The following is a 115,446-nucleotide window of genomic DNA, read 5'->3' as shown; positions in this document are numbered from 1 at the left end:
CAGCTCTGCTCGCCTTTTGTCCCCCTCCCCAACAGCAGTTTCTGCTCCAGAAGCCTTAGACAAGGCCTCCATTAATTGCGGGCCTGTGTGGAATACACGCAGGACAATGGGCCCAACAGAGTGTCCGGCCCCCAGACAAGGCTGGAAACAAGTGGTACAGGAATCCAGCAGAATAGACTCGTCCTGGCTGATGTCACTGAATACATTTACCTACCTCAGAGTGCATTCACTCTCTGCTTTGTTTTATTTGGACAAAAAAAGACTGGGTAGGGGGGAGGTATTGGTATCAATGGAGAAGAGGAGCCGGACAGAGGGGAGGCTCAAGGATGGGAAATAACGGGTTGTCATGGTGATGTAGTGAATCAAAAATATGGTCGAATTTAGCGGAGGCAGAGATGTAAAAAGGGTAGAGGGCGTTAGATTAAACCCTGCGTGAGATAAGAGAAGGCTGGAAACAGAGGTTTGGTTTTTTAGCGCATTCAGGCCTGTTTATACGGCAATAAAGAGCGGATAAAGGAGCTGGAGATTAGCAGACTCATCTGGGCTCATGTTTGTCAACAACAACCTGTGGAGTTTCAAGTCCGCTTATTCCAAGTCAGTACCCCGGCAGAGAGGATGCTGAGCTGTGCCGAGTGAAGCTGGGACCATAGCAACGGGTATTCCTGCAAAACAACCTGCCATCTGTCACCTAACGTGGTGGGTGCTTTCTTTAAAAAAGAAAAAGAAAAACAGCATTTAGATCTTCATCTTGGAGGCAAAGGCAATGAGACTGAAGTCTTATTGAACTCTGGGTCTCCTCCTTTGAAAAGCGAAAACCCCAGTCATCGCCTTATCCCTCATCAAATTGAAAAACGCTTTTGGAGATTCTTAGAGAGGCCTCATGTTTAATTTTTAAAACCCAGACATGAAAGTGTTTCCAAAGCACATTCAGCAGTGGAAAGTCTTTAAAGGACTAGTTAGCATGTAGATTATATGCATTTCAGTGCATTGTCGAAGTATCTAAGTGTATTTACATGTTAATATGTTCAGGGATACTATCGTCTTGAAAAGGTGTTAGGGGGAGGTTGGTTAACTGTGTGTTTTCTCCTTGTGCACCATGGGAATGTGATTTCTTTGTATCATCAAGGTTCAAACACATTCCTGTAAGGCCATGGATATTATGAACGCTAATTCCCTGCAGAAAAACAACCTGTGAACCTGTTGATCCTGGCCTTAAAATTAAATGCCTCCATAAATGTGTCGAAAAGTTAGCCTAGTTTGAATTTTCTGATTCAAGTGTATTTTTTTTCCTCTTTAAAGTGGCTGAAAGATCATAGAATTCATCCTTTTAAGTCAGCGCCAAGCCAAAAAGCTTCAACAAGTTCCCCGCTGATGCCCCGCCATGTGGTGCTTATCCTCAGCCATGCTTAGTCCATATCCATGAGTGTGTTTGTATTGGGATTTATGAAACTGAAGATGGCCCATTCTTGCTGCTCAAGATGACTCACAAGACCAGCGTTTTGGCCACTTACGTAGTGAAAGCAGCCCGGGGGATGCCCTTTCAGCACTCGAGGACCTCTGGCTGAGTCTCCTTCACACGCTGGAGATCAGCCTCACTTGGGAAAAAAAGTCCCCACTCCTTACGGGGGGAGCTGTCCTGAGGGATGGCTCCACTCGCTCCTTGTCCCAGGGCCTCCCTTCTTCACCTGCCGGCTTAGCGCTCATCTCTTATGCACATAATCCCTGGTTAGTGCATGTGATCCACTAGCCTTGGCCCAGGACCCTGGCCCCCCCACCACAGAGCCTCCCCTTGCTTGCATGCTTGCTGGGTGGCTCCTGGGTGGCCATGGCAACTCTCATCTTCTCATGACAGTTAGGCTTCAGTCATAGCTCTAAGTCCCTCTTCAGTCTCTGTGCGTCTTTTTCTGTGCTTTCCTAAAGCCCTCTTCTGTTTGTGTGTTGCTCAATCTATGGCTCTCTGTGTCTCTTTTCTCCTGGTTTGGTTGTTCCCATGCTTTGGTCCAGCTGAGGCCTAAAAAACCAGCCATAACTCAGCAACAGCGTGGTGCCTCTGGGATGCTTCGAAGGGAAATTCATGTATTTTCAACCTGGGCCCTATTTTATATGTATAATTCAGTCATCTAAATGTGCTGCCAAGGCTTTTGGTTTCTGTAATCTCACAAATCTATTCACAACTCCTTGTCCTCTTCCTGCCACAAAAGGGGGAATTCCTGTATTCCAAATGGGCTCTTATTTTTTTTGCATTTAGGTGTGTAAATGTTCTCTAGGTTCAAAAAGTTTCAGCATTGCTTCAGTAGTTTTCCTACAGTGGCACTTCTATGGCTGCAATACAGTCCTTTAGGTAAATTACAGGCAAGCAAGATACATTGCCTATATAAAGTATTCATCCCTTGGGTGTTTGACCCTTTTATTGATTTTATATATCAAATATGGTCAATATAATTAGACTTTTTTGACAAAGGTGTTTACTAAAAACCTCTCAAATGTCAAAGTGAAAACATATTTCTACAAAGTAACAACAGTTAAATAAGAATATGCAAAATAAAACAAGTGACTGCATACATATTTACCCACTTCAAGTCAGTATTTAGTAGCTGCACCCTCGGCTGCAATCACAGCACTGAGTCTGTGTTGGTAGGCCTAAATTAGGCATGCACATCTGCTCAACCTCTGTCAAGTTGCACAGGGATCAGACATATGAACAGTCCTTTTCAAGCCTAGCTACCAATTCTCTATTAGACTGAGGTCTGGACTGTATTTTGACACATTTATTTTGCACTTTGCCTTTACAAGCCTTCCAGGGCCAGCTGCCAAGAAGCATCCCCACATCATGATGCTTCCACCATCATGCTTCACAGTGCAAAGGTGTGTTTTTGTAGTGATGTGCAGTGTCTTCAGTGTCCACCGAACTTATCGTCCTTTCTGATGCAAAAAAGCACCATTTTGGTCTCATCAGACCAAAGAACTTTCTTCCACTTTACCATGGAGTCTCCCACATGCCTTTTGCCAAACTCAAGTCAAGATTTGATACATGATTTTTCCCAACAGTGGCTTATATCTCCTATAAAGCTCTGACTGGTGAAGAACCTGGGCAACAGTTGTATGCAGAGTCTCTCCCAGCTTGTAACTCCTTCAGAGTAGTCATAGGTGTCTTGGTGGTCTCTCTCACTGGTCTACTTCTTGCACAGTCACTGAGTTTGTGAGGATGGCCTGCTCTCGGCATATTTACACATGTGCCATATTCCCTCATTTCTTCATGACAGATTCAAATGAACTCTGGGGGTTGTTCTGTGCCTTAAAAAGTTTTTGTCCCCTGGCTTATACTTTTTCAATAATCATTTTTCTAAGTTGCTTGGAGTGTTCTTTTGTCTTCATGGTGTAACGGTGGCCAGGAATACTGATTAACCAGTGACAGACCTTCCAGACAGTGGAGTATTTATACTACAATCACTTGAGAATTGACGTTACTTTGTAAAAATCTGTTTTCACTTTGATATTCAAGAGGGATTTTGCAAATTATTTTGTAAAATACCCAAAATATATTGACCACGATTGATTCATAACATCAATAAAAGGGTTAAACAACACGTTAAATAGGCACTGTATCGTCACAGTGCCTATCTCTTTATTCACCATTTCTGCTTTGCCAGTTTTCCATCCAGCCTGCTGAGAACCAATCAGAGAATGTCTCCATGTGCATGTTAACAGACGAGAATATTTCAGTTGAAGCCTTTCCTGAAAGTCTTTAGAAATGTATGTGTGAAGAAGCCTTCTGAAATCAAGCAGCGTGGATTGTTTCAGAGCAATGACAGTAACAACTTGAACAAGAGAAGTGCTGACCATTTGTTATGTGGTGTTACACGGTGTAACTAGTTTGTTTTATACCGCTGGCATCAATCGTCTTCATTTTTAGGACAAACCATTTTTCTCTGTGGTTTTAACCCACAGCATTCATAGGAAAACAACCACCAGATTACAGAGCTTTGCAGCAGCTTGTTCTCCTTCCTCTGTGTGTTCATCTGGAAAGGCATTCGCTTTGTTAGGGTACGCCTTATTATTATTGTATTAAGCATCTAAATTTGCAGCCATAGATTTTGCACTATGTTTTAGCAGCAGTGTCGCTGGCTTATTTCTGAACATTTTCACTTACATTTCCATGATTCGCCTCCTCTAACAAACTTCTTCACAACAAGATTTCAGGAGTTTTCTGGGATGTTATCAGACAGTTACTGATGCCATCTGAACTTGTAGGTGGTTAAAAAAAAAGTCATTTTCACACGCTAACATACTTCCCTGTAATGGTCCCAAAGGAATGCACTGAGGCTATTACAGCTTTGTCTGAGTGCTCTGATCCTGTAACCAAAGCGGAAAAAATACCTGAGCTGGACCTGTTGATGCCCAGTGTTCATGTTTTTAGAGTGGGGTGACATTAAAAAGCTACATTTGTTCTGCAAGAAAATAAAAATGAAAATAAACTTCAGCTCTCTTATTAAAATGAAGCAGTTGTTATGCTGCAAGCCCTCTTGTTAGCAAGACTTTTTCTTTGAGCAGATGTTATTTTCCTCTTAAATATCACTGGTGTCCTTTCTGCGATAACACTGAGTGATTATACATGTCTTTAAGTATAAGCTTCTTCAGTTAGCTCCTCTTGCTTGGCTGGAAATTCCCAAAGGACTGCACTGAGGCTTTTACTGTAGTGACCTGGCTACTGGCTGAATCAACCTATGAGAGAAACTCAAAGACTTTTAAACCTTTGAGTCATGTATACACCTAAACATATAATGCAGGGCCCAAAAACAGGAATTCCCCTTTAATGCTACTCTCTACATAAATTTAAAGACACTTAAACACTACAGATTACAGACTGTGTTCCAAATAAAGGCCTGACCTCATTTTATTGTGAGTCTGATCTGTAAACTGAGATTTGTAAGATACGCTTGTGCACTTCTTTTCTCCGTGGTCACTGCAGGCCTCTGAGTGCAGATCACCTTACAGCAATGCAAACCCTGCAGCCTCAGCCATCAGTTTGTTTAAAGCTCTGAATATCCCACCGGACCCTCCAGGAGACTGCGAGAGAGTCAGGAAAAGCGGCAATGGTTTGCAGAGGTCCCCCACACTAACAAGTGTCACAGTGATCCTGGGACGGTCCTCCCCCTGTGTGAATGCCATGTGAGAGGCGGCTCCATCCGTGCCCCCGCCACCTCCGCACAAGGCCCTCCATTGACTTCTAACCTGTTGAGGGACCACGGAGGACAAAGAGCGGCAGGGCGGAGCCCGTCCCTCCGACAAGCCTGTGAACAAACGTTAACACGGCTGCAACTGTCCACCCCCTGAATCACTGAATTTATTGACCAACCACAGAGCCCATTCAGGCCCTCCGAGGACTGATAAAGGAAGGGGGACAAGGATGCTGTGAAGGCCCAGGGAAGAAGCCCATGCTTAGGGGACAGGAGGGAGGAGAAGGGCTTTGTGACCGTCTGGTGGGTCACGGACCTTTTAGCAGACGTGGGCGCCTTTGTGTCATCTGTAAAATGAGGCTGACCGTAAGTGAGCATCAGGTTGGCCTTGTGTCCCGACTATTAATCAAGATGAGGCCCAAATGAGCGTACAACAACTAATGTGTGACAGGCGTTAATGAAGACATCGAATAGCAGCAGAAAATGGCAACTTTGACTATGAAAAGTGTTTCAGTTGCAGTTCCAGAGCCGTTTATTCCAGGCAGGTCTGATCTCTCTGTTTTCTGAGTCTCAGTAAACAAAGACTGTGCGCACATGCACGAATCTTGACTCAAACAAAAAAAACATATGGGTCAGTGAGAGAGACGATGAAGTCCAAAATGTTGAAAATCACACACGTCTGAGCTCAAGCTTGAGAAAATCTTTTGGAGCGAGTGGCTAGCTGTGAGGAAGAAAAGCTGTGTGTTTTAGCTTCTTTATGTCTTTCCCACCACTCCCCATCTGTTGCCCTAAGCACACAAAAGGAATACAGCAAGTGTACACAAAAACCCATATTGCTTTGTGGAGAGGCAACACTATCCACCAAACTACATGGCAAACACACAGAGTCAAAAAGCAGGACATCCCTGCTCAGCACACACCGGTGTTTACTGAAAAGATGATCTGTGCAAGTCAGGGAGACACACATGAATTCATGATGCCTCCTCATCCTCATCATGAATATTCCCAAAAAGGCTCTTCCCTGATCTGTGGGAGATTCCTTTCTTTTTGGTACAAGCGAGGACCCCCTTCCCTTATTCACAGACCCCCTAAATCCACCCATTCACTGCCTATAGGCCCTGATCTCCACATGAAATGATACCCCTCTTTCTCCTCCACTCTCGCAGCCTTTAAGCGCCCATATGCCAGGCAGCGAGGAGGCTGGGAAAGCCCATAATTGATCAGTAAGTCTTGGCTGAAAAAGTGTGACCAGGGTCAGCCCCCCACGAAGCACGCAAGAGTGGATTCATATACAGATTTATTAGGACGAGTGATGGGAGTTCTGCAGAGCAAACACAAGAATAAAAAAAATATCACATTGTAGAAATAAGAAAACAAGTAAGAATTATTTTTTACAATATCAAAGAACACAATCTCTTTGAAATGCTAATTTTGCATTAAAAAAAGAGATAATTTCTCAAATTTTGTCAAATTTATTTCATTTTCAAAATTAACTAGAAAAACAAGAATAAAACACCTGTAAAAACGTTCACAAACATCTTATAAAATTAAGATTAAAATCAGCTTCTATACAACTGTTACAGCAGCATGTCTCTAATGATTTGTTGATCTTTATGAATAAACATCAGCTTATGCAGTGCCTTAGTCATGTTAGACAGTACATTTACTTTTCTTGTCAAACATTTCACTCAAAAAAGTCATTATTGATTAAAAAAGAGGTTTCACAATGCAAACAAGGGGCAGAGAGATTACTTATTCTGATTCTCTTTTGAGCTTACCCTCTCATCTCCACACAGCCAATCACACAAACACAACAGCAATGGCTATAAAATGTTTTTAAAAAGGGTAGAAATTTCTGTTTCTCTCTTCCACAGGAAGAAATATGAGTATAGTAACTCTATGACAGAAATGCAGCAATTTATTTTCTCTCTGTCTTACAAATAAAACAGTACCAGTTATTTTATAAAACAGCAAAAAGTCAAAAGTCTCTAATGTGTATCCATGCTACCTCATACTATTTTACATTTTTAAATTTAAGCAGCAGCCAATGTTAGTGAAGCCCTGTATGCTTTTAATTCACAGTGAAGAGGAAAAAGATTCATCCAGTGCTGGTGAAGTAAACCTGGCAGAGTAGCTGTCTAACCATTGATCATGATAGATACAGTATGTAGTTCTCAGTGTCCAGTGTAGTTGTTTGTATGGCATTGACAAATGAAGTAGTAAGGAATAAAGTCTTCTGATATTCTTTTTCAGTTTCTTGCTGGGGTTTGATGACTAAGATTGACACCACTTTCGTATATGTACACTATACTATGTATGGACTATTTGGCCATATCTGTTAAAGAGTTCAAGAGTTTCAATCAGACCCATTACTACAGGTGAATCAAATCAAGCACCAAGCCAAGCAGTCTCTGTTTGCAAACATCTGTGATACAAATTGGTCATCCTGTCACCTTTGCAATAACACAGGTTATGAAATTTCATCCCTGCTTGATATTCCACGGTCAACTGTAAATGATATTATTAGACAGTTGAAGTGTTTAGGAACAACAGCAACTCAGCCATCAAACAGAAGACGACATACAATAACAAAGCAGATTCAACAACTTCTATTAGAGCTTTTCCATTACATCAGGAGATCTGCTTTTTTTTGCCACTTCCAAGCTACCCATCTGAGGACCCATCTAGAATAGCAGAATGTTGACACAGCGTTTTGAGTCAATGATGATGCTACACTTCAGCAAACACTGTTTTGCTCTGCCAAAAGAAGAAGAACCCATTGTTTCTGGGTGTTACTTCCACGTTTCTTTAGCTCTTGGTCATCAAACAGGTAGTTCAAAGTTTGATGCAGCAGTTGCTACTTAAACATGTCTGTGAGGTGTCTCCAAATGATGATGAACCACCCCATGGCGCATTCACAACAAATCACACGAACTGTGAAGTTTGGGGGAGGAGGGATAATGATATGGGGCTGTTTTTCAGGGTTTGGGCTAGGCCCCTTATCTCAAGTCAATCTTAATGCTTCAGCATACCAAGAAATGTTGAGCCATGCTATGCTATGCTTCCAACTTTGTGGCAACAGTTTGGGGAAGGCCTTTTTTTTCTATTCCAACATGACTGTGCCCCAGTGACCCCAACCCCATCATGCACCTTTGGGATGAACTGGAATGGAGATTGTGAGCCAGACCTTCTTGTCCCACATTCAGCCTGACCTCATAAACACTCTACAGAATGAATGGGCACAAATTCCCACAGAAACACTCCAAAATCTTGTGGAAAGCCTTCCAAGAAGAGTGGAGGCTGTTACAGCTGCAAAAGGGGGTCAACTCCATAAATAGTACATGTACTTGAATACAATGTCATTACAGTCCCTGTTGGTGTAATGGTCAGGCAGCTTAATACTGATTCAAAAGTGCTTCATTTTGCAGCTTGAGAGTCTCCCAGCTTTTTTTTAAATGCCAGTAATAGCTCTCAGGGTATGTTGTGACATTACCCGTAATTTCCACATACAATGGTTGCACCAAAGCTTTGCTCCAACCTAAGGCCAGCAATATTGCACACTGGAACTGTGTTCAGAGATAAGAGGGCACAAGATCACCTGAGAACAAGATCATTGGAGAAATACGAGTATGTAGACAGCAGATTACTTTTCCTCCTTGATTTGTTGCACAGTGTTTTACATCCCTGACTTTGTACCAGGAGATTGGGGTTCATATCCCAGTTGAGGCCCAATGAGTATCCAGATTAGGCCCTTGAGCAAAGTTGTGTTGGACATAAGCATGTGATCAATGACACTGTAAAACTGTAACACTGATTCGCTGTTGTTTTAGACATGATTCTATTATTTCATTGCTTCCGCCATGGGTAATTATGTTGTGGTTTCATGTAAAATTTGGTGGACTTTTCCTTGTCAGTGGCACTGTAGTAGCTCTGTACCCTAGTGATCTTTTGATGACCTTTTGCTTGTGCTGCAGGATGAGATTTAATGTTGATATGGTGATGATTTATGATATGGGGTCCGTGCATTGGATTGGACTAAGAGCAGAGTGGTGCTTGCCAGAATCAGGCTGGAGCCTGACAGTGACACTGCTCCGATTGCCTGAACAGGGAGCAATTTGCTTCACAGTGCACTTCGAAGATGGATTGCAGCACAGCCATTGTATGTGGATAGTAAGGGTAACTGCTGCACCAAATGGTCACACTGTTAGCTAGACAAGGAGAACATGTGTTTCTGATGCACATACACAGAGACTATAGTCTTGGTTCAGTCTTGGCGCTGTTTGGTGCATGTCTTCCCCATACTCTTTCCTCCCATACTCTTTCCTGTCTCTCTTCATCTTTCCTATCTAAATAAAGGCAAACAAAAGCCCAAGAAATAATCTTTAAAAAATAAAATACCTAGCATGAAGTCTGGTCTTCAATGTGAGTTTAGTGGGTAACTAGGAGAGACTCAACCACAAGTCATATCAATGAATGTTACCTTCTAATTTAGTACATTTTAGATAAATCAGATAGCACGGAAAGAGTAAGTCTAGCTTTTTGCCTGCTTTCAGGCTTTGTTCTACACTTAGCTAACCCGCCACTACCATTAAATTTGATGAGACACAAGAGGTACTTTTTATTTATAAATCTCAGCATCAAACTCTTAGTTTGAAACCAAATTAGAGCTCACCTATGTGACACACCATTATGGATGTTGTCATGTCATGAAGGTGCAGAGGGTTTTTTTGTTCCAGTGAGACTAAATAACATAAAGAAAATTAAATGAGCAGCTCACAGTGTCAAATGGTTTTTGCAGGAGTCCTCATATTTATGAGAATCTTGCCCTGATCTCTGGTATCCAGCAGACTCTCCGTTGTTCAATCTGACCGTTTCATTTCTGAGCTCAGCTCTGGATAAGTCCTATCAGACTGTCGGTTAGGCTGAGATAGTCCATGCAGTGTTTTTTTTTTTTTCTTTTTTGTTTTTTTTTTTCTTTTTTGTTAACTGTCAGAGAGGGTCAGAACTCTGGGATTGGGTATCGTTTGCATAGGTGATTGTCGAGGGTTTGGGGGGCCAGTCGGCATCATCCTGCAGCTCCAGGGCCACATGCATGTAGCGCGACCTAGGGGGCTTATTTGTCCTGCAGAACAACCACGAAAGGAAGGATGCACCCCAGTGGTTATTGGCCTCCTGGAAACAGATACAGTGACATCAGAAAGTTATAAAATCAGAGTGTGCTTTTCCAAGAAATCCTGTGAAAGCAAGATATTTAAAGAACTGACTGTCATTTTGGGACCAAATCACCAATTTTTTCAGACTTTTTCCAGTCTAATTTGCTGGAAATACCTCTGTAAGTTGCTCTCTAATTTCAAGATCACAAGGTTTAAAGGCTGTGCGACTCTCAGGCAGATTTTCAGACCAAAACAAATAATCTTCTTGGAAAACACCTCCTTCAGTTCCCACCTCCACTATTGCTTTTTACAATTGACCCACCCCTCCCTTCCTGTTTCACCAGCAAATGTCTGTGAGATGAAGACTAGCAGATAAGTGCTGATTAAATCTGAAAACAAGATTCTGCAACCAATTTCAAGAGAATACATGTATATAAAAGCAGATTAAGTTGTTATCTGTTACTTTGTAGTCCAAAGAAAATCTTTTCTCCTGTAAGAAAGTCTACTGGTCCTTCTTCAGTTTTAATCTTGAGATGGCACTCTGCCATTATGCCCCTAAAAATGGCCCTGAGTGGAGGGACAATTTTCCCCAACATGGTGGCAAGTCAAACAGATAGGAGAGAAGATTTGTATAAAAGTGCATATTAAAAGTATTCACCTCCTTGGATGTTTTAATTATACTGATGATATAAATCAGTCATGATCAATATATTTTGGCTTTGTTGACAAACAATTCAAATAAAAATCAAATGTCAAAGAAAACTGTGTCAGTGTCAAACAAAAATATGTAATGTAAAATAAGTGACTGTATAAATATTCACCCCCTTTAAAGTGACTGACCTATTTCAACAGAGGTCCAGCCAATTGGTCTAAGTAGTCTGAGACCCTCTTGAGTAGTCTTAGAATTAGTGAAACTGGGATCACCTGAGTGCAGTAAATGTGTCTCAAGTGATTGCACCTGTGCGTGGAAGGTCCAGTCAACAGTTAATCAGTATTCCTGGCTATTATTACACCATGAAGACAAAAGAACACTCCAAGCAACTCAGAGAAGAGGTTATTGAAAAGTAGTAGTCAGGGGATTAATACAAAACCATTTCCAAGGCACTATAGTTGAGTTATGTTTAGAACAGTTCAATCCATTGTCAAGAATTGGAAGGAATGTGGCACATGTGTAAACCTGCCTAGATCAGGCTGTTCTCACAAATTGAGTAAGGGTGCAAGGAGACTAGTGAGAGAGGCCACCAAGACACCTATGACTACTCCGAAGGAGTTACAAGCTTCAGCAGCTGAGATGGGAGAGACTCTGCCCACATAAACTGTTGCCTGGTTCTTCACCAGCCAAAGTTTTATGGAAGAGTGGCAAAGAGAAAGTTGCTGTTGAAGAGAATATATATTAAATATCAACTGGAGTTCATCAAAGGTCCTTAGGAGACTCCATGGTCAAGTGGAAGAAAGTTCTTAGGTCTAAATAGACCAAAATGGTGCTTTTTGGCCATTAAGTAAGACCCTAAAAGACACCAAATACTGCACATTACATACCAACATACCCTCCCCACTGTGAAGCACTGTCGTGGCAGCATCATGCTGTGGGGATGCTTCACAGCAGTGGGCCTTGGAAGGCTTGTGGAGGTGGAGGGTAAAATCAGTGTGGCAAAATATAGGAAAATCATGGAGGACAATCTTAAAAGTCAATGACAATGACCCAAAGCATACCGCCCAAGCTACACAGAAATGGTTTAACACTAGAACTGCCATGAATCTCTATGTACCTAAAACAGCCAATGGGTAAAATTTACCTGTTATTAATGTGCCTTGATTTTCATAAATTGCACTGATCAAGGACTATTAATTAACCACTGACAATGAACAGCTTATTGACCAGAGAAAGAGAACTAAATCATTGTTGGAGGATGATTCGTCACATAGAAAATCATGTTGGGACTTATTGCTAATCCTGAAACTTCCCCACCACCAGATTCTTCTACATTAAAAGCACTGAGATTATCTTTTGTCCTTTGTCATAGGCGAATATATTTTTTCCCCCTGTTGTATCCATGATGGATGTTGATCTATGACTTTTGATTAGGCATTGATGCATAAGAGAGAAGGTTTTTCCTTGGTGCAATCTTTTTATTGGCAGGGGAAATAAAACAGTGGGAAAATCAAGGCTTTCTTATAGGGTAAATCTTACCTGCATGGTGGTTCTAGATATAAATGTCCCTTAATAAAATTTGGGTTCAAGCAAGATTTTTTTTATGACACCAGGTGCTATAAAAAACTTTAAGGAAAAGTCAAAGACTTACAGTCTTTAAAATTTTATCCACATTAAGTAAGATAAAATTGAAGAACAGCCCTGGGTAAATTTTACCCATTGGCAGTTCTAGTGTTGAAGACAACAAGGTTAATTTTCTGGAGTCCCTGAGTCAAAGCCCAGACCTCAATCCAATCAAGCCAAATCCCCATGCAATCTGACAGAGCTTGAGCAGTTTTGTAAAAATGACAGAGTAAAATTGCAGTGTCCAGATGTGCAAGCCTGACTGAGACCTATCCACACAGACTCAGTGCTATGATTGCAAAATATAGCCAAAAGCGCATCTACTAAATACTGACTTAAAGGGAGTAAATATTGATGTAGTCACCTATTACGGTTAGTATTGTTTTTTACTCTGTATTTGTTCCCAATGTCATACATTAAGCCTTTAAAGCTGAAATAGTGTAAAAAGTACAGTATGTTGTGCATAAGGGTTGGGTTACAACCCTGTACAAGACTAGCTTGATGGATGGATGGATGGATGGATGGATGGATGGATGGCTTTTGCATTAATATTTTAAGAAACGTGCCTTGAAAATTAAGCCTTAGCTGTGTCAGAAAAAAAAGGTACATTTTTAATTGAAACACTCTGTTGTATTATAGTAGAACACAAGTTGACCTATTATATCAGTTTTATCACTCACTTAAATTATATTTAGTCTGTTCAGTCTGTACAGGTAACTATAAAAAGTAACATGTCATCAGAGGGAAATGTAGAGAAATGAAAAAGCAAGGCAAAACTGTGTATAAATCTATTGAGTGACAGCAGAAAAGAAAAAACAACAAAAAGCAAAGCTTCCAGACCTGAGGTGTGTCAGCAGAGGGGGGCTGTGAGGGCCGATTTAGCCCCTGATTCCCTCTGAAAACAAGCCTCCACAAGATGATGTCAAGGATCAAAATCTATGGAAAATTTCAGCGGGAATTTGGCAATTAGCCGATCATGATGATTTGTTTGCACACAGAAACAAACACACAGAGAAATAGCTCAAATAGACACACAAAACAGATTGACCAATTTTGTTCATTAGATAGAAGCGCTAAAGATCAACACATGCAAATCCCAGGATTCTAATTCAAACAGGAAATCAGTCACAGAGAGATTGTAAGGTGGGATGTTTTTATATCATACCTCTAGTATGAAAGACACAGCTGCATTCACAGCGATAATGATGACCAGAGTGACACGCCAGCTATGAGGAACACACACAATCTGAGAGAGGAAGCAGAGCAACAGGAAGTGAACAAACCTCAAGATCCAGCACACATTTACATCATATCCATGGCTTCATCTTAACTCTTCATTCACTTATGTAAAATTTCTTTTTCTTATTATCTTTCCATCGTCTCCAATTTCAAATAAGATCCCATTTCTATAAATATCTAATCTGATTTAGAATTAATTCAGAGATTTTGATATCAATGAACAGCTAATCCCTTCACTTTTGTGTTGTTTTCCTGAATATTGCTTCACCAAGACAGAAACCCTTAAAAGGAACACTGTATGATCAGTCAAGTTCATCTTGTTGGATAGATATTTGAATCTCTCATATGTAAATTTATATTGAACTAAAAAAAACTCTTAGATATCTTAGAGTGTGAAGGATACCACCTTTACAATAAGACAGTTCATGGAATTTCATCCCTGCTAACTAGTTCATTTATCTATATTATATACGGTATAATGTGTTTTGAGAAAACAACTGAAAATGAATTTATTCTATCCCAAGCTACATCTGCCAAAAAACAACATAAGTGACTTGTTGCAAAAGGGCAAAACTAAATGCATGAGTGAATGTCCTCTTAGGGCTCAATACCGCAGTATTAAGATTGTTTTCCTTTATGTTTCAGGAAACCACTGTTGTACTGGAACCCAAAAAAAAATTACTGGATCTAAATAAACCTAAGGTTTGTTGGGGTCCAGAAAACACACAAGAACACATGATCAGATGTTAGAATTAAAATTTTTCAAAAACACACTGGTAGCCAAAATCTGGCCACATTACTTCCATAAAAACTTTGAAGCATAATCTACACTCTTTACTGAATCCTATCATCCGGAGCAAAACCTAAGAACTGTATCAATGTGTACCTCCAGAAATTTGTCGATGGCAGGAACAGGAAACAGCATGATGAGGAGGAGAAACGTGTACAGGCCGATACAGGACAGCATGAATGGCCCTGATGAGACAGAAATACAAGAGATCAGGGTTTTTTTTACATCTAAGTGCGCGTAATTGTCAGCATGTGTTTGTCATAGTGATAAAATCCTTTTAAGAGAAGAAATTGTCAAACTGATTTGTAATCTAGACAATTGTATTTAGATAACAGGTCCTGGTTCAAGGTCAATAAGAACAAAAACTTCATTCACATATTTGTGTTTTTTTCCCTTTCTATGATGATCTTTGTAAGAAACCTTATTATGAAAAATAATAGCACAGCATATTCTACACTCTGCTGAAAATGATGGTATCTCTCATGAATCCCTTTGACTGTGAAGAGCTTTACCAGCTCAGCGTCACTCTTACAGTTCTTGTAGCTGGGCTGTCTGAAGGGTTTCCCCTTGGAGAAGACGATGGCCACAGAAATATACTGGAAGGTCGAGACGTAGAAGAGGGTGGTGTTCTCGTAGTTCCTGATGTTTTTGGGATCATGAGGGTGTGTAATATTTGGGTCTTGAGAGACGCTAGAAGTGTTACAGGCACTGTACAAGAAGGAGAGGGCAGAAATGAACAAACATTAGGATCATTGTTTTATTATTATTATTTAAGCCATTCTATTCACCAGTAAGCACATACAAACAAACCTGTGTAGCCAAACAAATACACAAACAGATGGGTAACAAGCTGTAGCACTGGCTTCCAAAATTATAGTAATAAAAATGAATACGTATAAATAAAAAAGAGGTTGATTAGAGGTAAACATTTGTATAATTATTCATTTATTTTACTTTTTTGCACAGTGCTCTTAATTTTTTTTTTGCAGCTCTGAAAGGCCAATGTAATACATATAAAACTAGAAAAGCACTCAAAGAGCGTAGACCTCTGCCATTAGCCCTATCTCCCAATAGTGAAGAATCCTTTAAAAAAATTCCTGGATCCGTCCCCATGTGCCCCCCACCATGGCATACACCGATTACTCCCTCCCAGGTGGGGTGGAAACACGGTGAGCAAAGCATTGGCTTCGTTATGGGTGCCAACAGATGCACCCATGGTCTCACCGGACAACTGGAAGTCATGGCAGAGGGTGAATATTCCTCTATTCCTCCCAGCATTGTGAGTATTCTCGCTACAATTCGCTGTTGTTCTCTCTGTTAGGCTCCAACTCGTCTCCTCGACTGGATATGCGTCTTTCAAACTCTATAAACTCCAAAACTTTGAATAGAAACAGCCAAAAACTGCTGCTGGGATTGAAGTTACTCATGTCTGCCATCTCCTGGTGTAAAGCGCAGCACAGAGCTCCACCATTAGCCCTATCTCCCAGTAGTACAGAATCCTTTAAAAAATTCCTGGGTCCAGACGGTGATCCGGATCACTCTCAAAATCTAATCAGTTCTTCCGTATGCCATTTCTGACATTTCCTGAAAATGTCATCAAAATCCGTCCACAACTTTTTGAGTTATGTTGCTAACAAACTAATAACAAACAAATGAACAAACCCACCTGATCACACAACCTCCTTGGTGGAGGTAATTAAAGGTCCTTTAAGGAACTTTTCAATTTTGGCGCCTCCTGCTGACAAAGCTTTACCTCTTTTCCCTTTGCTGATTTTGTCCTGTAGATGTGCATGTACTTTTTGTGTGCATAGTTCCCATAATTCTTTTCTTGCTTCTTTAACCTTTAAACTTATCACTCATTGAAATCTTTGCTGTAAACGATAGAAGACTCTTTCTACTGTAATTCACTTTTTCTGACATCTATCCCCCAGCAGCACTTCTTGTATTAAAAATAACAAATAAAATAGCAGAAATGGTCAGTGTTTACACTAATGGTTTTATTTTTGCTTTCAGGTCATAAATAGGTATCAATATTCATTTTAGTATCTTTAATAACCAGTTAAAAAAAAACTCCTAAACAGGAGCTTTTACAAATGAGCTTTAATTTGATTCAAGGATAATTGAAGGTACTAATAAGAGCGCATAAATCAATAGAAAAACACAGAATGCACCCAAAAATCCTCTTACACCGTCTGAAATCAGCCTAAAACAACAGTTTCAACAAACATAACCACAGATGTGAATACCAGTCAAAGGTTGTAGGCTATCATAAGAATGATGTCAGATTTTCTCACACATTACTCACTCTGACTCAGGTGTCCACATCTCATACCAGCTCTGCTGTCGCACTAAGAGAAAAACCATGACCTGGAAGACCAGCGAGGTGAGGATCTGAGTCAGGACCGAGAAGAGCAGCGGTCCAGAGATCAGACTAGATGGCGGGCGATGGGACACCAGCTCCTTCCACGCTGGGTTCAGACTCACTGAAGACAGAAATGCTCAGTCAGCTGCTTTATATGACTTACTTTAAGTTACTGCAATTACCTCAACAGACAAAGAGCATTCATTTTCTTCTCTTTCTGTACTCACTGGTGAAGGCGATGACAAGAATGATGGCGATGTCAATAAACAGGAACTGGAAGTCTCCCAGGTTGCTGAGGATCTAAAATATCAGAAAGTCACACAGCTGCAGTGAAGTTGGTCTAAAATGTCAAACCGATAGGACTTGTTACTGAAGAACAAAACCATGACACTTTGTGCTCTACGGCATTGTGTCACTCTAGCGGGATGTAAACCCCCCTCAACGTCTGTTTAAAGCCTGAACTCTCGTCTACTTGCTCCTCACGTCTGCCTCTTCATCTCATGTGGGAACCAAACCAGAGGCACCAAACAGTCTAGTGTTGAATATTGTTGCATTTTCCGCATTCACATCGTTTCTTACACATCGCCTGAAATAAATGCTTTTAGCATTTTTTTTTTAAATTTTTAAACTTACTCATTTCAATTTCAAAGTAAGGCAAAAACTTCAACATTAGTTTTTATTCATTGTTTTTCACTATGTATTAAAAGAGCTGTAAAGTGTCAGAGTGATTGTTTTGTTTACCGAGTAGAGCAGCGTGACGCTGAGATACTGGATGATGCTGTAGAGAGCCATGAACTTAAAAACACAGAACGATGTGATGAGGGCAGCACGTCCTTCCCTTTGGGAACAGGAAAATTAGAGATTAAAAAAAAGAAGATCAATATTTATATAAATATACAAATGATATATGTTTTCAAACACAGTTGGCACTAAAATTTACATAAAAGGAAACTAAGAAGGAGCACAAATATTCCCCCTCCCCTTTAACCTACTGGTCTTCTTAGTAACACTTTTTCTGCCCAACACACTTGCGTATGTACGTACACAACCCAATATAGTAAGTGGCAGCGTGCATGAAAGTGGCAGCATGCATGGCAGCCAACCACCCGCGTTGACATTTCTTTATACTATAACAATGCAGTCTTTTCTGCTACAATGGAGGTTTTTTTAATTTCTGAGATGGCAACAATGGACTTTTCCTTTCTTTCATATTTATTGTTGAGCTCAGATGGACAAGGCCTTTGCTCTGCTAATATGATGGTTTCTAAAGAGACAGGGGATATTAAGAACTGACTTTACAGCTCTATTCACTGACGACTACCCTGTACTCGAGCACAGCTGCATTCACAAGGCCCGCACTCATGCATCATGCCCAAGACTACCTCTTCACGCTGGCTGACTTTGGGGTCAAGTGTACTTGGATCCAGCCTGGGTCCTTAATGTGAAACCACCCTGAGTTAAACTATGAAGCCACCGCTGTAATTAAATTAAGAGCATGACTGGATTGGTTAAAGAGATGCAAAAGACTTGAAAACATGATGTAAATAATTTCGAACAAACAGTTTGGGATGTGTCTGAAATATATTATCCATTAAACAGTAGAATGAGTGAGCATGTACCTGATGAGGTTGGGGACACAGGAGATGTTGGGGGTGGAGGAGGTGAAGGGTGAAGCTACAGAAGCCTCCAGTTCAGATAGCGAGATTCCACTGTGAGCTCTCTTCAAAGCCTGACACACAAATAGGATTTCATTATTTTCAGCCTGCACAGAGCATTTTATACTTCTATTTTACATCTTTCAGTTTGTATTTCACAATGCTGGGGCCTTGTTTTAATGTTTCTCTATTGTGTTTTTTATTTTGCATTTATATATGTTCATGTTTTTAATAGGGCTGTCTGCATGAATGCATTTACCTTGATGCAATTAAGATACAGAATTAATGCATCAACAATTCTTAATCGAATGTTTTGCCTTCCCGATCAGCACACTTGGATAAGCCACTGCAGCGTCTCCCTGCAGCCAAAGTGATGTAGAATAAATATGTCTCATTTCTGTTTAAATAAAAACACGTGGACAGCTCATGAAACATTTTGATTTTTTACTGCCCAGTAATTTCCATTCAATCCTTAACAATTTAAGTTAATGTCATAATTTTACATAAACTTACTTATTTTCTTTCAAAATAAAAGCAGGTCTACATCCAACAGGAAGTTAATCACCCTTAGTTTAAGATAGTACAAAAATCCAAATGTAGTAAAAGCTGTTTTAAATGTAAAAAAGTGGAATTTTTGTACGCTGCCAAAAGGAGATTAATTGCAATTTACTAACTAACTGGGTGACACTTGATGTAAAGGGCCATAATTACCTAACAATTTCATAGTAATACATTTTAATTATCCAGTTATTTTTTCAAGAATAAGGTAGTATTTACCTAGGAATTATTTGTCAAATAATAAATCTGTACTATTAAGGAACTATTCACTAAGTAATAATTATTAACTATCAAGTAAGTGCTCGTACTATAATAATAATAATAATAATAATAACAATAATAATAATAATAATAATAATATATACTCAATAATATGCTCATAATAATATTATTGCAGTTCTCTGGTTTTAGGTCATATTTTACCCTAACCCTCATAATATTGTAACAATCCTCTGATAATTAGGTGGCATTTTACCAAGTATTTTCTAAGAAATAAGATGATTATTTCTAAAAAAGCTTCTTGATAATTCCCAGGTAATTTCTTTATTTTGTCCTACTAAATTAAAGCAAGTCCTTTCTGAATATTTTTCAGTAATTAATAGGGTTAGGAGTTGGTGGGGAATAAAATACCACCTAATTACCAGAGAATTGCCACAATATTATGAGGAATTATTTAACAATCAACACATTACTAGGTAAGTACTTCCTTAGTACACCATATTTTGAGTTATCATTCCTAAAATGCCAACTAATAACAATGTAATCAATACCTTATTCCTATGAAATTAGAATATAATTACAACTTATTACTAAGAATTTAATAGGTAATTAGGGCTCAGGAAATTACAGTGTTACCAAAAATTGCAAGATAAATTCTGATTAAATATTTTGATAATTTTTAAATGTGTTTAATGGTTCTTTAAATGTACCATTATGCTTAATTGTATCATCTTATCTTTTAAAGAGTAACCATTTTCAGATGAAAGTCAGTACACATGGATATTTAGCAGCAGTGTTGATCAGATAGGGTCCAAATATCAACATTTCAGTAAGAGGGGGTTTTAAAATTAATTCATTTTGTTGGAAAATGCATAGTGACTACCCTCTGTAGGTTGAAACATGGTTACTGCAAATATATGTTTCTATTGGCTGAACCGTTGGCAGGTGACGTATATGGTGCCAGCTTTTGTCGCCATGGAGAACAACAGCCACCGCCCACTAACTTCAGTATAAGCAGCCAGTAGACAAAATTTGAAGGAAACGACGGGCCCCGCCGATCAGAGCCGTCGCTGTGACACTACAGGATCGTGAGTAGTAGAGATCTTTTCCCAAAGATTGCAAATAACCATGTTTAACTTGAAACGAGGTTGATATCATACAAGCTTGTTCTCTCTACAGGAGCATACTGCATCATTTCACACTCAGGCAGCTCTACCTGGATAGTCATGACATTATGGCTAATAATCACACCTACAAAAGCGCGGGACTACATGAGAGAGACTGTGACTTAACCCTCCTCCCCCTCAAAGCCTTGTCCATGACCTAAAGGCATTTTCTAAATGTATTTTAAGGTAGATGCACCTCAGCCGAAGCTCTGGGGTTTAGATGCTCTTTAAAAGATCAGGTCAAAGAGAAATTTCTGCTTTTGCATGCAAAAGTAGACAATATTGTATTTTCTATTCCGATTCTTATATTAACTGTGTTGAAGAAAAGACTCAAGTGTAAATGTTGAATATTTGACACTTTTACATGGCTACAGATATTGTGCAGAAACATGTTACACTTGATGGTTTATATCCTGAAAATAAGCTTTAAAACATGACACATCATGTAAAATTAGCCTTTAACAGTGGTTTAAATTTCTATTAAGCTGTAGTATGCCAGGTCAACCTACCACTTGCAATCTTGCACAACTATTTTAAACAAATTCCGTCAAAAAAAATTTAATTTTAGGTGTTGAAGTAGTAATTTGGCCATATTTGGTGAAAGATTTTAATACTCAAAATCAGAGTCCTTTTTCTCTTAATTTTTTTTTTGTGCAAATCTGCACAGATCTGTTCAGCCATTCCAACCAGTGTGAAAAGGCAGCAGTCTGGCACTAATTAGACACATTTATTATTCACAGAGTCTAACTCTCTGAATAAACAGACATGATCATTACAGTCTGCTTGTGTTCACTTTTTAAGAGTACATGAAAGTAAGCTCTTGAAAAGAATAAACTGGATTCTAAATAACAAAAGACAGAGGTTATTTCTATATAAAACATAAATCTTGTGAAGTCATATCTCAGCATATTAAATGAATATAATTCGCACTTACTCCACAGTCATTCGCCCCATCACCACACATCCCAACAGTGTAGCTGAAAGAAAAACAGAGGAAATAAAAATTGTACATTTGAATCTATAAAACTGTATGAATAGACTGAACTTGAAGGTGCAAAGAAACATGATACTGACTCGATGCTTTGCAGGACCTCCACCAGCTGAGTCTTCTGGTCTGGAGCCATGCGAGCAAACACTGTGCCTCTCAGCACGAGCTGCAGTGCCCCCATGTGGAGAAGTAAAGGATTACAACAGCTAGCACATAACCTGGACCACACCTGGTTTTCTGTTACTTATACTCAGTCAAACTATCATTATGATTGGCTGACTGTTTCAGGTACCTTCTGGATGAGATGAGGGAAATGCTCCATGATGACAGCGAAAGCTTTTCCACTCAGAGCGAAGTGATAGCTTCGTTCTGGATGAGTGACCTGTTTATCACATTCATCTTCTTCTTCCAGGTTTATCTCCACAGTCTGAGGACAGACCAAGGAGCAGTCAGAACAAGTACACTAGAAAACCACCAAATTCTACAAAATCCAAATTTTGACAAAATATAGACAGTTGCTTTGTAGAATTAAATTGCTGATTGGCTCCACTGATTTGTTGTTTATGAATTTAAACACTCATAAATTCCCTACTGTCAAAAACATTTCCCCAAGATGTTTGTGAGCATTCATATTTGGGTTGTATTTGTGATTTTGGAAGGTTTTTTTTTCTCCTTTAATACAAAGGTGTCCAAACTACTGCCAAAGAGCTGACGGCGGCCCATGGTGCTTTTAGCAAATTCTACAAATCAAATAAAAATATGGCATGCATTAAACATGGAACTTAGGCTTGATTATTTTTTTACTTCTTAGTTCTGACACTGGGCAATGCCAATGTGTTTATTTTTTAAACAAATATTTTGACGGAAGAAATGGGTTTGTCCCTGCATTCTCTGTAAGGAGCTTGCAATGCAAACCCCGAGGGGCATTATTCATGTTTTTTATCCCTCAATATATGAAATGTATTAATCAAATCAAAGCATTGGTCTTCTCTTTGGTAAATAAAACACCTTATGAAGGCATTTTTAATGAGCGGAGTCCTCAGTTCAAAACAAAAAGTACGCCGCCTGGTAGAATTGTAAAGCAGCTGATGGGGTTAAATATTGTCTTAAATGAGCATGTTTAACTTGATCTGCATGAAAAAAATTGCTTCTGGTAAAACATTAATTCTTTCTTCATCACTAAGTGGTTCAAGGTCTCCCTCTCTCACCTGATGGTCTTTGGTGGTTTGATGGTTTTCGGTGTATTGCCAGGTGATGCAAGCAGGCTGAGACTCTTTAGGAGGCACAGCGTCCACTATAATCACCTTCTCATGAGTGTGAACCATCCCACAATCCCGAGCGACAGATATTGCCGTCAACATGTTGTCACCTAACAGACAGTAAGTGAAGAACTATGTAACATTAAGACACATAAGTGATGAATCAGATACACTGACATCTTACCTGTGACCATTAGAGTGCGAATGTTGGCTTTTTGTAGTTCACATAAAACCCCGGCAGTTTCCACTTTTATTTTGTTCTGTAAGACGATCAAACCGAGGAACTCCATATTGGTTTCTATCAGGTCCCTGGATAAAAAAATGTAATGATAGAATGCAATTGAAAGTAGCATAAAGCCATAAGAAAAAACATTTAATTTTTACTGGAATCATATTAACTCCTACTATAAATGTTCAAACTCACTGGAAAGGTTTCACATATTGAGAGAAAACACTTTCCTTATATTCAGTGTTGCGAGTTCTGTTTAATGTAATGTAACAACAAAAGATTAGCAGCTTCAATTTGGCAGTGAGCAATACAACATTAAAAACATTCATTAAGCATTAAACTATACAATCTGTGTTTTCCTAACGAGCAGCAGCATCAAAAAATACAGTAGCCTTCACAGTGGCGGATTTAGCAACTTTGGGGCCCTAGGTAAACAAAGGCATGGGCCCTCGACATGCATAAGTCTTCGTTCTTGTAAAATCTTATTTGTCGAAAAAAAGTCATACTTTAACTTGATGGAAAACCTACAAAAAATGACTGTTTAGCATTGTTTTGTATAGAAATATCCAGGCGGATGTCTAAATGGTAGCCAAATTACATCAGAGCTAAGGAATGCTAAGTTTGGTACATGTTCAATAAAAAATGGCAATTTACTTAAAGAATTTTTTTTCCTTTTAGGATTTTCTTTTCTTTTATAGTCATGTACCAACAAAAACCTCTCAAAATTTGGCATCTAATATGTATTTGATAATAAATTTGCATAACAGTTATTATAAAATATGTGTTAAAATAAGACAGTTTCAACAAATGATTTTTTGGTGTTTACCAAAATAAACAAAATAATAAAAAATATGTCATTATTTCCAAAAAATATTTACATTTTATTAACATTTGATCATTTAAAGTTGACTTTTATGGCACTATAACACAACCAAGTTTTATGTAATATTTTGCACTTTTAATGAATGTCTTTACACCTTCTGGTGTTCACAGGGCCCCTAATAGTCTGGGGCCTCAAGCAACTGCCTACCTTTACCTGATGGTAAAGTCCGCCTCTGAGCCGCCAACCACTTCTCATGCAAACAATTTGTTTGTTATGTAGTTCATAATGTTGTTGCTTAGTCGTGTGTGTACACTTAGTATGTATGTTTGAACTCCTTCTTTGCTCATTCTGAATCAATCCATCCATCAGTCAATCCATGGAGTCATATTATCTCTTGGATATTCTGACCAACTGATGATTGTTTCTTATGTCACCAGTTGTGACATAATTTTGATAAAGTAATGACATTCATAATCATGATTCTGTGCATCGACCTACTGTATGTCCAGAAATTGACCTGTTTGGGTCAACCTTCTCTTATAAAAAGCAGGTGCATTTTGGTTAGAGAAAAAGTTATTTAAACTTGTAAAGGACAAAATCAAGCAGGGATCAAATTAAGCATACACTGTACAATTTTCACCCGACTCTCATGTTGCAGTACACCTTCTGGATGCATTGTTTATGATAGTTTAGGTCTTCTGTGGGTTATCTGCTGAAATGTTTGGTTCTACAGTAGCAGCTCAGTAGATATTTTTACATAAAGGCATTTGGTCTGCTTTTTCCTGTTATCAAAAGAATGCAGTCCTTCAGACATCAAAATCATCATAACAGAAACTATAACAAACTGCAGAATAGTTTAACGGATTTGTTGGTGCTATGGGGTATAATGTGTCTGTATGTAGCTGTGTGTCCTGTGGATTGTGTTATCTGTGGAGGGAGCGGTACCTGCTGAGGCTCTGGACTTTGTGCCAGGAAAGTTTGGACTCCAGCTGTCGATGTGCCAGAGCGATGACCCTGAAGCCCTGGCGGGTGTAGGTCTCCAATGTGTCTGTGAAACTCTGAGGGACTGAACACAACCACAGAGACGAGTCAGTCTGGCCTTTTTATTAATGTAATGTTCTTATTATTATGTAACATTCAGACCTGTGTGCTGTTTGCAGAGGCTGGCAACAACCTCTGGGGCTCCTTTTAAATAAGCATCCATGTGTTTCTCCCCCAACCTCCGCACCACCACACTCATCCTCTGCAGGGCAGAGGAGAAGGGGAACTGACGTACGATGCCGATCTCAGAGGACTGGGGAACAAAACATGCACATTTTTTACATGTACATGTTCAAAAGCAACTCATTACACTTTAGCTCAAAAGCACAGCTTGTGTTTAAAAAGAAATGTAGTTGAACACTTTCTCTCTGGGTAGACCACTGCAACTTTTTACCATATTTGGCCAGTAAGAACCAGAAGCTGGTTAGGTAAGTGTGACAAACACGCAATAAATAAGAAATTAGGAAAGGGGCAAATACTTTTTCACGGTACTGTAAATGCTTAACTAAAGACTCCACTTTCAGCATTCAGGGTCCTGCCCTTAAGGGACATTTTCCTATGCTAATTAGAAACAACAAGTTTCCAATCACAGGCACTAACAACTTATCAGTTTAGAAAAGCTTAAAAAAAAAGAAAAAGAAACTCACCGATAATCCAGGCAGCTCCTGTACAAAAACAGAAGGATTTGAGGACATTAAAATTATAAAATAAGGTGTTATTTTTTTCTAGATGGTAATAAAATAAGTATCAGTTAATTAAGACTGATCAGATGAGAGTCACTGTACCATGTTTTGGGTCAGAGGGTTGTTCTGATTGGTTTCAGGGGAAAAATGTTTTGGAGGTCTAACAACTGTGGGCATGATGGGATTGTGGAGAGCAGTCTCCTCCTCTGTTGGCTCTTCTAGGATCTAAACAAAATACAATACTGTGAAAAAGACATAACTCTAAGCCTTGTGTGACATAAAAAGCCTGAGCTGCCTCATGTTAATGCTACAGTATCCATGGTACCAGACTATAACTGATGTAGCCAAGAAGAATCTTTTTCTGCCAAGGAGACGAGCCTGCTGCTGCATAATTCATGAACAGACCGGTATCTCTGCTCACTGTGGTGCCAGCGATAGAGCAAACATCAGAAATCTTCACTTACCCAGCCTGTAGCGCTGAACATTTTAAGGTCCAGAGGGTCTCCAGACAGCTCACCCTCAATGTTGGTTAGTGAGTGACAGGAGGCCATGCAGGCCACAAACGCAGAGTTTACCAGAGTTTCTTTAGCTGCGTCTGACTCTGGAGAAGCAAAGCTGAAACAGAGAGGGAGGGTCTCACTCAGTAAATGGCAATTGTGAAAGAAAATTACATGGAATAATGATAACACGTTAAGGGGTTCAAGCTGGATTCAATATGAAGTTGAGGATACTGTAAAAAGCTTCTCCAAAAAAAAGAATCTTCCCATGGCCGACGATAACTGCTCCACAGAAACGTGTAATGCTTTGTGTCCTCTGCAGAGAAGAAAGCCAGGTTGGTAGACAGTAGCTATGTGATCTGTTTACATTTTCTTAAAGGGTATATATTATGCAAAATCACTTTTTCAGCCTTTTCTAACAAAAATATCTGCCCCTGGCCTGTCAACACTCCCCTCGGATACCCCTTCCCCAACCCCCTTTTTCTCCAGCTTTCAGAAAATGTGTGCTGAAAGAAGCCAAGTTCCAACTCCCCACATGAGGTCATGAGGGGAGTTAGCACTGCCCCCAGGTTTGGTTGGCCCATCTGGCTTGGGAGAAAGTTCTACCCTCCTCTCCTGATCCTCCTCTCAGCTAGGATCAGGAGAGCCACATCCATTAATCCACATCCATTTCCTGAGAGGGGTTGTCAGACAGCTCAGTAACAATTAAAGATTAAAGATTGATTACTTCACAAAGCAAACTGAAGGTTGTCTCATATCAAAGGTGGTTAAAAACACACCATCCATTCCCTGACTAACAAATGGTCCATCTGTTGCATCCTTCATGGGCCAAAATATTCCAAGATTAATTTTGCAGTAATTCAAACAGACTGGTACACTTTAAAGTGGCAGAGCAATGCTATTTCAAATTTAACTTACATGTTAGCTACCAATGCAAATGGTACAGAGAGGGGCATCAATACCTCAAATAATCTTTCAAATAAGTTTAGAGGTATGAAACTAGTAATCTGTCTGTTGAGATTGCTCAGTAACACAGATAGTGCTTAGGAATGAAATGATCAAGGTGAGAACAGCTGGTGATATAAGTCAGGACCAGACTGTCCTATTTCAGATTGGCCTTAGTGGTGTACACGTGCTATGCTGGGTCCTTTGAAGGGGACTAGACACAAAGTAAATTCTTTATTAAAATGCACTGCCTTGCTATGAGACTGACTCTCTTCATTGTTCTTGCTAGAGAAGATACACCTTACCATAGAGTTCCCACAGTTACTGCAGCACTGTCATACTGTAAAGTATGATTAAAAAGTGTAATCAAACTATATGTTGTGTGGGCCAGTATAAACATTTAACTCTATATGAGTGTAAAACTGCAACTTTTTCTGTGTATTTCAGTTTATTATAGATGTGTGACTTTACCTCAGCAACTTTGCTGGAGATCTATTGTCTTGTTGTTCTTGCCAATAAGAAAAGATCATATTTTCCTGTACAACTCCTCTGTAGCTACCCAGTCTTCAGTACTTAAAGTAAACTCTAAATGACATACTTTTTACTTTTACTTGAGTATATTTATAGACCAGTAATTTAACATTTAATTAAGTACATTTTAACCAGAGTAACTTTAATTTTGCTTGAGTACAATAGCCATGTACTTTTCCCACCTCTGTGAGTGACACTGTTCTCTCCCTCCCTGACTCCCTGATCTCCTTCCTCTCTCTGGTTTTGTCTGCAATCAGAGTGGATGTTGGGTATATAGAGGAGTATGTAGAGCATGAGAGACAGACACACATGTTGGGCAAGGAAGCTTGGCTAGCTTGCGATTTGTGGTTCGTATGTTACTGGTCTCTTTTGTGGTCGAGCCTAGATTTTGAGTTAAATCCTTGATTGAGCTAAGTTATTTAAAGAGGCTGTATGTAAGTAGGTTTGTAAACACATCATGTTTTACTGCCAATTAAATTTAAAGGTGGTTTCACTGTGCATTTCAGCTCTGTAAAAAAGCTCTGCCATCATTACACCTTTAGACAATCTTCTTGATTCCATGATAGCGTGATATTCCGTGACCCCATCTGTCATTTCACATTGTGTTACTGTCTTGGGGGACTGTGACAGAGCAGGGCACAGCAGGAGCTCCACAAACACACAAAAGGGCTTTCCTCAAACTGCTCCCCCCAACATAACCCCCTCTACAGCCATTTGTGCTCTCCTGGAGGGTCCGTCATGATGAGTGCCATCCAAAATCTTTAAGTGCAGAGCGGGAGTGGGTAGTTTTAACGTTGCATCAGCAAGTCTGCGTCTACACTGGCTTACTGAGCAGGTGTAACACCTTTCATTGTTCATCATGGGAGACATGCCAAAGAAAAATGTGCAGCTATGATCATTATCTAATCTTCAAATCTTAAAAATGGTTTATGTGAAGGTTTTTTACGTTCACCAGGACTTAAATTAATTATCTTAGACATCAGATCAGGCTGCACGGCGGCGCAGAAGTTGTTGTCTCACAGCAAAAAGGTTCCTGGTTCGCTTCCCGGTCAGGGCCTGTCTGTGCAGACTTTGCATATTCTCCTCGTGCATGGGTGGGTTCTCTCCGGGTACTCTGGCTTCCTCCCATCACCAAAGACATGCTCATTAGGTTAATAGGTGACTCTAAATTTGCCGTAGGTGTGAACATTAGCGCGCCTGGTTGTCTGTCTCTCTATCTGTCTGCCCTGTGAATGACTGGTGACCAGCCCAGGGTGTACCCCGCCTCTTTCCCAATGACAGCTGAGATAGGCTTCAGCCCCCCCACGACCCCCAATGGGATAAGCAGTATAAAAAATGGATTGATGGATAACATCAAATCAAAATTATGAAAAAAAAAAAAAACAAAACACTAAATACATTGTTTTTCTCTAATATTATGGAGTAATATTAATGTCTAATGTTATTCATGTAGACAACATATTATTATAGTGATGTAAATATTATGCTACATAAAGTTCCAGTTTCTGTGTCAGAGAGGGGAGTTCATCCCAATCCCTCAAGTTTAGCCAAGGGAGCTTAATCTGTGACGTCAGACAGAGTTCACTCAATACGGGAGTGGGAGTGATGAGAAGTAGCGAATAGTTTGGGAAAAGCCCACAGTCTAATCAGTACATACACCCATCTGTTAATACCTCAGAAGCAGGGAATCACTTCATCCCCCTAATACACCTCAGTGATGTTGATAATGATGCAAAAACATCACAGGGGTGCAAATATCACACCTTCAAACTGTGAATCAGCCTTAAGTTTCTAGACTGCTATAATTGCAGTATTCCCATGCTTTCTGTTGTTATTCTCTTGTTCCTGTACTGTTATTCACCAAAACATCCAACAATGAGTTATAACTTTGTAACATTATGCAACAAATGTATTTTTCCTGGAGGAAACATTTGCAAATTATGCAACTGTAACCTGATTTCTCACTACTTTAGCATGCACGTAAAGTGTTATATTACTAACAAAAACAAGTCCTCAGATCTCCAAGTTTAACAAAAAGCTGTCTGTTTTGTGACTTCTCTCCTGGAACTGAAGCGTTTTGCTTTGTTTTGTTTGGTAAAGACCACAATACAAATTTTAAAAAGCTTTCTTACCTGTCACCTTCCGCTCTCTGAATGCCCCAAAGATCCAAACCATCTTCAGTCAGCGTACCAGTCTGAACAAAAACAAAACATATTAACACTGCACCAAAACCAGGCTTTACTGACTATAAATCAGAGAAGGATATTAACTAAATAACACCTACAATTTCGGGTATATGCTCACACACAAAACACTAAAATCATTATTTGACTGTTTGAAACTCTTTTATATCCAAGTCCTTTCTTAGAAGTTCAAAAGTATAACTAAAAAATAAAAATAAGCTTCTTCAAAGATGTTGTGAAACCAACAATATTTGTATACTACTATACAGCAAACTGCAATTTCAAAAGAATTTCAACAAAAATTTAAGTGACAGCAAAAATAACCACAATAGAGTGATTTCAGCCATCCCTATTATTACAAACACATCCAATTTTAGACCAAAACTAATTACCAATCGCTATATTGAAGGTTTTTCACAGTTTTACCTTAGATTTAGAGAAGGGTGTCTTTTTATTAAATCAGTCCCCTAGCATTCTGTATTTTTAAGCATGACACTTTTACCAACGTCATCAGTGTGCAAAAAAAGACACCATATCAGACACCAGTCATTTTCAGGTTTCATGGTCATAAAACCATGAAATCATATCTAGAATGAAAACATATTCTGAGCAGAAGTGAATCTGAATGCATAACACATTTCCATGCATTCAGATAAAGAAAGTTTCTGTCTAAATCCCGTAATGCTCCAAGAGGTTGTAGCTTTAGAAATGTATTCAGAAAATTCACACTAACAACATCTCATAAGGAAAGAAATGAGAACTGTGGTTCAGAGTACCTTGTCAAAGCAGACCAGATTGAGTTGACCACATATGTTGATCCTTTGAGGACTGATGCAAAAGATGCCGATGCGCTTTAAACGCCGCTGTGCGTACACGATACCTGCTGTCATAGCTGCTGGTAAAGCAGGGGGAACAGTGATGGTGACGATGTCCAGAGATTCAATGATGATGGTTTTAGCTGGAACCTGGAAAAAATAAAAGAAGAAGCATCAACAAATGACACGACGAGAGCAGAGAGTAATTTAATGTAGAAAAACAAAATCATACATTTTACCACTACATCCTCAACATGAAAAGTTTTAACAAGGCCATCTGATTGGACAGGAGGTGTGCCATATAAACTGTACAACACCACCTGTACATTTAACTGCACATATTGCTGAATACTGTGTAATGGTCTTCATCAAGACACCACAAACATTTTATACCTCAAAGAAAAAAGTAAAAAACTACAAAAAAAAACTGTCTGCCTGGTTGGACCACTGTGTAAAAGTAATATCCCACTTATGGCTGTGCATTTTAATTAGTGATCCTCCTCAACCCAGCTTACAACTATACAATCTCTTTTGTAAAAGTTAAAAAAAAAAAAAAAAAAAAAAAAAAATTAAGTTAAGAATTGCAACTTAGGGGTTGACAAGTCTTGAAAAAGATGACTACAGAGGGCAGCAGCAGTGGTACCTTGTTCATGACACTGAGGACGATAGTGTAGATGAAGCCAATCCCTGCCACTCCCACCAGACACAACAGGAAGAGGTACGCATCACGGTACAGCTTAAAGTCTGTGGGTTTAGGGTAGAGGATGGAGCGCACAAGCTGGCCTTTCTCAGTACTGAAGCCTGTGAAAACATTTCATTCACTTAATTTTTCTTTACATACAGACAATATATGCGCTAAAGTAATCTGCTGTCTGACCATTACACCAACAGCGGCTGCTATGACACTGTATTCAAATACATGTACTTTAATATGGAGTTAGCCTCCCTTTGCAGCTGTAACGGTCCTCCACTCTTCTTGGAGGGCTTTTCACAAGGGTCTTCCACTTCGTGGCTGAGTTGCTGTTGTTCCTAAATGCTTCCACTTTCTAAAATCACTTACAGTTGACAATGGAATATTAAGCAGGGATACATTTCATGAACTCTTATTGTAGGTTGCATCCTTTCACAGAAGCGTTTTAAGTCACTGAGCTCTTCAGAACTACCCATGTTGTATCACAAATGTTTGTTAATGGATACTATATGTAACCTGACACGCCAGATGGAAAACTGGAAAAGCTTCAATACTATGCGTTTGGGAAAAGGCAGAGGTCTGATTGAAACACCTATCAACAATTAACAGGTGTGGCTAAGTATTTTTGATATATAGTGTATAAGAAAATGTTTAATCTTGAGTATGATTCTCATTCTGTCTCAGTCTCACCTGTTCTGACCACAACAGCCTTCACCAGTTCACCTGCGTAGTATCGGGTCTGGATAATTCTGGTACCACAGAACAGGGTGTGTCTTTTGTGTTCCTCCATATTGTAGCTGACAGCCGCCTCTTCGCCTGAGCTCGGCAGACTTGTTTTTGTAACCGGCACACTCTCTCCTAAACAAAGAAGAAACAAACACAACTGTAAAAAAAGCAGTAATCTTGTGAATGAATAATGAAAATAATGCAAAGGCAATCCCTCTTTGGTTCCCTTTATAAATAATACATAAACTTCATGTGAAGGAACTCTTATCATTATCAAATTATGAACAGGCTGTTATTTAAAAAAAATAGAAGATAGATTGGTTAATCCATGAGTAATCACATTGTTTTCACATTTTAACTCTGAAATTCAGCCAAACACTCAGTAAACAAATTACAGACATAAGCTGGTAATACAAGTAATACATAAAGCTAAATAGTAAAGATAAAAACTTCATGTAATATGAATCAGTTTTGTCATGTGGTGCTTTGTGTTTGAGAAACAAATCAACTAAGCATTAATTTTTTTTTGTTCCTTAAAAAATAGGGGTAAAATCAAACCCAGGGTCAATTGACTCCCTTTTCCTTAAATGTTCAGAAACAGAAATCCACTTTCTAGAAAATCTTGAGACACAGTCAAAAGTACCAGTGAAAAAGTTCAAGAGTAAACCCATGTATTGTGATTTTGCAAAAATGGCACAAAAATGGCAAATTATCATCAATAGGTGTCAAAGACAGACATAAAGTGCATGCTGCAGAAACACTATTTAACATTTTCCACATCAAAGATATTTATGAGTTGTGTATTTGACTGTTAAGAGAAAGGAGGGATCTTTATTTGATAATAAACTTGTCTTTCACATATACAGCACTATTCTGCACAGAGATAAGATATACTGGTTTGTCTACAGGGGGCGCCAGAAATGCCACAAACTTTACATTACTCTCAGGAGCTTTAAATACAAAGAGGAAGGAGGTAGATGGTTTCCTTACCTGTCAGCATGCTCTCATTCACAATGCAGGTTCCATGGATGAGCACAGCGTCGCAGGGCATTATCATCCCATTGGCAGGAATGATGATGACATCACCAGGGACGAGCTCTGTTGACATGGCCTGTTCTACATCTGCAGAGGGGCAAACATGAAGGAAGTGAGAATGATTTCATACACACGCTCTAGAAGAAATAATGATTGTACTATTAGTTAACTATAATGTTAATCATGAGTACAAAATGAAAGAAGAAAGGCAGTTTCAGCAGAAGGTTAATACACAAAATTACAAAGCACAGCAAGTTAATTGTAGATGTGTATTATGTTCAGAGAGTAAACATGCCTTTATTTCCTCTGCACACTGACACACGGACCACACTGTGCGCTGCAACCATGTCATGCAGCATCACATATTGCTGAAATCAAGAGAAACTGTGTGAAATGTGAAAAATACTATGGAAAATCATACACACGTGGACAAACTGTAAAGCAATTCAAAGCAATTCAATTTCCAGTCCAAGATTAATGATTGTGACATTGCTTATAAAGATGGGAAATAAAATGTATTTACTGTCAGCTAGGCCATGCAATGAAAACACACAAGCATTACTCGGAGATCTATAAATACAGTCAATCGAGAAAAATAAACAATGAAAACTAGGGCTGTCAAATGATTCAATTATTTCATTATGATTAATTATGATGGCAGTAAATGATCTCCTTTATGGTTGCATTTAAACTATTTTTGTTTCACTTTGTTTTTTTGAATGGTCTAAGGGCGGTTGACATCCTGCCTGGATACAGATCTGCTTTTATTTTGAAAGAAAATAAGGAATTTTCATGACATGAATTTAAAAAAGGAACTTCTTATGGATTGAATAAAAGGAAATAAAGGAATAGTAGAAAAGTAAATGAGTGAAAACAACAGGTTCAGATGACTTTTGACTGTCTGTAAATTTTGAAAAGTACAATGCGAGATTTATAAACAGCCCTGGACTTATTATACTGTACATCACTATGGCTGCAGGGAGATGCTGCAGTAGCTTAACCAAAATGTACTGACACCTTGCAAAGGGGACAATAAAGCATTCAATTTGAGATTGAAATAATGTAATGAATCAATGGTGACTTTAATTCATTGCAATTAATGCATTAATGTTGACAACCCTTATCAAAATATGTGTGCAGAGTCTGTGCACAATGTATATGTTCACAAGAATGCAGTGGGGATTTTCTTCTTTTTTTTTTCCTTATAACAAAGTAATTATGAATTTTTTAGGAGTTCTTTTCAAAGTTCAAGAGTGTTACAGTGCCTATAGAAAGGATTTACCCCCTTGGATGTTTTACCCTTATACTGATTTTACAAATCAATCAATGCAAATATAATTTGGCTTTTTGACAAAAAATACAAAAGTACCTCTTTAATGTCAAAGTGAAAACAGTTCTAAAGAAAGTAATGTCAATTACACAAAAATACGTGATGTAAAATAATTGACTGCATAAATATTCACCCGGTTTTAAAGAAATGACCTAATTCAACAGAGGTCCAGCCAATTGGTGCTAGTAGTCTCATGAATTAGTGAAATAAGGTTCACCTGAGTGCAGTGAATGTGTCTCAAGTGATTGTAGTATAAAGACATCTGTGTCTGGAAGGTCCAGTCACTAGTTAATCAGTATTCCTGGCTGCTATTACACCATGAAGACAAAAGAACACTCCAAGCAACTCCTTGAAGAAAACAAGAGTGCAACAAATGGCATGTGGTATGCTCCATGGTCAAATGAAAATCAGTAAAAGGGTAAACTATCCAAGGGGGTGAATACTTTTTAATGGTATTCTATGTCCCATGGTGTCACATTTTTAGGATCTAATGACTCACCTTTTTAACAGTATACAGTGAAGTAGCTATAGATATGGCAGACATAAATACAATGGCAGTAGCATAATAGTAGTAGTCCTCAAAACTCCACAGAATAACACTGAAGAGCTGAAAAATGTAGAAAGGATTCAAGACCTGATGGAACAAAACAGGAAGACAAAATTCATTGTTATTACTGTATTGTATAGAAAATACTGTACGTCTCACATCAAGTTATGACAAGATCTCTAAACTCACTTCTTTGATGAGCAGCTTAAACAGAGATGGCACTCTCACAGCGATCTCATTCTCCCCAAAAAACAACATCCTGATGGGTAAGAATTCAAACTGATATCAAGTAGAGCTTCTCCATACTTAAGAAGAGTAATTAGATCTCAGATGAGTGTTAATGTGTACCTGTATTCCTGCAGGGTTTTAGATAACCCAGAGCTGTGGTCAGAGTGGATGTTTGCACAGCTCACCTTCAAATCCTCCAAGCCTCTAGAAAAGTCACACATATTAATATCTGGTGTTGTGCAGGACAGCTGATACACACATGACTCATGCATACTTGGCAAAACAAGAAACAGGGTTTTATTTAGAGAAAGAAGGACAAGAAGGCTTTCACTGGACTCTTACTTAAACACTTCAAAGTTTTGTATCATGTTGTTCCAGTAGTATTTTGTGCTGTGATGAGTAAAGTAGTGAACCTAAAAAAAAAAAAAAGAGGCAGACATGATCAGATATCAACTGCAATATGACTTTACAAACTCACTTTAAGGGGCAAAATATTTTTTCTATCTGCAAATCGTCCATTCTGCAAAAATGCACTATATGTAATTTAATTTTGCTCATAATTGTATTCATAAAATATTGTAAAGTGGGAGATTTAAAAATGGAAGAAATGCCTATGTATTTAATGTATTTTTATACATTTGGCTTGATTTTGGCTGAATTATACATCTTTGTATGTTTAATTTGCATTGCTTGGGAATCCCTCACAATCTTAGAATGCAGAGAATGTCATACTGTTTACTGTATACTAACTTATACTCTCAATAAAGGGAAGTGGTTTTACTACCTTTGTAATGCCACACTGCTGTGTTCTAGGTTGCAGATCAAATGTAGAAATCACAGAAGATATGGCATATTGCAATTATACTGCTTCAACAATGATCATAAAATGAACTGGCGAAAAATTGAAATATAGTAGTTTGTAGTTTGACAACACTTAAGGCAGTGCTAGAAAAAAGGACTTGATAGTCTAATGTGATATGACAGGAAAGTGGTGGATCCTGGCTAATACTAGCTAGCAATTCTAGCTAGAAAGAGGCACAGGAAATGATAATTTATCAAGAACATTTTCCAAAAAAAAAAAAAAAAAGCCTTTCCAAAACTGCTGCCATGTGAATATGATCAACTGCTGATCAGGACTCTGAACTCAAATTCATATCTTTAATAAAAGTCTGCTTCAGAAAAGCAATAAATCAATTTTCCCACTGAGCTACCTGAGCAGTCTGTGTGTAAGAAAATTTCCCATGGTGCTCCTCGGGATCCGCATTGATGCCATGGTCTCCATTTGGCAGCTGAGTTGAGGACAGCAGATCCAGGCTGTCAAAGGGTTTCTTCCCCGGAGCCATGATCATGTGAACTCTGGCTCTAAACCACTGTCTGAACTCATCCTGTGATAGAAACATGAAGAATTATTTTACCAAAGTGTGAGATTACTCTGACTTATTTTCTAGTGTGATAAGGTAAATTTTCAAAAAAGGTGGTACAGGTCAGCATAATTTATGAAGGAAAGAAGAACAGGAAGGAACTCAAAATAATGAAAAGGAAAGAGCAGATTTACATACATACAGTACAAGGTTAACCTTGCAAAGCAGATAGATACGCCCGTTTCCTTGTCTTTCACTGACGAATCCATCTTGCAAAGCTCCTGTCTGAACCATTTGGGCCCGGTTAGAAAGTGACAGGACCAAACAGCAACGAGGGGCAGTACTTTCAGGCGCAGCAGAGTTCCTCCATTACTGCACCAGCAGCAAGAGCTGGTGCAGTAATGGAGGAAGAGATTAGCCTGGATGCTGCTAAAGCGCCAGTTTTATCAGAACTTGACAACATTCCTTCATTAAAAGAAGAACAAAGACCAGCAGTAAACGACAAAAGTCGAGTACTTACATGTCTATAGTTGCCATGTTTCGGGGTATTCGACGGTAGCTGCACACGCGCAGCTTGATAGCGGTTACGTCACGTGTTTTGTTGCTCTGATTGGCCCGTAGAGATGTGACAGACAGAGCATTTACCCAATCATAATCCGAGTTTTTTTCAAATCCTTTGCCTTTTCTCAAACGTTTTCTATTGAAGCTTTCCCAGATGGATGCGTGAAACAAATCCATCTGGCGTGTCAGGTTAGTACAAGTGTAAAATATAAAAAGAGAATGTGATGATTTGCAAATCTCATAAGCCCATATTTCATTCACAATGGAAGAAAAACAACATATCAGATGATGAAAATAAAGTATTTTACCATTTCATGAAAAATATTTGCTCATTTTGAATTTCATTGTAGCAACAAATCCAAAAAGAGTACAGACAGGGCCATGGTTACCATTGTGTAGTGTCCCCTCTTCTTTAACAACAGTCTGTGAAAAGAGTCTGTGAAGTGAGGAGACCAGTTGCTGGAGTCTTGGGGAGGAATGTTGTCCCATTCTTTTCTGATATAGGATTCTAGCTGTTCAAAAGCTTTGAGTCTTGCCAGATTTTTCATTTTAAAATGCACCAAAAGTTTTACAATGGTGAAAAGTCTGTACTACATGCAGGCCACTTCAGTACAGGGACTCTTCTACTATGAAGCCACGCTGTTGTGATAGACGTTGTATGTCCCAGTTTCAATATTTGATATGTATTTCTATGTTCTACAGTGAATAAAGTATGGGTTTATGATTTTTGCACATCATGCATTCTCTTTTCATTTAAAGTTGACCTGGCACCCCAACTTCAGGGAACTGGGGTTGTAACACAACACAAAAAGCGGGTGTCTTGTATATCTACCGTCGTCCTTAGCAGCACTGTGTGTGCATTCCCCAGAGAGGTGGGTGTGCATGTTCCCTTGACGCCCCACTCAGGCAGCCAGTAGAGCAGGAGCAGGAGGAGACCCCCAGAGCAGACGGCACCCACACCCACCAGAATCCTCTTCCACAGACAGGGTTGATAACCCCACACCTCCTGCACAGGGACAAACTCAAGTTAACACATTTTCAATACACAAATGCAATGCTCTGTGTCTGTCTGTAATTTGATGTGGCATGTTAAAGGTGACATACACTCCCCTCTAAAAGACTAAAAACATACTGGTTTGACACAAAAAGATGAATATGAGACAAGAGATCAACATTTCAGCTTTTATTTCCAGGTATTTACATCTGGATCTTTTATACAACTTAGGAGATTCTCCTCTTGTTTAGCCACTCCAAAACTCTGAAGTTCAGAGAATAGTTTCTCATTTTGGTAAACATTTGTGTTTTTCTGTCTACTTACAAATGGCTGGGTAAGAAGCTTTATACCACATTCATGTCTTAATAATGAATACATCTGTCAGCTAGCTAGCTTGGCTTAGTTTAGAGTAAATACTGAAACAGCCAGTTTGGTGCTGCTCTAAAAATTAAGAGTGCTATCTGCAGATTTTTATTGACATGGCAGCTCAACAAAAGTAAAGCAAGAACCTCTTGAACACTCCTGTTGACTATCTGCAGTCAAACACACCATATAGTCCATTTTAAAAGCTGGGATAGGCTGATCTGAGGGATCTTTGCTGGGTTTTTTGCTGGTTATATTTAAGGCCCCACCATCTGACTCTAAAAAAAAGCAAAAGACCCTCCATTTTCTGACTTCTACAAGTAAGGGTGGAGACGTGTTGTCCATTATTTATACATCAATGACTGGAAGGAAATCTATCATCAGTTTCCAGTTATTGTGATAAGCTGTTATCAGTTGTTGGCTCTAGCTCTTTATCAAACCTCCTATAAGTCATTTTATCTGGTTATAAAACAGCATGTAATTAGTTACTGATGCCACTTCCTGACTTATAAAGGCAAACACGACTATTAGGAAGAACATTCATTTTTCTGTAGTTTTTAAATGCCTGTAAATGTCACCATGTAGGTGCAAGGTGAGTATTACACAGCGCATGGCAGGAGGAGCCTTTGTTTACATGATGCCCTGTAAATATTCTCAGAGATACCCATGTATTTCATTTACATTTGTATTTATGGCTGCTCATTGCTTGACAGAAAATGGTACTTCTTCATGGTCTTAAAGTGCTGCTGCAAGAATGTCCTGTCCAGGACATTCTTGAAAACGGTTTTATCAAGGTTTCCTGGCCAAATATAACAAAAAAAAAGAATAAAAATAAAATAAAAGTGATTTTTTTAATTATCAGACTGCTGCTGCTGCTGTAAGTTTTTCTATAACTCCATTGCTTAAATCATATTAGATTGATCCATTTACTTAAAACCCAAATTATACTGTTTAATATTGTATCAGTGATTTATAACCCAAATTAAACTGAAAAATGTAATAAAAAATGCACGACTGTCCAACAAAAGAAAGCAAACTCATAAACAAGGGAGATAATTAGACTATGTATTCCCTTCCAGCCATATCAAAATTACAATAACCAGCAAATATCATAAAATTAAGACAACACACTCAAAAACTATGAAAATTTAGAAGTCAGAAATCATTGATTAAAAGTGAAGACAGTATTGGAAAGACAAAGGAATTAAGGTGACATTTACCATCTCATCCTCCAGGCCCTGGTTTATAATCTTCATCTCCCGCTCCTTCATTCTGTCAGAAGTCCAACAGCTACAAAGACAAAGAGAAAACCTATTTTATAACCTCTTTGATAGAGGAAGAGTTTCTTCATATGTCTCTACATTTGATATTTTTAGCTACTGCTCCACTTGCTGAAGCTTTCTTCTATCAGCATTTCTGAGAGTCCTCCACTTTTATCGGTCAGCAATGATGTAACAACTTTTTTAATGAGCCAAGGGCATAAAAAGAATCATATTTATGACATGTGAAGCACAGACAGCCTGAAGGGGAAGACGAGGTCAGGTTAATATTTCTCACTGGAGACAGACAGGAGAAGAGAATTTGTTTGCTTAGTGTTAAACAAGGAAAAAATCTGTCTTCAGTGGATAATGAGCTGTCTGAGGGACAGAAGATTTGATTAAACCACAAAATAAACAGCAGTAGAGGGCGCTACGTTCAAAGTCTCTGGTGACATGCTTAAAAAAACAGCATAATGAAAATCTCAATCACCTATCAATCATCAATCATCATCTCTTCAAGGTTTCCAGGAGCATCATCAGAGACAGAGACTGAAGAATTGGTGTTCGTGTAAGTGGGTCTTGATTAAACATTTCTTTAGATATTTTACCAAAGCTTTTTAAATTATTTTAACAATTTCTCTGCTGAAAAGTTCTGTAAAATGTCAGAAGTTACAAAAAACCCCTCATCACTCTACTAACAACAAACGTGGGAGATGTGTTGCAAATGTTGTGAAGATAAGTGGATTATAGTGTTGTGGTGTTAGGCAGTAATAAAGTGTGGGATGGGCTGTAGCTTTTGCACCATGCACACCTACAATCAATAAAATGGTTGGTGTGCATCAACAATAATGTAGAACCTGATGTTAAAAATAACGTTTTTAAAAGAAGAAATGCTGCTACACAATTGAAAGTATTAATAATAATTATTAATAATAATTATTACTAACAAACAACAGTTATTAACATGTTGTGGTTTGTTTTTTGAAAAGGCGTGAGCTTGTAGGCCAGCAGACAGAGTTGAAAACTGGGTAGACAGAGAGAGAGAGAGTGGGGAATGACGTACAGGAAAGGAGCAAAAACAAGTCAGTATTTCTGGCACAACTTCACCAGCTTCCAAGGTGCACCGAGGATGAAAAAAGTCTTGAAGGACACAGAAAGCTCCAGCAACACTTGTAGTTTAGAGAAATGACGGGTTTTGGCTTGTGGCCCTCATGGGGGTCATCCAACAGGAAAGGAGCCACAGACTAGATTTGAACCCCTTTGAGAACAGCGACTCTGCACACAGAGCGGGTTCAGAACCACTAGGTTCTAGATTTCTTTTTTTTTTGTTGCATATTTTCTTACACCATGTACAGTTATGTTTTTTAAACGTATGGTTTTTTTTACTGAAATTCTCACAATCCTTAGAATCACACATTTATTGCACAATCACTCACAAGTTGCACACACAATATTGCAGCCGGATATATAGGAAAATATGAAAACTAGTGAGATATAAATAAGAAATACAGCAACAAGCAACAAAAAGCATAACACATTATAGAAATAAAATTGTATCCTCATAAAGCAAAGCATTGAACAACATAGAGATTTTGCAAATATATTGGAAAATGTTGTTATAGGACAAATTTTCAACTGGTTTGGATTCAGATCCCTCAGTTTAAAGTTCCTGTGAAGGGCTTTAAGATCATCTAAGACAGAGGTGTTCGGCCCAGGGAACAGTTAAATCCGGCTTGCAAGATTATCTCATATTTCTGTTAGAACTGGCCCATCAGTATGAGGTCTGCAGATTTTCTCAAGTATAAAAATGTGAACTTATCTTTGATGATTTAAGACATCTTTGTTAAGTCACAAAATCTGAAAAAGTAAGGGGTAAAAATGTTTAGACAAGAAGTTAGGAATGTGGGAAAAGAAATCAATCTGTGTTTTGATTTCCTATTTTCAATTTAGCATCTCACAATTAGGACTCAAACTTAAGATTCTGACTTTTTATTTCATACTTAGAGCATTTCAGCTTGTAATTTTGACTCCTCGTATAATATTTTGAGCTTTAAGATTCATAAGTTTTAAGTCATATTTTAACCTTTATAACCAATTATTTTGATTTTATGTAATATTTTCAAATTCAGACTTTGTCTTCATGATCCCATAGTTTGACCTTTTAGACTCGTGATTTTGTCTTTCTTTCTAACATATTTGCCTTTTAAAAACATTGTTTTTCATTTCCTATTTCATGTTTTGACCTTTTTGAACTAATAAATTTACTTTTCTCAGATTGTGAGCCTTTAAGCTTATCTTTTTAACTTTTTAAATGTCAAAAACATTTATCATTAGAACTAAGTTTTTTATTCATATGTTATTATTGGTGAAATGTGGTTGACAGTTTATGGTTAAAAAGGTGACCCTGTTAGGCCCTCAGGTTAGACCTGAATCCAGAATCCGGCCCCTGCTGTGATTGAGTTTGACATCCCTGATCTACGACAACGTTAATTGTGATGCCTGCTGAAAAGTGGCATCACTTTTGCTTTGTGGGGAATTTATACTTGACCCTTACAAGCCATTAAATTATAAAAAATAAATAAATAAACTGTTCATGGAGTGATCAGTAACACTTTTCAGCCCTACCTTTCTACACGTTTACACCCAGGGGTAGGATGCAGCAGTGGAAGTTAACTATTTACTAGGGGCCCAATCATTTAATCTGTCAGCCCATTTAATTGCCCAATCATAGCCCACAAATAATCATTAATCAGCCAATAGATGCCAATTTTGACATTTGCATTCTCACTAATAACACTCAAAGCAGATACAGTATATGGACTAAAGTATTTGGCCACACATGTTACTGGTTGAATCAGACCTGTTGCCAACGGTTTGTAAAATCAAGCATCTAGCCATCCAGTCTCCATTTGCAACATTTGTGATTCAAAAAGAGTCGTTCTGAAGAGCTCAGTGACTTCAAGCGTGGTACTGTGATGGCTGTCACAACTGCAATACAGAGGTTTGTGAAATTTCATCCCTGCTGGTTATTTGACACTCAACTGTGATATTATCATTAAAAGATGGAAGTGTTCAGGAACAACAGAAACTCAGCCATGAAGCAGAAGACCACATAAACGCACAGAGTGGGGCCCACGGTGCATAAAGTTTACAATACTCTGCTGATTCCATAGCTGAAAAGCTCTGAATTTCCTTACTTTGCAACAGGAGCTTCATGGAAAGGGTTTCGAAGGCCGAGCAGCTGCACGCTATCCGTCCAATGCAAAGCTTCAGATGTGGTGTTAAACACATGGACACTGGACTGTGGAGCAGTGGAAACATGTTTTGTGGAGTGACAAATCACGTTTCTCTGTCTGGCGGAACTGTGAAGTTTGGTGAAGGAGGGATAACGGTATGGGGCTGTTTTTGGGGTTTATCTTCATTGAAGGACAATCTTAATGCTTCCACATACCAAGACATTTTGAGCAATGCTATGCTTCCGACTCTGTGGCAACAGTTTGGGGAAGGCCCTTTCTATTCAAACATGGCAGTGCCCCAGTGCACAAAACAAGAACTATATTTATTTATTTATCCGTTTATTTATCAGGGACAATACATAAGCATTGCTGCATTTAATTACAGTGCAACCGATGCAATGTATAAAAGACATCTAGCTATGGCTAATTTACAGTCCTTGTCCCTGGTTAGGCTTTTGAGAAATGCCACATATGATACAACAGAATAAAAAGGACATTAAAGACTAACAATAGCAGTAGACATAAATGAACAACTACAAAAAATGCATAAAAACAGCAGCAGCAAGACAAACATAAACATGCAGCCACATACATAAAAGCCAACAGTAAGCCAGACATAAACATGCAGACGAATGACTAAAATGACAGTTAAGAGAATAGGTGAAACAGCTAAGAACAAAGATAAAAAGGAGTAAAATGAGCTGAATGATATAAAAATTTTTAAAACATGTAGCTTAGTGTTCACAGATTTGCCTTTGTTTCAGCCATTGTTTTACCGTCTTATTGAATACTTTGAAGTCAGTCAGTGTTGTTACTTCTGATGGGAGACTATTCCAGATCTGTGGGCCTTTAACTGAGAAAGAGGACTGGCCAAATGTTGTTTTACATTTTGCTGGTTTACAGTCTCCACTAACTGCTCCTCTTGTAATGGCTCCTTTACTGGAGTACTTTTGAACCAGTTCACTGACCAGTTGTGGAGCAAGATCATTCACACACTTGAAAATCAGTTTGATGAATGAGAAATTTATTAAGTTTTCAAAGCTCAATAAATTATACTTTTGTTGCACTTTACAGTGGTGCCATTTCATCTGTTTCTGATCTAGTATTTTTAAGCTCTGTTTATACAAGGACAGCAGTGGTTTGATTGCTGATTGAGTGGCCTGACCCCAGACAGTAATACAATATGAAAAATGTGATAAAATCATTGCATGTAAGTAAAGCTGGGCAGCCTTTATTGGTAAACAAGATCTTATGAGTTGAAAGCAATTCAAGTTGGTCCTTATGGTCTTGGTTACTTTTCTGATATGTGCCTCAAATTTTAGTTGTGAGTCCAGGACAACTCCTAGATATTTAAATTCATTTACTTTCTCTATTTCCGTCTGATCAATGTTTATTATAAAATCATTGAATTTCTTTTGTCTTAGAGAGAAGCACATAGAGACAGTTTTCTCACAGTTCAAAGTTAAAAAGTTGTCTTTAAGCCACTGTGACACACTGATCAATTGCCTATTAAGCAACCCTGCAGCTTGCTGTGGGGATTTTGATGATACATTTGGCAATGTACATCTTTGCAGCTGTCTGGTAGCTCATTTATGTACAGGCAAAAGAGCAGCGGTCCCAGAATAGAACCTTGGGGAACACCCACATTACAGTTCTGAAAGGATGATACAGAGCTGTTTATCTTGACACATTGCATTCTGGATTCCAGATATGACTTGAACCAGCTGAGAGCTTGTATGGAGAAATTTAACTTTTTAAGTTTATTGAGGAATATGTCGTGGTTCACAGTATCAAAGGCCTTTTTCAGGTCCAAGAATACTGCTCCAACAACTCTACCATCATCTAAAGATTTTTTAATAGTTTCTGTGAGATAGCACGTTGCCATTTCTGTTGAGTATCCAGATCGAAAACCAAACTGTTTTGGGTGAAGAAGCTGGTTACTTTCAAGATAGTCAATCAGTTGCTCTGCCACTAATTTTTCAAGAATTTTTGAGATCACAGGAAGGATTGAGATGGACCTGTAGTTACAGGCTCTGTCAGGTTCACCAGATTTAAATATCGGTGTTATGACTCCTTGTTTGAATATTTGGGGGAATTTTCCTGCATTAATTGATAAATTTATCATGTGTGTTATTGGCTTTATAAGAGTAGAATGCTTCTTTAAGAATTCACTATCTAATCCAAATATATCTTTAGCTTTAGAGTTATTTAGCTGCTTTATTATTTGTTGAACTTTGCCCTCATCAGTTGGTGTAATGACAAAAGAGTTTGGCTGGTCTTTTACTGGAATGTCTGACACACCTATCGGTTGGAAATTTGCTGCCAGTTCCTGCACTGATAGCACAAAATAGTTATTTAGTGCATTTGCAACTTCCATGTTATCAGAGCTAATAACACCATTTAAATTTAATCTTATGACACTTTTACTCTGATTAGGCTCACGCTTAGTAAGCTTATTGATATGTCTCCATAAAGATGAACTATTCCCCCCTGACTGTACGATTAGCTTTGTGAAATGGGTAGTCTTTGCTTTTCTTCGTTCACTAACAACTTTGTTTCGGAGTCCTTTAAAAATCAGAATGTCCGTACATAATTTTGTGGACAAAGATTTTTTTAAAGCAAGGTCCCTCTTCTTCATTAGCTGACGGATGTTATGGTCAATCCAAGGAAGAGAAGGACCTTTTTTACCAGCTTTTAATGGTTTTGTATATTTTTTTATTGTCTTTATTAATGAATCCATTAAAATATTGCAGCAATTATTCAAATCATGTGATTGTACCACTGATTCCCAGTTTAAATTGTTTATTTTGTTCTCAAACTGTGGAAACAAAGCCCTGACCTCAACCCCATCAAGCACCTTTTGGATAAACTGGGGAGGAGATTGTGAGTCAGGCCTTCTCATCCAACATCAGTGTCTGACCTTGTAAATGCTCCACAGATTGAATGGGCAAAAATTCCCACAAAACACTCCACAATCTTGTGGACAGCCTTCTAAGAAGAGTGAAGGCTGTTGGAAAAGGGAAGCCAACTCTATATTAAATAAGTTAAATGTAGTTGAATACTATGTCATTACAGTCCCTGCAGGTGTAATGGTCAGGCGGCCGAATACTTTTGTCCAAATAGTGAATGACCAGTGTTGCCATCTTGTCCTTTCACATATGCCAACCATGACTGCTAATGAGGTATCAGGAACTTGTAAGGTCGTCCCAGTTCATACAGAGAATATCTAACTATACCCCTTGTAATTCTGTTTTGAGGGGGAAGGTGGCAATCAAAAACAAGGGGTAGGGGTCAATGAGAAACCCGTTACAGGAGCTTTAAAATAAGTAATACAGGAGTTTACAGCGAGCATCATTCCCAGCATATAGGAGTACCATGAGAGGCTTCTCTAGAGCAGAACTGAAATATATCTGTGCTCTGTAAATGTACTGGTATGAGATTTATTTTCCAGCTAGACAAAGACCCCAAACATAAGCTGACTTACACAAAACTGGCTTCTTAACAACTATGTTCAAGTCCTGGAGCAGCCAAACATTCAATCTAGCTGTTCAAGCAGGACCACTTCTGATACTGGACACTATTTTTACAAAGAAAAGGGGTGAAACTACACAATCCAGATGTGTACACAAATCTACACGGAGGAAACACACAGCTGTAAGTGATGCAAAGAGAACTTTGCTTTAGCAAGCAGTTTTAATTCTTTTCTAATTGGATATGTAGCCAAGGAGTGTAGACAACATACAACAAAGCTGTAAAACAATAATACAAAGTCCAAGAGGTGGCATAGTTTTACAGACTTTGAACATCCTCCTGAGGTTGTAAAGTGTGTTCCCAAATAAATCTTACAGATTCTTTTTTTAAACACAGATTCACAAGCTGTAACAATATTGTTTATTTTAAGGTGCTAGCTATTTCAGTCGCCGCTGGCATGATCATACGGAGGAATAACGTCACGTAATCACGTCTAAAATCAAGTTGGTGACGCGTAAGACAAGAAACCGTGCAAACAAACCAAAATTCATGCGTAGCAGCGACTTACCGATGCTTTTTCTGCCTTTAGAAACGCTTTGCACGTCGCATAGTCGGATGAGTTAACCGTCGTAGGATGAAACTTTCCCCTGACGTCGCGTGCAGCCGTTACACATGCATCTGACTGTTTGGAGGCACGCGCCGTAACAACAGAGATCCACGCTGCGCCGAGGCCGGACCGTCCCAAACCGGTCCATTCAGAAGGAAGTGGGAAAACAGGATGTGAGGTCATTAAAGGACACCGTGTTTGAGCTCTGAGTTGTAAAAAAGTCGGGAGAGCCGTAGCGACGTGGTGCGTGAAGTTGTCAACCTGACAGAGGACGTCAAACGGACAAACCAGCAGCTCTGGAAACAGTGCTAGACTACAATGAACTATTTCACTGAAATGGTCGCAGGCTGGGGTTTGTCTCGCTGTGAGACTGGTGTTATTTCAGGTCAGTGGCAGACAAAAAGTCAACTGTGGCTTGGCTGAGATTTCTGTTGGTCCTGGGGTAAACATTTAGGCTATTAATTACAGAACTTCAGGAGGAAAAACTAAAAAAGACAGCTGGTTTAGATTTTAGATAACTTTATCCCTAAAATAAATAATTACACGTTGATTATATGAGTTTTAAAATATGAAAATTATTAGGGCTGTCAGAGAACCAGATTCCAACTTTGATTTGGTGCACTATGTAATATTTAGCTTTGTAGCATTTAGCAGAACAAACTTGGGGAAAAAAAATGAAACAATATTTATAGGTAGGCCTATCTAAATTAGTGTTTAATCACCTTAATTTATAAAAGTGTTTTATTTTTATTAACTTGGAATAAGTCTTAAATAGAGTGACTCCTCTGAATCTTGATTATCTTGCATCTTCCTACAGCACCACAAAAGGGAGCAAATAGCAGATGCACTTTTTTATTTCACTTTTTGACACAAGTGGGCACTGCAAACTTAAATCTAAGTATTAAATATTACCAATTTTTTATATTGCACCCATACCAGTAAAATCATACTTTTAACTTTTAATACCACTGCAAGAAAAACGATGTCAGTATTTATTTGTTTTCAAAGCTCCAGTAAGGAATTTTTAGATGGTTATGAACAGCGGTGATTTCAGGGTCTGTTGGGACCCTGGGAAAAATTCACAGGTGGCCAAGCAACGCTCATCCCTGCTGTTACAAATTATCTGACTCAAAAAAAAAGAAAATATCACCTTATATTTTTGAAGTTAACATAAATATTATTTTAAAAAATCAAAAAGGACAAAAAAACTTTGCATTAAACCTCCTCTAGTTTTTTCAGCTACCCGACAAGTATTTCTTTTGTTCCTTTGCTGACTTTTGACAAACTATTCACATGATCAAAGGAATAATGCATGTGAAACTTTGCAGCAGAGAGAAAGAGCTGATCAATGGGGCTCCTTTAAGGAGGTTTTTTACTGTTGTTGCAAAGTTTGCACAAATTTAAAAGGAACCCTGCATGTTAAGACTTATTGGCTTTATTGGAGCAACAGTCTAGATTTCTGCATTTTGGAGAAAATGTGACTTCTAGTTTTTCATGTAGACTGTCATTTTAGTGCATTGCATTCTGGGTAGTGGTATCATGTGGCTGCATTGTTTGTCAGCGATTAGGCCCCCCCTAATGAGGTATTCACAGAGTGCTGCTAAAATAAATCAGATAACACAACTTTTCACAGTGATAACCATCTCCATCTTAAAATCAATACTGAAAATTTCTCACATGACAGACAAACACCTGCACAATGTCTAAATTACACATATACAATCTTATGGTACCAAAATGTTACCAACTTATTCGTACAAACTAGACAGTGCTCTCATTCACTCAGCTTACTGAAGTTTTAACACTCTTCAAAATAACAAAACTCACAGAGACTAATCATTTTTATACATGGTATTTAAAAGCATGAAAGTATTGACATTTTTGACAACCTTGCAGTGTAAAAGTCATTTAACAGTCTGAACATTGATACACATTAGAAGATCTAATACATTTCAAGATATTCTCTTAGCTCTTTTTTCAAAAGTTAAACTTTATTTTTTATTTCTTTTACATCTTGTGGGGTGGGAGGTCCTCGTCCTTTTCCTGAAAGAAAACAGAAATGTTAATGATATACTTGACCATTAAAATCAATGGCAATTGTGTTTAAAATCAAACTAAGAAAGAAGTATTAACATTCACTGCTGTTTATAATACCCTATTCAAAGACAAAAATTAGAAATGAAAAACAAAAAAATCACTTAACATCAAATCCATATAGGGAAAATATCCACATCTTAATATCAAACAAAAAACATGTTAATCAGGGATACTGGCAACCATTTCCTAAAAAAAAGCCAACACAACAGGAAATTGTTCAATTAAAGCTAGATAAGCTGACACGGTTATGCAGGGTAACAAACCCTCAGCATTTTAACAGCATCAACTTAAAGAGCTGTTCTACAAACAAGGACCTTTTCAATCATCCAAAACACAAAGCAGCTTCATCATTCACTTCATGTTTGTGTATGAACTTTGATTATATGATATGATTGATTGATTATATAATGCTAATATTTAATCTCCTCTTATCTTACTTTTCTTTTTATTGCTTATTGTTAGCTGGTTGCTACATTTAAGGGGTGCACTTTAGTTCACAGATGAGGCAATAAAGCAGGCTTGTCAGAGTTCATTTAAAGCAGCTGCTAGCTTTGAACGGTAACTTAAATTAAGTTCAGTTCGAGAGTGGCATGGTCAAAAACTAAAAACTTCAGCTGAAAAATGCTAAATGGATCTTTACAAACAAGAAGTACATATTATCCAACTGTCTGTGTTCATTGGGACTAAGCAAAAGATCTACAAACACTTGAAAGCAGTCTAATGTACATTTAATATGTCAGAGGATATTTGTACTCATGTTTTATATTCATTTTGCACATCTATCATTAACATATGGTGAATGGCATGTGATAATATGTAGTCACCTTTCATGTTAATTTTGCTAATTTAGTTTTAAACTGCAGAATGTTGAAATATGAAATTAAATCAAGCCTCAAATCTGAACATTCAGGTAACAATTTTCAAATAAATATTAAAAAGAAATCCCTTACTGACAACTATTTTATTTTTATAGTATGTATCATTATATAATATTTATTTTTAAACAGTATTTAATTGATTATCACTTTTCATTGTTTAACATTAGCAACTTTTAGAATAAAATGACTGTCAAATCCTATTAAAGGGGACATATTATGCAAAAATCACTTTTTCAGGCTTTTCTAACACAAATGTGTGCCCCTATCCTGTCCACAATCCCCTCAAGTACCAGAAAAATCCATTCCCTCTCCCCCTCTCTTTCTCCACCTTTCAGAAAAAGTATGCTGAAGCAAGCCGTTCTCAGATTTTACACTAGTGACCTCACATGGGGGGTAAGCACCCGTCCCAGGTTCGGTTTGCCCTCCCCCACTTGAAGGAAAGTTCCACCCTCATCTACCTATCCTCTCAACCACTAGCTGAGATGCTGGATCACTCAGTGGGTTGACTACATTCTGGGAGATTGATGGTTCGAATCCCAGTTAGGTCCTATACTTTGGATGAAAGTGTCTGTAACATCAGGAGTGCCACATCCATCCAGACAGCTTACTAACATTTAAAGCCACAGACACAAAAATGGCTCATTCTGAGCAGGGCTGAAAAAGAGGGGTTTTTAGACATGTAAAAATCCAATACTGCAGTGTTTTTTTCGCAATAAACTTCACAGGAATGTTTTGGGGACCTCTGAGACCAATATAAATGTGTCCTAAAAGGGTAAAATAGTTACGAGATCTGATCAATACCCCATGTTTCTGGCTGCTTCCCCCCTTAGAATTAAGATCAAACTATTTCATTTCATGCCATCTGGTGTGCATCATTTCTTGACAGCAGAGATTTTTTTTAATGAGTTCTAAATGTCTGCTTTACCTTTATCTTTCATAAAACTAAATATAGTACTCAGTGTTAAATATAGTGTACTACAGAAGCTTATTCATTTCAGAACTCTAAAAGGCTTTCTGACATTTGTCAACCCAGAGTGAATCTATTTTTTCAATCCTGACTTGGACTTGTTCTTATATGGGCATTGGAGGGGTTTTCTTTGCTTATCAGAAGAAATGTTCAGGCTGTGTCCAAAACTACATTCTACATAATACTACATGTTCTAACATTTATACTTTATGGCTTTCTATAAGCACCAGCTGTCAGCCAACCACTCACTTATTACAGCTGGCTACTTTTTTCCTATTGTTGACTTAATAAAATAGTTTGATTAACAAGTTGTAACTCTCTTGTGTCAAGCTTTTAGACTGTAGTTATTAAGGTGTTATTTAACAACCCTTAAAAATAACAGTACAGTCAAGTTTAATTCTTATGTCGTTTGCTGGCTAGCCAGCAAGCTCCACTACTGGATAGTGTGAGAGCTGCACGTTACTGTAAGGTGGTCCAGTTTGACCAGTGTGCTCTGGCTTGATACTTAAAAATTCTAGCATATAGAAGTTTACATCTGAGGATTTCTTCAAACACAGAACTGCATAAATTAACTTAAGAATACTTTTTGGTGTCACTTTTACTATACATAGTGTCTAAAAATGCCATTTTGACCAAGCCTCAAGCTTCTATCTTACAGGGACATGGAATTCATCACAGGTGTGAAAAATCAGCAGTTCGAGATCATTTTCATGAATTCGCCTCAAATTTTTCTGAAGATCTTCTTAAGGACAGATTTAAGAAAAAAAGCCCACCACAATATTTGTGAATGTGGCTCAGTGTGATTAGAAAACACTCTAAAACCAAACGTCACTGTTAATGTGAAATAGTGATGAAAGGAGTCTTAAATCATTTAACTCCGTGGACCTTTAAGTAAAAGCAGTTGTAATGTCATTTCATGAACCAGTTTGACTTCAGTGTTACCTCCTTTTCGGGCCTTTGCTCCTCTGGCAGCTCCCTGACCTGCAGGCTGACAACCAGGATGTCCCAATAGACTTTGTCTGCCACCCAAGGCAGCTTTGTCGCCTTTTGGTTTGGCATAAGCCAGAGTCACTTGGCTGCCGTCTATCTCACAGTCCTCCATGGCCTCTTTGACAGCTTTGGAGCATGCTTCACTCTCAAATTCCACAAAACCAAACCTGAGAAAGAAGAATTAAAGTTAAACAGTATGAAAAACCCCTTAAGTGGAACTCTAACAGCATTACACATCTGTAAGAATTTAAGGGATTAATACGGACGTTACACACCTTTTCGAAACGCTGGTCTCTTTATGTTGAATAACTCGTGCGCTGAGAGCACCATCGAAAGCACTTTTTAGAGTCTCTGCAGTCGTCTTCTCAGCCAGGCCAATCACCATCAGAGTTTTTGATTCAACTAAAAAGGGAAAACAACTTAAGTAACTTGGAAATATATGAAATTGACATTTCCTTATCAAACATCAATGCACTCATGTTGATGACAAAAAACACAAGTAAAACGCATAAACGATCAAACAAACCTTCATCCTTCTCTTGCCTCCCTCTCATTTCACTGAATTTTACTTTAACCGGCCTTTTGCAGATCTTTGTGTTTTTGGAAGACTTCCAAGCTTTTTCAGCGTCTGCTACAGTCGCAAATTCAACAAATGCAAATCTGAAAAGAAAAACAGGCTTTAGTCAAGTTGTAAACAGCTGTTTTTGATGGGAAAAAGCTGACTAGTGAACCTGTGCTTACCCTTTTGATTTGCCTTGGCTTTGCGGTACACTGATACTAACAGCCTTCTTGAAGACTTTCATCAAGTGTTTCTCCTTTACATTAGATGACAGACTGTACACAAATAGTGTGTTGCTTGGAGGAACTGCAGTGGTGGCACAGGGAAAACAAATACAGGTCAATCATCAATGGATTTTATTGACTGATGTCTATATGAAAAATGTTTTAAAATCAGTGGCTTAAGTTTTGGTTCAGAAATCCACAATACATTGTGACGTCTCATGTTATTTACCTTCTGATTTGCTGTTGTTGTCTTTTGTAGCTTTTGGCCTATTTGTTGCTCTAACAGCATCAACAATAAGAACCCGACCTTGGATCTGAACAAGTCGTTTCTTCTGACGAACTTTCTCAGCAATGCTTTTATTTTCAAATTCCACAAAGGCAATGCTGTGAAAAATAAAGGAATCAATTAAGTAGCAGTTATACGTGTATGTTAAAACCTTGTTTTAATAAAAAAAAAATAACACTTCTGCATCGCAAAATGTAAGATCGAAGATTCAAACGGTTTTGTCTATTCCAAAACGGAAATTCTACCGGCAACAGCCAACAGGAACAGGACAAACAAAAGCAAACTACAACTCTAAATAATAAATAAATAATTAATAAATACATACAGGAAGTAAATGTGTGTTTTGATCATTTTTTAGCACCTTTGCTCAGAGACTAAAGCTTGGAACAAAAAAGATTTTTGAAATTCAAATCTTTTTTGCAATGTGAAAGGACCCCATTCATGATGACATATAATAATTTATTTAATTTTTTCCCTCTTGATTTGGTGTGCAACATAACGGCCAACATAGCACACCACACACTGACAGATTTATTCACCAATGGCCCGAGTCTCGTCTCACAAAACTCCAAATGCAGTCAAACGTGACTTTAGAGAAAATGAGACAAATGTGGCGAGCTGCTAGCTGCCTGCATCCATTAAAGTAGCAATTTCAGCTGAGCTCCCTTCCTTGTTAGTTTGATTGTGGTATGTTTTATAGGACAAGTTGTATAAACACTTGTTTTTTTTGTCACAAATCAACAAATTGGCTGCCATTCCTGACATCCATCTGAACTTAATGTTTCATTTTTACTATGGTTGCCATGGCTGGGTTTGTTGTGCTTCCTCCCTGCTACCTTATTGGCTATTGTTCCATTCTATGTCACAATAATGTCCATGCCTGATAAGCTGTGTTCCTCCCACCCAACAAGATTTCTGACAAAGAAAATCTTTAGAAACATCCGATAACTGGGTTCAATGCTGACTTTGGTCAAAAGGGGGAATCAGGCCAAAATCTACACAGTTATCTTTTCTTGTGTGCCTAGCTTTAGTAAATTCAAAACAGGTGTTTTAAATCTTACCCTGTCTTTGGGCTTTCTGCTCCTCCAGGAAACCTGACTTTGACGGCTTTGTGGAAGAGTTTAAGGATGTCCTCTTTTGTTGCATTATATGGGACGTTCTTCAGAAACAAAGATCTGGCATCTTTGGCGGCTACAGATAGAGACAGTCCACATTAAACAACATCAATTGTGTCGATCTCACCAGACTTAAACAAAAAACTTGATAATGTAACATCATCATGAACATCTATTCAACCAAAAAAGAACAACCAAAACTATACGATTCAAAAACAGCACAGTATTTTGCTTTTTAAGACAAAAACATTGCTGCTGCACCTTTTTTCACTTAAAATAAAAAGATTAAAAAAAAACAATGTATAATCCTCTCTAACTTCATCATATTTAGTGGCGTTACCTTTTTTGTCCTCCTCAGACGCTTTCACTTTCACCTTGTCTTCACTTTTGACTTTCGCTTCAGTGACTGTCATCGGCTTATTGAGCACCATTTCCCCATCCAATGTCAAGGCTTTAGTCAGATCCATCTGTGAAGCCACATCTATATGTGCATATGTTCTACAACAGAAAAACATCACCTGAGTTAATTCACTGTCTCTTGTTTTTCAGCAATACTCTTTGTAAGCCTTCACTACAAAGTGAGTGCACACATATTTAATCCCACCTCTTAACTTCAAACAGAAGTTATTACAAACTAAACTCAACATCAAATCAAAGTATTTGCAAAATGCAAAAGAGTTGACAAAAGGAAAAATAAAGGATTATAATCTCTCTTTTCCATTGAAGTGTTTCTACAATCTAACCAGGATAACTTCTTCCTTTCTTGCCCTGGTATCCCTTGTTTCCTGTAGGACAGTTTGAGGTATAATACTGCATCTGTAGTCCTGATTAACAACCAACAGAGCAGCATGGACCCCATTAAAATAATTATATACAAATATAATTTAAAGCAAGAAGTACATGTAATTCTACATTTCATACACACAACTACAAGTATTCAACGCTTCTTAGTCTTTGGTTAAGGATGAATGTAGAGCAAAATTGTGTAACTTTCACTAGTTATAAATGATAGTGGGAGTGCACCACACTCAGTTTAGAGCCAGAAGTTACAACTGACTTAAAGTTCTACCCTGTGCACCAGCTGGACTTAAACTCTGTTTGAGTGTGTCACATTTACTTTTATTAATGCAAGGTCATGAAGACTAGGGAGACAGAGTCATCCGTTATGGGACTAGAAACCTGTAAGTTAGCATGGACAGTCAGATGATAGAAAAGTGCAGTTTTAGCAGACTAGGAACCCATATCCTTCCCATTCTTATTTCAGTCAAACTATTATCAGAGGATTAAAATAAACAACCAAAAGAATAGAAAACAAAATTTCTTTGTGGAGCCAAAAAAACACTTCTTATAAACCAGTAAGATGCTGTCTGATGAATACTAGCATCTTTCTTGCAGGGTTTAAAATGCCCTTTGCATCTGCCCTGCTCCAGAGTCTTAAATTCCAGGGTCTTTATGATTAGATCAGCAACCCACATGTGTATTTACTAAACAGTCCATCACTATGTTCTTTAAATGAATGCATATGACACAGACAACTCAAAGGGATAAGCTGGTGCACATTCAGAGAATCAGCACCTGCAGGACAGCTACGCATTTCTTCCCAATACATCTCATAGCATATTTAGGGGATATTTTGTTTATTCAAACAGAGCTAGTCTGCTTAAACAAAGCTTTCTATCAGCTTACTGTCCACTTTACAACTCTCTGCCTCTCGTTTTTATGCCTTTTCATTGATTGATCCATTAACAAAGCGCATTGCTATGATGTTTCTTATGTTTTATGACCATTGGCGTCAGTCTTCCTTCACAATACCTTGGTTAAGGTTGACTGAAGTTATGCTTTCTCCACCCTAGGCGTAAAAATAACACCATAAAGAAAACATCAAACAAAGCTAAAGCCCAGCTGGTGCACAGGGTTCAACTTTAAGTCAGCTGTAACTTCTAGCTCTAAGTTAAATGTAACGTTATGCCCAGGGGTACGCCCAGCTATTGCACCCGGCACACTTGGACAGTAGAGTGTAATAGAGGGTGAACAAAACATGCCCAGGAGCAGGTTAGGGCTTAAGTATAAGTTACCATGGCAATCTATCTTCATTGGAGTGAACCGCATACACACACTAAAGGGTGTCGTGCTCACAAAGACCTCATGATAAAATATTATATATACTCACCTGGAGTGGTGTAATCTGATGTCTTGAACCAGGATACTCTGTGTCATGAAGAAATTTGCCAAAGAATTTTTGACTTTGTCAAACTTTTTGGAGTTGTTCAGGTTGCCAATAAAAATACAAAAACCTAAAACAAAATAAGAAATGAAATCTGTAAATATTACACCACACACAGAGATCAAACATGAAACAGTGTGTCTTATTTTGAGTTCTTACCATCACTGTTGAGCTTTGTTTTCTTTGATGGAGAAGTCTCATCATCAGGGTGTGCCTTACGTTTACCCTTTACTGAAACAGGTACAAAAAATATTAGGGAATCTGTGCAGTGTCACAGTTTGAAATTAGCAACAGCAAAAGACCAAAGAAAGGTGCAAGTTTGCTATAAATAGGTAAAATAAAACTTGTAATAAAAACATTACCTCTGAATGAGCTAAATAAACAAAAAAAGAGGGAAAAAAATTGGAAAGTTGTTCTAACGTTCAGTCTTGATCACATCACTGCTTTATGCCTAACAATGACTTTTTCTTTTTTTAGAAAAATGAGACTTTGTCAGTGATACAAAGTAAATGAAGGTTAATATGTCCTTTGATATTAAAAGACATGCAGTGGTAGTCATGATTCTATGCTTCAACTGTAAAGACCTTGGTCATCATCACACCTGCACACGCCTTGGTGTTACTAAAAACTGACCATCACTCATCTGGTACTGCTTTGCTGCACTGAACATTTTGGGGCACATGACAGCACAGACCAGGCTAAGTGCCTCTCTTTGCAGCCTTTCTTCCTCACTGCATCATTATCCAGCTTTAAGGAAATAATATCTAGTAAATGAAAGTTGATGAGTGCTGGTGTGATTGAAAAATATTCGTTTTTCAAGAACAAAAAATGTCAACTGGAGGTGGTCAAAGCAATTTGTGGGTGTTGGGTCATTTCCTTGCAACTAAGGTGAGGAGGATTACCAACTCCACATGGCATGATCAGATGTACTGAAAGAGCTACACAGCTGCATACAAACTATTTGTTATAAGTTGACAGTAAAACTGAAAAAAAAACCTGCCATATAAAAACATTCAGTAAATTTTGAGCCAAATTGTGAAAATTAGAGCAGAAAAATCAGACTTTCTGGAAACACTTATTTCATAATTAACCATGCATTATACATTCTCGGAAACATTGTTACCTGTTTTCACTTTGGCTATAACCTCTTCAACTTCATCAGTTTCCTTATCGATATCCTCTCTCACTCCGTCCTCTTCTTTCTTCTCCTCAGCTATAATTACCGGTGGTGCCATCTTCTTTTCTTCAGTGGCTGCATCCATCTGAGACTCTTTGCAATATTTTACAGTGGAAGATAGAAAAATAAATACTCCAATATCTAAGAAAAACAGGAGCCCCATGATACTTGTTTGAAATTTGATTTTAGCCAAGTAAGCTTTTTGTGATTGTCTAAGACCTGATCATTTTTTAAAGCTAAAAACAAAGCAGAGTGCAAACTAAGGTCAGACCAAAGATTTGTGACAAAATGGTTTTATAACGTCACTGTTGACAGTCACAGCCGTCTGATGCTGTTGCCTGCAATTCAGCTTGTCAAGTCCCAGACAGCTGGTTGCAGGATGTTGCAAGCAGATAAATGTGAAAATGGAAATAACTCTTTTTTTTCTTTTTTTTTTTTTTTAATAAAACCTATAAAAAGCAATTTGGTTAAATAAAGTCTTGCTATGAATTTCAGAAATTACGTTCACCTTTTATGTTCTTTTCAAATGGAAATTTAGAAACTTTACAGCCTGTGAAAACTTCTGTCTCTTCCATCAGCTGCAGTGATTATTTTGGCAGCTATTTTCAATTTTATCCTTAGTCTTTAAATTAAAATGTCTATTAGTTTCGTCCCATTTAAGTCTCTAATATTCTTTGTAGATTTAGGCTAGTTTTAGTAGATGAAAAATATATAGTCCAGTTTTCCACACCTTAGAGGCAGAAAAGTTACAGGTGCATCGTGTTTTGATGGATTTACCCACAGAAGAGTTATATCATGGATTTTGACTTTCCAACAAAAAATACATTAAATTTTGGTCTCGTTTTAGACTAATTGACATGTGAGAGTTTTAGTCATCAAAAAGATCAATTTCTAGCTAGTCTTATTCTTGTCTTTCTCATAGAAACATCATGCTAAACTGCACAACTGATGGACTTTTAAAAAAGATCAATGTAATCATTTCCAAGAAGCAGGCAAATGTGAAAAAGGGAAACAGAAAAAACATTTTGAAATGTAAGCAGAACATGCAGCACGATAATATGTGAGATATTCAAGGCTGTAGGAGCTTAATTTGTTCATGGAAAATTAAACATTCACAGTGGATATCTCCAGTACGACAAGACTGACCTAACAAAGGATTTTTTTTTTTTTTTGCATTTATATGTGCTGTGAAATTTCGCTGCCACGCTATGTTGTCGATGACAAGTGAGTTACTGATGAGCAGGACTCAAACAGTCTGATGTAACGCTTTATGATGATGATAAAGATGCAGGAAAAAACAGCAAATGTGCAATACTGTCTGTCGCTACTGTAGAGACCAATTTATCGTGCAGTAACTCCAGAAATAAATCCCTTTATATTAAGAGATTGTGAGAGCCATTGGGTAGAACGTTGCAAACAGCTGTGAGTTCCAACTCAGTAATCTCATCCTGAGTCTTTGGTCTGAATTGGGCATTCAATAATCAAAAATTATCTGAACTAAGCTTTGCATGAAATAATGCTGCCTGTTAGAACTGTTAAGTACCTTCAGGTTCCTGCATTTCTTGCTTGGTTTCAGTCTCAGTACTCTCTCCAGGAACTTCTTCAGTTGAACTAACTGGATCAGTAAGAGAGATGATTGTTTCATTTGGCAAACAAAGTCAAAATTCCTAATGTTAAATTGCGAAAGCATGCAATAAAGTGTTGCACAATTAAGACCAATTTTTGGCTGAAGCATCACTTTATAACAAACACATGAAAACTTCATATTGAAAAGAAAAAAAACATTTGATAACAGAAAAGTAGATTCTTAATGATTGGAAACTTAATCTTAGGAGTTAAGTTATTTATCCTGTTGACTGCAGTGATGTATTTATTGCTTTCATGGTGAGGATTAGTCTGAGGGGAAGTAACTTGTGCAATAACTTTGGTATTTACTAAAACTTTAAATAGCATCATTACAATCAAAAGCATGTTAGAAATTAAAAATAAATCATAAACATGCTGCAAAAGTTGACAAATTTTCCTTTTTAAAGAGCAGGTAAAACCCTGGCCACTTTTTTGACATTTAAGTAAAAAATATTTAAATTCTGTTTATTGTGTTAGAAATGTACATATTGACTTTCCTCAACAGGTTGGATACAAGGCTACTGCAACTGAATATTACTATTTGCTGATCATGGGGCAGATGACATACAGTATGTGGTGCCAACTTTCATCACCATAACATTTAGCCTCCAGGGGGCATTGTCTACCATTCAGAGATGTCCCTCATCCTCTCCTGCCCCTCCAAGTCCTCTGCATCAGCTGTCTGAGCAGTCGCTGCCTGTAGCTACGGTTCAAACGGATACAGCACTGGACTACTGCGGCTGTGGCCAACTGGAAACTTGGAAGAGAGGCTCTCTACTTCAGATGACATTTCTCCTCATTGCCTCTTCTAAATCTGTCACTTGTGGTCCATTAACTTAGCTAATATTGCTCATCAGTTTGTGTCTCAAAGACAGTGATGATGTGGCTGATGATGATGGCATGAAGGACTCAGTGAGCTTGTCTTATTCCATCCCAGCCCTGCCCATTAAGATAAACTGATTACCAAGATGATTTTTGGAAAGTCCCATCAGCTTAAAAACTGAAGTTTAGTTACCCCTTTACACAATAACATTTATAAATGTGATCTTATAGTAATTTGCAAAACTGATAATAAACACCCTTACCAGATTCTACCTGTTCAGTCCCACTGGTGTTCTCGTCTTTATCATCAGGCTGTCCTTCCTCATTCTTCTCATCCCAGGTTACATTCACAGTAGACACGCTACCTTTTACTTCAATGACAGTGTCCATCTGAGAATCTAAAGAAGTAGTTTTAGTAAAGATACAGCTCAGAATAACAATCAGTCATCAAGTGTGATAACCTTGCAGTACCTTCTTCATCTTGGTCCTCCTGCATTTTGGTCTCAGTGCTCTCAGTGGGAGCATCCATCTCTGTTAGGACTATTTGTTCATCTGAAGAGACAGTTTCAAGTTGTCCTTCTGAAAAAAGTTATGTTTAGTTAATTCATCATTTGTACTGCCATTAACAGGACAAACCAGGAAACAACATGTCTGAAGAGAGTCGCAAATGACTGACAATAAACTAAATGATCACTTTGATGAAGTTTCTAATGGGGACAGAGGAAAGTTGGGTGAATCTGACATAGGGGAGGAGTATTTGACTGGTACATGATGTATGCATGTTATTTTCTCTACTCCGTCATCATTATTATGTTGTTAAATAATGAAAGGGATATAAAATACTGAAGCTGAGAAAAGTGCTTGTTGCTTTGTTTTGGTTTCTGTTGATAAATGGCTGTCCATGAGGGAAACCAAAATAAAACATTTGAAAAAAGGCATGATTACTTATAGTACCCATTAAAGGTAGGCACTATAAGTATCCAGTTAGAAATGTCTTACCAGTGCTTGCAGCATCATCATCTTTTGCAACATCGGCGACGGTTTTACTTAGTCTTTTTCTTCGTCTTGTAGCCTGTAAAAGAACAGACATATCAGTACATCATTACAACAACATAAGAGTGATGAAATACTTTCTCATTTATATATCAGAGGCCCAAGTGTTTTCCTCAAACCATCAGTTTCATTTAACTGATACACCTAACCCTTGGACTCAGACTAAAGTCCTATATTCTATATTAACTGCCTTGAATTCATAATTGTACACCAGGGCTGGAAGAGTTAACTGGCTTAGCTCAGACTTTAAAACAAGTATTCGCGCAGGAGACTTTTAACACAAAAAAATATTTTACTTTAAACCTTTTCTCGTCCATCCAATAACTTCAATGCTAGCTCGTCGGTTAGCAGCTAAGACCAAACTATGTCACGTTGGAACATTAATTGTACGTTAAAGATCCTTTTTCTCCGTGCTTTACGTTAGTGTAATGTTATTTTTCGTCTTTAGTTACCATATTTTGCGTGGAAAAGCGCACAGTTACCGGCCGAAACAGCTAGTCGTTACCGATAGACACACGTGTGCAGAGCTAAAAACATCCACATGCTACTATGTCAAACTACGCATTGCGCATGCGCTTGTTGTATTACGGGTGCCCACAGGACTTCAAGCTCTATGTGATTCGACAGCATGCTCTGATGGAATTTCTACTAAATAAATATTTCGGTGTTTGGGCGGCGCCCCTGTGACCCTTTGCGTACTAAATATTAGGTAACAAACATTGAGTAATGCTTAAGAGAAAATGCTGATTTTAAAAAAATGTTTTCGGACAGATAGCCATGTCACGTTAGCATTTAGCTTAACTCTTGAGACGGGGAAACTCCTAACTTAGTTCAGTCTCAATTCACTCAGGAGTCAGGAAAACGACCGGTGGGATTTGGTTGGCGCTCCTTATCACATGCAGAATAACTGTAGTTGTTTATTTCTCACACATGTTTTGTATTAGTGTGCGGACCTCGGGGTGGCAATGTGTTAACTCGGACAGGTTAACTGGACTTTTAATAAACATCTGTCCGAAGGTCGACAGCCTCAACGCGACAGCTCCACTGAGGCAGATAAGGTTTTATCAGGTCACACCAACAAACCAGCCTGACAATATGACCACTAGGAGCTGACTACGACCGAGCAGGGACTGGTGTGAGATAAACTAGGACAATATTTACCACAATGGGGAGTCAGAGAAACAGCTTGAAGAAGGAAAGCTTTATTTTGTCTGTGGACGTAGGGACCACATCGATCAAATGTCACGTCTATGACAAGGAGGCAAAAATCCGAGGATCATGCAGAATCAAGGTACAAACCACTTCTCTCTACTTATGATGTGTACATTTATGAATCTGAATAATACTTGCACCATATCCCCAATCTGTAAACGTTATTTTGAGACAGTTCTGATGATCTCTGTGTTTCTTGTTGTGTAATATTGTGGCCAGGTTCAGCCCTTATATCCAGAGGTGGGACATGTGGAGATGGACCCTGATGCCCTATGGAGAGGGTTTATCACTGTGGTCACAGGAGCTGTACAAGGTACACACACTAACACTCATGTAGTTGCTTGAATCCAGGACTAAACCAAGGACTGAGGCTCTTTGGAGAAAAAAATAGTTTAACTATTGTGTTGGCATTCGAAAGTTAGTGTCTGGGTTGCTTTTATTTTAGTTTGACTGGTTATTAGATGATATGCTGAGATACAATTGTATTAATTCAAAACCCAGACAGGAATCCCACCAGGCTTGACTTGTGACCGAACTTGATTATAACATGTCCATATGACTCATTGGTAAATTCTGTTGAACCATTTTATAAGTTGGATAACTTGAAGGGTCTGAATAAACCACCCCTCATAGCCTAAAGTTGTTTTAAAAATGATAAATACATCCTCCATTTGAATAACTGCAGTCAGTAATTCCTAACTCATCCAATAAAAGAAACAGCTTCAAACAGATACTGTATTCACGTATGCACTGTCCACCAAAAGTATTATAACAATGAGGAAAATTCCTTTATTTTTGATGTAAACGGAAAACATTTGGGTTTTACTTCAGAATATGAATATGAAACAATAGATCTACATTTCAGCTTTTATTTCTGGGTATTTATATCTGGATCTGATACAAAACGTAGAAGATAGCTTTATTTGTAACAGAGCACCACATTTTTAGATGAGTAAAAGTATCGGAATGGGTTTACCTTTGTCTCATCAGTCTATAAAACTTTGTTCAAGAATTTTTGAAGGTGGTCTGTACTTTTTGGCAAGTTCCTGCCTGGCCTTCCTGTTCTTCTTGCTAATAAATGGTTTGCATCTTCTGGTGTAGCCTCTGTACTTTGGTTCATGATGTCTTCTGTTAGTTAGCTAGTTAGTGAAGTTTATTTCGAACATGTAAAAAAAAAAACATAACAATGAAAACATAGCCATGTACCTTCAGAAGACACATACAAATTTTGAAGAGAGATGAAACAAAAAAATTACAAAAACACTTAATGGTCAAGATTAGGCTACATGTTCGAAAAGGAGTAGGGAGAACTGCAAACTTATTTAATCCCACACCTTCTTAATACATTACTTAATAGAAGTCTTTATTATTCTGTAATGAAAACAATCACAGATAGATTTATCTGTATCAAATAATAAATAAACAGTAGATGGTGATAGCTTCACTCCTACCCTCTGGAGGTTGTTGCTGATGCCACTAACAGTTGTTTTATGGTCTTTTTTTTTACAGCTCTCACAATGTTTCTGCCATTAACTGCTTTTGTATTCCTTGAGCTTCTCATTTGACCTCTATTGAGTATACCAGTGGTTTCCTTTTTCTTCAGGACTTTCCAAATGGTTGTACTGGCTATGGCCAGTGTTTGTGCAATAGCTCTGATTGATTTTCCATCTTCTCTCAGCTTCACAATTTCTTGTTTTTCACCCATAGACATCTCTCTGGTTTTCATGTTGGTTACACCTCTAACTGTGAATACAGTCTGCACAGGCAAGACCCAAATCTGAAACTGAGTGTAGACATTCAGCACTATTTGAATAATCAATAAGCAATAGGACACACCTGGACACAGAACATACATGTCAGTCATATGTTCCATTACTTTTGCTCACATGAAAAATGGGTGGGTTCTTTAACAAATAATGCTGTCCTCTAGGTTGTGTTCCAAATCTAGATGTAAACACCTGGAAATAAAAGCTGAAATGTTTTGTCTTGATTATATTTTGTCATCTTTTGTGAAAAAGAAAAAATACAGGAATTGGTCTTGTTGTTCCAGTACTTTGAGAGGGGAGTGTATGTGCAGCACCATAAACTGACAGATATTAAGAATACATATACCTTGATGTCTTCATGAGCATAGCCAAGGAGAAATGTGTAATTTCTCTGAAGTTTTGTCTAATCTGTACAGGGAGAAGAGCTTGCTTTAAGATAGCATAATGGAGCATGTGTTTTGTGTCATTCCAAATGTGTTAGATTTTTGCACGTTGTATATCAGAACTTTTGCAAATGTTACAACAAAGACTATTTATCTGTTTTTGTAGTTACAGAATCTAATTGCTTTTCTTTGTGTTGTAGAAAACAAACTTAATCTCAATTAATCCTGTTTTCCATGTCATTTAATTCCATCACAATAACCAGTAGCTATTCGGGACTATCCTGGACCTTGGAAGATGTAAAAGCAAATATGAACAACATAAAATCAGTAAAAGGGGAAAAAAAAACCTGACTAGAAATATAAATAAAACATGTAAAAGACATAAAAACAAAAGGATTAAGAAAATAAAAGACAAAAACAGATTTCACACAGCTGTCATGCTAAGTTAAAAGACAAAGAATAGAAAATAAGTTTTAAGATATGATATAAAAGCTGGAAGGGGGGGGGTGTTAAAAGGTACTTTGTTCCACAATATGGAACCAACACAGAAAAGGTTTGATCATTTAGGGTTTTTTTTAATCTGTTATTTGGAACAAAGAGGTTAAACTGACCTGTACATCTCAGGGATCACAAGGGGGTGTAGACATTTAAGAGGTCAGAAATTACTGTGTGCTGATCTGTTTAAAGATTCTAAAACAAAATTTGAAAATAAAATTCTGAAATGAGCTGGGAGCCACTGAAGGTGAACCAGGATGGGGGTGAAATGTTCATGTTTTTGAGTACATGTTAAAAGTCAAGCAGCAGCATTTTGGACTGACTGTAAACTTGCAAGATAAGCCTGATGAACTCCAGTATGAGGTGTTTTACGGTAGCCTAAACATGTAGAAATAAAAGCATTAATCACTCACTCAAAGTCATTAAAAGATCATTTAATCTTGGATAGAAGCCTCAGATGATAATAAGTGGATTTAACAACAGAGTTTATTCTTTGATCCTATTTAAAATAATTATCAATCTCTATATCAAGATTTAACACTGTGGGTTTTATACAGTATAAGGTAACAGGGGGTCCAGGTCACTGAGAGGTGCATCCCGGTTCCACTAATAAGTTACCATGGTTTGTTGTATTTCCTGTGTTGAATGAGTTTCACTTTTATTGTTTAAAGCCATACATAATATTGAATGTAAATCTTATGAATTGCCTTAATACCACAATGCCTCTAAGAGCTTCACTGATTATTTTTATCAAAAGTAATAAATGCAGAGCAAACACGAATAAAAAATTCACCCAGTCCAGCACAGTACGTAAATGAATAACCCTACTAAGTGAACTACTCTCTTATCAGACTCTGTCGTTAAGTTGTTAATTTAACTCTCTGTTCTTTTAAAGCTGTACCGTGTCCTGTTGTTTGTTTAGCTTATATTGTACTGGTAATTTAAAATCTTGATATAAATACTATTCCTTGAATTCATGATTAAACAGCTTTTTAAATTATTTTTTATTTTTACATTTTTTTCAGTTGGCAAATATGAAAACAAACATTGACAGAACAGAACAGGCAGGAACATCAACAGGCAATGATAAGTGTAGCAGAAATTGGATACAGTAATGCAGAAGTATCAAAAATGAATGACCTGTACAGTTACATGGGCTTACACAGTCCACCAACATCCTGACAAGATCAGATTGTTTTCTTTCAGAATATTACAGCTGAAACTTGCCCATCATTTTCTAGTTAATCCTTTCTCCAGCTCTGTTTTCCAAGCCTCTTCTGACATACAACTATTCTTCTTGTTTCTACACTTTCAGTACAGTTTTTTGCTCTTCCCAATATTGTAGAATTAAGGGAACACATTATGTAAACAAGCCAGCTACTAATTGTCTAAATGGACAGTACTGTGCAGAAGTTTTAGGCATTTTTGGGCCAAAAATTGAGGATGAAGTAAGGCGTAGATGCTTCGAGTAAAAGTCGGCTCAGACTCTTTTTGGTCATTCAACAGACACCATATCAGACCAGGGGACTAAAATCTTGACCCCAGAGCAGAGCCACACTACAAGTGTGATTCCTAACCACCCATCTTATGCTGACGTCACCACTATCTCTCAGACTGTGTGCAAGTTCACAGGTCATCAGGGAGGCGAGTCAAAGAGAGTGAAGCATAGCTTCAACAGAAGCGTTCAATGTAACACAAGCCGTCTTTTGCTCTGACAAGAAGAATAAAACAAATAATTAATTATGGACTCTTCCCAGTGTATCAATCGGAGGACAATATGGCATGTAGAGCACAAAGGATTACAACTTAAGGTATGAATGTAATAACACTAGAGCCCGACTGATTGAATCGGCAGGCCAATTAATCTGGCTGATTATAGCATACCACAGATTAACCAACATCAGCCAGTATGTAGCCGATAAATTAACTTTTTTTTTTTTTTTTGCTGCGAGGGGATTCTGTCCCTCTGCTCCTGTGTGTCCCTGCTGAACTCAGTGTTGCCAACTTAGTGACTTTGTCGCTATATTTAGCGAGTTTTCAGATCCCTCTTTTTCAAAATAACGACTAGCAACAAATCTAGCGACTTTATCTGGTGTTTACAAGAAAGCGCGTATCGTTGTTGCTCTTCTCAGAGAGCAGCGGGTGCTGCCGTGGGCCCCTCCCCGTCCCTAAGCACTCACAGGCAGCCCAGTCCTCGTGCAGCAGTCCCTCTCAGCTGCAGTCGGACTCACTAGGCTGCAGCAGAGAAGAGGAATGAAACAAGAGAAACGGTGAGAGAAACTGCATTTTATTTACTCCATGGTAAGCTGTGACTTTATAAAACAATATAACACTACACTTTAGTGCCCCATGACAATAACATCCTCGCAGAAACATGCTGTTAGGGCATGTCAAGGAGAGCATGCTAGTTTTTTCACGTAAGTTTTAGAGAGCGTATTACAGCGTTTTAACGTCATCTCAGTTGCATCTTTGTGAAACGAACAGTTATAAATGCAGCTGCTAATTCCTATGTCCACCATTATCTAATATAAGACTGTTATACAGCAGTTTAATGTCATCACAGTTGCATCTTTGTGAAATAAAGATAAATGCAACTGTTAACTCACATGTCCACATTTGTGTTCATGTACAGCGGTGGTTCCCAACCTTTTCCAACTCAGGGCCCACTGTTAGGTCTACCCACTTCCAACCCCATAAATGCTGAGGCCATATAATGCGTTCTTTTTGATTGACGATTGAACGTAATGGACTGAACTGAATACAGGAGAAACATGTTGAAGCTTCACAGTCGCTAACACAGCATCTATAACATGTTGCAACACCTTCAGTATTATAGTTTTCAAGGAGCTGTCTACACAATAACCTCTAGATAACAACAAAAGTTCCTATCTCTCATTTGCTTGTCACATGTCTAATACTCGAAGGAAAAACAAAACAATGAAACAAATAATGAAAAGAATATTTGAACATTTTTAATATCCTTTTAAACATAATTGAGTTTTAACATTTAAAACACTTTTCTGTATATTTTTATATACCCCCCAACAAAAATCATACTATTTTGGAAATGATTTGGCGGCCCACTTGCAATGCCAGTGGGCCACGGCCCACAGGTTGGGAATCGTTGATGTACAGTATATATCCTGTGTATATCAGTGTCCTAATTTAATGTATCGGCCGATATATCAGTTATCGGCCAATATATTGGATATCAGCCGATATATGGGATATCTGCTTTTTTAGCCCCTAATATCGGTATCAGCATCGGCGCCAAAAGTCCCATATCAGTCGGGCTCTAAATAACATATCAAAGTAATCACTGTATGTTCACATAAATCTCCAGAGGGAGATAAATTGGGGGTTTAATGTCACTCTGGTAAATGATGACACGAAGATATGGAGTAAATGTTCTCCTGTTGGTAGGCATCAGGATGCAAGTCGTCAAGGTCAGGTCAGTGTGTTAAACTAGACGATGATGCAAGAGAATTTCTTAGATGCTAGTCTTGTCGAGTTGTGATTGTGAAGTGTCCTGGACCTGTCGTTAATTATATTTCACCACAAGAGGTTTGTCATTTCCAACGCTCATTATCAGGCTAGGCATTTGATGATAAGTGCAACATTGTAGTCGGTCCAAAATCTGGTTGATTTCTTGGAGTTGGAGCCACCTGAGGGCACCATTAGGCAGGAAGGAGGATTGACACAGTGCCAGTCGGGCTCTTGATTCCCTTGCATATGACCAGGTGAATGGGAATATAATTTGCAGAGATTACGAAGTTCATACCTTTTAGGCAGAGTAAGGGGTGGATTTGTAAAGTAAGCATGGCCTAGGGTGCCGTCCAGGCGTGTAGCCGGGTTGCCAACATCCCCTAGTCATGCTGTGGCCTGAAACCCACCAGCAGTCTCTGGGTATACTACTAGGGGTAAAAGGGCCCAGACAAAAGAGCTGCCATTGAGCTTGACCTTAGCTGCCGAACAACACGCGTGTATGTTGACATGTGTCGAGCTTGACTCTCCCTGTGTTTCATCATTCACTTTTTATCCACAATCTTTCTCCCATATCCCAACAGACTGAACCATTTATAACACTAAATTGATCATTTCAACCTTACAATTCTGCTGTTACTTTGTGAAAAAGATTTATAAGATTACTTTGAAATGTGGAAAAACTTGTTGAACCAATTCCCAACCTGTGCTGAGGAAGCTGAGGAACAAAAAGAGTTAGAAAAATCCTTCATACAGTATCTATCAGACATGTCCTTTATGCTCTCTGTACTTACATGATCATTTGTTTACAAAAGGTTTTCAATCATCCTGTAGTTGAAGAATTTTAAAAAGGAACAATACCCAGAACACAACCTTTTTTCACATGCTCTATTGTCACAAAGAAAATTCTTCTTTTTTTCTCTTGCTATAACCATTTAATGTCTGTGTATTGTTGTGCGGCTGGTTTAGATGCAGGGGTGCAGATGCGTCAGATGGAAGCCCTCGGCATCTCCACCCAACGAGGAACTTTCACAACATGGCACAGGTAAAATAAATGTGTTCAATGTAATTTAAGCACCTGTTATTAAGATTTAAGAGAAGAGAGCTGCGGCAGCAAACCTGTTCAACCTGCATTCATTTATTTTCCTCATGACAGGAAAACTGGGGTTCCTTTCCACAACTTCATCACCTGGCAGGATCAGAGGGCTGCTGACCTGGTGAGGTCCTGGAACAGGTCCTGCACCATGAAAGTGAGTCTGTTATTTTCATCTAGTTCATCAGTTTAGAGGGTAACACATAAAATAGTCGTTCTTATAAATAATTTTGTAGTGAAAAATAGTAGTACTTTATACTGTATGACTGTGATTGTTTCCATGACAACCTCAGGCAATACATGGCGTGATGAAGGTGCTTTACTTTCTGACCAGACAGAAGAGGTCACTGGCTGCCAGTCTGATTGTTTTCTCCACTCAACACGTCACCTTTCGCCTTGTGTGGGCTCTAACACACTACAAGCAGGTTTGTGTGCGTCTAGGCTGACATTTAAACAAGTTAACAACAGCAGGAACTCAAACTAAAGGTGGCTACAATTACCACTGGCACTGGTGCAGCATTTTTACACTGAAGAATGTAACATACTGCAAAGCTGTGACAAATCTACAGATTGTGTTGATTTTGACGCCACTTTAGACAAACTAGGAAATGTATCTCTCTGCTGTCGTCGTCCTTTCACATGTGTATGACCTGTTTGTTGACAAAAAAAATTTTTAAAAGCTAAATATGAATCTCTGCCATGGTTAAGGCTGCTCCTGCAGCAAGCTGCTTATGGTTTAATCTGGCAGCTACACCATGGCCACAGTGATAGCTATATCAAACACTAAACAAAACTATAAAGAATAAGATAAGATAAGACAGAATCATGTTCTAAATGATGTTCTAGTTTGCCTTTATAGAAACATCAACATTAAGTTCATTTGGTTTCACATCTGGATTTAAAACTCATCCTGGGAGCTGTAATCAGAATCAGACTTGGGTTTTATTGCCAAGATTATTTTCTCATACAAGGAATTTGACTTGGTGTTTGGCGCAAAACAAATAACACAGAGGAAGAATGAAAATACTAAGAAGCTTTTAAAATAGATTGTTAAAGAAAAAAAACAGGTGTGTGTTATTCTAACACACAAAGTCTGTAAACATGCATTATTCTGTCTGCTGGTTCTGAGGTTTAGTGAGAATCTGGGGGTGAAGGGCTGGTGCACTGCTCATTAGACTGACAGCACAGGGGAAGAAACTGTTCTTGTGGTAGGAGGTTTTGGTCGTGATGGATCATGGAGAGGGCCTCAAAAATTCCTTGTCTGGGTTGAGAGGGGTCAGCCACAATTTAACCTGCACACCTCAGAGTCCTGGAGGTGCACAGGTGGTGGAAAGATGGAAGATTGCAGCCAGTCACCCTCTCTGCAGAGTGCATGATACGCTGCAGCCTGTTCCTGTTCCCCACCATGACTGCAGGTAAACTAGGCTTGTATAAAGTCATGCGCATAAGTTTTAGGCATGGAGGGTGCTAGGATTCAAGTTTGACACATGTCAACATGGATCAAGCACAACTGCATCTCTTTTGAGACCACTGGTGGTTTTTGGGCCCTTGAGCCATCCACAGCACGACCAGGGGCTCAGAGAAACCCTATCACCCACCTGGACAGTACCTTAGACTGTGCTAATTCGTCAACCTTACTCTGCACTGAAAGTGTGTACTTTGTTATTTTTTCAACTGATTATTTTCCCATGCCCCTGATAATATGCAAGGACGTCCAGAGCACAGCCTTGATTGTGTGTCAATCCTCCATCCTTGATGGTGCCCTCAGGTGTCTTACTCACACACGCCGAAAGTTATGCACTGTACTGTATATATTACCAAGATAATATTGATTTGATAAGTTTTCAAAAGTTATTCAGGGTTTTTAGAGTATTTGTGGAACAAGTCTATAGTTTTGTTACAGCTCGCCTCCTACTGTTTTTTAAAATCATGACAGAGATAGTTTGGCATGATTGAGGATATACTAAATGTTGTCACTCATTATGTTATGTTGAGGTGTCTTTCAAAGGATGCATTTTTTAAACATTTACACGTTCCCACTAAGGGCCCACTGTGTAGTTCCACCTCTATTTTTGAATAAACTACTGAATTAAATTTTGTAAATATAACATTTTAAAAAATGAAACTACATTTTTGGTTTAGCTACATATTAGTTCCACATATCAGTTAGCAGTTTATAATACAGTTAATAATATTTACTGATATCAGCCCAGAGGAAGCAGTATCAGTCATTCCTTACTCATAAGTTCAGTTCTCTTTTCAGTTTCGTTTTGTTTCTTTCTTCTTCAGGTTCGTCAGGCCGTAACTGAAGGAAACTGCTGCTTTGGAACAATCGATACCTGGCTGCTGTTCAAACTCACTAAAGGTGTGTTTGGCATGTAAAGCTTCTGTTAATCCCACAACGTGGTCTTGCCATGTTAGGACAGTTTCCGCAGAAAACTGCACAGAGTAACATATGATTAGTCTCAAAGGGATTGTGTTTCACACAGTGACTAACAGGGTTTAAAGCTTGGGCTGAATGTTCTTGGTGTTCTAGGCTGATTGCCTCACTGTTTGGCTGAAATTCCTCAGAAATGTTTCAGCGATTCCCTGTGGGGAGGGGGGATTCCAGTTAAAGAAAAAGTTGTTTTCCATGTGGAGATGTGTTTTTAATGCATCTATTTCTGTGATTAAATCTTTTTCAGGACGTGTCCATGCCACAGATTTCTCTAACGCCAGTTCAACAGGAATTTTTGACTCGTACCAGGTGTGGCGTAAAAAGTGTATATTTTCTTTCTGCCTTTTTGGTGTGGTATTTTTGTCATATTAATGTCATGGGACTTTATTTCACAGATGTGTTGGAGTGGATTTCTTAGCTCTCTTGTTTCTCTGCCTCTCTCAATTTTTCCCAAAGTAGAAAACACGGGGTGAGTCAACTATTTCACTTCAGTTACAACAGATATTTTAATCTTCTTTAATCTTGTCTGTAAACTTCTTTAAATGTAAAAGTGTTAATGATTGTCAAGACAAGTATACTATTGGCTATCCACTGTTTTTCTGTCCATTTACCCAGGTGGTAATAAATCTTATACTGTTGGAGAGTCTGTTTATTCCCCTTTTAAATGGTGCTCGTTTTGTAAGGAGCATGTATTTGTGGGATGAACAGCAGATGTTCATCCCACAGATATGTAGGTTACGCCCATGAAAAATTTGCCAAATCCTCTCTGCTGCTCATCCTACAAATGCATGCTCCTTACAAATGTGGCAACATTTAAAAGGGAAATAAACAGGATTTCCAATGGTATCAGATTTTTTGCCAAGAAGCATTGTTACAACAAAGAAACAATCCGTCAAACACAAATGTACTTACTTTTGTTGTTGTTATTTAAGTTTTTATTAATTTTTCCATCATTCAATTTACATACACAGAGTGCTCACATTTTTTTCAATTTTTTGATACATGTTTAAAATAATAAGAAATCAAGTAAGGCAAAATAAATACATAAATTAATATAAAACAAAATAGAAACACGTAAAAAAGAAAGGAGAAAAAAAGTATATGTATACACCACGTTCCACATTATTATGCAGATGATATTTTTCTCTGATTTTCCTAAATATTAATGCAAATGACAGAATATTTTTCAAGTCATCAGCCATTAGAGCATAATTCAAATGTTTTTGAACAAATTTCATAATGACAAAAATTATTTTTTTTAAAATAAAAACCTCAAAATGCACTGTTCCACATTATTAAGCACAACAACTTTTTAAAATATTTTATAGGTTGTAAAGAACTGAAAATGGTCATTTGTAGAAATTGCAGCATCAGGGGGTCATATTTCCTGAAATCAAAGCTATTTCAATCAAAAACATCTTAACAGGACAAGTTCCATGTTAACATTGGAGCCCTTCTTTGATATCACCTTCACTATTCTTGCATCCATTGAACCTTGTGAGTTTTTGGAGAGTTTCTGCTAGAATTTTTTTTTTTTGCAGGATGTCAGAATATCCTCCCAGAGCTGCTGTTTTGATGTGAACTGCCTCCCACTCTCATAGATCTTTAGCTTGAGGATGCTCCAAAGGTTCTCAATAGGGTTGAGGTCAGGGCAGGATGAGGGCCACACCATGAGTTTCTCTCCTTTTATGCCCATAGCAGCCAATGACACAGAGCTATTCTTTGCAGCATGAGATGGAGCATTGTCATGCTTGAAGAAAATTTTGCTACAGAAGGCACCATTCTCTTTTTGTACCATGGAAGAAAGTGGTCAGTCAGAAACTCAATGGACTTTGCCGAGGCCATTTTTACACCTTCAGGGACCCTAAAGGGGCCTATCAGCTCTCTCCTCATGATTCCGGCCCAAACATGACTCCGCCCCCTCCTTGGTGATGTCCCGGCCTCATTGGGACATGGTGGCCATCCACCAACCATCCACTACTCCTCCATCTGGACCATCCAGGGTTGCACGGCACTCATCAGTCAACAAGACTGTTTGAAAATGAGTCTTCATGTATTTCTGGGCCCACTGCAACCATTTCTGCTTGTGAGCACTGGTTAGGGGTGGCTAAATAGTAGGTTTATACACGACTGCAAGCCTCTGGAGGATCCTACACCTTGAGGTTGGTGGGACTCCAGAGGCACCAGCAGCTTCAAATACTTGTTTGCTGCTTTGTAATGGCATTTCAGCATCTGCTCTCTTAATCTGATGTATTTGTCTATCAGAAACCTTCCTCATTATGCCTTTATCTGCACAAACTCGTCTATGCTCTGAATCAGCCACAAATTTCTTCACAGTATGATGATCATGCTTAATTTTTCCTGGAATATCGAATTTTTTCATTCCTTGTCCAAGGCATTACACTATTTGACACTTTTCAGCAGCAGAGAGATCCTTTTTCTTTCCCATATTGCTGAAACCTGTGGCCTGCTTAATAATGTGGAACATGTGGAAAAGTGCATTTTGAGGTTATTTTTAAAAAAATAATAGTTATCATTATGAAGTTTGTTGAAAAACATCTGAATTATACTCTAACTGTTGATGACTTGAAAAATATTATAACTGTCATTTGCATTGATATTTAGAAAATCAGAGAAAAACGTTGTTTGCATAATACTGTGGAACGCGGTGTAGACAGTCAGTTAACCCCCCATCACAGTTACCTATTCAGCTCTACCTGTCCCACAGGCTGAGCCCTTAAAGAAAAAAGAAATTTGTTCCAAACTTCATCAAACTTCCCTTTTTTATGATTTATTCTAGCTATAGCTTTTAAAAGGAGGCAGTTTCTGTCATGTTGATCCAAGTTCTGGGGTTAAATGTGCTTGCTTTTTGTGCTGAGTTTAGTTGTCAGCTGTTGGTGCTGTTTATGTGGCTGGTTTAGACTGTGGTGTGTGTGATTTCTCTCAGACATGACTTTGGCTCCACTGACCCTTCCATCTTTGGCGTGTCCATCCCCATCATGTCTGTGGTGAGTTGTCCAGGTCTGTGGCCTCACACTCTCTTATCAGTATGATTGATAAAGTAATCATTACGACTCTCTGATTAAACTTTATTTCAGAGTCAAGTTGATGTCAAAGCAATCATGCTGTAAACAGGAGCGTTCATTACGAGTTATTTAATTACTCAGAAGCAGGGGCAGTTTTGACGTAATGACAATGATGAAATAATTGAGAGATTAACCTCAGTATTAACAGATGTAATTTTTTCACACAGCTTCTGTATGTTAAATGACATCCTGTGTTCCTTTTCTGTAGATGGCTGACCAGCAGGCAGCCATGTTTGGGGAGTGCTGCTTTGACGTTGGTGATGTTAAGATCACAATGGGAACAGGAACGTTCATGGACATAAACACAGGGAGCAAACCACACACATCTGTAGGAGGTAAAGCAACAGTAAAGTTAAATTTTTATAGTTTTATACAGATCTGTCAATAGCAACACCGAAGTCAGAAGGGTACTACACAAAAAATATGACCAAAAAATATGGACAATTTAATTCAAGTTGAAGAAAAAATGTTGTAATACTCCTTTTTTGACTGCAGAGGCACTATTTGCTGTAGGTTTATCTTGTCCAGCATCCACCACATTTCTCGGTTAAACCTTAACCTCCTAAGCCCCTGCATGTACATATGAGGTCATTACATTTTTGCTTTCTTACAACAATTTCAGTGATGGGTTCTCTGCAGTCACATGATTTTGATGATGCACGATATCCATTGGAGGTCAGGGAGTGGGGGGCAGCCATTAGGAATGAATGGGAGCAGGAATGTCAGAACTTTACAGCTCTAAATGGACCTGTACACTGCAATTATCATCAGAAAATTTCTCCATACATTGAGTACCATCCCTATACTTCACAGAAGGGATTTTTTTCCACAGTATAAGTGATTTTCCTGGTGTGAAGCAGATCAATATCATAATTTATTCAGTCCTGCAGGTCAAGCTAGATGTAGGGAGACAAGAATCTGAGGAGTCATGAACTAAGTTTAGAGGCTTGCTGAGCCCCTTTGACATACAAAACCCCTAATTTTGTCACAAACATGCTTTTAATCAAAACAATGATATGTTACCAACTGAATAAAAATTGTGGGATGAACGCAAGAGTAAATATGAGTGGATCACAAAAGATCCTGTGCTATGAAACAGCTCTTTAATGTGAGCTACTGTAGCTTGCTCCTGTTTAAGTGCCAGTTTCCTTTCCTCCGTCCTTTGTTGTTATCAAATCCACATTTAAAAAGCCAAACTGTTACCAAATGAAGAGCCATTTGGGAGCCAGACAACCAGCTCTACTGAGCTGAGCCAAATGATCTTGATCTCTTTAAAGAGACAGATTTCCTGTCGCAACTAGCAAAACTGGACAGACATCAGCTGAGAAAATGTGGGCAAGATCAGAGTTTAAATTGCTGGACAGCTTTTTGGAAACGGACTACACACAAGCATTGCCTGACTCTGCTCATCCAGCCTTTAGGCTGAGGCTCTTTTATTCCTGCCTTTTTTGCTCGAAAATTCCCCTACTTTTGGACACAAAAGTAGCTAAAGAAATTACAATGTCTTTATTTTCAAACACTGAAAGTTTGACATGGTCATTAACAGCTCAAAACATGGCCTTTTTGATAGAGTTTCTCTATGTAGAAATCAATACTTGCCCCCTAAGGGGAGTTGTCCGCTGCTGCATGATGTCACCTGCAAAGAACCCACTAGAGTTTATGAGATAATTTTCCAAACTATACATTGAATTTTAAATAATTTGCTTTGATTTTGGGAGAATTTGCTATTACATTTTCTGGATTTTTATGGAAATTGTAGGAAATCTGTTTGCATATTTTGTAAAGTTTCATTTAACCTTTTTTTTTTTTTTTTTTTAACTGTTTTGAAGTTTATTGGTATTTTAAAGGTAATGTAGGAAATTTGTATTGATATTTGAGGTCAATTTAACATTTAAGACATTTTAGGTATTATTATGGTCATTATGGAAACTTGTTTGTAAATTTTAAAGATTTTTTGGGTGGGAATTTGCTGTTAAATTTCAAGTTATTTTCACTTAAATTTTGAGAATTTTACGGGCATTGATTATGGCTTTTTATTGATTGGGAATTTCAGGGATGTCCTTTTTAATATTTTAAATTTTGAAGAATTTAATGAAATTTTAAAGAAATTTGATTGGAATAATTGAGGGAATTTGCTTAGGATTTTTGAGACATTAAATGAAAAATTGGGATTTTCATGTTCATGTTTTAGAATTTGGTGGGATGTTTTGGGGGGGCACGTAGTGTTTTTTTTTGTTTGCTAGAATTGAATGTAAATTTCAGGGAATTTTTTTTTGGATATTCAGGGAATTCTTGATCAGTATGATGTGTTTTTGGGAATATATTAATTTTGGGGAGGGATATAGAGTGCTTTAAATTTTTCAGGAATTTAACATGGAATTTTTGTGAAAAATTTTCTTGTAATTTTTTGACATCATGATGAAGTTTCACAGCTCAGGTTTCAGGAGGTTAACCCTTAGAGGTCCACAGGCTATTTTGCCACGTTGATAATTTTCCTTTGACAAAATAAAGCACTCAAAAGAATGAATACCAAGCTCATGTTTGGTATAACATTTTTCATCACTACCTCAACTTTATATAATGAAAACTATATTTTTTAAGTTTGATTTACTGTATTAGATATAGGGCCTCCAAAAAACACGTCACCCCACAAAGATGGATTTTTAAAAATTATCTTAAACAATATATTGTCATTTTTAAAGAGAAATTATAATATCCTGAAATTATGAAAATATACCAATGCCAGTCCTGTACAGCATGGTCCACTGTCCCCTATGTGTAACATTAATTTTTATATCAAATTTTATCAAAATAATTATATTTCCTGTTTTACTTGGCCAGTTGATATCAAACAAAAACTGAAAGCTTAAAGATCATGTTTCCACACGACAAGATTGTAATGTAAAATGTGGCTTTGTTTTAATGCTGTCATGCGACAAACATAGTGCATGATTAAATCACACCAGTGTGATCGTGGACTCCTGAGAGTACAGTAAAAAAGTATTACTCATATAAATAAGTAAAAATGAGAAAAGATATTTGGCATTTTCATTGTCAAAAAATTGAAATACAATAATTATTCACTTTTTATTTATTGAATGATATCATTCTCATTTCTTTCTATATGTTAAATTTTATCCAAAAATTGTGATAAAATCCTATCATGAACTCAGAGCTGTGATACATACCATATTGCAAGTTGTGTATTGTTTCATCAGAGCAAGTTTTTACTTATGATCAGTAATTTTTGTTGTTATTTTTCCTTTGTTGTCTAATGGAAAACACTGTGCTCCATTTGTTAAGAAATTAATCAAATAATGATTATTTTTACCCTGCAGGTCTGTATCCTCTGGTTGGCTGGAAGATCGGCTCAGAGGTGGTGTACCTGGCTGAGGGAAACTCAGCTGACACGGGCACGGCGATTAAATGGGCTCAGGAGCTGGGTGGGTGATCATGAAAATTATATCTATTGAAATACAATGGCTGAATCTTCTAGGTTGTCCGTGTTATCTGCAGCTGATAGATTAAGAGCTTTTTTGTTGCTGCAGAGCTCTTCTCTGACGTCCAGGGGACCAGTGCCATGGCATACAGCGTCAGTGACTCAGATGGAGTCTGTTTTGTTCCTTCCTTCAGTGGCCTGCAGGTAGATGTGAATGAGTACAGTGTGCAGGTCTGCATGCGTTTGTGGTTTCAAGTTTCCAACCATATTTACACAAGACGTCCCAATCTGACAATTTCCAAAATAACAGAGTCCATGCTTTAAGCTCTTCAAAAAATCAACCCACCGTTAAAAAGCAGTAAAAACCTGCATTCAAGCTGTTTCTAAATGTTTTTTTATAAATGTAAAAATAACAAACCCTCTCCTAGTTGTTTGCTGTCTTACTGTCTCCAGGGAGTTTGCTTGGTGCCTTTAAAAGACAAAGAAAAACTTCTACTTCTTCATAAATCCCTGAGGGTAAATTTAGATCTGTCACTCTGTTACTGGACATGTTACACATGCACAAGTAGGAACATACAGACATGCTCTGACAGAGAGGTGTCGGGTTGAGTGGCTGCACACAAAATAGCAACTGAGCAGTTCAGGGTTCATTACCTTGTTAAAGGATATTTCAGCAGTGCTTTGAAGGTTAAAGGGTACATCTCCAGCAACCAGACCTGAATTCCTTGTTAAGATTGACACAACCAAAACATGCAGATAGACTTTCACACTTGCTAAATTACACAAAAACACAGGCAGAGTATCTGTTCATGTTCAATTTGCAAACACTAATCAAGAAAAAATTGGTAGTTTGTTTGTTTGCAAAACTTTTCAACCTATATTTAATTAAATACAGCACAGAGACCCGAATTAATGTCAAAAATATCAGTTAGTTAGTTAGTTAGTTAGATCAATATTACCTTAACTTTTTTTCTGGGGACTCACTTATTACAATGAACAAGTCATTGTGACCCAACAATTTCATTTTTTCATGCACTGATGCTTATCAGGTCTGTCTGTGCCGCCCTCAGCTGGTTGGTTGAGCTGATGGCCAATACTAGTCTTTCCAGACTCAATCTGGTCCTGACCTAGGGCTGCCAGAAGCCACTTCACCTCCCTCAAATAGAGTTTCTTCACATGCTTGATCCCTTGGGCTTCCAGTGGCTCTCTGGTTTTGACAAAAGCATTTTTTTTACTAGCCAAGCATCGTTTAATGTGGCTTAAGCTCTTTTGCCATCCAGTGGCTGGTATAGTAATCTTGTTTTATGTTTTATTATGGTGAAGGGGTGAGTGTTACAGAGTGAAGCCCCCATGTGACTATAATGTGTACTGCAGACATAAAAATAACTCAATCCTGTAGCAAAAAAATCTGACCCAAAAATTCTCCTACATTCCAACCATAGGGCCCACCCAAACTTTGGGAATGAGTGAGTTAGATAATTAGTTGGTAAGTTTGTTTGTTTTATTTGCATATTTTTAAATATGTACACATTTTGATTCTGGTTACTGTGACAAATTCTGAAAAAAGTGTGGTCAGGAGCAAGTTGTGCAACCACCTACACCATCAACACCATCACAGATGGTGACTTAAGATCTTTGCCATGATAGCAATCTGCATAGTCCTTTTCCTCTTTAGAAGATATGATGTCCATTTCCAAAAACAATTTAAAATGTGGACCACAGCACACTTTTCCTCTTTGGTTTAGTTTCTCTCAGATGAGCCTGAGCCCAGAGAGGTTAGCCGTGCTTCTGGATGTTGTTGATCTATGGCTTTAGCTTCAATTGGTAGAGTCTTAACTTATGTTTGAAGATGCAGCAAGATGTGTTGACTAACACTATTCTGTTTTTATTCACATTTGACACATGTCTGCCTCTGTGTTATGAGACAGACTGAATTATTAAAAATGTGGTGCTAAAGTACTGAAAACTTTGATATCCTTATTACAACACAAGTCTCTACAGAATGACCTTCTACTGCCTCAGTAGTTCTTAGTGATTTTTTTCCTTTTATCTCTAATTGTGGTTCACAGTTAACATTAATTAATTACATTTTTTGGCCTTTTACTGGTTTGGCTTTTGTGCACCAGCAGCTGTTTGGTGACTGTGGTTGTTGTAGTGACCATGAATAAAAGTAAAACTAGTGCTGTTTAATCACCTGTTCAGTAAAATTGGTAGAGCAGCTGCACACCCTCTAAAGCAACAGTCCTCGATCCACTGGATGCAGGTTCAAAACCACAATCCTTGCACTGGCTGATGCATATCTGGCCCCACTCTCTCTCTCCGTACATTTCCTGTTTCTCTTCATCTCTCCTTAAAGGGCAAAAATTATCTTCAAAATATAATGTGTGGTACAAATTTATTTTAGTGGACCCTAATTACCTAGTAATTTTATAGTAAAAAGTGTAATTATCTAGTAATAAGTTGCCATTTACCAAGTAATAGCTCAGTAATATTAATGGCCTTACCTTAACCCTAACCCTAGTGATATTGTGGCAATTCTCTGTTAATTATGTGGTATTTTACCATGTAATTTCTTAGTAATAATATAATAATTTTCTGTATAAGTTTCTTGATAATTCCCAGGTAATGTCTTTATTTTGTTCCAATAAATTGAAGTAAGTAACTCCTGAATAATTTCAAGTAATTTTAGGGTAAGGGTCAAGGGGTTAGAGTGAGGGTTAGGTGGAAAGGGTAAAGTACCACCTAACTACCATAAAATTGTCACAATATTTCAAGGAATTACCTGGAAAATTACTAGCTATATACTTCCTTAATATTACCATATTCCCCAGTTATTATTTAATAAAATCCCAACTTATTACAAGGTGTTACCCACTGCATTGATCAGATTAGATTTATACTGATCAAATGTTTTTCAGAACATCTCCAACAAAGATGCAATAGATTATAAATCAGCTAAGATCAAATGTTTGAAGGTGCATAAATACTTTTCATTAAACCACTACAAACTGCATTTTGCAGCCACATTGACTGGAAGTATAAGACCCAGAACTGGATCAGGCATATTAAAGCTCAATTTAGATACCTGGATGAGTAAAGAATTGCCTGTATTGGCACCACAGGAGATCTTTGAGATTAGGTAGGGACCTCCCTTTTCTTTATCCAAAGCTAAATAATATCCAAATCAATTTCAAGACGTAAAATCACTGATTTTTATCCAATACACCCATTTAAATTAATTGTTTTTTTTCCTCTCTGTAACATATGTGTCTCTTTTTCCCTGCCCTCCATTGTGATCAAGCCATTGTAAGTTTGTGTCCTGAATGTTTGTTGTTTACATAAACGAAATAAGATTTGATTTAAACATCCATGATTTTGTGTTTTTAAAATCAAGAGTTGTATGAAAAATTGTGTATATAATGCTAAAACAGATGCATTCTTTCTGACCAGATGCATTTGTGCTTTGATTGAAATGTAAAACACCAATGAAAGTTTAATATATTTACTTTATTATCCAAAGGCTCCTCTGAATGACCCCAAAGCCTGTGCCTCCCTCATGGGTCTTAAACCATCAACCACCAAATGCCACCTGGTCCGAGCCATCCTAGAGTCTATCGCCTTCAGGTGAGGTCATTTTATTTTAGGTCACATCAATTTTCCTCCTCGTTTATTTCAGTATAATATGTAAAGATGTGCATGGTGAAAACTGGTGTTTAGAATACAGTTTAGCAGCCTATTCTTCTTTGCAAATCAACTGCTGCTCAAAATTCATAAACTCAAACATAATCTAATCAGTTTCAGTCGCCATTGTTTCCTGTATGCACACAAGCAGAGAGTAGAGAGTGCACACTTTCTAAGTGAGGTTGGTTCAGACTGTGATAAATGTCCATGAAGTTTCCTTTGAAAAGACTGACAGAAAGAGGTTAAAATCTAATCTATTGTCTCATTTGCATGACTCAAACAGCCATAAACAGTGACAGAACCGCTCTCACCATCGCTTTAACTCGCACACATAAACAGCATCACCAGCACACACAACTAGCAGCTAAATAATAGCAAATATTCTCTGTCAGCTATCTCCTTCTTGTTTATGTCCTTTATTTTAGTCAGAGAAGACATGCCTATCGTGTTGTGATGGCGATTTAAAATGCTGTCTGACAGTTTACAAAGGTTAAAAATGCCCCTGAATTGGGGATTGTTTACTGTTATAAAATATCAAACATGTCAGAAATCCAGCCAGCCAGTCAGGAGCAGCGGGTCGTAGTCAGGTCACGGTTGGCCATCGTATCTCCCCGACACATCACAATAAACGAAACAAGGCACGATCTGACTGACAGTTGGCGTGACCTCCAAGCAAGTCGTGCGACTCAAAATTAGTGTCTGAAATGGATGAAATTCACACAGTGTATGCCCGGCGGATCAGGGCATCTTTGAGATTTTTGGAATCATCAAGGCCTAACATCTAACTAACTTTGGTTTTGCTTTCTTTGCAGAAACAAGCAGCTGTACGAGCTGATGCTTAGAGAAACTCACATTCCCATCACAAAGATCAGGTACAGATATATTTTTTACTCCCTGTGTGGATTAAACATCAGACTGTAGTTGTATCAGCGTTTACATTAGACTGGGCTCTCTGATTTCCCAGCTTACATTGCAATATCTGACTGAGGGATTTGGACTTTAGCCAGCACATTTGTTGTAACTGAGAAACTGAGAGAACTCCTGTGTATGTTGCCTCTACTAATGCAGTTCAGCACTTTTCATTTGCAGTGCATTATGGGTATTTGTTTCTGCTGTGATGCTGTTACAGTAAGTGAGCTGCTGTGTAATTGAGTGCTCGTTTTTCTGCCTCAGGGTGGATGGAGGAGTTTCCTCCAACGACTTTGTCATGCAGCTGACTGCAGACCTGTTCAGCAGAAAGCTGGCCAGACCCGAGCACCATGACATGTCATGTTTAGGGGCCGCGTTTGTCGCTGGACTTGAAGTTGGTAAGCAGACACAGACTTGTAAACAGCATTAAAACAGTGAATCATGATGTCCTCAGTCGCAGGTTTATAGCAGAAGATTGTGAGGATTTATGATGTGGAGATGAAATGAAAAGCAGCTCTTCAACATATCTTTTCTTTCTTTGTTTCCCCATAAAATATATAAATATGCTCAGTCATGACATTGAGCTTCATTTTGAAAAGTTAAGATCAAAAGTCCTAGTTTTATTTTTGGAGCCAGCAGAAGAGGCAATGTGGATCGTTCCTCTCTCCGTTATGTAACCTGTTTTCCATTTAATTATTCGCATTATGTAATTAGATAATTATACATTAGTCAGTATTTAATCAAATTAAACATGGAAGATAGATGTGTTGTTGTTTTCTAACAGGCCAAAAACAGGAGGTGCTGATGCCTGAATATTAATGTGAAACAAGTGTTAGAGGAAGATTAATTTTAGAGGATCAGTAGCCAGAAGCTCCTGAAAAATGAAGAAGCCACTGCAAAACAGGGTTTTTTTTTAACATGCTTCTATTTGATTTTGGGTCCCATGACATTTGTTGAGAATTTATTGTGTACATTTCTACCAGTATCCAAATACAATATTCAAATTTAGGCCTTTGATTTGCAGAAAATAATGTTTGAACGAGGTAACAAAAAGATGCTCTGTTTGTGTAAATGCAAAGTTTGTTTTTGATCTAAGCCAACAGAATATTCATGTTTTTTACCCAGGAAGAGAGACCTCTTCAAATTTTCCTTTTATTGGCATCTATAAATGCATGGAAGCCTTTCTATTCCAATATTCTTTTGAATTTCAACTCAGGTACAGCTCCTCCCACCTAAAGACACAAAATTCATGAAAAATTTTCAGAAAATTTTTGCAGGTTGAGCTGTAAGTTTGAACATACAGCTTTAATGCGATTTGAGATGTCTGGTGTGAGAACACAGAAGGAAATATTAATGTCAGGGAAAATAGATTTCTACAAAGTAATGTCAAACAAAAATATGTAATGTAAAGTAAGTGACTGCATAAATATTCAAGTGACTGACCTAATCCAACAGAGGTCCAGCTAATTAGTGCTCCTAGTCTCAAAATGTTTAAAATAGGTCACCTGAGTGTAGTGAATTTGTCTCAAGTGATTGTAGTATAAAGAAGCCTGCATCTGGCAGGTCCAATCACTGATAAATCAGTATTCCTGGCTACCATTACACCATGAAGACAAAATAACACTCCAAGCAACTTGGAGGAGTGGTTACTGAAAATTAAAGGTCAGGGGACTGATACAGAAAAATTTCCAGGGCATCCCCAGGAGTTCAGGTAAATTTGTCATCAAGAAATGAAAGGAATATTGCACATGTGTAAATCTGCCTAGATCAGACTGTCCTCACAAACTGGGTGACTGTGCAAGAAGGGTACTAGCAGGAGAGGCTTTCAAGATAACAATGACTACTACAAGCTACAAGCTTCAGCAGCTGAGATGGGAGAGACTCTGCATACAACAACAATGCTCAAGTTCTTCACTAGTCAAAGCATTATGGGAGATAAAGATATAAGACAAGACACTATGTTTGGTGGACACCAAACACCGCACATCACCACAAACACACCATCCCCACTGTGAAGCACGGTGGTGACAGCATAATGCTGTGGGGATACTTCTTAGCAGCAGCAGGCCCTGGATAGCTTTTAAGGGTAAAGTGAATGGGAAATTGTAGGAAAATCTTGGGGCACAATCTTATTCAGTCTGCAAGGAAACTGCAGCTTGAAAGAGAGTATTTTTTTTTTCCCAGCATGACAATGACCTAGGGCGTACAGCGAAAACTACACAGAAATAGTGTAAAGACAAACAAGGTGAATGTTCTGGAGTGGCCGAGTCAAAGCCCAGACCTCAGTCCAATAGAGAATTGGTGACTGGACTTGAAAGGGCTGTTCACACCTTTCCTGTGCAATCTGACAGAGCTGGGGTAGTTATGCAAAGAGTGGAGTCAAATTTCAGTGTCCAGATGTGCAAGCCTGATAGAGACCTATCCACAGACTCAGTGCTGGGATTGCAACCAAAAGTGCATCTACTAAATACTGACTTGAGGGGGGTGAATATTTATGATGTTACTTATTTTACATGACATATTTTTATATAATTGACATTTCTTGGTAGAAATCCGTTTCCACTTTGAGGCATTTGTGTTTATCAAAAAAAGCCAAATTATATTGGCAATGATTGATTTTTAAAGTTGATGAAAGGGTAAAACACCCAAAGGGGTGAAGACTTTTTTTATGCACTGTACTTACTGGGTTGTGTCCTTTCTCTTTTTTTAGTCACTCCTGATTGTCCTCTGTGACACGCCATAAAAGCAGGGATGCTGTTGCAGCAGCTAGACTAACTTATCCCATCTCATTGTCTCACAGCACCAACTTCATCACTCCTTTTTTACTTTGTTGTTTGTTTGTTTTTATGCATGACTGCTGTGCGTCCAGGGTCCCTGTGCTCTTATTGGTCAATATCACTGGCATCACAGAAAATTGTAGAAGGCAGGACAAAAATCAAACATGCTAGACTTTCTGTCAGGAGGTGTGTTAGCCGTGTTTCTGGTTGTCACACTACATGGGGTGACTCCACAGATTTTCAGGGCCAACAGGTCCCTAAACCTATGATTGTGGGAACAGACCATAATTGTGCTGAAAACGTGTAGTCTGACCTCAGCTCCAAGGAGACTTCAGATAAAGCTATTAAACCAGTCAGTGGATTTGAATGAGGAGGAATAATGCCAGAGGGGGCCTAAATTGAGGTTGACAAAAACTGTTCTGTCCCTCTGATCTTCTCTTTCTTGTCTCTCTTTCCTCATGAAAAGTTAGACCTGAAATTAGTGCAAACTTTCTCTTGGGGGACAGCTAGTTTTCCCTCAAAATCCACCTGTATCTCTTACTTGTTAGGACCCTTTAAATGACCTGACTGGTGACTGCCCAAAAACCTACCTCCTTTGAATAGATTACTTTGGCCCATATTCTTTTTATTTTTAGGCTGCATAAACATACCGAAATGGAAATAACAACAAGGACACCAGACAGAGTGTTGAAGTGGCAGAGGAGCTTTAGGCAGGTCAAAAATGAGTGAATGTTGATACCATTTAGCCTACCTGTTGATAAAGAAATATGCATGCAACGGAAGAAATTCTTCTTTTTCTTTGAATTGATAAATACAGGATCTTTTTGTGATCTGAACCAGTTTTCATTTTATGTTAGTAAAACTTTAATATGTTAGTTGGGAAGTTTGAAGAAATTTTGTGCACAATAAAACAAAAAGTTATTTTATTTAAAACACAAACTCAGCCCAGGAGAGACATACTCTGCTTTCCAGAGCTTTATATCAGTAATGCAGTAATTTTCCCTTAACCTTTGTATAATCAGACTTTCAGGCATGTACAGACAGAGCTGTACTTCATAATCTCTACCACTCATAGCTGTTTTTTAGTCTTTTATTAAGCACTGGATGTCTCTACTCTGTCATGTTTTTTTAAATTATTTTTATCCCTGTCTTTGTCACTACAGGTTTCTGGAAGACCAGAGAGGAGCTGAAGAAGCTGCAGAACACTGACAAGGTGTTCCTCCCCCGAGGAGAACCCCAACTGTCTCAACCTGCAGGAGGCCCAAATCGGGAATACCTCCCTGTCCTCCAGAGCTGGGAGAGAGCTCTCAAACGCTCCATGAACTGGTACAACAAGACTTAAAACTGGGCATGCACTGTTAGGAAGATCCAGGGTTTTAACAGGGTGAGAGGTTTTGGCACAAGCTCTGAATACATGTGATAGCAGACTTTTTACAAAGGCTTTACTTGAGTTAAAAAAGAATATCAAAGGTCCATTCAGGTTTGACTGCTGTCAGCCACCTTCACTTGGGGTCTTTTACATTTACATCAATGTCTTCATGTTTATTTGTTGTATTTCTCAATCAATTATACCTCTGTTTTTTACAGTATTTTATCAGAATGAATACTCTGCACAACTTTCCACATGGGGGCGCTAAGGACTGTTTGTACAGGTTTTTAATTTATGACCTCTCCCATAGCAACCACATGCCACATGCTAATAAGAGAACAGTCAAATCAGTGATATCACATTCAGACGGATCCTCTGTGAGGAAAATAAAGACCGAGCTTAAGCCTTCATGACACCTCAAGAATTAAACTAGGAAGCTGTGATATTAAAACTAAGTCACTGTAATTCTTTTCTGTCGTATGAACCTCTTATATTTGATCTAACAGTGTTTAGAAGAAAATATGATCCTTCATGGTGTCTGTTTATAGTTTAACACAGCACTTAAACGCACATTTAGAGTTAACATAATCACAATTTGGTGATTTTTGCAATGGAACAAACATCCTAAATACAGGAAACCAACTGGATTTGAGTGCTTCTGCACCTGGCTCTCTTCTACTGTGATGTATCACACATCCCTGTCAGTGAGAACTACAAAATAAGCTTTGTGAAAGAGGACTGTGATAGGACTTTTGGTAATACTTTATTTAAGTAGGCTCTAATGAACAAGTAATAACCTAGTCATTTTAGAGTAATTCATATTAATTTCAAGAATAAGGTGGAAAATAATAACCTAGCAAAAACTTGGAATGTTACCTAGTAATAATTTGAAAATATGGCAGTATTAAAGGAGTATTTACCTTGGGTTAATGTATTGATTATCACATAATTTCTTTTAATTTTTAGGTCATTTTTTAATACATTCCTTGACAATTCACAAGTCATTTTTAGGTAAGTTCTGCATAACAGCCCGCTAAATTAAAGTGAGCCCTTCCTCCATAATTCTCAAGTATTTTCCATTTAATTAAAAAAAAACCTGTCCTTGTGTTAAGTTCCATTTAAGGCACAATGGTAACCCATCTATGCCTCTTACCTCTATAACACATTTTTAACATATTAAAAGTATACTTTCAATGTTTTGTAACACACCTATAACATAACTATAGTTGAGTCAGGAACACTCTCCTCATACATTTAACCATTTTATTGCAAAATGAATATACAGTTTTACTTGGTCTAGAAGGCTCTGCTCAAAATATGATCCATGGGTTAGTCAAGCAGCATGCTTTGACTTTCCAGAGAGTGCATGGCTGGAAACCCCTGGTCTTTAATGAAAACAATAAAATTAATTCAAAAGCCAAATCCATCGTAGCATGAATCTGAATATGAGAGTCAAAAGCTTTATGCTATAAAGGAGGAGGCTGGGATGGAGGAGGTTGAGCTTTGCCAGCTGCAGCAGCAGAATTACTGCAGGCAGGGATTTGTGAGATGAGAATCATATTTAAATTCAAGAGGTGTGATCAGCTGTGGGAGCTGGGAGGTAATAATTAAGATCAGCTGATCATCATCTGATCACGGCTGGGTGTATGACTACTGTTTCTTGCATGAATTAATGAAAGCTTCATTTATAAGCACTCTTGACTATTAATCATGCCTCTTTACAGTAACATCAGTGTCTGTATAATTTTTAAACATACTTAAAATGTGTTATATTGTGCATATAGTTATAAGTATATATAAATATTCAAAATGCTTACCTACAAATGACTTGTGCATCATGAAGGAATGTATTCAGAAATTACCTTGAAATTTTAACGCGAAGCATTAAGAAACAACCAAAAAAATATGGGGAATTGAGGGAAGGACTCACTTTAATTAAGTGGCTGATATGCAGAAAGTACCAAAAATATTTGCTTATGAAATACAAATTTAAGTAATGAATAAAGTTATTACCTAAAAGTTAGCTGAAACTTAATAAGGAAGGACTCACTTTAATTTAGTGGGCAAAAATAAAGAAATGTTTTGGGAATTATCAAGCAACTTGTAAGGAAAAACTGTCAGCTTTTTTAAGAAATGATTTGTTTAAATGCCACCTAATTACCATGATATTAAAAGGAATTACTTGACTATTAATGAATTATTACTAGGTACATACTCCTTTAATATTACAGTATTTCAAAATAATTACTTGGTAATATTCCAAGTTATAACTAGGTAATCACCACCTTATTCTTGAGACATTACAAATTATTGATGATCATTATTATAAAATAGTTACGTAATTACTAAAAAAAAAAAAAAACTAGGTACCAGCTAATTAGTTTCAGCTTTTAAAAAGTGTTACCAACTTTTTATTGGATCATTTGGTCAAACTGAGGATCTTTTCTAAAAAGTTTGTTTGCTGTAACAGCTTTTATAAATTCATGATGTCTTCAAAATTTGCAATGATATCATTTCAATGTGTGCATGTTTACATGAACTAATGCATTGTTTAAAAGCAAGATGGTCAGGAAAATAACTGTGGACTGAACTTGCCCTGAAAAAATGCTTATATTGGATTATATGTGATTTGTGCAGAGTCAAATCTGACTTGTTAGTGTGTGGTTATGATTGCATCTCATGATGATGTCATTTTGACTAAAAATTGCCTGTTTTTTTGCCTTGTTTTGATAAAATGTTGAAAAATTACTAGGGAAATGTAGCTGTTCTAGGTGTGGTCTTCCTGCTGTTAAATATCTCTGTCTTAATGATATAATATTTTTCTACATCTAAAAGGTTTGTTATGCAAAGTGTATTTGTGAATAATGCATCAGTTAACACCTCAGCACTGGTTTTGAACACTTTGTAAATCATTCAGTTTTTGAATGGCAAATGTTATCCCGAGCTGCTGGGAAATATGAGAACATTTATAATTTTGTTAGCAGACCGAATGAATACGATCCACTTTGTCTGACTTGGGTATTAAAAACATGATTGATCAGTTGTTGCGTGTGATGATTTGAGTGTCGTGCATACAAGGTGACGATGTCACTGACACGGTGAGCCAACAGATGCCGTCTAAAGGATTTTACCTCCTCATGCACTCTGGGGAAATGCCGTTTGTCTTGTGCCTGGGGAATTATCAGAAACACAGGCTGCTCAGATGAGTGCAGGGATTGCTTCCCATTGATGTGACCAATCTGGCTGTGAGGGTTGCTATGGCAGCTCGCGGATGGAGTGACTGAGAACAAATGGGGTGTGTTTTCCTGCTCATGGTGCTGGTATGGTGAAGGGGGCGCTAATTGAGAGCACAGAAAGAGGGATTTCCCAAACAATGGGAGGATTGTGCACTCGTCCCTTCAGAGGATGAGCAGAAATGAGTTTTCTGTACATCTCACAGATCTGTACAGTAAAGCTCCTCTGTTAACCCCTCCTCTTCCTGTCAATCAAACACAGCCAGTTCTTTTTCCTCCAGTGGGCTTGGCTTGCAGTGAGATGCCTTCACAGAGAAAAATGTGCTGGAGTGAGTGAGACAGACAGGAGCAGACCATGAATCAGTGCAGCCGGCTCTCGCACTAATCAGTAAAATGGCTCTGTGTGCTGGTATTGTGCTTGGTAACCGCATTGTATGAGTTGTGGTGGACCTGCTTTGCAACAAATTCAAACTGACAGCAGGAACTGGATGCAATGCGACCACCGCTCTGGTCCCCCTCCCCCATACTAGCTGAACCCTGCATCAGGGGTCATTATATAACTCCCCCCTCTCTCTCTTCTCGGTTTGTGACACACTGGGATTGTTCTCTGGAGTGTCAGGGGGTTGGAAGTTAAGCTTTTGTCTTGTTTTTTTTTTTTTCTTCCAGTCAGCGTCTCAGCCTCTCCCCCTGCTGCCTGAGCACCTAACTCCATCTCTCTCAGTTCAGTTCACTTCAGTCAGTTGCACGACATGCTGTACACGTGCTGCACACAGCGGCAGAGCAGAGGCTGGAAGAGGAATCAAATGACAGATTTACTGTGCAGGTGAAGCTCATTTATTGATGTGAATGTGAAACAGCTTCACTAAGATGTCGGCTTTGCTTTATTCCCCCGAGAAAAGGGATGTTCTCTGTTAACTTTGACACATCTGTTTACAGTGCACACTATGCTCGTGCTCTCTCTCTCTCTCTCTCTCTACCCCTCCCCCTCAATTTAATCCAATTTAAGTCAAAGGACTCCATTGGTGTGAAACTTTCAAGAACAATGTTGCCAAAGCATCAAATTAAAAATATGTGGAAATAAAGCAGAGTAAATATGAAACATTTGCTGAATCTTCTCTGCCAATGCCAAACAGCTTATTCTGCCTTTGACTTCCTTGGTGGATTGGATGATTGAAGTCTGAAGAAACAAAACACATTGGCAACTTATTCATTTAACAAACAGGAGCCTCAGTAGCGTGTGGAAGAACCATACACAGCCACAACAGCCGGGCACCTCCTCCTCACGCTGGTCACACACTGCTGTGAGATGGCATCCCATTCCTCAACCAGCATTTGTCACAAGTTAGCCAGTGTGGTTGTGTTGGTCACTCTGGCACAAACAGCACACCCAAGCTGATCCCTCAAGTGTTCAATGGGGTTGAGGTCGGGACATTCCTTCCTCTTCACTCCCAAATTCTTGAGGTGGTCAGATGATGCTACGCCATCGTTGCAGCTATCAGCATAGCAACAGTAAAATAAGCTGTTTGGCACTGGCAGCAAAGATTTTTCATGAGTGCAACCCACACACTCAGCTCTGCTGCTCATCCTACAAATGCATGCTCCTTACAAATGTGGCACCATTTAAATGGGGAAATAAACAGGCTTTCCAAAGGTATAACATTTTTTGCCAAGAAGCATTGTTACATCAAAGAAATAATCAACCAAACACAAATTTCCCTCCTTTTTGTGCTAAGTTTAGATTAAATGTACTGATATTAACATACTAGATGCAACTATATGTGCCTTTTTGTGTGTTTGCTGCTGTTTGGCTTATGCATAGGAAACTGAGATTTAAACTAATACTATTAATTCACAAAGCTCTTATTGGCAGGAAAGTTTCAAAAAAGCCTTTTACAAAGCTGTGAGGTACAAATAGAACCACTAACTTGACATGCGGCAAATACAAAACAAATCAAAAACACTAATGTCAGCAATAACACAATAAATATAATACTGTAACTCTTTCCTCTCTGTCTCTCCCTCTCTCACACACATTCTTTCAGTAGTGCTGAATTGCCATAGCAACAAGGATTGGCAAATGCTCCAAATATCTATGCTCAACCAGTCAGTCACAAATAGCATCCTCGTGGGCCTCAGATATGATGATCACTGGCATTTATTTGCGTATATATGTACATTTAACTGTAAACTGATACGCAGGGCTTTCATAGATGTGGAAATATACAGCTCAGGTGCACTCTTGACTACTGGATTGGTTATATTTTGGTGACTCACGAGCTGTTGCAGTGGATCTGATGCATAATAGTGTCGTGATACCATAGGGGAGAGCATAAGTGGAGATGGTTCCTCAACATGAGCTCTTAAACTCCTGGAGAGACGGTTTAATTTGGCGTTTTTGTCGTGTTTCCCTTCAGGATCCCCAGTCTTTTATGTAAAATGGAGACCCCAAGCCTGTCCCCCATGCTTGCAAGAATTATATTTTAATTGATGATAAGAGAGATATTATGCGCTCTATTTATAATTTGTGCGCGTAACGGTGCGTCTCCGTGCGTCTCTCGTCATTAGCCAATGTACATCCATCTGCTCGCACTGCATCAGCTGCCACGGCGGGGCTAGCGTTCACGTCACAGGTTTTTTTTTCTTCTTCTTTCCTCACCTTCCCCTTCTCGATTTTTTTTGTTACAGCAGAGCATCTCTCCCCCCTCTCTCTCTCTCTCTCCCTCTCTCTCTCTCCCTCTCTCTCTTCACCGCCCACTCCACTCACCGCCGCCTCGCCGGCTTCTTCTTCGCCTGCCTCACCACATCGCCCGCTGCCCCCTTTTTTCTGCATTTTTTTTAAAGGGAGAAGAAGAGTGCACACATTTTTGGGGGGTCAAAATACCAACAGACCAACAAAAAAGGAGAGGACATCACCATGGCGAGCACCGAGGATAAACCGGCCAACAAGGAGAACACGTCCAGCTGGAAGGACTCCATCTACAACCCGAGGACCGGGGAGCTGCTCGGTCGCACGGCCAGCAGCTGGGGTAAGAATCCCCCCAGTTTTTACAGCATTTCATAAGGAGACGTGCTATGACATTCACGCTGTTTTCACCTCATGTGGTGTCTCCATTTTGTCAGCATCAAAGCTCTAATAGAAGAGTGTCTCCTTCATGTAAAGCCTTCTTTATGTGTCTATGCATGGATGGACTACATTGACAGCCATATAGATATTGTTTTAACGAAGGAGCCATCATTGGCCTACATGAAAGGTGTAAAGGAGAAGCCTGTACCAAGAGGAAGATGAATGATGCTAGGAAAGGTGTGCTCCAGCCTTTCTTTGCTGCATAGGCAGAACTAACCAACCAGGTGATCACCAGTGAAACAGCAGAGATTTATTCAAAGACATATTTATCACCTGAATAAAAAGGATTATCAGGATTATAACAGCACAGACTCCAGCTGATTAAACCCCCCATTACCTAATCATCCATGAGGACTGTGCTACAGCATTCCTGAGCTCAATTTTTCCTCACCAGGCCATACATTTTTTTATGTAATGATTCCCCGGTCATTTCCACGGTGAGGTAGTAACACAGCACCCACCCTCTCTCCAGCAGCCGGCTCCTATAGGCTCGCGCGGTGCTGTCGGGCTGCCTGGGCCCCTGTGCTGCTGTGCAGTGGGATGCTCCATTGCAGTTGCATGGCCGCCCACATTAGCATGCCTGTCAAGGTCAAATGGGATTCCCCTCTCTCCTCTTTCTCTCTCTTTCACGCACTAGGCAGGTGCATTGTGGGATACTGTTGGAGAGGAATGGGAGAAAGGGGGGATGTACAGCAGGAAGCTGAGGGGTCCATCCCGTTTTATTCTCCCCCCTCCTCCTGTCAACTTAGAGGGCATCCATGCTGAGCAGGCTGGATGGAAGTGAACCATTTTGAGTCAGATGTTTCCTTAACCGAGCTCTTTTCCTCCTCCACCCCCTGAATGATATAAACCATGTTTAAGCAGCCTAGAGGACTGCAGCGCATCCTAAAATTTGTTGTGATTTGAGTGAAAATGGGCTCAGATTAGCTAGCATTTGCTAGCATTTCCCCCTGATCCAAGATGGTTTCTCTCAAAGAGGTTGTGCATTCAAATGACAGTTTTCTTAAGAGGAAGCATTTGTCCGAGCATGTGTGTGGAAAATGCTCCTAGTTAATTATACATGACCTGTTTTTATGTCTCTTTTCCTCATTATGTCACATTTCTCTCTCTGTTCCAACCCCCTCCAGCTCTCATCCTGCTCTTCTACTTGGTTTTCTACTGTTTCCTGGCCGGTATGTTCGCCCTCACCATGTGGGTGCTGCTGCTCACTCTGGACGACAATGTGCCGAGGTATCGAGACCGCGTTCCCAGTCCAGGTAAGAGTCTCTCCATGCTCAGAGGAAAACATGGGGGGCTTTCAGCTGCAGTAACTTCTCTTTTAAGCATTCATTATTCATACTCGCACCGATGAGCTGCTGTCACAATAATGTGCAACATTACAGCTGCTTTTTGCATCGATCTATTTTGAAAGTCTCTTCCTGTGTGTGATATCAGCAGCCGAGCCCGGGAATGTTTTCTGTTTGGCTGTAACTCGAGACAAATTCCATTGCTGGATGTGCATTAGTTCCTCCTGTTGGGATTGTTTGCTACTTTACTTGATGTTTTATGTGGGTTTTTTTTTTTTTGGCAGGGCTGGTGATACGTCCCGCCTCTCTGGACATTGCTTTCAACAAATCTGACCCGTTGAAGTACGCTCAGTACGTCCAACACCTGGAGTCCTTCCTGCAGAGTAAGTGCACCACTCCCTGATGGACAGAGAGATAAATGAATATTAAAACAGATTTCCAGTGACTCATTCCTTTAAATGAACTCTCTCTCCATCGCAGGCTATAACGATACTGAGCAGGAGAGGAACATCGACTGCCCTCGAGGAGAGTATTTCATCCAGGAGGACACCGAGGAGATGACCAAGAAAGCTTGTCGCTTCAAGAGGGGCTTTTTGAGCCTCTGCTCCGGCCTCTCCGACACCAACTTTGGATACTCTGAGGGACGACCATGCGTGCTTCTCAAACTGAACAGGGTAACAAACATCAGAAAATCCTCAAACCTGCTTTAAAAATGTACAGTGTCGAGCCTTTCTTCCTTCCCTGGCAGCGTCTAATCTCTATTCGTTTAATCTCTTGCTGACAGTTCCAGAAATAAAGCATTAAGTTGATTAATTTTCAGCTCCTCGCGTGCAGTCGTCTCACCCTCTACTGTTTCCATCACTTCGCAGATTATTGGCCTGAGGCCCCGTGGAGACCCTTACATCAACTGCACAGTCAAAGTAAATACGATGATATAACTCATGTGCCACTTGCTTGTATGTGTAGCGTGTTTCCTTTTCATTTCTCTCATAAAAATAGCACTTGGTGATCATAACAGTCTCAATATTTTTCTTTCTGTTGATTTCATTTCTTCCTTTTTCTTTGTTTTTTTTGTGTCTGATTTCTTTCTTTCTGCATGCTGTCACTGACGGCTTTAGGGTAAGATAATATGGAAATTAAAGAGATAATAAGGCCCGTAGAATATTTTTTATATTATATAACCGCCTTTAAACCCATCATGGTGCCATTTTAGAGTGTCATTTTGAGATATATTTAGAAGAGATTCATTTAAACCACTGCTAACAACTTAGGGTCATTTTCTTTTGTGTCCTGTCTCGTGATGTCAGAAAAAACTGTCTCATTAACAAATGAAACGAGCACCCTTTGGTGATACACTGACTAAAATATTTTCCTTTATTCAGAGGGACAACCAGATTCAAATGCAGTATTTCCCCAGTGAGGGGCGCATTGATAAAATGTATTTCCCCTACTACGGCAAGAGAGCTCACGTAAGTATCCCTGCCCTGCCCCTAAATCACCAGCATCCTCATATGGGCATGTTTTTGACATGTTTTCTTCATGCAGGAGAATTACGTGCAGCCCCTGGTGGCCGTGAAGCTGCTCCTTACCAAGGAGGACTACAACAAGGAGCTGCCAGTAGAGTGCAGGGTAGAGGGCTCTGACCTCCGCAACAATGACGAAAGGGACAAGTTCCTGGGCCGCGTCACCTTCAGGATCAAGGTGGTCGAGTAAGAAGAGAAGAAAGACGGTATACGGGAGAACCCCGATGCAGAGGCTGCCAACGTTTGCTAAGGATTTGTGTTTAAAAATTTAAATAAAAAGGAAGGAAGTGTCAAATTTGTCACAAAGGTGGCATTTTTTGGGGGGATGTCGCCCAGCAGTTTGATGCAGTTGAGTCGCCAGTCAGATACAGATACTGAATGTTGCTTTGATGACATTTCTGACCTTTCTTTCCTTCATGATTCCTTGCCGACCTCCGCAAACATCCCCAGAACATCAAACAGGCTCTGCTCCTCCATCTACCTACCTGTCCATCCTTCATTCACCCGTTGCACTGCTCATCCTTCAACCTTTTTTTTTTGTTTTCAGCATAGGTGTGATTAGATAACTTATAGCCATTGCAACCAAGCCATTTGGAGCTGTTGTGTAATGCAGATACGTCTTTTTTTATGGTTTTTAGATCTTCCTGCTGTCAGGAAGTGAGTGTTGTTTTCATCTCTCTGAAATGTACGAATGACTGTATTACTGCCGATGTTGAGAGGATTTTTATCTTGCTGTATAGTACAAGTGAGAAGGTAGAACATTTGCAGCACACATCTCCAGAGTATTCACATTATCACATCACAAAGACTTCATAGGAACGTACCTTGATAATCAAGTATAGCCACTGTATCCCTGTATATGAAATGCCAATTACAAAGTCCCTTTCTACATATAAATACATTGTGATCCTTATCATATTTAGGGAATTATAGATAGATCTTTGTGTTGTGGCCTGCGTAGCCGCAACAGCAGTCTTGTGCTGTCTGTCTGTCCGTCTGTCTGCATGTCCGTCCGTCCGTCTGTCCGTCTTCCTGTTTCTACTCACCTCTCCACTGCAATAGCCTACGTGTGGGTGAGCCGTCCAGGACTAGATAAGTTGTCTCGCTCCACCTCGCGGGGTGCTGCGAATCGATGGTGGCTGAGGAGACAAACACGCAAACACAAACATACAAACACATGCAAACACAAACACATACAGAAGGTACAGTGTATAAATTACTCGCTGAGGAAGCGTTGCAAGAATAAAAAGTTCACTGTAACTATGTACTGTATATCTTATACGTGATCTGTATATCTATCTGGGTCTCAAAGATTGTTTGTTAGTTTTCTCTCTTCTTCAGCCTGTTGATCTGATTGTCTGCCAATCTATTACTCTTCAATGTATATATATATACACTATCTACCATATTTACTTAATTCACACTGTATTTTTGTCACAAAACACAATGTCTGTGCACTGTAAAGAAATAATTTAAGCAAAGATTTACAGGAAATTATCTTATTCAAAGCTATGTTTACACAGTCTTAAAAGGAACCCGCATTTGAAAGAACAACTTGTAACATCTCTTCAGGGTGCCTTAAGACCTGATGAAATAAATTGTGAAATAAAAGTGATTTTGAAGAAAAAAAACTTTTCTAGTGTTATTTTGTTGATTTCTTAAATATATGCTGGAAAGAGTTTGTAGTCTGTTTTCATTTACTAACTTGAAAAATCAGAAGCAACAAGATAAAGTACATTTTAATGATTCCAATAAAGCATCACAATATATTAAAAGTGTCAAAGGTGGGTACGAGTTTAGTTCAGCTGGTAAAACAGGGCCCCTTATACAGAGGCTATGTACAGCCCTGAATGCACTGGTCCCAGCCATATTTGAACTCTGATCCTGTCACCGTTTGTAGTTGTTCCAGCACTCTTTAGCTGATCAAATAAAAGCAAATGTGACCAGAAAACAATCTTTAAAAACTAGCACACATTATATTAATTTTATTATGGACCTGTGGGGTAATTACGGGTAATCTAACAAGCAAGATGTGATTAGCAAAGTGACATCATGAATTTGTGCTCAATGGATTTTTTTTCTAATTGTGGCAAATTTAGTGAAATATTTGGTAACTCTTTACAATAAAGTACACACATCAGCATAGTTAGTAGATAACAAATGAGTAGCTCACTACTGGTTAACCATTAAATAAGCATTACTTACAAATGGATAAGATACACACAAAAATGGGTAAGGTACAAATGTATAATCAACTACTAGTTAACAATTAAATCTGGCAAAGGTGCATTTAGTCACTATGGTGCTGTCCTCTGGAACAAACTGCCTGCTGACCTGAGATCTGCTGAAACACTTAGTTACTTAAGTAGCCATAAAACACTGCTTTTCTCTCAAGCCCTTGGCTGTTAGGTTATCTTTTTGTGCAAATATGCTCCTTTTAGGAGAACCCAACATTAGTATATGTAAAATGCTGTACTGATTGGTGCAAGGTCCAAGATCATTAATTATTTTGCCTGAAATTTCTCTTTTTCTTGACTCAATGGTGTATCTTTGTTGCTGTTTGTCTGTTTGTTTTGCGTCTGTTTTTATTCTCTGTAAAGCACATTGAGTTTACATTTGTATGAAATGTGCTATATAAATAAAATAAAATCGAATTGAATTCAGCAATGAGTTGTTAACCACTAACTGAACTGTAACTAACTGTTACTTAACAAATAGATAAGGCACATGCATTTTAAATAGTTAGAAGGTGACTGATGAATAACTAACTGCAAGTTAACCATTAACAAATGAGTTACTAACTACTGACTTACCTTTAGTTAACCATTACTTAACATAATAGATGAGGTACACACATTTTGCATTGTGAAAAGTTAACTACTGTAGTTGCATACTGTTTCTTTCATTTTTAACTAGTTAATTACTCAGATGTTATCTACTAACCATTAAAAAATTGTGAACCCTATCTGCTTGTTAACTAATGGTTGACCAGTACTTAGTTACTCATGAATTAATGGTACATTTTAGTCAGTTATAATTTATCAGTTACCAACTATTCCAAATTTGTGTATCTTTAATATTTGTTAGGTTATGGTTAACTAAAGGTTAACTAATACTTAGTTACTCTTTATTTTTAATGGTAAATTTTAGTCAGTTATACATGTGTTACCAACTTTTCCAAATTTCAGTACCTTACCTATTTGTTGGGTTATGGTCAGCTAGTGGTTAATTAGTAGTAAGTTAATCATTCATTAACCGTTAACTAGTAGTTAGTTACTAATTCCTGTATTCCAGTGACTCATTCTTTAATGTTTAACTTGTAGCTAGTTATACATTTGTTAGCTACTTACTATGTAAAACTATCTTATCTATCAATCTTAACTACTTGTTATGCTTTTGGGATTTTGAATTATTCAAAAAATTCCTGAGTTTCCCTGGAAATATAAGAAAATTAGTTCAAGTATTTGGAGGAATTTGTATGAAAATTGTACACAACTTTAAAATGTAATGGATTTTTGAGGGCTTTATTTTGGGGGAACTTGATTAGAATTTTTGGGTAGAGTTTTCTATAAAATTTGGAGGAATGTGCTTGAGAACTCTCCGGAATTTTCAATTAAGTTTTGGTAACATTTATCATTTAAATCTTTAGTCTTTTTCCAGAAACTTTCCCCAAAATGTAGAGAGATTTTTTTAATTGTTTGAGAACTCTTGCAGATTTTTTGACAGTGTCTTCAAATTTTTAAAGGACTTTGGGAGAAATTATTCATGTTTTGAGATCTCTAAAAATGTTTTACTCCACATTTTCTAAGCAGAAGTTTAGTTCATACTTTGCCTTCATTATCAGAAAAATTACACCATAATTCTCTTAATGACTGACAGCATCCCATGCTGACTGTAAGCCCCCCTACCAACTACCCAATGCACAGCCAAATGGTAAGGTCAAAAGGTCATGATGTGTTGTTTCTGCAGAAACTGGGCCTTCTGGATATGTGTTATGTGCTTTTTACAAGTCTGTCCTGGAGCAGATACCTTTAGCACAAGTAAAGAAACATTTTTTGCATGTTCTACAGTACCATGAGCCTATTGTCCTCATAAACAGACATCCTTTTTGTTGAAAACGACCTCCAGTTTGAAGACAAGGCTCATGATTCTTTTAACTATTAAAAAGAAGTGTGAGAAACTAAAAATTCAAAAGTGCCAGCCTCAGGTTGATATCACTTATTAGCGATGTTACTGGGGGAAATAAAAGTAATTTCTGCCCATCTTACCTGCTGCTTTAAAAACTGAGCATTCTAAAATAGTCTTAATCTGATGCTCTCCCTTGTTTCTCGAAATGGTAATAGAAATCTGATATATCCACTTCATAATCTGCTTTAAAAACGTCTAAAATTAGTTTTAAATGCATAGAAATGCATAAAGTGAAATTACATAAAAATTACGATTACAACTATGCCACAAATTACAATAAAATTTTCACAAAAGTTATAATTAAGGGCTACATGTTTTATCTCAGCTGACACAGAGAGAAACAGTCTGTGCCATGTCAGAGAGATTGTCATGGATGAACTCTCATCTCAATCTCATGCTTGCCATCATTATAGCACATATCTGCAGCCACTCGAGGGCGCCAAAAACAAGACAGACAGATTTTATTAATAGTGTGGTTCAGACACAATGTTGCCACAAGGCCTGAGGAGGTCAGTGTGGCATTTTACAGCCCCTGCGTCTTCATCTTGAGGTTTTTCTAACCAGACAAATCCATGTCAACAAATCCACGATTAAATGTGCCAACGGTTTGCATAACATCGGTTGAAAGCTACCGGGAAATGAGCTTAGAGGGTTGCTGCTGTGGATCCTTGTTCTATTTCTAATCGTTTAAAACCACCCGTTTAAGCCTAAAGCGAAGCTTTTGGCTTCCCAATGACCCAGGTAAAAGATCATGAAGGTTTGTGCCAAGTATGTTGCACCAAGTCTACCTGCCTGTAAGTCTGGTTCTATCTCTGATTATTAGGATCTTTACTGAGGCAGCTGCAGGATTTTATGTACAAGAATTTAACTGTTACTATGCTCGAAAGACAAAAGTTGTATGATCATACCTGTCAGCTCTAATGGCCACTCACCAACATCTACCAGCTCCCACAATGCCCTGGGGTAGCAGCAGTTCTGTCCTTCACTGTCAGCAAGTCGCCTGTCCCCAAGTCCTGCTGTATGTCAGATAATCTCTCAGGGTTTAGCTGGAGACGAATCCACCTTCTAAACTCTTACTGTCCTTGGGTTTCACGGCTGTAAACAAGTGCTGTTGGAGACAAAAGATCATACAAAACAGACACTTTCATCTTTATGTTAGTCAGGGTTAGAAAATGTCAGAAATCATTCAAACTAAAATTAATTAAATTTCTGGATGATCTGGCTTAAATTTACACCTAAAGTGTATCAGTAGAGATTTCACTTTCGATAAATCAAAAGGCTTTTTTTTTTTTAAATAATAATTATTATTGTACTTGTATAATTCACACAGCATAGCTGCTGAGAGATAAACATGTAAAAAGGTGTGTAAACAAGGCTCTTCAGCTTACCATTGCTGCTCTTTCATGTTTTAACCTGCCACTTTGCTGTAACATTGAGTTGCTTCAAAACCTGGAGGGGGATTTGAAGCTGATTTAAGCAAAGAAGGCGCAAGGATAACACTGGTTATCGCCTTATCAGCTAAGAGTTGAACTTGCCAATTTGTGGCAGCCTGGAGCACAGCCTGGCTGTAGTCAGCATCCTTGGAAGGATTAATGCAGCTGATATTTTTAGGTTTTACTCCACAGTCCTCAGCAGCACTTTCTCTGTAGTTATATTTAGTCCAGAGAACATCCGTAACATTGCACAATTCTCTGACACTGGTGGTAGACAAGCTCAAGAACTAAAGAAAGGCACTGAGACAAAGTCATCACATTTAATAATCACAGCAGTGACACAGTTTTTAAAAGACATATTTTAATTTATTCAAATGATTCAACAGTCAAGGAAATTTCTGCTTTACAACTGCCATTTCTACAGTAGCACTTCCTCTCATGTTTTATTTACAAGTAGATGTGTCATATATATATATTTATATCATATTAACATTAACTGTAAAAACTCAACTCTGCCCAACATCCAAAAACTTAAGCAATTAATTACCCTGAGACAAGTAAACAAAAATAACAAGGACTTTCTTCTGCACTAACCCACATCGCTATTCTCCACTCAACAACCACAGCAGTGGGGTGTTTTCCTTTTTCAGGATCTGGCTAGTTTGAGTTACTCTCATTCATCTCAAACTAAGAAAAGAGCCCTGAAGTTTCACAGTGTTTCAGGGTTGTGAACAGGGCAACCTATGTGTTCCTGGTACAGGAATGTATGGCCCAACTCCTCTAAAATGTTTCTCCTTCATATGCAGCCAATAGCTGCTCTTTCTGCTCTCATCTCTCTCCCAGCATCCCAGGGCTACAGAGTTCTCACTAAGTAGAGCCTCATAGCACCAACAGTAGAGGGACTCAGTGAAGAGGTGCTCAGTATTCTCCATTTTATTTAGAATAAAAACTAAATTTAAATAACTTCAATCTTTGCCTTCTTCTCTGTGCATAGATAGATTTTTATGTACAATACATACAGTAGCAACTTGCTTTGCCTAGCATTTATAGCTATAAAAGCACCAGGCAGATAGAAACTGCCTGCATATGCAGTGATCTGGTTATGATCACAGCATGAGATGTTTAAACTAGAATTATCTCCATGACTAAACAGACCCCTTTACTGTAAAGACAGTGAGGCCTTATGATGGCATCCATTCTGAACAGTTTAGATTTAGATATTTACATGATAAATTAATTCCCATTTTCGGCACAGATGCCTTCATCTTTCTAATCTAACACTGGATTCTTCATTAAAAAGTTGTAAATTACTCCTAGCAGTAATTTAGTCAACATGGTTGAGAGTCTACATCATTAATTACATATTTACAAGAGAAGTTGTGAAACAAAGAGATGATGTTTAAAATACATCATCCCATCCTCAATATTTTCCTGAACCTTGCCTCAAAGCAGCAGATCTCTAAACCATGAGCACCTTAGTGTGAGGGGAATGGTTCATCTATCCCAACATAGATGCTCCCTCTCACCTCCCTCCCTTTATCTTTACATCAGTGTTAATGTGCATCTGACCAAGAAAGCAAACAAGTTGTCAAGCCTTAAAACCTATGAACATCACACCCTCACAGTATTATACACGTGCCAGATTTCTTTTCATCATCAGGATCTCCTCCGCCCTCTTTCCTGTTAGGATCATTGAGCTCATCGAACAGTCCAGTGTCAACCATCTCCTGCTGCCACTGAATGGCCACAGCACCTGTGCTAAACTCCTTGAAGAATTTATCGTCCTTGGCATCAAACTCAATGCCTTTGATCTCGGAGAATTCGGCAATGTCACCGGTGTCCTTGGCGTAGACGACGTTGGGCTTGGGCACCCAGGGGGGAGGCACCAGGCCGGCCTCCAGTCGGGGGAAGTTGATGGTTTTGAACCACTCGTGCTTCCTGGGATCTTCCATGTTGTTCCTAAAGGGGAGAATAAATACATAAAATAAAGGCAAAGTGGCAGCACAAGTTCATGCAAACATTTTGATTGCTGGAATGGAAGTTTCTCAGTCACACCTGATTACTGTGGCAGTGATTTCAGATATAATATCAGATATAATATTAGACAGTGTTTCTTGCGACTTCCAATCAACTTAAATGTACACAGTATTTTTCAAAATGCCCTCAGTAACTCATAATGCTTCAGCATACAGCAGCTTAAAGCCAGTGGCTTCCTTTCAGCTTAAAAGAGTAGAGGAAGCTCTTACTTCATGCCCAGGCGCTCTTCAATTTTCTTCTTGAGGAACTGCTGGATGATGTCTTTGGTGGCAGCATCAAAGCACTTGTGCTCCCACTTGGGTTCCTCATTGAGAATACGGCGCTGTACCTCCTCCTTCTCCACTTTCTCCTTCTTGCTCTCAGGGCCTTTGAAAGGCGTGTATCCAGCCACCATCTCATAGATACTGCAGCCCAGGGCCCACCAGTCCACTGATGTCCTGTAGGGAGTTTTATTAAGGAGCTCAGGGGCCATGTACGCTCCAGTACCAGCCTGGAGGAGAAAAAGAAATGGAGGGAGACTGAATATAAGGCTGCATGTACGGCTTTAATGATTTTATTTTATATTATAGGAAACGTTTTCTATTTATGGCACGCTCCCCAGAGCAAAACAACAGTAAGGAAATGATTAGGCTTATGTCACTGAACAGTTAAAAGACTTAGAAAAGAGTAAGAGGGTCTTATAGATGCGAAGAGCGTCTTGAAGGTCAGTAGTCCTGGTTGCTAAAGATGTACTCTAGCAGTTTCTGTCCCTGTCTGTGTTACTTTCACCTTTCGCTCTCCAGCTCACTCTCTCCCTACTGCTCCGCTCACAACCCTCTTTGACCAGCAGCTTAATCCTAATGCTAAGCCTACTACCTGTCAGGAGTCATGTATGTCTACACACTGACAGAGTTTTCCAGGCTCTTATATAAAGGCTGGCCATTTCTGGAAGCTAGTGTTGCCATCAGAGAGACGTAACATCCGGACTACACATGGCATGCCTCTGATTTCTCAGCATTTCAAACGCACTGCAAACTAACGTGATGCCAAGGTTCAGGAGGAGCATGATTTGCATATTTTAGCAAAGCTGAAGCGATGTGTGGGTGGCTGCATTAATTCTAAACTATCATGACTTCAAAATCATAAAAAATGATACATAGATTGACAGTTTGGTAATCATTTAAGACTTTACTTTTACTTTCTTGAGCAAGACATCAGCAGGAATGACCGCGGCTCGACCCCTTAGGCTTATCATTAGAGAAACTGTAATACAGGTGATTCAAAAAATGTCTGCATGCAACATTTCTTACTAAGTATTCTTAGGAAACATGCATGCAAATCTATCATTCATGTCTTTTTGTAACTCTTCCTTCTGTCTCTGAAATGTGTGTATCAACCTTAGGAATAAAGAAGCTGCACACTGAGGTCAAAGAGGCCAAATTTTAACGTGGAATCACACTGGTTACAAAATTATCTGATGTCGGTTCAAACAAGGAGCAGATCTCATTTGTCGCCCAGTTTAAGTCACCTTGTTTGCAAGCTAACATGTCTGAATATATTCAACATAGGTTTTTACCTGGATCTGTCAATCTAATCAGGGACAGACTTGTGTAATGCCACTAAGAGGATTAGGGGACCAAAGCCAGCCTTGCCTGTAGGAGGTTAGCCCAGTCGTTTTGGCTGGCTGAGGAGCATCAGAGTACTGGATAATGAGCTTACTGGACTTTCATGGAACTGAGAGCTTACTCTTTGCTACTGCAAGTAAGTCTAAAAGAAACCCTGAAAAGTAAACCCTTTTCTCTACGGCTTCTGATTTTTAGGTCATGCATAGGGTCAGTGGGTGTGCTCAGGGTAATTTCATACAAAGGTTTTCATTTTTCCTGCTCGACCTGGGTCTTTCATCTAAGTGTAATTCATATGTTTATACATTTGCATATGTATGAAAAATATTTGTGGGTACCTGATACATTTTAAAGCTGATCTGAGCAGCACTTGTGACCTCAACCCTTTCCAACCTCTGTGCAGCCATGTGGTGTAAAAAAAGACTAAACTTATTGATGACATGGCTGTGCTGTTGGAAGTCACTTCACCACAGATAAATCATCAAACAGTCTAATTTTAACATTTCTACAGAAACATTTCTGAAATCATGTTATTAAGACAAACTGTCTTCTATTTATTGACTGCTAATTTAAAGAGCAGTGGACCTAAGACATAGTCCCTTACAAAACATTGGCCTATAAATGGCCATGCTATAATCTGTTGCTACAGGATCAATTTAGTTATATAATGGTTTCAGAGTCTCCCATTGCACAGATCTTTAAGTAGTAATCCCTGTCCGGATTTAAAGTGAAAACTCAACCAAGATTGACAACCTGTCCACAAGCCTGGGATCAGAATCTCCTCTTTAGTGGACAGGGTGAAGATGAAGACCAGGGATCACCCAGTGACCTGCTCTATTTTTTTTTGTCATCTTTTTTTTTATATACACATTTTGAAACCATGAAGATGAGCACCTGACCAACATCACAGTAAAGAGCCAGCTGGGGATCTTTGTGTGTGCCTCCTCCTAACTTTTAATTGATGAAATAACCAGAGAGGGTGGACATCTGATCATGATGTAAAATTATATAGTGATTCTGATATTGAATGCTGACTCCAGATAGCTAACCTTATTTAAGTATCATCCTTAATGCTAGTAAGGTGTATTCTTTGTTATAATTACATTTCAAACCAAGGAGGCAACTAGAATGACACTTTTTCATGGACTCACCATCTGGGTCACAGTCTTCCCCGGAGCAATCTCTATGGCCAAACCCAAATCTGAAAGTCGGCACTGGCCTTGACTATCCAGCAACACGTTCTCTGGCTTCATATCACGGTATACGATATCCATCTCGTGCAGATGCAGAATGCCAGTAGTGATCTGCGCCGTGTAATGGATGACACGTTTCATCTCGATGCCCTTGTCCACACCTTTTCCATCATAGCCTATGTTGTAAATGTGATACTTGAGATCTCCTCCATTCATCAGGGTCATGACAAGGCACAGGTGGGTCTTGGTGTCATAAGCGTATCCCAAGTTGACCAAAAACAGGCTATTAACTTTTTCCAAGATCTTCTTCTCCAGTAGGGCCATCTTCTCACCACCCTTCTTCTTCAGACGCTTTTTACACAACTTCTTGCAGGCATACATCTGGCCTGTGTTCTTTACTTGAACAGCGCATACCTGAAAAAAAGACATTTTATGTTAAAAAAAAGAATCTCTTTGTGTTGAAAATGTTTTAAAAATTCTCCAATACTATTTAAAACCCATTCTTTGTAGTCTCCCTACATGAGCTACTGCTATTATAGTGACATGTAGGCCTCTAGACAGCAGATTAGCAATGAAACATCAACATCAGACTGACTGAAGTCTAGATTTTACTCTACCTATATTTTAAAGTTCGATTTGGATCAAAGTATGCTTCAGAACACATAGATCTTTTAAAATCAGTGCTGCTGAAAAGGGGTGTTGCCATTATACACTGAAAGTTTGTATTTGCACTCTTAATATATTAGAAAAAAAATCAGATTAGGACAGAGGGATTGTCCTGACTTTTTCAGTTTCTCTTATATCTGATAGAAGTATAAAATCCCTAGGGCATCTAGGGCATTAAACGTTTCATAAAGCTACGTTTGCAGTTGAGGTTGATCACTTTGAAATAAAAAGTTCACAAACCGTATTTTTGAGCTCTGTGTAAATTGATATGAAAATCCAAACCTTACTGTGAGTAATTTTTACTCCTTAATCACTTCCTGTTTAACTTTGGGTCAATTCATCTCTGTTGATGTCCTGAATCTAGTAGTAGCTTCCTCCTAAAAGCTACAGCACTGTTATGGTGTCTCTCAAGGGTCATATGTAGGTCCCCTTTACTTTTAACACTATCAGCCAAACCAATGGCAAGATCATGATTTTAGTATGACAGATCTCATCTTCCAACCTGAAAGGTTACACTTATGATCATAACAATGGATGTTGCTCTTTTTAAACTTGTTTGCACATGTTTCAGACATCCTAAAACCATCAATTTCAACTTAAATGTTATTTTTGGACATGCTCTACTGTCATACTCAGGTGTGCACTGGAAGCTTGATCTCGGGGAGACAATGATGGTCATAAAGAATCGTATCAACTTGAGATAGCGAAAAAATGTCTTCAGCTTTGTTGCTTTGTAGAGCTTATATAGCAGCACATAAGATGATTTCCTGATTTGTTAAAGGTTTGCTACATAACTTCATAGTCACCTTAAGTCAAGGTAAATCCTCGTGGTTATGCAAGGAATGATCTCTTGTCTAAGACAATCCTCTCTTATGCTTTAAAGCAAATATATCCTGACAATGTGCTGTCATGATCTCCAGTAGCACTATCTTAACAACCACAGTAGCTGTGGATTGTATTTTTTTGTCAATTATTTAAAAAGAAGCATATTTGAGTGGCCTTAGTGAGTTTTTTGGCCTGCCATATTTCAGCAGAGGTTGAAAACTGAAGATGCATGCTTACCTCTCCAAAGCCTCCTTTTCCCAGAGTTCTAAACTCATAGAAGTATTTATCGGTGATGGGCTGCCTCTCATACTCTTTCCACTGGAGGAATTTGTCAAAAAAGGGACTGGCCTGGTATTCTGTGAAGGGTTTGTCTTTGAGATAATTTCGTACGCCCTCCTGGACTTTGGTTTTCATCACTTCCTCAAAGGTGGCATCTGTCACCGCCTTGCATTTTTCAGCAGGCTCCCCGCTGAGAAAGGACAGGAAATTTTTGGAGTCGGCCTTGCAGAACTTGTTGATGATGTTTGTACGGGCCTTGTCTTTTGCTGCACCTTCAGCCAGATCCCAATCATAGAGCTCATCCAGAAACTCAGCAGCCAGCTTGTAATCATTGTTGCTCGCCAGGAAGTTGCGGAAAAACTTTTTGCCAATAGGCTGCCTTTCACAAACCGACGTAAAGTCCTTGTCGAGGGAGGCCCGTACTGCGGCACATTGCTCAGGTTTGGGGAGAGACAAGCTCCGACGGCGCTTTTTCATCTCCTTGTCATCACCACCCTGGGCTTTTAGGTAGGCCGTGTTGGCCACCAGGTTATCCAGTCCCCCCATGTCACACATCTTGGCGGCTGTATGTGGTCTGTCCCCCCTAAGTGACTGGGTTCTTCGGCGGCCCTCTTACAACACAGCGGCTCTCAGAATGGATCAGTGTGAGAGTGCGATTCGCTCCAAAGCCAGCCAGTAAATGAGCTCCTTCTCCCAGCCTACCTGGAATCCGAAGACACACTGACACACCCAGTAATTACTCATTTAGAATTAAATACCAGGGAGGGATTTTGGCTTAAGGATCTTTGTGTGGTCTATTCGAGGATGCTGTGCACGGAAAGGGAATCGTAAGAGGGCTATGTCCTAAGAGGCTTTGTAGCCCTCTATATTTGCTCTTGGTGTTCAGTAGTCTCCAACTGTGGCTCTGTGGCTTCTGTGGACCATGAATGTAACGGTGGGACACAAGAAGAAGAAGAAAGGAGCAGTGCAACATTTGCAAGAATTAATACACTCCGTTTGTATCTTTTGATGAATAATGTGAGAATCTGTTTCATAATTAGATATAATTTTGAAGCATATTAATATTATTTTGAGCTTTGAGTGTGAAATATTTTTATTGAAACCATCAATGGCCCTGCCAAATGTCAGAATATCTCCCCATCCTTGTCTACTTCTCTATCCTCCTCCCTGTCTTAAAGTAGAAGGAACTTTAGAGAGCTTACTCTTAATCTGTCTGCTTCGTTTTTGGCCTCTGCTCTTTCATAATTTACTTTCATCAGGGGCCAGCAATGCAAAGACACCAAATCTCTGATTTGTTTTATACCAAATTATTTACCTGACCTTGCTATAAAGCAAGTAAATATCCCGTAAGACTTTAACTGTTGGATTTATGCACATTTGGAAAACTCTGCTTGAAATACAGTTATATAGTACAGTATTTATGTGCAAACATTTTAAAGGTGCAGTGTGTTGTATTCAGCATAGACACATTAATACGGAAGCCCATTTCTGACAAATTAAAAAGAAAAAATGTGAAAGTTAGGCAATTCTTCCAAAAACTTAATCCTAAATCATAATTATGACATAAAAAGTTGAAATCATGAGATAAAAATTATGAAATTAAAAGTAGTAATTATAAGATAAAAAGTCAAAAATATGATATAAAAAGTAATAATTATGAGATACAAAGTCAAAATTATGAGATAAAAATTATGAGATAAAAAGGTATAACTATGAGATAAAAAGGTCAAAATTATGAGATTAAAATTATGAGCTAAAAAGGTATAATTTTGAGATAAAAAGAGATAATTATAAGATAAAAAGTCAAAATTATTAGTTAAAATTTGAGATAAAAAGTCATAATCATGAGATAAAAAATGTGAAATTTTGCGATAAAAAGTCATAATTATGAGATAAAAACTGAGATAAAAAGTAATAATTATGAGATAAAGTAGTAGAAATTATGAGATAAAAATTACGAGATAAAAAGTTATTATCATGACCTTTTATCCCATAATTTCGACTTTTAATCCCATAATCATGACTTAGGATTCTTTTTTTTTAATTGCCTAACTGCCATTTTTTTTCTTTTTTAAGTTGCAGAAATGGGCTTCTATATATTTAGTTTAACAAACCTGATTAAAATGAAATGCAGGGCTCAACAAATTTATTAGACCACCGCCTAATGTAAGGTTTATGCCACAGCTGCCCCAAATTAACAGCATCGCAATTACCAAAATCATTTTCTGATTCTGTAATGGTTAATACACCCATATGTAGAAGCTCTTAAACTGAGATGATATTTTAAATGCTTAAATATAATTATTATTGTTATCCATGAGTTTTCAAAATTTCCTGTTTTACAAGAAAACAGAACAAATAGTAAAGCACATGATTGTTTCTTGACTAAGATGTCAAATTATAGTTATTTATTATTATTATTATCATCAGGCCACCGTACCACCCTGCCTTAAGTCCTCAACTATCATCCCTGTCCCAGAAAAGCCCCCCATCAGCAGCCTAAATGACTTCCAGCCAATTGCTCTGACTCCAGTCATAATGAAATGCTTCGAGAAACTGATCAGAAGCCATATCATCCAAGGACTTCCACCCACATTTGACCCTCACCAGTTCGCATTTAGGGAAAACAGATCAACAGAGGACGCCATAGCCATAACCCTCCACACCACCCTGACCCACTTAGAACAAAAAAACAGTTATGCCAGGCTTCTTTTCATTGACTTTAGCTCGGCATTTAACACAATCATCCCAAGCAGACTGGTATCGAAACTAAACAACCTGGGCCTCCCAAACTCCAACTACCTCTGGATAAAGGACTTCCTCAGCGACTGACCACAGATAATCAGAGAAGGGCCCCAACTCTGCACAGCACTCAGCCTCAACACCGGCTCCCCACAAGGATGTGTACTGAGCCCCCTGCTTTACGCTCTCTATACACATGACTACACCCCCACCCACCCAGGCAACTCCATCGTGAAGTATGCAGACAACACGACAAACACGACTCATCCCACCCAGCACATCACCTGTTCCAACTGCTACCCTCAGGAAGACGGTTCAGGACAATAAGAACCAAAACTAACAGACTGAAGAACAGCACATATCCCAGAGCAGTTTCAATATTTAATGAGAAACTGCTCGAGCACTGAATAGAACTGCAAAAAAAAAGTTGCATTGTACAATGACAATAAAATGATTCTGATTCTTCTGGTTCTGAATTACTGTCATTCCTGAACAGACAAATGAGTTTTAGTGGTTGAATGTAATGTTTGATTAATTTCTGACTTCTCAGAGAAGCCCGGTGAGCTGGCTCAAATTTTGGTATAAAAAGGTGAATTCAGTTTGAATTTCCTCATTCCTGTACATAACGTGGAAAGCTCACCGAAAAGAGTCCACATTAAAGCACTTCATGATGCTGGATGGTCTCTGAGACTAAAAGGGAAAGACAGAAAGAGTTCTCACAGTGTGGTCAAGTTTCCTATTGCCGAGACTGGTACTTATGAAATGTGCCAAAAAAGCGGCAGAAAGCAAAAGTTAACCGAAGCAGATGTTAAACACCTCAAGGTTTTAAAACTAGGAACAGAAGAAAGACCACTGCCGATCTTCAGGCAGAGATGAATGCTTCTAGATCAGAGTCTGAGAAAGTCTCCAGAATGGCCATAAGTAGATGACTGAGGAAACAAGGCTTAAAGGGAAGAACAGCAGCCATTATTAAGACCTGCAAACATCCAGAGACGACTCAGATTTGCCAAGGAGCACAAACACTAGACTGCTGATGTCTGAGAGAAAGTACTCTCTCTCTACCCATATAGAGTTTAATCTATATTGAATCATACTTCATGTTTAAACTACACTTTTAAAGTTGACAGAGCTGCAGTAACTCTAAAAGATCTGGTAAGGTGGGTCTCTCTGCAAAGAAGAAAGCAGAGTTAACCTCCAAATGATTCAATGAGTCATTTATACAATATGCACTACAGATCCTTTTGGAACACCTGAAGTCACAGGTGGGGACTCTAACTCAGATAGCTTCACTCATGTACAAGTACCCAAAAAACCTACTCAGTAACAGTAATTTGAGTAAATTAGTTACTTTCAACTTTGGTCAAATCTGTTTTAAATCACCTGAATATATAAAATTGTTTTGTCTTTATCAACTAAGAATACACTTTCATTCTGACACAGGGAGGGTGACCTCTGTGAAGTCCACCATCTTTCTACTTGGCATGTTTCTATAATACCACCGAAGAACATAAATAACAGAAACCCATTTTTAACCGTTACCCAGTTAACCATTCAACTGGTTGCTAAATTCAAAACTACAAGTGAGAGTTGCAATCTAGACATCTACAGGACATTTGTAAAATTAAATCATTCTTAGTGGTTGGTGATTTTCGCTGAATGTTTTTTAAAAACATTTATTCCAAATGAGTCCATGTTTTTTTTAACTAATGCACTATATTCCAGCAGAAACATTGTCAGATATAAAAGAATATATGCAGAGCTGAACTTTAACCAATTGGAAATAAACAAATATGTGAAGTTTGAATGTACAATATTATTATTATATATCATATATATATTATATATCAATATCTTGAAAACTACAAGGTGATGATTCCAGGTAACAGTGATGTGGTGGCTGTCAAAATCAGAAGTCAACAGTGCAAAGACTCAGAGGATCAGATATCACTAGAGCTTCTTTTCACCAGGTGGTTAATAAAAAGCCTGAGGTGACCTCAATCATGTGACAGGAGGTCATTATGAGGATACACTCGATACCTTACACTACACACTCAAGAGAAAGCCAAAAGATTTTAGGTAAACAAAGGTATTTTTTTAATGAAGCTTAATAGTTTAATAGCTCCCTATGTTAATCTCAAGTGTCAGTGTATTACAGTTCTGGAGTTAGGTTGCCTTAACATAGGCACTACTACAGCATTAAAAATATGTCTTAGTTTAACATTTTATTTCATTATCAAACATTCAGTTTCATCCTTGATGTATGCCAAATGGCATTTTCTTTTCTTTACTGCTTTAGTAGCGACCTTCAATACACAGCCATGGTGATGTTTGCTAATTCAGTAAGATAAACCTCAGATAATATTAGCTAATCCTTTCTCAAATGGTCTCAAGCTCCCAGTGCCCTGCAAAAGATCAAGAGCTTTGCTTTCTCACAGACCTCCAGACCCATAAAGCCAGCGGATCAGTCACACAGAGAATCCAGTGTTTGAATTTGTCCCACAGTCGGGGGATAAAAGCAATTTAGTTTTTCACCAAACCATGATTTTTGTTTATTTTTTTTTTTAAGAAAGACACATTTCCCAGTTAAAAATGCCAGCTATAAATATCAAATATGTCAAATGTCAGTCATGTTGTAAATGGATCATAGTGTCAGTAAGAACTTAAGCCTCCTGAGTGGATGAAAAGAGACTACCAGTTGCATCTTTCAGTAGGTCAGGGAAGGCAAAAAGAGCTAAGCCGAAGCCAAATGTATGGGTTGCCCATTTGTTTTATCATGCATTCCTGCTGAGATAGACACATGTCATTAATGGTGTTAACAATCCTGTACATGTGGTAACATTTCTATATAAATACCAAACTTAAAAATGCAAAAATAGGAATAACTGTTAAAGTGGTGTCCAAGGAAATCAAGTAATTATTAAAGAAATGACAGGGATGCAAGAATGGCAGAAATTCCTCTTCAGTTTCAAATGCTTGATCTCTTCTTAATAAGATGTTTGATCTTTGAACGCCCTACTGCTGTAACCTTGGAAGGATTAGCCTCGCCTCAAGAAGAAGGAAAGGTTAAGAGGAGCAGAGCATTCTCATCCTATTCTCACTATGGTCTTCTACGTGGTCTTACGTGGTCCGACTCCATCCTCTTATGGACTCTCAAGCTCTCAAGAGGCTGGAATATTCCCAGTGTAACAGTGGGGCTTCAATAGGGAAAAATTGGAATATATTAAATGTTCAGGTCCCCAACATAGCAGCAGGCATGAACCATAACAATTTTGTATCAATACATTATTGCAGTTGCAATTTCATATAGTATTATTGTTAAATTCCTCATATTATGCCTTTTTCGACAAACACTAGTAATAAATAGTTATATATTATAAACATTTAGATAGATTAAACATAAATGGCTCTTTCTAGAGGGCCTATAAAAAGTATTTAACCCCTTGGATGTTTTACGCTCTTATTTATTTTGTAAATCACCCATGGACAATATACAGTGCAGTGAAAAAGTATTTGCCAACTTTCTAATTCATGATTTTTTTTGCATATTTATCCCACTTAAATGTTTCAGATCATCAAACCAATTTTAATATCTCACAAAGACAACCCAAGTAAATGCAAAATGCAGTTTCTAAATGATGATTTTATTCATTAAGGGGAAAAACATCCAGACCTATCTGGCCTGATGTGAAAATTAATTGCCCCCCTTGTTAAATCATGAGTTGACTGTGATTAACCACAGTTCTTGGAAAGCTGAGTTCAGTTTCACTGGCCACACCCAGGCCTGATTACTGCCAGGTTTGTTGAATCAAGAAATCACTTATAATAGAAGCTATCAGACAAAATGAAGTAGGCTACAAGATCTCAAAAAGAAACGCATCACGCCACGATCCAAAGAAATTCAAGAACAGATGAGAAACAAAGTGAGTGAAATCTGTCAGTCTGGAAAAGGTTACAAAGCCATTTCCAAGGCTTTAGGGCTCCAGCGAACCACGGTCAGAGCCATTATCCACAAATGGAGAAAACTGGGAACAGTGGTGAACCCTCCCAAGAGTGGTCGGCCAACCAAAATGGCTCCAAGAGTGCAACGATGACTCATCCAGGAGGTCCAAAAGAACCCAGAACCACAGACAAAGACCTGCAGGCCTCACTGGCCACAGTTCAGGTCAGAGTT

General features: G+C 38.4%; 5 protein-coding genes across 7 annotated transcripts; 2 read left to right on the top strand and 3 right to left on the bottom strand.

The window, feature by feature from the left end:
- Window positions 1-8,238: 8,238 nt before the first annotated feature.
- Window positions 8,239-47,119, bottom strand: LOC121520381 (probable cation-transporting ATPase 13A3). The gene is made up of 33 exons (XM_041803794.1): window positions 46,959-47,119; window positions 39,645-39,714; window positions 37,900-38,073; window positions 36,357-36,530; window positions 35,488-35,558; window positions 35,266-35,349; window positions 35,107-35,176; window positions 34,870-35,004; window positions 33,336-33,408; window positions 32,996-33,127; window positions 31,970-32,137; window positions 31,232-31,389; window positions 30,550-30,738; window positions 29,723-29,784; window positions 26,082-26,232; window positions 25,720-25,842; window positions 25,582-25,599; window positions 25,037-25,187; window positions 24,839-24,959; window positions 23,026-23,150; window positions 22,791-22,951; window positions 21,875-22,009; window positions 21,669-21,748; window positions 21,529-21,571; window positions 18,616-18,725; window positions 17,738-17,834; window positions 17,224-17,296; window positions 16,940-17,117; window positions 15,167-15,342; window positions 14,731-14,819; window positions 13,771-13,851; window positions 13,446-13,541; window positions 8,239-10,349 (listed from the first exon to the last, which is right to left on the bottom strand). Exons 2-33 carry the CDS (start codon window positions 39,693-39,695, stop codon window positions 10,167-10,169), a joined length of 3,732 nt encoding a protein of 1,243 aa, XP_041659728.1. The 5' UTR covers window positions 39,696-39,714; window positions 46,959-47,119; the 3' UTR covers window positions 8,239-10,166.
- Window positions 47,120-48,424: 1,305 nt separating this feature from the next.
- On the bottom strand, window positions 48,425-61,591 carry LOC121519773 (nucleolin-like). 2 transcript variants are annotated; one of them, XM_041802663.1, is made up of 16 exons: window positions 61,468-61,591; window positions 60,962-61,034; window positions 60,434-60,541; window positions 60,226-60,360; window positions 59,058-59,129; window positions 57,461-57,607; window positions 56,497-56,568; window positions 56,284-56,407; window positions 54,454-54,611; window positions 54,060-54,189; window positions 52,942-53,096; window positions 52,671-52,794; window positions 52,456-52,589; window positions 52,205-52,331; window positions 51,882-52,096; window positions 48,426-49,040 (listed from the first exon to the last, which is right to left on the bottom strand). In XM_041802663.1, the coding sequence occupies exons 1-16, from the start codon at window positions 61,468-61,470 to the stop codon at window positions 48,982-48,984; spliced, it is 1,836 nt and encodes a 611-aa protein (XP_041658597.1). In that variant the 5' UTR covers window positions 61,471-61,591; the 3' UTR covers window positions 48,426-48,981. The 2 variants fall into 2 exon arrangements, with proteins under 2 accessions (XP_041658598.1, XP_041658597.1); XM_041802664.1 differs by lacking the exon at window positions 59,058-59,129 and having other exon boundaries at window positions 48,425-49,040.
- A 19-nt stretch (window positions 61,592-61,610) lies between these two features.
- Window positions 61,611-90,185, top strand: gk5 (glycerol kinase 5). Of its 2 annotated transcripts, XM_041802666.1 has the most exons (17): window positions 61,611-61,724; window positions 61,960-62,306; window positions 62,447-62,540; window positions 69,324-69,399; window positions 69,511-69,604; window positions 69,741-69,872; window positions 71,737-71,812; window positions 72,132-72,193; window positions 72,280-72,353; window positions 74,832-74,892; window positions 75,179-75,305; window positions 78,309-78,413; window positions 78,519-78,613; window positions 81,930-82,033; window positions 82,903-82,962; window positions 83,264-83,397; window positions 86,940-90,185. In XM_041802666.1, exons 2-17 carry the CDS (start codon window positions 62,181-62,183, stop codon window positions 87,116-87,118), a joined length of 1,599 nt encoding a protein of 532 aa, XP_041658600.1. In that variant the 5' UTR covers window positions 61,611-61,724; window positions 61,960-62,180; the 3' UTR covers window positions 87,119-90,185. The 2 variants fall into 2 exon arrangements, with proteins under 2 accessions (XP_041658600.1, XP_041658599.1); XM_041802665.1 differs by having other exon boundaries at window positions 61,617-62,306.
- A 1,948-nt stretch (window positions 90,186-92,133) lies between these two features.
- Window positions 92,134-97,942, top strand: LOC121519637 (sodium/potassium-transporting ATPase subunit beta-3-like). The gene is made up of 7 exons (XM_041802429.1): window positions 92,134-93,404; window positions 94,630-94,758; window positions 95,073-95,171; window positions 95,269-95,462; window positions 95,658-95,708; window positions 96,171-96,257; window positions 96,334-97,942. The coding sequence occupies exons 1-7, from the start codon at window positions 93,293-93,295 to the stop codon at window positions 96,499-96,501; spliced, it is 840 nt and encodes a 279-aa protein (XP_041658363.1). The 5' UTR covers window positions 92,134-93,292; the 3' UTR covers window positions 96,502-97,942.
- Window positions 97,943-103,551: 5,609 nt separating this feature from the next.
- grk7a (G protein-coupled receptor kinase 7a) lies at window positions 103,552-109,088 on the bottom strand. Its single transcript, XM_041804009.1, has 4 exons — window positions 108,492-109,088; window positions 106,722-107,177; window positions 104,179-104,459; window positions 103,552-103,891 (listed from the first exon to the last, which is right to left on the bottom strand). The coding sequence occupies exons 1-4, from the start codon at window positions 109,086-109,088 to the stop codon at window positions 103,552-103,554; spliced, it is 1,674 nt and encodes a 557-aa protein (XP_041659943.1).
- Between the last annotated feature and the right edge of the window lie 6,358 nt (window positions 109,089-115,446).

This window comes from Cheilinus undulatus, linkage group 13 (genome assembly GCF_018320785.1).
Source record: "Cheilinus undulatus linkage group 13, ASM1832078v1, whole genome shotgun sequence".
In the NCBI taxonomy this organism is placed as follows: Eukaryota; Metazoa; Chordata; class Actinopteri; order Labriformes; family Labridae; genus Cheilinus; species Cheilinus undulatus.
Note: the sequence above shows the minus strand (reverse complement) of the source record. Positions and strands in the feature narration are given on the sequence as shown.

Excerpts from the sequence above, each read along its gene's own strand:
- LOC121519637 (XM_041802429.1), top strand. The coding sequence starts at position 93,293 with ATGGCGAGCACCGAGGATAAACCGGCCAACAAGGAGAACACGTCCAGC. Across the intron at positions 94,759-95,072 it reads AGACCGCGTTCCCAGTCCAG|GGCTGGTGATACGTCCCGCC; the intron begins GTAAGAGTCTCT and ends TTTTTTTGGCAG. Across the intron at positions 95,463-95,657 it reads TGCTTCTCAAACTGAACAGG|ATTATTGGCCTGAGGCCCCG; the intron begins GTAACAAACATC and ends ATCACTTCGCAG.
- gk5 (XM_041802666.1), top strand. The coding sequence starts at position 62,181 with ATGGGGAGTCAGAGAAACAGCTTGAAGAAGGAAAGCTTTATTTTGTCT. Across the intron at positions 72,194-72,279 it reads GAATTTTTGACTCGTACCAG|ATGTGTTGGAGTGGATTTCT; the intron begins GTGTGGCGTAAA and ends TTTATTTCACAG. Across the intron at positions 82,963-83,263 it reads ATTCCCATCACAAAGATCAG|GGTGGATGGAGGAGTTTCCT; the intron begins GTACAGATATAT and ends TTTCTGCCTCAG.
- grk7a (XM_041804009.1), bottom strand. The coding sequence starts at position 109,088 with ATGTGTGACATGGGGGGACTGGATAACCTGGTGGCCAACACGGCCTAC. Across the intron at positions 107,178-108,491 it reads GAAAAGGAGGCTTTGGAGAG|GTATGCGCTGTTCAAGTAAA; the intron begins GTAAGCATGCAT and ends TCTTTTTTTCAG. Across the intron at positions 103,892-104,178 it reads GAAGAGCGCCTGGGCATGAA|GAACAACATGGAAGATCCCA; the intron begins GTAAGAGCTTCC and ends TCTCCCCTTTAG.
- LOC121520381 (XM_041803794.1), bottom strand. The coding sequence starts at position 39,695 with ATGAAGGAGCGGGAGATGAAGATTATAAACCAGGGCCTGGAGGATGAG. Across the intron at positions 30,739-31,231 it reads TCCTCAGTGTCATGAACAAG|GTTCCAGCTAAAACCATCAT; the intron begins GTACCACTGCTG and ends TATTTTTTCCAG. Across the intron at positions 17,835-18,615 it reads TGTGTCCCCAACCTCATCAG|GGAAGGACGTGCTGCCCTCA; the intron begins GTACATGCTCAC and ends CTGTTCCCAAAG.
- LOC121519773 (XM_041802663.1), bottom strand. Across the intron at positions 57,608-59,057 it reads AGAAATGCAGGAACCTGAAG|AGTCTCAGATGGATGCAGCC; the intron begins GTACTTAACAGT and ends AATATTGCAAAG. Across the intron at positions 56,408-56,496 it reads AACAAAGCTCAACAGTGATG|GTTTTTGTATTTTTATTGGC; the intron begins GTAAGAACTCAA and ends ATTTTGTTTTAG.